This window comes from Opisthocomus hoazin, chromosome 3 (assembly GCF_030867145.1).
Source record: "Opisthocomus hoazin isolate bOpiHoa1 chromosome 3, bOpiHoa1.hap1, whole genome shotgun sequence".
Classification (NCBI taxonomy): Eukaryota; Metazoa; Chordata; class Aves; order Opisthocomiformes; family Opisthocomidae; genus Opisthocomus; species Opisthocomus hoazin.
This window is the reverse complement of record NC_134416.1, coordinates 9516198-9660376: the sequence shown is the minus strand read 5'-3', so window position 1 is coordinate 9660376 and position 144179 is coordinate 9516198. Positions and strand designations below refer to the sequence as shown.

The 144179-nt window shown below is 45.1% G+C and overlaps 1 protein-coding gene and 1 long non-coding RNA gene across 2 annotated transcripts; one reads left to right on the top strand and one right to left on the bottom strand.

The window, feature by feature from the left end:
- Window positions 1-26255: 26255 nt before the first annotated feature.
- On the bottom strand, window positions 26256-119618 carry ST3GAL1 (ST3 beta-galactoside alpha-2,3-sialyltransferase 1). Its single transcript, XM_075415517.1, has 7 exons — window positions 119480-119618; window positions 54275-55115; window positions 43131-43327; window positions 39783-39962; window positions 35063-35108; window positions 31671-31790; window positions 26256-29858 (listed from the first exon to the last, which is right to left on the bottom strand). The coding sequence occupies exons 2-7, from the start codon at window positions 54584-54586 to the stop codon at window positions 29685-29687; spliced, it is 1029 nt and encodes a 342-aa protein (XP_075271632.1). The 5' UTR covers window positions 54587-55115; window positions 119480-119618; the 3' UTR covers window positions 26256-29684.
- Window positions 119619-139805: 20187 nt separating this feature from the next.
- On the top strand, window positions 139806-142942 carry LOC142360814 (uncharacterized). The gene is made up of 3 exons (XR_012763374.1): window positions 139806-139945; window positions 142459-142503; window positions 142629-142942. It is a non-coding gene; the product is annotated as an uncharacterized LOC142360814 (long non-coding RNA).
- Window positions 142943-144179: the final 1237 nt, after the last annotated feature.

Below are 144179 nucleotides of genomic sequence, written 5' to 3'. Positions count from 1 at the left end.
AGGAGAAGAGTTTGCAGTCCAGAAGCACCTTCTGCCTTTTCCAGCTGTGTCAACTAACCTGATGAAGGCCACCTCCCCTTACACTCCTTGTCTCACAGTTTTGTTGTTCCAGCATCCTTTAAACACAGCTGCAAGGCTGATCTTCTCTGTTTACTGTTTACCCTTTCCCACCACCCCTCACCCCATCTTCACATTCCTGCCCAGACATGTCCTGCTCCACAGGGTAGAGCAGTTTGAGACAGAACCTTGCCGTGACACCACTGGTAGTCCTGTCTCTGCTTCTCCTCTAGCTCCCCACCAACTGCCTGTTCACTCATGCTTGTTCTCCACTAACAGGTTGCAAAATGCTTCTCTCCCTCTCCCTTTCTACTCGGCAGGCTGGAAAGTCTCTGTTAAAGTCTCAGGGCTGACACACTGGCCAAAATTCTGCAGGAAAAAAGGTCCCTAGATCTCCCAAGATCTTTGAGGGTTGCTTCCTGCCCAGGGCTTGCACAGAGCAATCTCAGCTCCACAAAGCAACTATGAATTACGAAAGAAAAGGCCGTTTGGAATTTGGAAGTCTGACTTTTTCATTGGAAAAGCAAACAAAACTTTTAATTTGAGGTGATTTTTTAGGGGGGGGGTGACACTGCTGTCTGAAATGACAAATTCTTTAATCCTCCTTTGTTAAGATACATTTTTAATTTATTTGCATCTGCATTTTCCCATGAAAGATGAAGAGTTCTCAGAAGATTACCAGCAGGCTATAATCATAGCCACATAGTACCTGAGGTCTGCTGCAGGTGCAGAGTATATGCAGACTTCCCAAAGCATGCATACACATACAGGCACACTCCCCTCTCCCCCCTCACCCCCCAAAAAAGAATATTTCTTTTGTAAATTACAAAGAAATATATTATTAATGTTAATGTATTATTAGTTAACAATAATTAATATGTAATGCTGTGACCTTGTGGGGATGGGACTAGCCTTAAAAAAAACCTTGGTACAGTTTATGGTAGGCTGGAGTAGGAGTCTATGCCAGCAGACACATCCCACCCCAGTGGGACTCATGGGGAGCAGTGACCGGAGGGAGGCATTACCCTCCATAATCTGGCACCAACAGCATCTTCCTGGCTGCTCTCAAAGAGTAGGAAATCGCAGATAAGGTATGGGAGGAGAGCATAGGCCAGTACCCTACAGCTACCATACCAGATAACACTGGAATCCTTTACATATTCAAGCAGGATGGACCCCAGGATAAGTTTGATCCACGCAAAAAGTATCTCAGCAATGCACTTGGGATCCTACAGGGAAGAGCCCAGCCCTCAACAGGTGTGGCCCAACCTGCTTTTAATGGGAAAAAAACTGAGACAGAGTGCCTGGGTGGGAGGTCAAGGAGCTGGAGCCTGAAGAAAACATTGTACTGAGTTGCAAAGGATTGCTCTCAGTGAAGAAATCCTGTAAGGTCTGATAGAAAATTGTGCACCTGAAAGGTGGTTTTGAATTCTTCTAGGAATTTACCTTCTTGCTACATATTTCGCAAAAAGCTGGATAAAGTACTGCATTCTTGCCTCACTGCAAAGAACAAAAAGCTCTTCAAGTCTCTTGGAGTTTTGTCATGGAGGACAAAAAGCCAGGATTTCTTATCACAGCATCTTTTTCAGTGCACTTTGCACTGTCCACAGAAGTAACCTCTTCCCTCACAACTGGGTTTGGTTGGATGCTCCGTGCTAGAAGGGGTGGTAGGACTTGCCTGGCTGTACCCAGCACCCACAGCACATGGTGCTGAGCTGGATGACGATGTGGGGGACTTCTAAAAGCCTGGATGGAAGGCAAACCTGCAGAGAATGCAGAGGGAGAAGGATTTCTTCTTCTCCTGACACAGATTTCAGTTTCTTTGGGTGGAGCTTTTAGGATTGATGAAACCAACATGTCTGCCAGAAAACTTGTCAGAAGGTCTGCTGTAGGCTAGATTTATTTGCTAGATAACATCTAGCACAGGTAACTTGCAGCCTTCCTTACACTGAAGGTTAAACATTTCTCTGTCTGTCACTGAAATTCAATTTACAAGAACACTAATTAATCCAAGTTGGGAGTTTCAGTACAAACTGAGATACTTGGGGCTATATTTTATATCTTATATTCTCCGAGAAAGTATTTGCATTGCAAAAAGGTCAAGCTTCTAACAACTGACACTGGGGAAGCTTTGCATTTCTGAAGGATTTGAATAGTTCTATTCTAGCCCATTTGCTGCAGGTATTGTTTCCACAAAAATGACATAATCATCATAAATAGCGTTTTTTTGTATGGTATTGTGCATGCCGTGGATTCATATGGTAATACCCTGAAGCATCTGTTCCTCCATATTCATAGGTCTGTTAAAGGATCGCAGTCTACATGTATAGATCTTTGCATCCTAATATTTCCTGAATTCTGCTGTAGATGAAGAGTATATTTCTCATATGGATGTCATATTTTGCATTCCAAAATATGGAATATATTAAAAACACCTCAGCTAGACAGCCTCTGAAAGATCTTCCTAACTCTCTCCTATTGAAAGGACTTTTTGGAGAATGGAGTAGAATGAGTATGTAAAGCACTTTGTTAGGAGGTAGGTGGTATTAAGTCTGCAGCTGTCTTGGGAAAATCTGGCATCCAGAGGCAATGTTGGCAATGTTGACTCAGAATGATGCTCTCCAGAACCGGTTAAGTGCTTTTCCTCTCCAACAAAACTTTTTCAGGCGTAACTTCAACTGGAACTACTTGCATATATAAAAGAAATCAGACTGCTGTGTAACAGTGAGTTTTCTGACACCAACTTCAGTGCAATTGCTGATTTACAGCCTTTGGTAGGGTTTGCCTGGTCAGGGAGCTGGTCTGAGCTGGGCCCAGCAGTGCTTTAGCGAAGAAACAAAAGGAAAGAAAACACTTGGCAACTGCCAAGCTCTTCAGATATCAGTTGTTAAAACAAAAGTTTTATGCCAATAGCTGCATTAATATAATTTGTTGTCCTGGGCTTTACTGAGTTTAGCTCTTCTTTGACTGAGTTGGTGCTACAGTTACATTTTTGGGCACTTGTATAGCAAAGGGGAAACTTGGGCTTCAGCCTGGGCTCTGCTGACTGCTATTCAGTTGTATATTGTCATTTCTGAATTATAGTAACATCCAGTCACTCAAATTAGTCTGGTCGCAAGGCCAAGACTTCCCATCCCAACTCACACAGGATCTCTACTTTTCAGTAAAAAAGATTTTTAGTGCAGGCCAGCAGCAAGAGTGGTAACAATATGAGTTTCATCCGGAGAACATCTGTTTTCCTTTCAGCATAAAAAGATACACAGCTGGGAAAGTGATGTGAGAACAGACATATGCTCTTGCTCCATGTCCAGAGTGTCAATAATTTTGTTATGCTGTTTGGGGATGGAGTACATGCAAGACTTAGAGAAGCCAAGAAGACATTTTCTTGGTACGGTGAATCACAGCTGATCCACCCCAAACTCTGAGCCCAACTCATTCTAAAATAAAATTACAATGTATTACTAATTCCTCAAGCTCTTCAGAAATCCCTTACTCTTCTTCTCCGCCACATTCAGTGTCCCTGCTGCTAAAGCTAGACTCTTCTCCCAGTTATGACCTATCAGGAAGCACTGTCTGGGTGAGGGATTCATGTCTTCACTCACCATTATCTTCTTTTTGCTGTTCTGTGAAGATGGTGCCAAACAGAACACATCAGCTTATTCAGTTTTCCTTGACTGTTTTTCTACCAAGTGATCAACTTCAACTCTTTGTTGTGAACCCACAGCAGGGATTTCCCATTCAAATCCTGGGCAGGTCCAGGCTTAGCTTCTAACAGCAAGAGTATTCAGACCACTAAAGACAAGCTTTTCCTTCTTTTTTTTTTGAATATTATAAATAGCAGCAAAAAAGTAGATGGTACTGCTACGTCTGTGTGTGAAGGGTGATAGTTTCTGTTCGCTACTGGCGCCTGTACAATCCCCATGTGGCTAAGAGGCCTATATCCTGGTCCACACTCATTTCCTTAAGAAGATCATCACCTCTGTTCCCCTTTGTTATGTGCCAAGACAGATTTTTTTCTCTCATGACCCCAGGCCTAGACACCCTTGATGACAAAAGAGTGTCTCACCTTGCATAGAGGAGCAAGGTGAGTCATGGAGTGTGATGACTTCATTCTACGTGCACACAGGAGGCAGTGTGAAGTCGTCACATGTCTTTTCCTTTCCTTGTGTGCTGGAAGGCAGTACTGAGAGTGAAATAGCTCCCACAACAGTTCAGGGGAGTTTTGAAACAGAAGAGAGAAAGCACTTACAGATATTCATAGAAATCACTTGGCAGGAGAGTGAAGAGACGGACATTGTTTTGTCAAGACAAAGAATTAATATTGGAGAAAGTGAAAGCCACCTGCGAATTCAGAGAACTGTCATGGAGGACATGACCTGAAACTCCAATTTTTTATTTCCTTTAGGCCTTAGTTTGTGATTTTCACCATACTGATACATGAGGAGAAACAATGAATTCAGAAACCTAGTGTGAAAGTCCTGTGTGTTGGTGTGTGCGTGTGTGTGTGCATGTGTGTGGCATATTCCCTTTGTGCACCTCCCAGAATCGCAATGGTGGTAAAAGCCATACTGAATATACAGGGCAATGTGAGGACTTCTCAACAGGCACAGGAGGTGGTGTATGTACAAATACTAAGATTATATTAGGCCTTTGCAGGTGTGCCTGGAGTCCAGGGCAAGGTTAATGCTGAATTTCTGCTGAGAATCCACTTTGGTTTAAATCAAACTGAGGCTTGTGGATGCCTTGGATCTGGCGAGTGTCTGATCTGGGAAAGAGGATGAAAACTGGACCTAGAAATGCCCTTCAGGTGGTTATCAGGGGCAGTTGTATCCAGACTCCTGCCCTCGGACTCCTAGTCCTTGTAGGTGTAAATGCACAGTTGGGAAGTTCTGTGTCTGGCATTGTCAGGAACTGGAAACTTGTTGCTTGATTGATCAGTTCTCCCCATGTCTGTTTTCAGCTTTCTAGAAATAAAGAAATGATTAGTAGTACAGGAAAGGAAACAAGGAGAAAAGTGCAGGCAAAGTTGAAGGTTAGCAGATTATAAACCTTGCTAGGCTTAGTGAGGTTCAGGCTGAGCTATGTAATGTTAGGAGAGTAAAATTTTAACCCAGACAAAACCCCCAGTGGTGAATCAGCAACTGGTTCTCTAAAGTCACGTCCCTGCAAGCACGTCCATCATGTCTCAGAGAAGCAGGTGATACTCTTTGCTGCCACACACACCTTTCATGTGATGTTTCTGAGTTCAGTGCTAAAATAAGAACAATGCTGCCTGGCATGTTTCGACCTGCAGGAGCTCTGAGCACATCATTGCTTCTGATGAACCCTTCTCTTTCATCCTCCCTATTTTCTTCCTGATTGTTTTTGAGAATTAATGTCCATGGCCATAAAAGGTGCCTCTGCCCAAGTCCATTGACTACAGGTCCGTGTGTGGTTTGTTTCCATGTGAACATAATGATATGTTCCTGGAAAAGAGTGACTTTTCTTGACATGCACACAAAAAGAGTACCTGTCTTCAGGCAAGGAAAGCTATGAAGCAAAACTTCCCAAACACAGCTTTCCGGATTTACAGGTAATGTGTGCTCATAACATCTGGTTCTGCCATGAACACTGTTTATCAGAGGATTTCAGAACAAGTTATAGTGTAAAGGCATCTACTTGGGAAAAATTAGTGGGAAATCAGTTGGAAACTAAGGCACAGGGAGTTCATTGTCTTGACCCTTGGCTGTTGCAGCTATCCAGCCATTCTCCTACCTCTGCTGGCAGTTTACAGTCCGTAACTGTGTATCATACCTGCAATCACTTGACTGAAGGTACCCACCAGAAATAATGTTATTATAGCAATTGAGGAGAAAACATACATTGTTTGCACAAGCATTAGCTGAATATAGATAGGAATGTACAAAGTTATTACTAGCTTGTTAACAATCACTGAACAGGGCAACGTGTTGGTGGTTTAACAACTGGCCTTACCAGCCATCAGGAAGGCTGATGCTATGTGCTTGGGGTCTGGAGCTGGAGGGTCCCCATAGTTACAGCTTGGAGTTTCTCTGTGTCCTTGGTCCAGGTTCTCCCATCACTGCTGTTCTTCTCATTTCCTCCTGCAGGTTTTACTATGGGAAATGAGAAAGAGTGATCGGTTCTATCCTTGCATGGAAGTGCAGCCTCCCCTTCTCCTTCCAAGCCCCCGAGGAGCAAGCAAGATGCATCACTGCCAGGGTGGCTTGTGTGCCATCACCCTCTCTTCAGATGCTCCTCAGATTTCCCTGCAGTGATCTCTAGCTTGGACAAGGAGGACAAACCTTGGAGCCTCCACAGTAAACACACCAGCAGGAGCAGCCACTTGGGATGTGGGCTGAAAGCAGTCTGCGTTGGGGTGTAGGCAGGCACCAGTGACTTCCCAAAAGCCTCAGCTTTTGCTACCAAACAGCTTATGTTGTTGCAGGAATGAGGTGACCAACCCAAACAGGTCAGTGCACTTCCTCCCACTCTACTCCCAGAAGATCCTGTTAGCCTTAGGTCCTGTCTTGCCTTTGCCATGCCTCATTTTCCAGGGACCAGTCCAAAGAGGCAGGCAGTCACTTGTACCACCATAGTAAGGCAGGAGATCTGCCTTTCAGTGTGGTTTGGGCATATGCAAATAAGAAGGTAATTGTGAGTTCAAGCTTGGATGCCTCAGTTCAGTGAGGTGCCACCTGGGTGCATAATTAGAAAACACATTTGAGCTATATATGAAACTTTGTGGTGCTGTCAATGGCATACAAAACCCTGCACTTCAGATAAAACTGCATGCACTCACTGTTGTCTCTTACCACAATAAATTCAAATCTGCAGGTAAACATGTGAAGATGGAGGTAGAGAAGTTTTGAAGATTTAACACTTCACAGAGCCCATACAGCATTTTACACCTGTACAATGCCTTGGCAGAGAATACAGTATTTTGTAGTTAACCACTTTGTACCCACAAAAGGCTGGTTCCCTTAATTGCCTGAAGCCTTATGGAAAATGCTGAAGAAAACTTGGCATGCGGGGATGGCTTTGGCTTTCATGTGAAGTTTGTTTTTTCTAAAAGACCAAAACTCTTCAGCCTGACCAATGACTTTGTATGGCATTTGGGTGCTCAACAGGAGACATGCTAAGGAAGACCTATCCTACATGCCTACAAATCCTACATGCCTACAAATCCTAAATGCCTACAAATATCTTAAGGGTGGGTGTCAGGAGGATGGGGCCAGACTCTTTTCAGTGGTGCCCTGTGACAGGACAAGGGGCAACGGGCACAATTTGAAGCATAGGAAGTTCCACCTGAACATGAGGAAGAACTTCTTCACTCTGAGGGTGACAGAGTGCTGGAACAGGCTGCCCAGAGAGGTTGTGGATTCTGCTTCTCTGGAGATATTCAAAACCCACCTGGACAAGGTCCTGTGCAACCTGCTGTAGGAGTCCCTGCTTTGGCAGAGGGGTTGGACTAGATGATCCCCAGAGGTCCCTTCCAACCCCTACCATTCTGTTATTCTGTGATTCTGTGATCCATACAACACCATTAGCCTCTCACTGCAGTCACAGGTTTTCTTGGCACATTCTATGGAGCCTTATTTCTGCTCATGCTGCAGAGCATGGAGCTTTGCTTATTCTTTATGATTTTGTTGTTCATGACCAAATTACTATTATGTCTCCAGCCAATGACAAATAGAAAATTACTGACCCCTTTTTTTCGTGGAATCTCTCCCTCTTGGTTATTATTTTCTTTTGCCTCCTTCACCTCACTGCATATAACTGACAGAGTTAATAAAAAAGTGAGAATATATAAAAACACTGATCCCTCATGTCTCACTAAGGAGCTGGGGCTTTCCATGTAGCTTAATAAATAGTATTATGAACCAAGGGCTGGTTTTGCAATAGGTGGCTTTAATTAGTGTTTAATTTAGGCTGGAAAGAGAGAGGGGAATTTCAGAATCAATGCTAGGAAGCTAGTGACATCATTACCAGGCCAAGAGAGTTTTGTCTCTCAAAAGGAACCATGAAATTTGCCCTGTGGCGCTCCAGATTTGTTGTTTCTGGCTGTCTGTGGTCAGACTTTTTCAGTTTACAGGAAGAATATGTCCGTGAATCCATCCTTCCTCTGCCAGTACCACTCCTTTAAACTCTGCCTGGGCTCTTGGCATCCAGCTGTGTGCTTTCAGGCTCAGCCAGCATCACCAGGAGTAAAGACTGCAGAAGCATTGCTGCCCTCATTTACTTCTATGCCCCTGGATTTTACTCTGAGTGTGCTCAGGCCCACGTTCACAGCCTACTTCTCTGCTGGAGGTGATGCAGATGAGTGCAGGCTTTGGGGCAAAGACAGCACTAAATAGGAAGGTGGAAGTGAATTAAAGAAAGCAGCTGTAGCACTTCTGCTGGGCAAAGAGGAGTTAAACCTCGTAAAAAATGTTGTTATCTGTAGTGAGAAGGAGTGGATTATGAATGTACACAGAGCTTTGACACTGTGAACTTGTTTTAACAGTTGCTTTAAGAACTGCATGTTGAAGATACACAGAGAAAAGCAACCAAACACATCGAAGGCTGGGGGAGAAATGAAACACAATGAGGAATCGAAGCGATAAGTTGGGAAGGGGCATGGAGAAGTCAGCACATCCCTTGTACAGGAAGAATTACGTAAAAAGATAGTAATGCTTTATATTGCCTTAATAACATTCTTTTATAGAAGTCCAAAAACTTCATACTCAGCTGAATTACCACTGCAGTGCTCAGAGACAGACCACATCACTTCAGGTTACATGTGAACAGGCAGAGTTCTTGACTTGCCCACATTCACACACATAGCAATGGAAAAACCAGGAGCAACAGCCCTGAGTCCTCCCCTGCAGAAAGTATCTAGTACAAAATTCACTGTAAAACAAGATTTGTTCACCTCCTTTCTCCTTTCCCAGTGAACAGAAGCACTGGCATAGAGAAGAGGGAAGATATATGGAGCAGATAACCTCCAGAGATCCCTCTGCTCCAAATTTTTCTGTGGTTCTATGTGAACATGTGGAAAGGACAGGGCCACAGGACATGCTGAGAGAGGATACAAGGGATAAAGTCATATCCCGGTGTACATGGAGACACATGCCTGCAGAACAGCACTGAAGCTGGGAACATGCCAGACTAGATGGTGGGAGAGACTGATCTGTACTGAATGAGTTGAATTATTTTTTTACTTTAGAAACACTTGAATTTTCCTTTCTTATGTGTCAATGAATGTGGGATACAGCTGCTTGCAGTCAAAATGGCCACCAACAAAAAGTCCAATATGTTGAGGGAACAGGTGTATTTAATCCCCTTCTCAGTAGTTACTCATTAAATGAAGGTAAAAAAAAAAAACAGGCAGGTATTGCAAGGGAGGAATAAATGGTTAAACATGCCGGTGATAAACATCTGAGTTACTGATTAACTCCTGGCTTTTGTAACCCCAGCAGTTCTTCAGTTGGTTTACTAGGAGACCAAAACACAGAGCTGTGCCAAAAAGGCCTCGATTTTCAATAACAAGCATTACACTTTATCTCTGCATGCGAGACGTGTCCCTGGGCTTGACAGTGGGGACAGCACTGCCCTCTGTTGATGGGAAGAATTGAGACCTGTTCCAATGCCTGCAGCGTTGGAGCACAGAGGAAAAAAAAGGAAGTGAGATCTGTGTGGGACAGGACGGATTCAAATACGTGGTGGGACAACTCGCATGACTGGCATGCTGTCATAGATGGCTACAGACTCTTTAGGAAAGACAGACCAACGAGGAGAGGTGGGGGAGTTGCTCTATATGTGAGGGAGCAACTGGAATGCATTGAGCTTGGCCTGGGGGCAAGTGAAGAAGGAGTTGAAAGCTTGTGGGTTAGAATTAAGGGACAGGCTCACACAGGTGACATTACGGTGGGTGTATACTACAGGCCACCTGACCAGGAGGAGGAGGTTGATGAGGCCTTCTACAGGCAGCTGCAAGCAGCCTCACAGTCACAGGCCCTGGTTCTCATGGGGGACTTCAACCACCCTGACATCAGCTGGGAAGACCATACAGCTAGGCAGGCGCAATCCAGGAGGTTCCTACAGAGCATCGATGATAACTTTCTGATGCAAGTGGTGGAGGAACCAACAAGGAAAGGCGCGCTGCTGGACCTCGTGTTAACAAACAAGGAGGGACTGGTGGAGGATGTGAAGGTTGGAGGTAGACTCGGCTGCAGTGACCATGAAATGGTCGAGTTCAGGATCCTGCGTAGAGGAAGCAGGGCGATAAGCAGGATCAAAACCCTGGACCTCAGGAGGGCTGACTTTGCCCTCTTCAAGGAGCTACTGGGACGAATCCCGTGGGCCAGGGCTCTCGAAGGCAGGGGGATCCAAGAGTGCTGGTCACGCTTTAAACAACACTTCTTCCATGCACAGGAGCAATGCATCCCGCTGAGAAAGAAATTTAGCAAAGGAGGCAGGAGACCTGCATGGTTAAACAAGGAGCTTCTAGCGGAGATCAGGCAGAAGAGAAAGGTCCATGGAATGTGGAAAGAGGGACAGGCCACTTGGGTCTTCCCCAAGTACGTACAGAAACGTAGTGAGAGCATGCAGGGATGCGACGAGGAAGGCCAAGGCTCACCTGGAATTGAAGCTGGCAAGGGATGTCAAAAACAACAAGAAGGGCTTCTTCAACTACATCAGCAGCAAAAGGAAGGCTAGGGACAACGTGGGGTCGCTGCTGAATGAGGCGGGTGTCCTGGTGACGGAGGATGCGGAGAAGGCAGAGCTAATGAATGCCTTCTTTGCTTCAGTCTTCAGTGCTAAGACTGGCCCTCAGGAATCCCAGGCCCCGGAGGTAAGAGAAGAAGCCTACAGAGAGGACGACTTTCCCTTGGTCGAGGAGGACTGTGTGAGGGATCGCTTAAGCAATCTGGATGTCCACAAATCCATGGGCCCCGATGGAATGCACCCACGAGTGCTGAGGGAGCTGGCGGATGTCATTGCTGAGCCACTCTCCATCATCTTTGAGAGGTCCTGGAGGACAGGAGAGGTGCCCGACGACTGGAGAAAGGCCAATGTCACTCCAATCTTCAAAAAGGGCAGGAAGGAGGACCCAGGGAACTACAGGCCGGTCAGCCTCACCTCCATCCCGGGTAAGGTGATGGAGCAGCTTATCCTGGAGGCCATCATGAAGCAAGTGGAAGAAAAGAAGGTTATCAGGAGTAGTCAGCATGGATTCAGCAAGGGGAAATCATGCCTGCCCAATCTGATAGCTTTCTACGATGACATGACTGGCTGGGTAGACGAAGGGAGAGCCGTGGATGTTATATACCTTGACTTCAGCAAGGCTTTCGACACAGTCTCCCATGATATCCTCCTAGGGAAGCTCAGGAAGTGTGGGCTGGATGAGTGGTCGGTGAAGTGGATAGAGAACTGGCTGAATGGCAGAACTCAGAGGGTTGTCATCAGCGGCGCTGAGTCTAGTTGGAGGCTGTTGACAAGTGGTGTCCCCCAGGGGTCACTACTGGGCCCAGTCTTGTTTAACTTCTTCATCAACGACCTGGATGAAGAGTTAGAATGTACCCTCAGCAAGTTTGCTGACGACACCAAACTGGGAGGTGTGGTAGATACACCAGAAGGCTGTGCTGCCATTCAGCGTGACCTGGATAGGCTGGAAAGCTGGGCAGAGAGGAACCTGATGAGGTTCAACAAGGGCAAGTGCAGGGTCCTGCACCTGGGGAGGAACAACCCCATGCACCAGTACAGGCTTGGGGTGGACCTGCTGGAGAGCAGCTCTGCGGAGAGGGACCTGGGTGTCCTGGTGGACGACAGGTTAACCATGAGCCAGCAGTGTGCCCTGGCTGCCAAGAAAGCCAATGGGATCCTGGGGTGCATCAAGAAGAGTGTGGCCAGCAGGTCGAGGGAGGTTCTCCTTCCCCTCTACACTGCCCTGGTGAGGCCTCATCTGGAGTACTGTGTCCAGTTCTGGGCTCCCCAGTTCAAGAAAGATGAAGAGCTACTGGAGAGAGTCCAGCGGAGTGCTACAAGGATGGTGAGGGGACTGGAACATCTCCCCTACGAGGAGAGGTTGAGGGAACTGGGCTTGTTCAGCCTGAAGAAGAGAAGGCTGCGAGGGGACCTTATAAATGCTTACAAATATCTGAAGGGTGGGTGTCAGGAGGATGGGGTCAAGCTCTTTTCAGTGGTGCCCAGTGACAGGACAAGGGGCAATGGGCACAAACTGAGGCACAGGAAGTTCCGTCTGAACATGAGGAAGAACTTCTTCCCTCTGAGGGTGACGGAGCACTGGAACAGGCTGCCCAGGGAGGCTGTGGAGTCTCCTACTCTGGAGATATTCAAGACCCGCCTGGACAAGGTCCTGTGCAGCCTACTGTAGGTGACCCTGCTTCGGCAGGAGGGTTGGACTAGATGACCCACAGAGGTCCCTTCCAACCCCTACTATTCTGTGATTCTGTGATTCTGTGAAATACAACTTCTTCCTCGGTGTGTCACCTGCCAATAGTTGAGACAAAAGAGAAGCAATAATTGACTTGCTCTGTGTGCACATCCTCAAGCATCTGCTCCAGGACGTTCATTACAGATGGGATGCTGGGGCAGCTGAGCCTTTGGTGTGACGCTCTTATGGTCTAGGGTAAAATCTGGCCTGGAAGGGAAAGGGGAGACTCAGATGTTTCAGGAGCAATCACAGTTAGTGAAAGCAATGCAGCATGCTTGGCAGGGTGGAAAACAGGCTGGTGCTCAGCTGTGAGTAAGAAAAGGGTGATTTCAGATGTTTTCTTCAGCTTCTTGACAAGGGATGTCAAAAACAACAAGAAGGGCTTCTTCAACTACATCAGCAGCAAAAGGAAGGCTAGGGACAATGTGGGGCCGCTGCTGAATGAGGCGGGTGTCCTGGTGACGGAGGACGCGGAGAAGGCAGAGCTACTGAATGCCTTCTTTGCTTCAGTCTTCAGTGCTAAGACTGGCCTTCAGGAATCCCAGGCCCCAGAGGTAAGAGAAGAAGCCTACAGAGAGGACGACTTTCCCTTGGTCGAGGAGGACTGTGTGTGGGATCGCTTAAGCAATCTGGATGTCCACAAATCCATGGGCCCTGATGGAATGCACCCATGAGTGCTGAGAGAGCTCCCTACGAGGAGAGGCTGAGTGAGCTGGGCTTTTTTAGCCTGAAGAAGAGAAGGCTGAGAGGGGACCTAATAAATGCTTATAAATATCTCAAGGGTGGGTGTCAGGAGGATGGGGCCAAGCTCTTTTCAGTGGTGCTCAGTGACAGGACAAGGGGCAATGGGCACAAACTGAGGCAGAGGAAGTTCCACCTGAACATGAGGAAGAACTTCTTCCCTCTGAGGGTGACGGAGCCCTGGAACAGGCTGCCCAGGGAGGCTGTGGAGTCTCCTTCTCTGGAGATATTCAAGACCCGCCTGGACGGGGTCCTGTGCGGGCTGCTGTAGGTGACCCTGCTTCGGCAGGAGGGTTGGACTAGATGACCCACAGAGGTCCCTTCCAACCCCTACCATTCTGTGATTCTGTGATTCTGTGATTCTTCAATCTGGAGCGGCTTGTTTGCCCTCCTGCCCCCAACCAGCTCCATCCAGTCTGGAGCATTGCCTCAAGAGATACCTCTCCCTGGTTGTCATTCTTGACACTGTCACTTATTACTGCAGCCTGTTATTTGTTGTAACTGAGAACATGCTGGTTGCCATCTGCAGGAAAGACTGAGAAGTAAGGTGGCAATAATCGCTGTAATTAGGGGTTCCGCTGAGCCTCCTCAGAAGCTGATTCTCCCATATGACATCTGAACGGAGCATCCTGAGCTCTTGCAGGGATGTGAGGAAACTCCTGAAGATGTATGTCTCTGAAGAGGGAAAGCTCTGCCCTGTGGTGCAGAGGAAGCCCTTCCAAAGCTGCTCTGGAAAGGAACTGATCCTGTAACACCCCAATCGTTGCTTCACTCAGAGGAGGTAAATTTGAAGAAACGAGTGGAAGCGCCCAGCGCCCTCAGTACAGATGGACACTGCTCACTGGATGAGCAGGATGTTCAGTGCTGGAGGAAGTCAGGCGCCCAGCAGACTGAGAGTGGATGATAGACCACAGTGAGCTGAGCCAAGGATGACCTAGCTGTGTCTCTGGGGATAAAGGCTACCCTGTCAATGGAGCCTGAAAGGATGCAAGCCTGGTTTGGGTTCTGTCTAACTTCTGCTCAGTCTCTAATAATTCCCTATCATTACTAAGCCAAAACCAACAGCAGTCATTAAAAAATACCAACTCTTGTTCATTGCCGTCAGCTGTCAGAGAAGGCAAAAAATGCCTATTTGCTGGGACCAGTTCATTCTGCTGCTTGACCTGCCTTTGCTATGCCCAGTTTTAATTTTTTTCTTTAACAATTTCACAGTAAGGCTCTTTCTTCCAGGTCCCAAACAAACAGCAGGGTGCACGCTGAACAATAGTGAAGAGTTTGGCAGCACACAGGTTCCTCCTCTGTGCCAGAAAAGCTTCTCTGATGGCCCTGAGTTCCCCTTTCCCCACTTCTGCCAGAGGCTGACATCAGGGAAAGAGAAAATACAATTGAAAGCAATCAAGAGTAATGTCCTGTTTATTTTCCTGCTAACAGAATTGTTTTCAGGACATCTCAGAAATCAGAAATGGGAGTGAGGGCTGTGGAGGGGCGGCAGGAAAATCGGAACAAGGACATGGTGGGATTTCATTAGCCGCTAACAGAGAAGTGACTAGAATCAGGATGAAAATGCAGGCCAGGAACAGGATAAATGGAGCTGTACATATGTCACGAGACCTTGTTTACCCTTCTGGGAGAAGATCATAAAGAGCTGGAGAGGTTTCTGTGCCGGAAGCAGGACGATGTAATCTGTTAATTATGTTTGTGACCATACTCCTGTTTAGTTATTGCTGGCCCCTGTAGCTGTGTGGGATGGCCACTCCAGAGCACCACCATGGTTTTACCAGAAGGGGAAAAAAGGACATCTGGGCTCCTCATGAGCAGTGGCCACTGCTGTTTGCCCTTGTGTCAAATGATGTGGCTGTGCACCTCCACAGCCTCTTTCTTACTACTAGGGTGAAGTTACACAAAACGGGAGAGTCAGTCTGGCATCTTTGGGCTGCTGAAAGGGGCAGGTCCCGCTCCCTCTCTTTTCACCTCTCCTCCTTCACTGCTTGTAGTTGCAGCAGTGCAGTCCTGCTTTCTTGCACCAGCTCTGGCTCCACTTGGATGAGAAGAGGAAAAAATAAGTATCAGTGTGGTCTGGGAGCTACTAGCTGTGTAAAAATTTCCTGGTTTTGTTCAGGAGAAGACTTCTGGGTTAAAACCTGCTTCTTTAGCTCTTAACAGTGAAGATCCTGAACTGTTCTTGCTCAGTAACACTGTTCTGACTTAAAATCTGGTTTTTACTGCTTAAAAGGGAGGATTTTAGGGTGCTGAGCTTTCTTGTCCAGCACAAAGCAGCAGGACACACAGAATACTCAGCTCAGGGTTAGTGAGGTGTGCAGCATGACATGATCTTCTCAGCAGGGTCTTCTTCTCCAAATGCTATATGGCTGTCAGAGATGCTCAGGCCTGCCTTCCAGGCTTTCAGTCTGTCCTCGGGAGTTCAAGGGTTCTGCACCGGCCAGAAGAAATGAGGTGGGACAACCATGTGACGAGGTGTGACATGAGGCGTGGTCTGTCCAGGCATGGTTTTCAAACTGGAAATTAGAGGCCAAGTATGCTGCTTCTGACCGTGTGGTCTCTAAACCACCTTTGCCCACTCCTGCATGGGAGATTTGCCTCTTCTGGTAATCACCAGCTCAGGGTAACAGGTTATGCTGTTCCCACTGCTCTAATTGCAACTCCCATCTCTGCAATTACAACTGCTGTAAGTGATGTGGATCAATAATAAAATGATGAGCAAGAGCCTTTCCTGAGGCTACTGTATAGAGCAGGAGATGAGGATCAGAGCAGGGGACTTTCCAACTTTCCAGCTTTTCCTCCTATTTAGCCAAGGTCAGTGAAGACCCCAAATCAGGCACAGCCAAGGGCTGACTCAGCAGGGACCTCCCGCTGGGGTTCCTGCCCACTTCCCTCTGAGCTGACCACACCAGAGATGATGGGGAAGAGAAGATATGGGGAGGGGATGATAGACCTGTCACGTCCTCCTGACATCAGGCTGATATCAGCCATGGACTTAGTTGGGGATGGGGTCATGGGTAGGATGGGGGACTTGAGCTCCCTCTCCCCTTTCCCCAGACCAGTTCAGGGATGTCTTACAGCAGCTAAATGTGCTATGAAATGAACTGACAATTTTCCAAGAGAAGTAGTCCTTTCCATAGGAAAGAGTGAATAAAGCCATGAAACGAAATTTCTGTCTTTTAAAAGAGCTCAACTAACCTTTTAACCCAAACAAGCTACTTTTTACTAATCTGCGTAGTGTGAACTCCCTTCCCCTGCCTATTCCCATTTTGGTACAGACTGCATTCGTGGTATCTTTTTCTTTCTACAACTGTTTTCCAGAATAAATCTCTTTCCATTGTTCCAGTCCAACCACTCAGTGGAAAAGCAAACATGCACGGGCTTTGAATTTCATCTCTCTTGCTAGTATAGGAGAAACGCAAAACCTGGTCTTTGAGCCAAAGATAACAGGAGACGGCCAACACGTGCTCTGCAGTAGGGAGGAATTGTGATGACGATGACAAAGAACATGGGGGAGGCTTTACCTTCACCTGTCAGAGTGGTCTTTCTCATTGCTTAGGTTTAAGTAGGTGGGATTTGGTTTTGAGCTGCCTCAAGTTGGGCTAAGAAATAAAACCAACCACAGAGTAAAGGCCTAGCCCACAGTCATCCCTTCTGCTTAGTTGCTTGCACATTTGGTGGCCCAGTTTTGGGAGCCATTCCCATGAGGCAGTGCCTGGTATGTGAGGCTAAACGCAGCCCCAAAACGCTGGGTGGATGTGAGCTGTGTTGTCTCATAGAACCAAAGCCGGGGAAAGGTCTGTAACTTCTGTTCGCTGGCATTGACATCACCTGCAGTGCTAATCTAAACTCAGGAAAGAAAATGGAAAGATCTCCCAGTGACTTCAGTAGTCTCTGTGTCATGTCCTAAACTGAATTCAGGCCAACACAGGATCAGACCAACTTCACGTAAGCAGCTTTAGACTGATGTCAGTGGAGCTGTTGATAAGAATTTTCAATAGCGAGGTTAGTGTTGCAAGGTGAGGGCTTCCTGAAAGCCATGTCTGCACATCTTATGTCAGGCCTATGAATTTATGACTGAGCATGACACAGTCCAGTCCAGGTAAGTTTTAGAAATGTGGCCTGGATAATGGTTAATGACTGACCTACAGAGGAAGAATAAATTACTGTAGCGTGAAATCTGTTAATCCCATGCTTAAAGCAGCCTTGCTGTACTCTCCTTCTATGGATGAGGATTCTTTCAAAAGAGAATGGGGCTTCAGAAAGCACTAGATTTTCCAAGGAAAATTTTCACTTTGGTGCAGTGCTTTTTGCTACTTTTTGTCCGACTTCCAAAATTCTTCCACAACTCCTAAAAATTTGGAAGGAGGAAAAAAAGATTGGGACAATGTGTAAAAAAAACCCTAAATTTGAGCCCAAAGGATAGGTGGACATTTTATGTGTAAATACATGTGTATGTCTATATACGTCATTCTAGATATATGTATATAGATACACATATACACTAGGTGTAAGACAGTTTTTAAAATTATCTTGTCATAAATGCCATGTCTTGATTATTCTTGGTAACACAGTGGAAATATTAAATACTTACCTAGCCTGTATCTCTTGGGAATAGGAATCATTTTTTGTTCATCTCTTGGTTCTGAGGACAGACACTATATTGTTGAAGCTCCTGGACAGTTCTGCTACAGCAATGAGGACTCAACAAGTCACCATCAATTTAGTGTTAACTTGTGACCCTACTCCATGTTAGTGGGTGATATGATTTTCAGGAACCTGTTGAGGTGCAGCAAAAAGTTTGACTGGCAGACAGGTTTTGCTGGGCAATATTTTCGTGGCTGCTGAGCAGGTCAAAACTCTGTGATCAAGGCCCAGATCCTCCTGTTCTAAGCGCTAGACAGAGTTGTGACAAAAGACAAGCTCAGAGAGTTGAAGGTAAAGGATGTCAGCGTATGGCATATCTATAAGTGCCATACAACATTTCCATAAATCGAAAACATCAGATCCAGAAAGTTAAATTCACAGAGAGAGTGTTCAGATTTTTTTTTTTCTTTTTGGATGTGATAGAAAATCCTGCTGACTGGTGTAAACTGATGTAGCTTTGACCTCTAGGAACAGGGGCTGATCTACATCCACTGAGAACATGACCAAGAAATAACGTGCTGCCTTGATCTCTGCACTAAGAAGGTTTGCAGAGCTGATGAGTTTTGTTTGTTGAGGGGGTTGGTTTGGGTGTGCTCTGTGATTGCACAGGAGAGGAGGGTCTGAAGGGCACTGTTACCAAAGGAAGCGAATACCTGAAGCACAAAGAGCTCAAGCTGTTCTGTACCAGCCGTGAGGCAAACTCTCACTGTTGTAAGCACAGTGACATTTATGTCCTGCTTGCAAAATACAGCCTCTCCCAAAACAGCTGCATGCCAGGGAATCTTTGCTGATGGGTTTAAAGAAATCTTTCTGTCTTCTTTTCAAAATTCTGCAATTCCAGCTGGTTTACCACAGCCCTTCCACTCCCAGAGAGGCATGCTGCCCAGACATAACCCCAGGCTTGCAAATCAACAGAAAAAATGCTCAGACCTGCAGTTCACCAAAGATTCCTAGAAGTTTTGGCTTAAAGGGCTCTCTGAAGTTTTCTAATCCAAGTGGGAAGCCCCCGTGCTGCATCAGATCAGCCATGGCTTTGTTTAGCCAAGTCTTGATGTCTTCCAAGGACAGAGGTCCCATTTCTTCTCTTGGCTGACCTATTACCTTCTTACCCTTCTACTGAGAAAGACATTTTTCCTAATGTCCAGTCTGAAAATCCTAAGCTTCTATGTGGCCATTGTTGCTTCTACTGCCATTTGGCACTACTGAAATGAGCTTGTCTCAGCCATCTTCACCTCTCCTTGACACAAGGGCAAGGACATCAAAGCCAGACAGTACATTTCAGCGTCTGTATACATTGCTTGCTCTTACCATTGAAAAGAAGGCACAGGGCATACACGCAGTCTAAGGACTAACTAGGACCAAGTCGTGTCCTGAGGTCATCCATGCTGTTGAGACCGTAGCCTGTTCCCTGGCACTGTTTTAGCCCATAGCTTCTCATTCCCTCCCAGGGAATGCCCAGGCTCAGCCTGGGGCACAGCATGAGCCAAAGACTGTTCCCAAAATACAGCAGAGATGAAGCCATCCAGTATTTTTAAGACATGGAGGTTTAGCTGTACAAGCATACTCCATGATACATTTGTGCCCTCGGTCACAAGAATGGGACTTCACCTATTTTATCATACCCTATTTTTATGTTTATGTGTCTATATATATAAACATCTTCCAAACCATGCCTATTGTTAAATGCCAACTTCCAGCTCACCCTTTGCACTCTCCATCACTCCCTTCATGCCACCTATGGGAACACAACAGAAACATTCAGCTTTGTGTCATAAAAATCCCACTCTGATGGTGCTGCTGTAGCACTCTCACACTATTTCACATATTTCACTTAAAATATGCATACGTTTTAGTAATAATTCTTTTTTAGGTTACAGTGACAGCACTTGGGGCAGCCAGGAGATGCAGGGTTAGATATTAAGCAGCACAACTATGGTCGGTCAGCTGGAGAGAGCTGGTTCTCAGCAATGTGAGGGAGACCACCTCCACGACACATTGTATGAGCAGTGCTGATGTAGCCACAGGAATAAATAGTGGGTTATTCATGGGAAGGTGTCTAGAACTGGCAAGTTGAGCCTTATTGTGCTTTCTGTTACCATAAAGGAAATGTTGAGCAAACAGCTCAGCCTTACTCTTGCAAATGTAGGTGAGCATGGTCACCATAATGCATCTTAGATGCCCCTGAATGCAGGTGACCCAGGGAAGGATTATTCTCAGTGAAGTACACACTCAAGAAGGAAAAGTCCCATTACAAACCTTAGTGTATCCTTTCCGTACCTGCTCTGGGATTTTGCTACCCATGGGCTGTGAGTAAGAACGAGCCATCACGCCACTGAAAGCAACTGAAAGCTGAGAAAAGAAACAGTGGCTAGAGCATCTGGAAATCAGGCTGGCCAATTTTGCTCTGGGCTGTAGTCCTGCATCATGTCTGGTCAGTTGTGAGGATCTAGGCAATGAAATGGGTGTTACTGGTCTTGGGGGAGGGCCTCACACCCATCTCAGAGATGGACAAAGAATAATAAATAAAAACTCTACAGCTTGAAATGATGAGTGGAAGCTTGAAATAACGAGTGGACTATGGAAGTGTTAAGCAGAAGAGGTGAAGTAGAGCAATTGTTCACTCTACTGATATCACAATATTGAAAACCTGGGCACCTAATGAGGTATTTGGATAGGAAATTTCAAACTGAAGGCAGTAACTATTCAAAAAGCATAATTTTAACCTGGAAGGTTTACTGCCACAGGCCTCGGGAAGGGCTCAGCATCGCCATGGGAGGTACAACTTTCCCATGCAGGCTGAGTGGGCTGCACTGGCTCAGTCTGTTCTGTTCTCAAGCTTGGCACAAGCATGTCCTCCCATGACGTGGGTGGGAGGCAGCTCTGCATCCATGTTGGGATGCCAGTGCACCCCAGCCAGCACCATCCCTGGGACTGCCTGGGACGGGTGCACTTTCCCCCGCAGTGGGCAGGCAATGGGACTTGGTGTGCTCACCCATCAGAGCCATCCTGGAGCCCAAGGCAGGAACCAGGAACTCTAGGTCACCACCCAGAGCTCTGCTAAGGGGTCCTCACTGCTCCCCACGGGGCATTCCCCTCTGCCTTGGCTGTGGGGCACAGTTGAAGCGTGAGCATACGCACTGCTGGCAGTCAGCAGCCACACAGAGCTTCTGCTTTCATTGAACCCAGCTAATTAATTTGCAGCATTGATTGCTTTTTACAATATATCTGCCCCTCATTTAACATCTGGGTGCTACAGCTGAGAACAAGCAAATCCAAAACTACACAAGTTGATTATATTGGTAGCATAACACACAAGTCCTGTTAGAAACGACTGAGTTGCCTTTATGGTCCACAAAGGACATTTTGATCTGCTATAACTAAAGCTTTTTACATCCCCGACTAAAATGATTTGAGCATTACAACATATTCAGGAGTCCCAAATATTTGCCCCCGGTCAGGGCATTCAGTTTCAAAGGAAGAATACTTTTCTAATTTTTTTTTTTCGCAATTATGACCTTTTCTAAAGGGTCAGCACAAAAGACAACACACATATATCTGGGAGTGTCATCCCTGTCCAAAGCAGAAATGGAAAACTGCACAGATAAGAGCACTGATGCAAACCCTCAGGGTGTGAAATTTTACAGGACTTCTACCTCATGCTCCCCCATCCCTTTCATGGCCAGTGGGCTCCTGCATTCAGCTCTCATCCAGGAGCCAAAATAGTTCTAGCAAACAAACCCCAAGCTTTATAGCTGTGAAGATAGTAGTGTCAGGAAGAAATGAGCTCTGAGCACTGGTATGAGACCTGTGTGCTCCAGAAGTCGCGGGCTAACTCATGGGAACAGGAAAATAGCACGCTCTAGTGGGCAAATTATTAACATCTGTTAGAAAACAAATCACTGCACAGAGTGCTCCATGCGAGAGCAGTTGCTGCTTCATATCTCTGTCCAGTGTTTCTTCTCCCTTCCCTGTGCATCTCTGGCCATTTGTTGCCCCTCATACCCATTAGCCCGGAGAGCGGGACGGTACCTCCATGGCTGTCCCAGTTACTGTCGTCCAGCTTGGGCTGATTTCTTTTTCAGGAACCAGAACCAGGTCCTCTCCCTCTGGCTTGCTGAGTATGCTTGGCACATTGCACACAGGCCGATGCCAAGATGGCAGGGACAGTTACAAGTGGGCAGGGAGGACAGTCAGGTCAGTGATGGCAAGGGGAGGTGCCCCATTAGCACAGTAATTACAGTGCTCCTTCCTTCTCCCTTGCTTTCAACGTCAACCAGTGGAAAACTCCGTTTCCATTAAGAAGGACAACTCATTACTGGGGAAACAGAGACACTAATCAGATATTAGTTGTAACCATTAATGAAAAAGCTAATGAGGTGCTGAGATCCTCAGTGCTGATTGAAATGAGTTAATCACACCTCACTGCTCAGAGACCCATTCATCTGCGTGAATGCTGATATTTCCCATTCCTTTGCTTATTATAGGAAATAAACACATTGTTCCAGTTTCATTAACTTGCATCTGCTGAACCTCCCTGCTAAGCTGTAAAGTAGCAGTGGGCCAGACTTGTAACTGGCGACAGGGAGCAAAGTTCGCTCCACCTCCAAGGAGCCACCATGGAGAGGACTGTCACTGGCAGGATGGCAGACATCTTCAGGGAAGGAAGCACTGTGCTGACCCAGGGAGGGAAGCAAACACCATGCACACCACCACACTAAACAGCAATTTCTCGTTGCCCCGTTTGTTGGAAATGATGGAGTCAAAATATTATTCCAGCTCCTACAGTAACAAGAATTAAACTGCCACCAGTGCCCTGGCTGCTCTCCTCCTGAAGAAGCTCCTAGTTTTTTCAGTTTGGATCATGTCATTCATGGTAGTGGTGACTAGTAATCTCACGTGATTCCAGTGGGTTATCTGTGGGATGGGTTAGTAATTGGGAACAAATAGTAATTGAGGCTGAGGAACTTTGGTGTAAATTTAACCTAGAGATTTGTCTCAGGTGTCATTGATGTTACCTACTCTCAGATTTCAAGAAAGGTCTTAGCACCCTTGAACCCATGGACTTCTTTAAGTCTCTAGTGCATTTTAGCCTGGCTGCAATGGACTGAACTTTCTTCATAGCAGCCTATATACTGCTGTGTTTTGGACTGGTGACTGAAACACTGTTGATAACACACCAAAGTTTTCACCATTGCTAAAGAGTGTTTGCACAGTGTCAAGGCCACCTGTTGCTCGCTCTGCCCCCCCCCCCCCAGCAACTTGGCTGGGATGAGCAAGAGTTTGGGAGGGGACACAGATGGGACAGCTGAGCTGAACTGGCCAGAGGGTTATTCCATCCCATGCAATGTCAACCTCAGCAATAAACTGGGGTGGAAGGAGAAGGGGATGGGGGTTGTCTGCCAAGGTGGCTATTCCTCAGACAGTGACTGGGCATTGGTCTGTTGGTGGGAGCTGTTGAGTATTTGATTGCCTTTACACAGCTTGGTGTTTCTTCTTCCTTTACTGATTAAACTGTATGGTGGCTTGCGAGTTTTCTTGCTTTTGCTCTTCCTATTCTCTGCCCCATCCCATGGGGAGGGGAGAGGGGACATGAATGAGGGGCTGTGTGGGTGCTTGGCTGCTGGCTGGGGTCAAATCACAACGACACGTGTTGCCCAAAAGTAGCACCAGCCTAATTCACTCCTGGCTGACCTACTTTGACAGACCAAGCAAATCATTAAAACACTACTTTGTCTCCAAAGTTTTTCAGAAGCTCTACTGACTGTTTTTATTTGGCCTGTCTTGATCTTTACTTCTGTTCATTTCCATTTCCTTATCTTCTTATGTGACCCTCAAATGATACAGCCTATCAGCTTGCAGAACTTCTCCCCACAGAGAACTCTCTGATGTGCCCAGCAATGAACCATCAGAGTCATCAGTCATTCCCATGACTTTGCCTGTGATTTCAGAGCTGCTGGCAGAAGCTCGGTGCCTCATCAGCGCCTTGGGGAACTTGCTCACACATACCCACCCTCTGGTATCTGAACGTGAGGATGTGTTACACAAAATGCTCCAATACTCAAAGGAGAAATAGGAGTGGAAATCACTCTTTGCATTATTTTCTACCATATGAAACCCACTCAGGCACATGCGCAGGCTGAACACATGATGTGTCTGCAAACTGGACACACCTCAAAGCACAGCTCAGATATAGCTAAGTGCTTTCAAACACCCAGCCGCACACCGCGGGTTTGGGCTGGGTCTGGGGGAGCAATGTGCAGCTCCCCTGCATGGCCACAGCCTTTTGGGGACAGCCCCCAAAGAGCACGGAGGGGAACACAACAGTCCGCATGGGGAGAAACTGCCATAAGGGTCTCCTTGATGTAGCACTCAATTTGGAAGCCTTGTTGGCACATCCTTGGAGGAATGTCACGGTGCTGCAGGATGCAGCATAAATAGCATAGGCCAGGATGCTTTTCTTGATGGTTTAGTGTCTGAGTGTACAGGGAAGCAGCTGGTGGTTGCTTGTAACTCTGGAGTCATTGATTATGGGGAAAAAGGAACTATTCAGGAAATGTCCTGTCCTAGTAGTGGTTTTAATGTCACAGGCCCAAACAAATTCCCATATGGATGTATTTAAATTGTGCAGCCAAATGTTACCTGAGAAACTAAGGAGTAAAGCAGCGTAGTGCATTTTCTATAGGAGAAAACTAAACTCAAATCACAGAGATTTGCCTCTGAATAAAAGTACCTAACCTTGGAGAACTTTTTACTGCGTGAACCACATTTTATTTCCCATTGCCTGAAGATAACAAAATGTAATGAGATCTGCTCCCTGAAAGTCTGGAGGAAAGACAAGTGAAACCAGAGATTTTTAAAGGTGGCAAGGGACTCCCTTGCTTTTTCATTTATTGGGTTTAATTGCTATCCTGAATGTGAGCCATCAAAGAAACCCATGCCATGAACTGAAGCCATATTGTTCCCCTGTGGGTACTTTCTTTCTTCATTTGATGGTATAAGCAAAGTCCTTTGTCCAACTCCTGAGGTTGGTCCATCTGTCTGGATGTTGCCATTGTCGCTGCTGCGTGTCTTACTGGTCTCAGGGGGCCTTCAGATTGTAATTTTATGCAGATTACTTTCCTGACAAAATCATTTCAGACCTGGAAGCTGCATTTCAGTGCGCTTCTTGTGAGTGGACGTGAGGAAAAATACAAATGATTTGCAAAAACAAGATGTTCCCCAGTGTTATTTTGCTTTGCTGAGGGTAACAAAGGAACAAATGCTTTTGCATCTCCTCTGCACAGTGGCAAGTATGAAGGTGCAGAGCCACAGTGAAGGACCATCGCAGGTTAGCACTCCTACTTTCTCTGTTTGGAACAACCCTGTGAATAGTCTGGTTATGGAAGTTCTGGACAGAAACCAGGCTTAGGGATGTGAAATTATTGGGATAGCTCCCCAGACTTCTGTGCCTCTCCTTCCCACTCGTTTTCAACAAGTGTGATGCTGGCTGGGCTGTATTCATTGACAGTGGTTAATACGTCACTGACGCAGCATGTCTAGAGCATGGGTTGAAAAGCAAAGTGTGAAGCAGCTCTTGAGAACTTGGTGCTCTGAAGGTCCCACGGGAAAGCATCTCTTACTGTGACAATCAATCAGAACACTGCCTGTATCTGAACAGGAGCTTCCTGAGCTGCCCTGTGATGACTTCTTGAGCTTCCACCACTAAGCAAACAGGTTGGTTGCGTTTCAATGGGCAACTTGCATCGCTGCTAGGCCATCTACCCTGCCCAGTCCCTTAAACCACGAACAGAAATAACACACAAGGAAACTGAGCAGCTTATGAGGTCCACAAGAAATAGTGGAGTCTGCCCGTGTAAAGCCATGGTCATGCAGATGAAGTGGTGTGGCATGCTGAAGTGATACATGATCAAAGATATCCATCTTCTAGATGGGGTTCTTCTAATGGGCAGCCTAGGCCATTTATGACTAAAGTGCTTGTGTGACCATAGCAGCTAAATTAGGCCCTTAAAATACGGACCTAGGGTAGATCCTCAGCATTTCTTCTATGAAGGGAGCCAAGTCTGTCTGTCCAGAGAACAGGTGAGTTGAATCTCTTCTCAAGTCACTGTTTTCTGAGTTTGCCTTAATTTCCCCTATATATCACCTGAATACAGCATAGAACCCTCAGGCGACCCCAGGCATATAAACTTTAAGTTTTTTCTCCCAAGAGGCCTAGAAGTTACATAAGCTGTACAGTGTGATGCCCATGACCACAAGCTTTCCAGTAGCATGTGTTCCTCTGCCAGTGTCACCAAAGGGATGGGTGGGAGGGAAGTGGATTAAAGCTTCATTACACTGTTATGTGACAGAGGAGGTTCTAGGAGCTAATGGAAATATTGTGGGAAGAAGAATTGTGCACAGAGAGAAACACTTTTGATTTGGTTACAATAAAAAATTTATTTTGATTCATATCATACTGAATAATTAAATAAATAAAATGTCAAAGAATGATTGAGTGAGACTCCCCACTATCAGAGAAAACAAACCCAATTATCATGATCAATTGTGTAATCAAAGAAAATAGGAAGAAAATCTGGTCACGGGAGAAAAAAAGTGCTCAATATACTTGGCTTTGGTAAAAAATATAACACACACTCAAGGAGTGCTTCAGAGACTTTGCAGTGGTGGCAAATACAGTCCAAGAGTTTGAAGGCTTGACACGTTGCTAAATGTTTTCCTTTGTTGTTCTTTTAAATAAAATAAACACAGAAAATTTCTAGCAGAAACACAGACAGCCTTCAACATTGGCAGTGGGAATTAATTCTTCCCTCAGCATCATCTGTTGGTATCTCCTTATTCTGAAGGCATTTAAAAAAGCAGAAATACTGTGGAGAAATTGTGACAAATATCTAGCACAACAACAGTCAGTTGCCTAAAGGAGATTAGAAAAATTTCCGCTGGAATAGAAATGTGACAGCACAGACTACCCCTCATCCTCCAGCTGAAGCCCACTCTGTTCTCCGTGCACTCTGAAAAATGGACATCAGTGGTACACAGTTACTGCTTGCTGTTGGCAAGAAAATTAAATGGGAATTGCAGCTTGTTCCATGATGAAGACACTAAGTCTATCCACAATATCACGAGCCACAATGTTTCATATGTGCTGTCAGAGGCAGAATATTCAGTGGAAAATTGGAAATTTAAGTTGGGCAGCAAAAGGAAACTTTCAGAATAACACAGGCTAGAAGATAGCTGATTTTTTTACCATTTTCTTTGAATCCAAAATTCAACCTGTGATAAAAAAAAAAAAATCAGTGGGATTTGGGTACCAAACCACTATAAGTTTTCTTCCAAGTTTTTCTAAAAATGACTGAAACAGCAATGAAATGTTTCTGAATTATTGATGTCTGTCCATGAGGAAAAAAAATTTAAAATATTTTAAGGTCTTGATGGAAAAAGTATCACCAAAATCCAGTGTCGGGGTGAAGACACCATTGGGGTCTTCCATGGAGTCTTTCTGCTCTTAAAGTTGCTTTTCTTATATTACTGTGACATCTCACCAGAAGGATATTGATTAACAACAATTTAAACAATGGGAATGCTTAAAACTAAAAAACAGACAAACATGATTCAGGTAGAAATGTTCCATTCCTTTACAAAGGACGTGTAGAAGGCAGTAAGCCCATTGAATTTGCTGCACCTGTGACATGCAGGTGAGTTCTGCTGGCCACCATGCTGGGAAAGGAATTCTTGACATGAGGATCATGAACAGGTCTTAGCATGAGGATTTGAAAATCTTGCCCTTTCAGTATTGCTAAACCAAAGGGTCATGTATGTACAGCGAAGGTAGCTCAGTTCCCCACACAGATGTTTGGCATCTTCATGTCTTTATACACTGTGAGTCCAGTAATACTCGTGTGGCTAGAGCAGTTCATGTTGGTGAGCAGTGCTGTGGCCCAAAATAGGTATATTCCAGCTGACCATGTCATTGTGCCTTGGATTGCTGCCTTGCAGAAGAGCTCGCTGTTAACAACTGGAACGGAAAGACAAGGGAATAAATCTTGGACTAAAGCACATCACTGATTGAAGGGTGAGGCTTTCACTGAACTTAAAGACTCATCCACTTGGACATGCTGCCATAACTGGTGTATGAAAGAGGAGTCATTTAGATGACGATTTCAAAATTGCCACAACCCCCAACCATCGTAATCCGTCAAAAATGAAATATGCCATTTTTTCCAAGCCTGATCTAAAGTCCCTTGAAGTCTGTGGCAAGAACTCCACTGGCTTCACCAGAGCTGAGAATGGGTCAATAGTACATGAATCCTGTTTTCATGATATCGGGAAGCAAAAGCCACTGTTGTCCATTCTTCACTACCTGAACCTTGTTCTTGGATCCATACTTTATCTGTCCTTGAGGATTAAATGAGTTGATTCCAGCAAAGATTTGTGGATATAAAATCTCCACTGTCACTTGCCTCTTCACACTGCCTAGAGGTATTGATGGTAATACACTCATTCCTCCAGAGGTGCACATAATTTTGAAGTCTGGCTTACACTGTAGGATCAGCTTGCGTAGATTGTGTCCTTGTAGATACTGCTACAGGGCAAAAGTTTCCTAGTGTATTACTAGCTCATATCCCAACCCGTGATATTTCTTCCAATTCAAACGCAGACCTTGTAAAGAGATACTACTTTCTAAATTCATAAAAAAATAAGAGGAAAAGTTTCATTGGAACTTCTGGATATTTTCCCATAAAAAAGGTAAAAGCTACCTTTAAAAATTAGTCTTGTTTGTGTTTGCTCAAATACAATATAGGAGCTGTTATTACTGTTTTTCACTACAAAAGTGTACCACACGGAGGCTAAACTTTTGTTACTTTTTCCCCCTTATATAAAAAAGTTTAATTTATGGTTTGTCATTTAAAAAAAAAAAATCATGTCTGTTGCACAACTATAAAAGGCACATATAAATGACGGAAAGAAAAAAGTCCACCCTCCAACCTTAAACTGATTCAATAAAAATGAGCATTCCAGAACATTTTCCACCAAAAAAAAGAAACAAAAATTATATATAACCAAACAAGACAAACAAAGAAGTGGCTAAAAAGGCCATTTTTTTTGCTGGAGTTTTCAGTATTGTTTTCTCTCTCATTATGGCTGTATAGGAAGCAATATTAAATAATATATAATCAAAGATGATTTGATCCTTTTTTTTTAGACATTATCAATGCAGAATGAGGCAATGGCTGAAATATTTACTACTCCAGGCAGCTTCATCATGTTTTTCCTTAAAACACCATGAAACCAGAAGTAATAGAGGAAACAGAAGAAACAGTTCAAAAAGAAGATCAACAGCAGAAGTGAATTCAATTCTTTGAGGTAATCCTTACTATGATGTTCACAGCTGCCCTAGTGGGTCTCCAGTCCCAGAAGTTGTCTTCACTCTTCTTCAAGGATCTCCTGCCTTGCTCAAGGAAAGAACAGTCACACAAACAGCAGTTTCTGTTACCAGGTTTCCCCTAATTGCAACAGGCAGATCTTTCATCAGTAATTCAAGAGTCAAGCTGCAAAGCCTAAGCAGAGATTCATTTATTCCCACAACTGATCGGTAGCTCCTAGCTATCTGTAGATAGGAAATCATGTGCAGCGTGGAAGCCGGTCCTTGGCCGAGCTTCCTGCGGAGAGCGTTGCAGCAGTGAGACGCTCTGAATCCACCGCAGATTCATGCAGTCAAGCCTGGCTGGTGTCCAGATCATCTTCACCAAGCTTTGTTCTGCTGCATGTTGGAAATTGCAGCCCCCACTTCTCGCCATGGCCAGGGTCATCTGCCCTTGAAAAAATTTATTTTTTCAATGGAGGCAAGAGTCAAAGTTACATTGAACTCAAAATCCCCATCATGGACACCCGTCTTCCGGAAAGCCCCAGCTGAAGCGTTGTTTTCCCAGTAGTGATGCCAGTGGCCTTTGCTGTTTGCTCCGAAACCGTACACGTTCACCTAGGAAGTAAGAGAGAACTAGTGTTATGGCCTGGACGGCAATTCATCTTCATCTGAAATGCTGAAAAAACTCTCTTTGTTCTCAGTTTATCTATAGCCAGCAGCACCTGAGGACCTCGATTGTGTGCCAAGCTATTCTGCTGCATGGGATGACACAACCACAGAATAACGGCCCAAGGTCTACCCAAGGGACATTATATCCTAAGCTATGCTGAGATCACCACCGTAGCTGAACTCAGACAGAAAAGGAAATTTCTATCCATTAATTCTTATTTAGCAATATGAAAACCACATTCATGCCCCCTAAGCTTGATGTTTGACCTCAGGACATCAGTGGCTTGGGATGGGAATCTCCTCTTTAGCTGATTAAGGCCACAAAAAGTGGAAAAATTTTGGTTTCGCTCTTAGTCTTCCAAATTATGATCTATGTTGACTCCTACTTATATGCTTAATTATATGACATTTGCAGTCACTTCAGAGGCAGATGGACATTATGATCTTTTTGTGTGTATATGCATCTGGTCTTTCCTCTCCCAAAGGCTCACTGATTGATGGGTATGCTTGTCTCCTCTGGTGGTAATAGTCCAAACATCACAGCTGACTTTTATTTAAACTGAGAGTGGCTATATGGCTGGGTTTGAATGGGTCATAGCCTGCAAAATAGGTGCCCTAACTCACCCACATCTGGACCCAACCAAATATGAGCTAGTTTTAAGTTATTTTTGGTCAGAGCCTTTCTTATTGCCTGCTGACCAGAAAACAGGCTCCACCCAAACCACCCATCCTATCTGCCTTGACTATGGTACAGTTTCTGCCAGCATCATTAGGAGTATTTCCATCATGTCTCCAAGCAATACAGGCCTAAGTGACAAAAGCGCTCTTTCATCAGCAGATCTGTCTCTAGGCCATGGATTTTGCCAGCATAGTGATTTTTATCCCCAATGCTGACAAGCCCATGCTTGCAGGATTTTGTAGAGCTGACGTGGACGTACAGTAACTAGCTAAGACTCCAGTCACGTAGGAGCACCTCACACCACTCCAGCCAGGGAACTTCCTCAAGTAACTGTTGGAGCAGAGGTTTTTACCATAATTTACTGTATAAACTCACAAGCTTGGATCTGAAAATAGACCATCTGCATTCCCCAAACTGGCTTATGGCTGGTTGTCAAAGTTCTTCAGGTGAGATTATGTTTAAGATTTAGATATCCAAATGGAGGTTCCCTAACATCCATTACAGTCAGTGGCGATGCAGGCAGCACAGTCACTGGAAACCAGGGAGCGATCCTGCTCCCCTAATGTCTTACCGGGAGGTTGCTGAATCAACCTCTTGGCTCCACTGATTAGACCAATAAGACCTCAGTACTCAATGCAGCAACTCAAGGTGAAGAGATTTGTACTTTTTTGGCCTGGCAGCTGGAGGCAGAGGGCACGCCCAGGGCAACACTAATGGCTCTTAGTGCCTTAACAGTGAGACAAAAACTGGGACTTCCACTAACAAGATGGGCACTGACATCATCCATACTTAGATGTCATTTGATACCAAGTGGAAACCCACTGTTTATGTTTAATTGTATTCCCCTTGAATGCATCTTAAACCATACCACTTGCCGACATCTTTTAAAAAAGCAGTCACTGTCAGTTGAGCAGGTCTGAACATTACTGAGGACTCTGCATCTGGTTGAAGAACCAAATGGCAGAGAAGATGGACGGGGAAAATACCGGGTCAGTGAGTGGCCAGGGCATTCACCTGGCACTTTAGCATGAAACGCTGTGATTTTTTAATCCATATTTCCAAACATAGACACACTTTACCTCATCGCATACATGGAGTGCAAATACCAAAGACAGAAGGCCTGTGGAGGGGTATCTCCCATGATGCTGGAGCCAGTTTTCATAGACGTATTTCATAAAAACTGGATTATAAACTAGGATCTAGGCAAAATTGGAGAGAAAGACTCATTAATAAAATACCCCGGGGAAAAAAAAATGGTAGCATGTCATCCCTAAAGGACACTGGGGCAGGGGAGTGGGGGAGAAATGGGTAAAAATTATTGCCAGAGGGCAGGTGAAAGGGAAAAATAAAGTCTCATAGTTAAATGCATTCAAGAATATTTCCCAGGTGCAATTACACATGAATATTCCTTACTTGGTCTTGATACCCTACCTGCTTACACTAATGTAAATTCTGGGTGATTCCTGCTGAAACCAATGGGTATGAAATGAGAAGAATATTAGGCATTCGACCCTCCCTGCAGTGTCCTACTGTAATGCAGGTCAGCTCTGGGGAGCTGGAGGCCTGAGCAAGGCAAGTGTAAGATGCTATGCCAGATTTCACAGGCTCATAGAATCATTTAGATTGGAAAAGACCCTTAAGATTATAGAGTCCAACCGTAATTTGTGTGGGAAAGTAGGAGCAGCTGCATCTTCTGCATAATATGCCAACCATGTCTTGGTGTCTCTACAGGTACAAATCTAAGGAAACCACAGGTCAGGTGTAAACTATCAGGAGCCCTATCAGGTTGCATCAGCTGCATTTCTCCTGTTTCCCAAACATGCTATTTTTCCATGACTTTTTTTTACAAGACATAAATTGCATGTGGTTAACTCCTGGGGAAATTTTGAGGCCATCTAATGGAGACAGAGCACTTAAGATCAGACCGGAGTGTACAGTGAATCCAAGGACTGGTGGGAGACCTTGATTTCAATCCCTTTCCCTGAGTCAGGCAATGAGAGAGGCTTTTCCCTCCATGCTGCGTTGTAATTAGAGTATCAGCATTTCAGTGCTATCTGGTTAGCTGCAGGGCTTTTCCTTTTACAAAGTCAGGGGTTAATTGCTGATATTGTATCTGTGTGTGACCGCTTCTCACAGGGTGTTTTGCACGGCATGGTGTGGGAAGAAATACAAGCTTCTCATCTACCCGCTTGGGACACTGCTGCATATTGCTAGCCATACCCTGGGCTGGTGCTACTCAACTGTGACGTGAGTTGAACAACCCGCTGTAGTGCATCTCACAAGGGGTTTTGCAGAGGCTATTGTGTTCCTCACAACAGGTAGGGATGAGCTAAGTGATTATTTGATACCCTCTAGAGGTCCATGGCTTGAAGCACAAAGATATAAATTGATAATGGTTAAAGGGGAGGAACAACCTCATGCATCAGTACAGGCTTGGGGCGGACCTGCTGGAGAGCAGCTCTGTGGAGAGGGACCTGGGTGTCCTGGTGGATGACAGGTTAACCATGAGCCAGCAGTGTGCCCTGGCTCCCAAGAAGGCCAATGACATTCTGGAGTGCATTCAGAGGAGTGTGGCCAGCAGGTCAAGGGAGGTTCTCCTGCCCCTCTGCACTGCCCTAGTGAGGCCTCATCTGGAGTACTCTGTCCAGTTCTGGCCTCCCCAGTTCAAGAAAGATGAAGAGCTACTGGAGAGAGTCCAGCGGAGGGCTAGAAAGATGATGAGGGGACTGGAACATCTCCCCTACGAGGAGAGGCTGAGAGAGCTGGGCTTGTTCAGCCTGAAGAAGAGAAGGCTGCGAGGGGACCTAATATATACTTACAAATATCTGAAGGGTGGGTGTCAGGAGGATGGGGCCAAGCTCTTTTCAGTAGTGCCCAGCGACAGGACAAGCGGCAATGGGCACAAACTGAAGCACAGGAAGTTCCGTCTGAACATGAGGAAGAACTTCTTCCCTCTGAGGGTGACGGAGCACTGGAACAGGCTGCCCAGGGAGGCTGTGGAGTCTCCTTCTCTGGAGATATTCAAGACCTGCCTGGACAAGGTCCTGTGAAGCCTGCTGTAGGTGACCCTGCTTCGGCAGGAGGGTTGGACTAGATGACCCACAGAGGTCCCTTCCAACCTGTATCATTCTGTGATTCTGTGAAAGGTCTCATCTGAAGCCTTTGGCAAAACATGGCCTCCTGAATGAAGGACGTGTTTTAATCTGTAATTTTAATGCTCTCGTGTTAACGTCATGCGTTACCAGCCCTTGAGCCATTAGGAGCCTGAGATGCTTTGAAAAGCAGCCTCTCCAAAGGCTGAGAGAATGAGACTTTATTTTGCTGGAAGGTCTATAGAAGAGCAAGTGCTTTTCCTCTCCCTACATAGCCTGCCTTGGTTATGTCCTCATGCCATGCAGCTGCAACAACGAAAGTCTTTGCATGGTGGCTAAAGGTCCATCATGGGAACGACCATCCTTCCCCATGGGAAATCCTGCCTTCAGCAGTAGGGCATGTCTATTAAGCCACAGCCTACTCGGGCAGTGAGTTAGTATGCAAGGGATGGACTCTCTTCTGACTGCTGTAGGTTGAGCACCAGCTTTGTCCATCTTTCTTTGACCTTCTCAGAGAAGTGAGGTCCCCTGACTGACTGCCTTCTACACATCCACGCTATGAAATAAAATGGGTCAGAGATGTTTTGTTAGTCTTGAGGGAAGCGGCTTGACACAGATCATGTCCACATTGCTTACTTCTGTCCCTGTGGAACACAGGGAATATTCCCTGGACTGTGCTATCCTCCAAACCTTGCTTGAACATTGCCTAGGAGAGTATAAATACACCTGGGAAAAAAAAAGCGTGGACTTGGCCTGAGCCCAGTCTCCAAGCTTGTTTAGTTGAATACAGGTAGTTATTACAGCTGTGGGCTAAAAGCCTTCCCCAAGAGCCATTGATGCCATCATGAATTCTCCGCTGAATTGAAAATTCCCAGCTTTATCTATTCAGAGTTCACTTAGCTCCTTATTACAAGGAACTGTCCCAGGAGTGAGAAACACGCTTGGCGTTCAAATAGTCAAATTATTTAAAAAAAAATCCAAAGTCTCTCCACAGCTCAAAGTGTCATTACATCCAAATGACTGCGACGGGTGGGAACAGAGCAACTACTTCACAGAGTGAGCACCAATGGCCAACAGTGCACCTTAAATCTCTCGGAGCAGTACCACAGGACGGAATGCAACCCTCAGAACAGCAGTAATGCAATGACATAGTCACAAGCGCAGTTTCTTTCCAACATCAGTTATTTCGTGGCTGATCTATGGCCTTAATGGCACACAGGAGCTAAGCCTTTAACTTAGCTGAGACTTGTAAAGAGTATGTATTTCGGTTGCAGTTTTTATGAATGTCAAGGGCTTCCCTGGATTCTAGCAGTCTGCTGGAGAGACAGAAGACCTACAAATAGATTAGCAGAATAAATTAAAAAAACAGCATTTCTCACCTTTTCTTTTTTGACTTTGATTTTCCGTGGGACTGGAACATATGTGCTGTTAAAAGAAAAAAAAAATACCACCAAGATTAGCAAAAGCCCAATATAGTAATGTTTTCCTGTATTTCCAAAGAAAGAAATAATATTCTTCATGTACAGGAATAAATTTGGATTATTTGAAAGCAATAAATTCAAGAAATTGTTGGAAAATGAGGCTGCAATTAAGCAATACAGTGTGAAAAGAACTGAGCTGTCACTGAAGCCAGTTTATAGGAAGCCATTACATTTTTAAATTTTCAAGTTAATTATTGACAGTAGGACATCAAAGATCTAGTTGACAATATACTGTAGAGTCAACATTATGTGGAGCCCATGACTTCTAATTCTTGGCCCATCACTGTTGCAGTCTTTGCACTTTGATGACGGGAAGGGCTCTGCATTTAATTTCATGGCAGAAAAAGCTTTTCCCACCAGGGGGAGACTTTTCCCCTCCGAATACTTGTAGTACTCCATGATTTTCAGAGTAGATGTTAGTGAGTTCATAATTTCTGCGGTTATGTGCAACTCTGGCATACCCAGTACACGGCCCCTCACCAGCAAGTTATTCCCCTCCTCCCCATGGGGATGCTGAAGGCTGCCTGCAGTTCCCGGCATAAAACTTCCAAGTCATACCTTATGACTGGGTCAAAATCACGAGTCATGTCTCAAAAACAAAAAACCCCTTTTCTTCCCTGTATCTCATGCACAGCGCATGCTGGCATTGCACAGCTCATGACGAGTGCTATTAAAAAAAAATCTCCGTGAGTTTGTTTTAAGTGAAAAAATTGTGGTGAACTGGCCTTGTAATTCGAGTATATCCTAAAATACACCCTGCGTACTTTTTAGATGAGTTGGGGTAAATCACCGAAGTCTTCTGTTAGTTCAATCTAAATGTTTTCACTTGTTTTTTGGTAACAATAAGGTTCCTGTCATTAAGGTTGTATTTATCTTTGAACCACGAATGATCAGCACTTTGAAACATTAGTCTAAGCCTTCCCAAATCAGTAGTGACCTGGCAATGTCCTCATCTGGGTGTCCCTGATCTGCAATACTTGTTCTGGGCTGGATGCAGTGGGAGAGGTGATGGGTGGGTTCCAGCCCTCCCAAGATGTGACACAAGTTGCTAATGGGGTAAAGGACACCCGTACAGACTTCTTAATCTGCTCTCAGAAAATCTTCTCTTGCATCTGCTTCCCACGTCTGACCTCCATTAGCAAATTCAGTAGAAGTAGACTTGGTGATCCCATGTCCTTTTTGTGGTTATGAAGACTTATAAGGCTTCTTTGCTGGTAAAATCTCCTCATTATTATATAAATAAACAGCCAGTCTTTTCTGAAAAGGTGATGTGGAGGAAACAAGAGGGCCATATTTCATGGACATCTAGCCAGGTATAGTAGAAGACCAAAGTATGCAATGTTCAAGACAGTATTTGTAGACAGCTCTAATACAACCAGTAGACTACTGGAGCTCTTCTCGGATGATAAGTTAGTCATTTTAATCATGGGAAATTTCATTTTTTCAGAAACAATAAATATTGAAGTCCTGCTGTCACTTGGCTGCAGAATTTCATACAGCTGCAGAGAAAGTACTGGCACGCTGATTAAGACCAAATGGAGACCTACGCCATTATGATCATGTAAAACCTGGGCTGTATAGCAGCCAGGCAGTTAATGACCCAGTAAGTACCATGCAGGAGTGGGACAATGAGTGAAGCCTGTGATGAAGGTTGCTACAAGTGCAATACATATAATTTGGAAACCATCTTCTAAGAGCCACTTTGCAGGGCTCTAGTGAAGTCTGCCATCATTAGTGGCCACCTTGTACAGGACATTTACTGTACTCTTGGCCCACCTGGAAGCTGTGGAACATTTTAAGGAATACAAAAATTGCTCTTTGCCAAACCACGAGGAGTTAAATGGAGATTTTTTTCTCTATGGAAATTCCTAAAAGACTTGCAGAAGGCAAGTTAAGGCAACTAGGCTAAATACATGACTGATGAGGGCCTGAAGGTTTTCTGTCTCAGAAGTTTTTTCTTGGCCTTTTCTGGGATAATGCTCAGTCCTAATGCTTTCATCTTGAAACGGAACATCCATCAGTCAAATGGGACATATCTGAAGGAATCATTCAGCTATCAATTAAATCTAATATCAAGGCTATCTGCAGTTTGGCTTTTGTTTTGAACCATAAAAATTGCTTTAATTGCAATACTGGGAGGGCAAAATGATTAATTCACAGGTTTTGAGTCTTACAAAATTATTACTTCATTTGAATGCGATACAGAAAATCAAACTTTGTGTGGAAGTCTAACCAATAGAGGATGCTTTTCTTTTTTAGCTATGAGTGCACTTAGGTTCTTGTTAACCTGACCTCAGCTGATACTATGCAGCGTGTGCACAAGGCATGATGGCCATGCAGGTCAGGGTAAGGAGGTGAGTCTTTCTTCTCTTCCAAAATATCGAATTTCAGGTGGGTTTTATTTTTATTTCATGCCCTCTCCCCTTTACAAACGTACAGTCAACAATTTTCTTATACACTGTATCTGATATTGTGTGTTTAATGCATGCTTGTAGGTTTAGTCTGCTAGCCTAAATTATGTTACATATATTGTTATGATTTGTGTGGTTATGATTTTCTGGTGTTATTATTCTAGCATCTACCAGCTTATTAATTATGCAATTTCCCTGCTTTGAGTATGGCAAAAAATCTTAAAATACTGATATTTCTTCCCTGTGGTTAAACATTCACACACTAATTTATACCAGATGCTTTCTAAGCCTGTATATACAATCTAATTACAAATACATAATATATCCTGTAATTTATTAAGCAAACATGTTTTTCATTTCATGTGCTGTGAGTGTCTTGTAGTCAACCAGTTATATCTTCTTGATAGGCTAAGGGCTCACTCAGCTTTACCACTGCAACTCACTTGCTGCCTCTTCTGAAGGTAAATACTCAGCAAAAAGTAGTGAACAGCTTTGCAATCTGGGCAGAGGGCAGTGACAGTGATGGAAACACGGATGGGTGACAATGGCAGCAACTGGCCCTCTTCCTAGTGCAGGCACAGATTTGACAAAGATGCAGCAAAGGACTTCATTCAAAGGCCGCTGAAGGCAGTTGGAAGCTTTCCATTGCTTCTGAGAGGATTTGCACACAGGCTTAAGGGCAAAGATTCTCAACCTTTTTTATCAATGCCAAAAAAAACCCCAACCCTAAGTCTTGTGTGAAATGACTGACATTTTTTAGCCGACTTCCTAAGAGTTACGAGTGTGTCCTGAAGATCGATTTTTCAAGACAACTTATGATTGTATATACTAATTGTTGGTGAAAAAAAAAGGCAAAAGAAAATAAACCAGATTTGTTGCAAGTTACAAGAATCTTATTAAGAAGTGAAAAGAATCTAAAATGCATTTGCACAGAGAAAAGAAAAAGAAAAGAAGATAAAAAACTCCATTTGTTGTCCCATCAAAAATTTTTCATTAGAAATGTGAAGCGGGTCTTATCCCCAGTCAACAGGGACATACTTTTCCAAGTTTTTAATCTTCTGAGATGCTGAAATTGGGAAAAAAGTTGAAATGTCTTGAAATACTTCTCTCTGGAATAAAGTAATCATCTGATCTGCTGTTGTTATCTGTGTGTAGCAGGGCACCACCAAGCAATCCCACCAGGCTGTTGCTTTACATTCAGCAGATAACCTCACACACAGTACAAATGTCATGTATTTCATTCCTCTGGAATAGGAAAAAACAGCTTAACGGAAGGGAGAGAATCTGCTAGCAGGTGTCCAGAAGAAACATGTGTTTTGTTCACGTTTCTAATTCTAGTGCTGCCATTAATTTATGAAGAAGGACATGTACTTCTGAAAGTACTCATAAAGAAGAAATGGAGAACAAATACCAGTGTGACACATTATTGCCAGGTAGAACATCTTAATTTAAAGCTAAGGCACACAGGTGATACACAAAATGACAGTGTCATCTCTGCACGGGTCTCAATCACCTTCCCCCAGGAAAGATGTCCCAGTTCCTGACTGACCTGTCCAGGGGAGGATGCTGTGGGTGAGGGATTAAGTGCCCTGGTCTGCTTCTGCTCTCACTGCCTTGTGTGAGCAGCCTGCACATCTCTCTCTGTCTCCCTGTCATCTTCTGCAAGTGCAATAACGTATGTTGGAGGACCACTTGGCCACCCAAGTGTCACAGGTGGGATAATCCAGGTGTCTAGGTCCACCACTGAATGAGTAACACACCAAACCCCTGATTCTGCAGGTGGCTTTCTGACGAGTGCATCTGGGTACAGGCATGCTTGCTGCACCCGCTGTACTCCTAAGGGACTGGAAAGGAGAAAGGATGAGCAGAAGCTCAAAATAAGGCACTGAACCCCAAAGCTCAAGAAGCAGCTGCTTGAATTGTCCACCTCCAGCAGCAAAAAAATCCCCCTTTCATTTCTCTGAGACCACTGTGTGGAGCTGTGAAGAGCTGGATCTGTACCTTCGCCTTAAAGACTGCACCATAACATTAAGTTTCTCCTAGAAAGCAAGTGTTCAGGACTGAACTCTGACTTGAGAGGGTCTGTAAAGCTCCCCTAGGCCTTATTAGAAGCAAGGATTTTCCCAGCGTGGGCTTTTCTGTCCTACACCAACATGTGGGGGGCTCCCACACCTTCAGCCTGCCCACTGAGGGCTGCCCTTACTCACAAGTTGATGGTGCCTGTGGTGAGAGCGGTGACAATCCAGTGCAGGTCCAGGGTTTTGAAGGGGATCAGGATCATGCTCACATTCTCTGCCAGCTCTTTGTAGCTCTCAGGGTAAACGAAGTGGTGAGTGGTCTTGCTCCCAACATCTGATTCATAGCCAGTGGTGGGTGCACGGTTCATTCTGCAGCCCAAAAGTAAGAAGTGAGAGAGTGAGGAAGTGGGAGAGGAATTAGGTAGGTACAAATATGTGTGATTCTTCCTCAGATCATTTGCTCAAGGTGTCAAGAAAACGCTCCCATGGCTGAGTGCTGTATTCAGGCTCTTTAGAAAACCTTGACAGGTTGCAGACATCCTCAGGCAAGCTGAAATGACCATCATCCATGTGGATAAATTAAAAATAAATGAAAGCTCAGCTTTAGTGTGGGATTCCTTGGACTGAATAGGAGTGTCTACTAAGCAGGTGTATCTCTGAGCACATCCCTGTGTTTTCTTTGCAGTCAGTGGAGAGCTGGTCAAAAGAGTGACGAGTCCATGAGGACACATCTCATTTCATCCTAAAGCTGCAGCATCCAGCAGGTGCAAAAAACATTGCCCTGAAGTCTATCAGCTTGACTGCTTGCAGTTTCATTCCCCGCCACCTGTACAGGTGTATTTGGATGTCTAGGGTCAAGGTAACAAACCATGTTATGTGTGATGAGAAGCAGCAAATATTTCTTACGGGCCTCTCATGATAAGACATCAAAGCCACAGTGACAAATCCAGGACCTGGTGCTGACACTTCATTTACTCAAACCTTACTTTGTATTATGTCTTTTAACTTTGATACATCCACTCAGGGTCACCCAGCACACACGTGGTGTGCTTTCAGTAACCCCAGGATCAGTGCATGGAGATCTGCCCAGGGCGCACCACTGCTCAGTTGAAATGTTTTGGCCAAACAGGGATACTTCATGTTGGGTGTATCGGGGAATGGGGAACAGAGAAGGGGTTCTGAACTCATGACTGCAGAAACACCTCTTTGCATGTGTTCCCTCCTAAAAGCAAATCTGGGGACACATCAGCAATTCCCACCCTGATGCATTAGCTCACTGCTAGTAGAGATTTGCATGTTTCTGTGGTGCAGCGTAATACACATTAGAGATCCTCCAAGTGGCTCTGACTGACCTTGCATGAATCTATGGTGTTGTGCAACACCATTAAGAAACCCCCAAGATGGGTCTGAACAGAACAGGGTTTCTCTGCAGCCCAGTGGAGTCTTCTGCAGAGACATTAGCTCAGCTCCAGGCAGAAGTGCAGGGAAGACAAGGAAGGATGTAGCTGACGAGATGATGAGGAGCATTGTACATTGAGAAACAACATGCTGCCCTGGCCACTGATAATGGGAGAGGTTTATCGAGTCTATGCCAGGCTGTGCTATTGCAGTGCTCCCCTGGCTGAAGTAAAGTTTAATTCCCTCAGAGGGAGTTGTTAGCATAGGTAGACTATCCTGCCAGCCTGTGAGGACGTGTTATTGAGTTAGCATCTTCCCTGCCAGCAACCCACATTGTACTGTGCAGAAATACTCAGTAAAGCATGAGACTCGCTATGTTTTATCCGGAGATTAGTCAGTCTGAGGTATAAAACATGGAGTTTTCTTTCCATCAGGACAAAGCCAAGGGTGGTATCTTAGTTATCTTACTCACACCCTGCTTTTGGGTCTGTCTGCCTTCCCCGCCATCTGTGGTGGGGCTGCCTGTGTGACATGGCAGAAGGCAGCGTTTACACTCAGACTGAGCAGAATGGACCAAGCAGGAATTTCCTTCTGTTATGAAAGTAGATAGTTAAACAAATAAAAGTGGGCTGGAACACAGCATTTGGGAGGAAAGGTGTCTCTTCAGACTCCCAGGCTCTTCCCTGCACTTGGCTGTATTGCCAGAGCATGTGCGAGTGAAAATCAGGTCATCAGAGACTTTGTTTGTTGGATTAACACACACAGCAGTCGCCTTCTCTGCATAAATTTCTACGGTGAATCCTAAAATCTTGTGCCATTCCTTCAGACATGGCTTGAGATGGCTAAAATATAAATCCGAGACTAGAAGGTTCAATTCCAAGTCACAGAGAGTTTCTCCATTACCAGGGATGCACGGCTATGGGAAGGGTAAGGGCTCAGGGCTGAAACACACCTCTGAATGTGCTACTCATTAGTTACTACTAAAATAGCCTTTGAGTCTAGCAAAGCATTTTCTGCATGAATCTGAAAATGCAGGCTAGGCAAGATAAGAAAGTCCACACTGGAACGGGGCTGTCTCCATAGTGAGGGACACGGAGTTAAGCACAAATGCACCCCAGCTGCCTCACATTTGCAACCTTCAGGACTAATGCCAAGGGCTCTTCTCTTCCCTTTGTGTATCTGAAGACCAGATTGGCCACCTCTGCCTTTGGGGAGTTACTTTTGGCAGAGGGCAAGGCACACAACTCACGAAGTAACTCCTAAAATGATTTATCATGAACATTAAGACGTCATCTAAAGACTTCACAGCACGTCCAAGCCACACTGCAGGCTAAGTGGCCTAAGGTGGCTTAACAATTCAAATAGTGCTGTTATTCCGCTGATTCACTCTTGACTTCAGTGCACAGCTTCCTGCTAAAGGTTATGTCGCTTCTAAGAGTTTAATCCCACGTGTGGTATTTTCAATAGCAAACCCTCCTTTCCAGGCTCTTTGATCCGCCCTGCATTGCTCCCCAGATTGTGCTGTACTGGCAGCTGTGGTGTGGAAGCTGGACAACGCATTGGAGATTAACTTAGTTAGCACGGGTATCTTAGCTTCCCTGTGGGTGATTACCTCCACTTACTTAGTTCCTGCTTGCTTTTCAGTGGGACAAAATAGCCAGCCTTCATTGCTTCAAAAGGAAGAGGTGATGCAACCTTTTACAAAGTAGCTGCAGCCAACCAGTTGTCTCCTGTCCATTGCAAAGTGGCTTTGGCTTTCCCATTTGCTTACAAATGAACAAGTGCAAGAAAGTAAAATTTGCTACATTCAATTCAGTGTGTAAAAGATCATTTGTGCACACTGCAGAAGCAGAAGAAATAACTTTTGCTTGAAACTGCAGGTTTTTTCAGGTGCATTTTTTAATGCAGGCAGTTCTGAATACTGCAGAATAAGCTACAGTATTAACACATATTCATGGTCTTTTTCCAAGCTAAAACATGACGTCATATCTCCAACACATGTAGTTTAGAACTTAGATTGGACCTAAGTATCAGATTTCACTAGAGAGCCCCTGATATCTTGTTTGCTCACTTGTCCTCCAAAATACCAGTGAATCTTAAAAAACACAGACAACTGGAGCTGAGGTGGTGCCTACTCACCTGAGCACGAAGTCATGGGAGTCAATATCTTGGCCATACTGAGACTGCCGAAGGTTCCCAGAGTTGCCCACAACAGCGCATCGTCTGCACATGTAAGTGCCTCGCTCCTGAAGCGGATCCCCATCCCCAGGAATGATCCCAAACAATTCCTTGAGAGTAGCGTTAATATTCTTCGGAGTTTTCTCTCCTTGCAATTTCTGTTAGAGAGAAAAATCACTCCAAGTTACCAAGGTAGCTAACTTTTCTGGGAGCAAGATGTAGCTTCAAATGTCTTCTCAGTGAGCATTCTTGCATCTACCTGCAGTCACTGTCTCCTGCAGTATGTGTTACAAGGCTTCGGGATGGGAGCACAAGTGTGGAAAAAAAAAAAAGTGGAAAATCCCTTCCCATTAACTTTTTTAACTTGGTTCCCCTTTTCCCGTCCTTTTCCTTGGATTCCCTCACCTCCACAGTCTACGTAGTCATGGTGGAAGAGAGCACATGTTCTTCCCAGGGCTGAATAAATATTCCTGTAGTGTCTGTAAGCCTAATCCCATTTTGGGCCTAATCCCATTTTCTGTTACGACATGTATACAATCTCTTTTAACCCTCCTAGGAAGGACAGAACCTGATGGAGCACAGAAGTGGCTGACATCCCTTCCACAAGCTTAGGCTTATGCCAGAAGTGGAAGTGGGAGATCTCACCGCTGCTGCTCTGGACTGTGGAGGAACCAGCTGCTAGTAGAGTTGGAAAATACTGTAAAGTGGTGTTAGTCCTGAGGGCGGAAGATGTAAAACCATCTGAAAAATTCTCCAGGATGAAGAAAATCACCCGGACCTAGGTTATTGTGTCGGTTGCCATGGAGGGAAACTCTTTTGTAGCAGCTCTGTGGTGCATGGTATAAACAATGGCTGGATCAGGAAGGCACAGGCAAGGTGCTGGGCAGGTGATGGTCAGACACTCCCTTTCTGCAGCCCTGCTGCCTGAGGGCTGCTAAAGAGGCTGGGAGTGCTGGCAGGCTCACAAAAAGCATTGCCCACCCTCCCAGTGCCGCTTGCTTGCAAGTTCACAAAGGGAGTAGAGATCCTAACACAACACCTGCCAAAACGCTTCTGCCCTTGCTCTGCCAGCCCAGGGCAGGGAGAGACGGGGAGGGAGAGAGGAGAAACACCTTTTCCCATGACTCCTAGCAATGGCCTGGGGTAATTTGGCTTTAGTTTCTGATGCATTTCCCTTGACTGCACCAGAACTGTTAATTTGTCCTACTATCTCTCTCTCTCTCTCTCTCTCTCACACACACACACACACACAGATGTATCACTGAAATTTTTGTTTGAATTTCATGCTATCTCTTTGCACGCCTGTGTAAAGCAAAGTTATTTGCACTGAATTGAACAACAGGTCTGTGGAGCTCCGAGCTAGAGGAGAACATTGGAGCCAGCAACTTGAAATAAAGAAGACAAAGAACGATTGCATACATAGACTTAATCTTCCTGCTAATCCTTGCTAGCCTATATCCTTATATATGGACTGCACAAGGTGATTAGGATGCAAGGTAGTTAGGATGCCCAGACAAGCATTTTCAGTATTACCACGCATGTCACTACTCAGTGGATGGCTCAATTATTTAAGTGAAAAACGTTACCACTTCATAAATTCATGTGTGATGCTACAAACACATGTTCACATATCTAGACTCTTGTGTATTCTTTATGAATCCAATCTAGCCTGGTTTTACTCTGAATATATCGAAAATACTTAATGTTAGAAAGCCTGCAGCCTTCCAAATAAGTGGGGACTTCACAGATGTCTTACAGTGTAGTGTCAGGTGTATAATGTAGAAAAATCCAAACTTTTTTAAAAAAGATCTTATTTCGAGTTATTTGAACACTTATGTGCATAGACCCATGTATACTCTCTCTCTCTGTAAAGGTGAACTGGCTAACTATGTTCAAGAAATGAAAGGGAAAACCACCATACATGCACCAAAACGTTTTTAAGAACCTTGTTGTTCTGGTAAAATAACTCAAAAAACTATTCTTGAAGTGACTTTGTCTGAGAAAATTCAGATGAGGAAGGTAATTTTCAGGAAGTTCTAAGTACCTGAGCCCTCTTTTTAAGTGAAATTGCCTTTGCAGCCAGAATTATAGCATCAGTAGAGGAAAGGAACTGGAGTACTGACTACTGTTTGGTGCATTAAAATGGTAAGAAACAGTATCATGGACAGACACCTCCATTTACACAGAACAGGGATCTGTCTTTTCTTTGTATTCTGCTGCCATCAGTCTAGAGCAACTCTATTTCAACCAAGTTAAAACATGGGCACCAGCACCAGCCAGAAATCAGGAGATCATCCTGCGACCCCTCAGTTGTACACAACTTCCACAGCAGAGATTATTACTTACATTAGAGGTTCCCCGAATGACCTCAAATAAGATCAGGACCTTATTGCACTGTGTGCTGAACATCCATAAAGTCATTCACCCTTAACTCATTAAAAGTGCTCAGTTTTAATTTGCCCAGTGATTATCTTATTGGACTATACTCTTCAGGCCTAATCTTGACTCAGGACTGGATATGGTCTTTGACATTTCAGCAAAAAAGAGCAGAGCAGGCAATGAAGTTGGTTAACTCCAAGGCAGATAGTTTTTAAGAGTTCAGACTTCATGTGCAGCCAGCTCCTTATTGCACAATGTTTACCTGACTTCTTGAAAAGGACCATTTTAATAGCATTGCAATTACAAGCCAATTATAGTTCACTTTCCCACATCAAATTTTTGTCTTTTTTTTTGAGTAATGTTGTCTTTTTTTTTAACAAGCTCCCACCAGTCTGGCCTTTCCCATAAATCAACAAAAGCACTGGGTGAAAGTCTGTCCATGCTGTGCAAGGCAGAGCCATGTCAGTGCCACGTGGCTCTGCTGGGACAGCATCCTACCTCCAAGTGCTGTAGACGTGTGCCAGAGATAAGGGTATGGATTCAGCTCCTAGAAGTGGACTTACATACACTGAAATACCTAATCCCTGTGTCCTCAGTGAATTGGCTTCTCTTCACCTTAGGTGGTTAAAAACTATAATTGGAAGTCCAGGCTGAGAAATTTTCTAATCATTTTCACAGGGAAGAGAAACTGCACTGTCCCCCAAGCCTTACAAACTCCCCATTTCACATACAGAAGTTTACTACCTGGTTTTGCATCTTCTCATTTGAAAAGAGTAAGGAAAAAAAAAAGGCAAGAAAAAACAACCCTCAAGGTTTATGCATTTCTTTTCTTTACCCATAAATGGCTTTCCAAGGAAGAGCCTGTTGCGCCTTCTCACACCATGATGTGCACACCACCATTACGGATGACCAGGGGCTTTGCTGCTTTTATAAACTTCTTGGAATGCTTCCCTTGGCTCTGTTGTACCATCACATCACCAGTGATCACCAAGAAGCAATACCCAAAAGTCAGCTAAGGGAATGCAAAGGGAGGGTCTGAATTCAGTGAAGGCTGCTCAGAGCTAATAGCTTGGAGAAGTAAGGACACAGCTACAGTGAGGAGAACCTCAAAGGAAAGCTCTCCTGGTGAATGTGCATCTCGTGCCCATGAACAAGTTTGGCGCAGTATTAAGTACATTTTCAAAATCCCAACTTGTCAGCATGTAGAAAATATCCTGATATGAGTGGCATGGTCAACATGTCTGAGGGATGGGATGCCATCCAGAGAGACCTGGACAAGCTCGAGAAATGGGCCAATGAACTCATGAGGTTCAACAAGGCCAAGTGTAGGGTCCTGCACGCAGGTTGGGGCAACCCCAGTATTAATACAGGCTGGGGGGTGAAGGTATTGAGAGCAGCCTTGCCAAGAAGGACTTGGGGGTACTGGAGGATGAAAAGCTGGACATGAGCCACCAATGTGCACTTACAGCCCAGAAGGTCAACCATATCCTGGGCTGCATCAAAAGTAGTGTGGCCAGCAGGTTGAGGGAGGTGATTCTCCCCCCTACGCCACTCTGGTGAGACCCCACCTGGAGTTCTGAGTCCAGCTCTGGAGCCTTCAGCACAGGAAAGACATGAACCTGTTGGTGCAGGTCCAGAGGAGGGCCAGAAAAATGACCTGAGGGCTGGAGCACCTCTCCTATGAGAAAAGGCTAAGAGAGCTGGGGTTATTCAGCCTAGAGAAGATAACACTGCAGGGAGACCTTATTGCAGCTGTCCAGTACTTGAAGGGGGCTTTTAAGAAAGATGGGGGCAAACTTTTTAGCAAGGCCTGTTGCAATAGTACAAGGAGTAATGGCTTTAAACTAAAACAGCGTAGAATTAGAATAGATCTAAGGAAGACATTTTTTACAGTGAGAATGGTAAGGCACTGGACCAGGTTACCCATAGAGGTGGTAGATGCCCCATCCCTGGAAACATTCAAGGTCAGGTTGGACGGGGCTCTGAGCAACCTGGTCTAGTTGAAGACGGCCCTGCTCATTGCAGCGGTGTTGAACTAGATGACTTTAAGAGGTCCCTTCCAACCCAAACTGTTCTATGATTCTATGAACCTGTAATCACTGGATGTGGGTGCAGACGGAGCATGGTTCAAGACACAACCCTTGCGGTGGACAGGGAGGCATAGGTGTGGATCTGGCAGCAGCCAGTACTGCCAGGGCAGAAATCCTGCAAGGACATGGCCAGCTACCCTGGGGAAACTGGTGTAGCAATACTGTTTTTCATGGCTTTTAAAATTATTTTAACCTGTTTTTAAACAATAAAGAAGGAATAAAGCCCTATGAGAATGTCTTTTGCACAGTCACTTATTGCCTCACTGCAACAGACCATAGGCATTAGTACTCACACAGCGCTTCCAGGCTACAAGACACTGTACAAATATTAATCTTAGCAACAGCCTGGTGGGGCAAATCCAGGTAATCTTCATTTTGCAGACTGAAGGAGAGGTTAAAAGGAAATTATCAATTTGAAAAATGCCTCCTTGGTCTGGAAAATAAGACATTATTATTGTTATATTTAATGTCTTATAATTGCCATGCATCAAAGAGATTATGGGGAAGAATATAGCGGCTTTCAAGAGTTCGGGCTTTGTTTAATAATATGTGTGTATGTCAAAAACTATGCATTCTCAAATATGAATGTAATGTGTGTATTATGTAAACACACAATAATATGCATATGCCAAATTGCATGATTTCTGACCTCCATGGCTGGTGCAGGTCTCTTCCACGCTACTCCAAGGAGCAAAGACCCTGCCTACACCAGCTCTGTGTGCCCTCATTTCTGGCTACAGGATACTTGCAGCTCAGCAGAGCGCATCGCAGTGCTTGGAGGGGCCCATGAGCTTGGACCATGTTCAGATCCATCTGTCCTTGCTGTAGGAGACCCTACAACTAGCCTAGCCAGATGCATGTGGGGGCTGCCAGCGGGGATAAGGGCTAGCCTAGGGTCAGGTTCTCTGTCACAGTATGTCCAAGGCTGATCTAAATGTCACACTTGCACCCAAGCTGTACACCACCAGCTGGGACTGGGCATGTAGCAGGCTGGATTTGGTACCACCTTCTGCTGTAAACACACTGCTTTCAGAGCTCTGAGCCCTTTGTATTGCTTTCAAAGTATCACAGACAATGCCCCAGTTTTAAAGAAGACTTCTGGTGATCAAAGTATTTGGGCAAATTTTCTACAAAGACCGTTCAAAATCATGACTTGGATACCAAATAGCTCTGCTGCTGTCTTAAAAATAAGTGCAGCTTCCACGACTTCCCCAGAGCGTGTGTTTGGGATGCTCTTTTGTTCGCCTTCTGGTTAGCAAATCTTTAAGCCATATATTATATTTTTTCCTACAAACATCAGGACTAAAAGCTAACATTTTCTTTTAGATACACTACTCATGTGGCCCCAAGAGCTGAGCTTTCTTCCAAAAAAAAGAAAAACAAGCAAAACCCTCGAATATCATAAGACTCGAGATAAAAATTGTTATAACGTGGTAGTTTATGAACGACGTGGTACAGATCAGATTTCCAGGGAACTCCGAGCCTGATTTTACCTATCACAGCTTTAATCCATCAACCTCAACAGGGTTATTTTGGATTTATAACAGCAGGTTCTGATCTCATATTTTTTATATTTTCTGACCACCAAACACAATGCCAAAACCCCCTGAGAATAAAACAAGAAAACTATAAATAAATGCTGTGCTTCCTTATATACAGGTTACTAAATTTAGTGGAAAAGTCCACAGCCTTTGTGTCATGGAACAACAATGCAAAGCTTGCAGGTGATTCAGCTCAGGGAGGAGGGGAAGAAAATACAAACAGAAAGGAATGCATCACATAATACAAAGTGCCAACTTCTAAACCAGTGAGACTCTCACAGTCCCTGAGCGTAACGTGAGGGAACGTGGACAGACAGACAGAGACACACAGGTAGACTAGAAAAGAAAGAGGGAGAGAAGGAGAGAAATCGGTATAGGAGAAGAGAGAGGAAGGAAGGAAGGAAGGAAGGAAGGAAGGAAGGAAGGAAGGAAGGAAGGAAGGAAGGAAGGAAGGAAGGAAGGAAGGAAGGAAGGAAGGAAGGAAGGAAGGAAGGAAGGAAGGAAGGAAGGAAGGAAGGAAGGAAGGAATTTCTAACAAGCTGGTTACAGTCTGGAGTATTATTAATGCTCAGATCATCTCGAAGAGATGAGGCTTCCAAATCAACTTTAAGTCACAAAGAGCACAGAGCAGCTGCAGGGGTGTACAGAGGAGGAGAATTTGGGCCATTGTTTATTACCTGACTAAAGTAACCAAGGGACGGTTTATCAGCTGGGTAGACTTAAGCAAATGAGAAGCAAGTAACAGACCTGACAACAGCCTCCTTGTTTCTGTGTACACAGAAACAGCCAGGTACAAGGTACATTTTCAGTTGTCTTCTCCAGAAGCAGCCATGCCCTGTGCAGCAGGACGAGCTGCTGCAGGGACGGTGGCACTGCCCTTCTCTTCCCTGATCCTTCCCAACCGCACAGGTAGTATCGCTAACTTCAGTATGGACAACGCAATTTTATTCACAGCAGCCAGGAATACTTCCTTCCTAAAGGCTGCATCCTATCATGCTGAAAGAGCTTAAACAATATATTCTCCAAAAGAAACCATGACGTAGGCTGGAAGCCATGTGAAGAGCTGTAAGCAAGTGAAACCACTCCGTCCTTTGGCCCCAGATGTCACTTCATCTCAAATACTGGTCATTAGGCTCTGAAGTCAGTCCTTGCTTTCCTAAAAGTGGAGGGATGGTAATGCTACAGGATTACTTGGGTGAATAAATCTTACTCACATGTACAGCAACAGAGTTAATGGGAAGGAAAGGCAGACTGAGCTTGGTAGACAGACACCTCTCTGGCAGGGACTCTGCCTGCGTTTAGTCCAAGCACATCACATGGGTCTCCCCATGACAGAAAAGTCACAGCCTTATAATAAATAGTTCCAGTGCAGTCACCATCATCTCAGTTACAGCATAACGAAACCACCATGCTGTCTGAAGTCAGTTCCTGAGAGCAAACGCACTGCCATTTCTCCCCCGAGGTGACGATTAAGCAATCTCAGATCTCCTCATGCCTCATCTTTTAAATACAAATACAGTAAAAGTTACAAATTACTGAGTTGGCAAAGCAAGTGAGAGTAGAACATGGCCATGAGCAAAGTTTTCTTTAGGACTGGCTGAAATCTCAGAATCACTTTGAAGACAAGCCTAAAAATGAACAGCGAAAAGGGAGGACAGCCAGGAAACACCTGGGAATTTTTACTGTAGAAATGACACTGACAGTCTCGGAAAGTCCCACCCAAAGCATCGTGCATATAGGAAATAGGTTGCAATGAGGAGCTGAGGCCAAATAACGCCTGGCTTTACTCAGAAACATCTTTCAGAGGAGTCAGGGCACCTTCTCCCACTACTATAGATTAGGGTAAGTATTTGCAGGAAGGAACTGATTTCCAATAAACAATGCAGTTTTGGGGGACGCCAAGATATTTCACATGTTCTAGCTGAAGATAAATTCCGTCTGAAAAAAGAAATGGTGGAAAAAGTGTAGAAATCTTAAAAGATTTATTTTTACCATCTAAGAAAAGACTGCTTTGATTTTGTTTTCTAAAGAGGTATATTCCCTTTGAACTTGACCTGAATTCAAAAAATGAATGAAAACACTAAAAATACATTTAGACAGCCCTGAAAGTTAAGGGACAGCTTTTATTTGGGCTGGGGTGATGGGGGAGAAGAAAAAAAGACTTCTGGCTGTCCTGAAAGTCACTTTTTTTTCATTTAACTGAAAAAGAAACAACCATCCCCCCAAAAAAAAAATCTGTTTCAGGTTGAGCTGAAGTGAGATATTTGTGTCTCTCTTTTTTTTTTAGTTTCATTACAAGAAGGAGAACCAGTAATTCAGACTTCTGTATTGAAAGTCCCAAGCTTTTTCTTCCTTTTAAATTTTTTTAAAGAGAATGCATTGAAACCTCACGTTGAAATCGGCATGGGCTCTGAGTGCAGAACGCAGCGCAGCTTGGCTTGGGGGCGATGCAGAAGCCCACGGGGGCAGAGCCCCCTTAGTAGAGGCACCCTGCCCACCCAGCCGTGTCTCGCAGGACTCCTCCGCAGCCTGGGTGCTGCAGGAGCGCAGCCCCTACACCGGTGCCAGGATTTAGGATTGATCATCCCACCCTCTTCTCGGCACCTCCTCGAGGTGCTGAGCGCTCCTGGTTTCTGTATTCAGAGGCAATCAGGAGGCACTTCACAACCGGCCTCAACTCATGGTGTCCATGAACAACCTCATTCTCTCATCTACTGAGATAGATGTGGGGTATCCCTCCTCTTCTGCAAACTGCCAGCTGTTAGGTCAGCTCATCTCCCTCAAGTCACCTCAGGCCAAAGGGAACTAGGACCTGAGCTTGCCATCTTCCCTTCTCAGGGCTCCAGCAAAGCCCAGCTAGGAAATGTTGGCATCAGAAGGAAAAATGTCTGGGGGGCTGTAGGAGACAATATGAGGTTAAATGTCTCAAACCTTCGTCTGAGATGCTAATGTGAAGGACAAGGCCTGTGAACATTGGATACAGAATCACAAAAGCAGAGGCTGAGCGTTGTGCTTGTCTTGTGCCGATCAGCGCTGGACCTGAGCAAAGGCCTTGCTCATACTGGCACCTGGCACTGGATCAGCCGAGGGACACCTGGGAGCCCTCGCAGCCTGACGCCGCTCTGGGAAAGCTGAGCAAACCGCTTTTAATGGCCTCCATACCCAACTCCCTTTTTACACGCAACAAGCCAAGAGTCCTGCACCTGGGAGAGGTCAAACAGAGGTAACTGTGGCAGGGGGAGATCGTGACCACCAACTCAATTCAAGACTAAAAGAGACTTGCCCCCCCTCACCCGTAAGGAGCATGCGTGCTAATTTACACGGAAAACGAGGCTGACTTGGCCTGTAACAGAAAACATGGACACCACCAACTAATTAATTAGCATGAGAAGAAACTCGGCTAAAGGGAGGAGGCTAGCTGCCTACAAAAAATGAAAAAAATCACCATAAAGGCGGCACCCCCAGGACCTGGACACCCCCTCCCCCTGCTGGCTGGATCAATGCTGGACCCAGGACTGGTCATATATTTGTATTTCTCCCTCTTCCTCTTTTCCTCTCTGTCTTTTCTGTCTCCCCTTTGCTCTTTTCCTTCTCCTTTGAAACCATAAAAGCAAGGCTTATCATAATTGTACCACTGTTATTTGCCTCTCATAATCGTGCCTCAGTAGTTTGTTTGTCATAACTGTGCCACAATAAGTTGATATCATAATCGTGAATTAACACTGTAAATTGTTACAGGATCTCTGGTGTTGTTTCACGTTAATACAACCGAGGGGCTTGGAGAATCTGCGTCACTCTCGTTAACAGAGTGGGACATTTAATCACTCTCATTACTGGGGTGTGACAGGGCTGCAAGCAATAAAACAAGGGATGAGAAATCTGAGTCATGGCCAAGGGACAGGTGAAAGGATGTAACACCTGGCGTATGTGAGACTCCTATCAAAAAGGAGGGTTTCATCATAAAAGGAGGATATCATTTATGCAACAGGTAAAGCCACCAAAGTTCAGTGGCATCTCTTTTTCACCAGTAAATGCAACAGCCAGTGGCCAGCGGAGTGAGAAGTGATAAATCAGTTACAGCTTCATTCCCACAGAGCTTGACACCTCCTCCAAAACCTGAAAGCCCCCACTACAAAAGTGGGTGCGCGCCAGCAGGGCCTCCCCAGGGTGCCAGGGAGGGGCTGAAAGCACCAAATTCAACGTCAAGTGTTGTGCTTGCCGCAGGACACCAAGTTGCAGGTGGTTGTGGGCTCAAAGAAAGGCACAGGGAAACTATTTTTTCTTTTCTGAAGAAGGGGAAAGCAACTCATAACGAAACTGCGGTTTGACTGGAGTCGCTGCAGCCAGAACCTGCGTTTTGGCAGTTCAGCAGCACAGGCCATGAGAAATTCATTTAATCAATGTCTTGTCTCAAGAGAATATAAAAGGGACTTCAAGTAGGCAATATGTAAGTATACACCTTCTTCTCTTCTGTGCTTTTCAAACAAGGTATCGTTAGCTGCCGTGATGCTTGGATTGGGCTTTTTGGACCAGCCTACTCAGAGGATACGCAAGGGCTGCTCCTTCCCAGTGACCCGTGGCCGACCATGTGCTTTACAGACCTGTTTTACATCACTGGCCACAGCAGAGATGGTTTTCATACACATGGAATTAATAATTTTCTGCTTAATACTGCTAATTATTTACATGTTTTATGCTAGGCAGAGCCCCAGGTGAATTACACAAGTTTGCTTTGCTAACTCGATGGACAGCAAAAGCCCCTTTTACTATCTGAAGTGAAACAAGCCAGCTTACAAAGTCTAGTTTTTCAAAGAGACGGGAGAAAAAAGGCAATATTGACATCTGCAAACTCTGGATTCACTGCCTATCTCTGCCAGGGACTCTTCTAGCTTGGAGCAAGTGAATGTGTGCTCCGAGTGCCTGCGAGCTAAACAGTAGCATGAACACCCACTTTCTTCCACCCCTGCCTGCCTTGTCAGCTGAGACAACAAATGCTTTTGGCAGGAATCATCGCTTGTTACATGCTCAGCATCACTCAAATCCTGACACTGCAACCATCGCACGAATGCCTAGCCATACCCACAGCTCCACTTACCAGCCACCACCTGTAGCTGTCTTCTGGGATCAAGGCATTTTGTGAGGTCAGGAAGGGTTGCATAGTTGAATTAAATCTCTGATCGAACCAGAGGGAATGTCCCAGCTCAGAAATGCACGTGCGACAGCTGCACGGTCTCCTGGGGTACTTGAAGACTTTTTGGACTTGCTCGGAAAACTGCATGATGAGATGTCTCAGGTCCCAGGTGGTCGCGGTCACCTGGTGCGTGTAGTTCAGCAGAAATGACGTTACCGTGATAAGCAAAAAGGCAAAGGTAAACACTTTCACGTTCCTTCTCCTTACAGCGACCATCTTTCCTGCTCGGGTTCTGCCGTCGCCACTGATCAAGTACAATGCAGGGTCCAACGTAAGGCAAAAAGTAAAAGGTGCTGCAGGGGCCTGCCAGTTACCACCCCAGGTTTAGGCTGAAGATACCAGCTCCCCTACTGCCATGCATAAGGGAAGAAGCTTTGTTTCTTCCAGATGGGCTTGAAAAAGGCAAAGCTAGATATTTCCTTTCACCTTCTCACAGGGCTTCCAAGTCTCTTCCACCTCTCCACGATCTGCTGCTAGCCTCTCCCGATAAGGGTTCAATGACGACAGACCTTTGCCTTTCCACTTACTAGAAGATTTAGAGGGGAGCAACATCAGCATTAAAATTTTGTTTTTTCTGTGTGCGAGCAAGCCATAAGTTAAAGAACCCAAGTTGTAGAAAGAAGAGGGTGGTGTTTTTTTTTTTCTTGGAAGTTATTTCATGAAAGATAAGATTATCCAGGGATGTACATTCCAGCAGAGAGACGTGCTTTGATGTCCATTTAAGCCATGGAGAGCAGTTTGCAGCCTGGAGACACACATTAAAAAAAAAAAAAAATAAAAGAAAGAAAAATTATTGTCAGAAAGCTTTTCGCATTCCTCCCAACCTGATTTCTCTGCTGTTCTCTGCCCGTCCCAAAACTTCTGATCAGCTCAGAGCCCTCGATGCAGCAACACCAGCTGCAAATTCAGCAGTGGTATTTGCATATTGAGAAGTTTCAGGGCGAAATTTCCGAAACGGCAGAGTATCAACTTTTGGATTGAATCAGCCCCGGCACTCCGGTCTTATTTGAATTACAGTTTGTAGCCATTTGAATGGCAATGACTCATGTCCTTCCCTTAGGCTGACCTTGATAGCCACAAGATACGCAGCAAAGTATTCAGAACTCAAAGCAGCTGAAGAAAAAGCACCCGGCAAAGGAGGGAGGAGCAGGTCAGGGAGGAAGAGGAATTGGTTCCTTTCTCTTCCTCCCCCGGAGTGGCTTAATTTCTTAAGGATCAGGGCTGTACTCGTGATTCAGAGAAAGACAAGCAAGAACAGCTCATACACGCTGGGTCAGACAGGGGAAATCAAAGCATAAACGACCTTTGTTTCGCATGGATTATTGCTGTTTTTCCTGCGAAGGAAGGGTAGGTGAGGGCAGCCTGGGATCTCAGAGAGTTCCTAGGAGATCCCGAGCCAGGCGAAGGCAGGGAGCTGCTTCAACTCAATGAGCTGGGGGATGCAGAGGGACCTGGAGCCACTTTCCGCTCCCCTCCTTGTGTCCCCTGTCTGGCAGCAGTGATTTAAATAAGTTTTTATAAGTCACAAAACGGATCTCTCCCTCGCACAATGTCATTGTTTCATGGGAAGAAAAAAGTGCTGTGGTTTTTAAAACTTCGGATGTTTGCAAAAAGCCCCAAAAGTGCCATTGCTTAAATAACACTCTTTTGATTAAAAAAAAAAAAAAAAATAAAGGAAGAAAAAAATTGGAGAAGCAACTGTGTCAGAATATTTGCAGTTTATGAACAAGAAAAGCTCAGCAAGAGAAGTCTCATTCACTGCTCAGCTGCAGGCTTGAGACCAGCAAACAAAGAGTAAAACTGCAACTATTTCCCGATACAAAACATCGTTTTAACTCATTCTGTGTGCCACATTGATGCAAGATCCCCCTTATTTCATCACCCAAATCTGATGCTTATCCAGACATGGGAGAAGTGCGTCTGGTAACCACAGGTCTGGGCTGGGCGCAGCATCCCCAGCTTTGCTTCTGGCTTTTCTCCTGGGGATCTGTAAGGAGCTGCCCAAGGCCAAACTGCTTTTCCAAGGGGTTTGGCATGGTGTCTTGGAGACAGCACAGGCCTGGTTTTTAGAGATGGTGTGTAAATACTTAATGAGTAAAGCCAAACCCGAAGGCAGGAACCTCAAACTGTGGTCTTAAGCCTTTGCTCTGCTTCAGGTTTCTCATCTGCAGCATGTGATGGGTGGTGTGTGCTGTTCAGTTAGCTGCTGCTTGCCAAATGCCTCGAGATTTATTTTAAGTCTGGCCTCTATAAATGTATTAACAGGAGCTCAAGGGCTGACAAGTGGGTCAGGCTGGATAACGAAGGGCTTTATTAACCCTGGCTGCTTGGGCTCACCTCCACCCACACCAAGGAACTATCCTACGTTTGCTTAAACTTTTTAGAGAGAAGTTCTGGGGCTAACTAGAAGTCTTCCAATCTATTCCAGGGTATGAGTCGGGAATTGCAAGCCAAAAGGCAGCAGGGATGCTGTCGCTGAGCAGAAAGGGAGCTTAAGAGCACGGCCCCCACGCGTAGCCCCACCCATGCCAGCTGGCTTCTGTGCCGGAGAGCAGCCCCAAACACATGGGCTTTACTAGCCTGGGTGTAGTTGTTAGTCCAAACAAAAACACTGCCTGTAACCCGCGCCCTCCCCCCCCAAAAATATGCCAGATTCCAGAAGCAGACTGATTCTCTGTTTATGGACTGGATAATTCAAGTGCTGCAATGCTGGTGGGTTGAACCCCTACTGCTGTTAATGCTCAGCCAATTCAATATTTGTAAACACAGTTCCTGCTCTTCTATTTTTTTTTTTAAGTCAAGGAGGAAGGGAGATTATCCAGCCTTTCTTGGAAAAGCCTATAAAATGAAGCATTGTTCATAAAAGAAACAGTTCTGGCCTCCAAAACAAACTCCCATTTCAGCGGATGTTTTGGTTTTTTTTTTTTTGTAACTAAGCTAAGGGTTAAACTTATATGTAGAATTTGGAAAATAAAACCAAACAAAACAGTGGTTATGCAGTGGACTGCAGTGTCTCCAAACTCCAAATCATCCTGTCTTTCATAGCACGTGATGGGAAGGTGAGAAACCAGAATAACTCCCACGGCCCTTTTCCAGTGTGGAAATAAACACCGGATACTCTATTTTAATTCTCACTACTTACAGTTTCCTATGAGTGCTCTTGTTTCTTACAGATACTCATGATAGAAAAAAAAAATATAACCTGACAGAAAGGCTCTGGTGCTATAAATGTGATTTAGGACCTGAGAAAAAGGAAGGCTGAATTGAATGGAAAATGCTTTCATCAAGTTCACTGTGACTTGGACTGGGACCTTGTTTTGCCTTTCTTAAAACACAAGTTAGATCCAATCCAGACACCAGTACTTTCACTCTTCCCAGCACCTTGCATCCCGTCTCAGACCATCCCTGCATCTCCCTGTGCTCACATATATTTGTAAATATTCACAAAAGGGTTTCCAGAGGATTTGCCAAGGTACCGGGAAGCAGGAATGGCAGGGACGATGCTTGAAGCAGCAGCTGGTGTGGGAAACCACGTGGGGCTGCCAGCCCTGGCTGCTTGGAATGTTTTAACTCCTGACACTGTTTGCAACAGTTAATTTAAACCCTTACAAGTAAGTAGTGTGATATCAGCCACAGTCCTTATCAACATACCTTGGCGTGACTTTGGCGTTAGTACATCCATGAACAGGCTATTTTGGCCTCAGACCCAGAAACAATTTCTGGGGACTTCAGGTGTGGAGATTCAAACTACTTGCCCAGCCTTCACCTCAGCTACTGTCCTCTGAGAGCTAAACAGAGTTTAAGTACAGTGTGCGTGTGGCTGTGCCCGCGGCAGCTCTCCCAGCTCAGATCACGCAAGCAGCAGGTTAAGCTACCTTAAGCAATTGGGTACTTAAGGTCTTATCTGTGGTCTGGATTTCTCCTGTTACCTTCTCACCTCCTCCCCCTTCCTACATCTACCCTTGTCCCCGTGTAAGACACCCCTGTACATGCCAGGATAACTTATATTTATGCTGCCAACTCCAACACCCAACACGCAGTACAAGCAAAATATGAAATGACATGACCCAGGAAAGAGCAGTGAGGGGCAGGTTCAGAAGCAATGGCAGGTTCCTCCAAGCTCTGTCCTGAGCGTAGGAGTGGGTCCAGTGTGATTAAACGGTCATAAAGGAGAGCAGAGCTTAATCTCTTGTCTACAGTTTGTGTTATAAAATACACCAGCATCAATCCATTGCGATTGTTTGTCTTCATCGTCTTCTTGCATTTTAGAAGGAAGGAACAGAAGGAGCTTTTTTGTTCCTTCTTTCTTATTTTTCCCCAGGGTATAACTTTTTTGTATGGTAAACTCACAATCTGAAGAATGTCCCTGGTCCTTTGCCAATTTGGCAATTAACAGACAAGGATAAAACCACATCAGTTCAAAGGACTAATACAAAGCAACTCTTAACACTTTCAGGAAATATTTTTTTGACAAATCCACCTACAAATGCAATTTATTCTCACTGCACTTGTTAGGTTATGTGCTAAAAGCTCATCTGCACGCTGACAAAGGAGCACAGAGACACAACAGTGGGATGGGGAGCCTGCGGGAGGGGGAGCCCAAATAATACCCTGCCCCGAAGTCTCCCATGTCCATCTCAGGAGACATCAGCCCAGCAAAGACTTATTTCCTCGAGCCCAGAGGAGCACAGGGGCACAAAGGAAGGTGGGAATCTGAAATAAGGACTCAGCAGAAGGGACACCCTGTCTGGGTCCCTCCCAGGGCTGGCCCAGCACAGCCTCAGCCCCTGTGTCCAGGCATAAAACCCACCCAGAGGAGTCAACACCAGAGCACCTTTGGGACGGAGGTGGGCTGCTGCCTGGGGGCATGGGACATATTCCGGCATGTAAGGCAAGAACATTTGGGGATTGCACAAGTTCTGTGTGGTCAGACGCAGGATATTAGAATCATAGAATCACAGAATGATAAGGGTTGGAAGAGACCTTAATGATCATCTGGTTCCAACCGCCCTGCCATGAGCAGGGACATCTTCCACTAGACCAGGTTTCTCAGAGCTCCATCCAACCTGGTCTTGAACACTTCCAGGGAGGGGGCATTCACAACTTCTCTGGGGAACCTGTTCCAGTGTTTTACCACCCTCATGGTGAAGAATTTCTTCCTAAAGAAGAATTCTTCGTTAGCAGAATTATTGATTTATTAATTTTTTTGGAAGGTGGGTCTTAAAAAAAAAGTGTGTAGAAATTAATAATGATAAAACATTGAGGAAAAAAACCACTGCACTTTTCATCCCCTCAAGTTCTAAATGTCCCACTATGGTAGAGTTTGACCCCTTTTTGATGCCTACTTTGCTGGCAAAGAAGTACTTAGTACCAGCACCACTTTGAAGAGATCTTTGTTAGCTTGCATTACATGCTGATGCTTCAGGATCCAGCTTTTGCCTTCTGGTCCGTAACTCACATTAAAACCCCAGTGTGAAACACGCTTCTCTAGTTTGATGTTACCAGCATTTTCCAGACACAGTGTGTCAGGCAGAGCAGCATAAAGGCAGGGAACAGCATCCCCGTGCAGAGATATTTCCAGCTTCCCATTCACTGCTTGAATAGTTCAAAGGTCCTGAAGTCCTTTAGGCTCAAAAACCACATACCCACCCGCCCCGGCGGAAGCTGGGGAATGACAATGTGACCTGCTACAGCTCTCTCGACTGATGGTGGCCATCATATAACCCTTCTATAACCAACAGCATTTTACAGCTGGAAAACGGATACTTCAAGGAGTAGAGATTTGCTGTAATTTGAGTTCAAGTGACTGTGCTGTGCTAGAAAGGTCTCAGCAGCAGAACTGCAAAAGTCCTTTTTCAAAAGCACAGCTCAGATCTGCCCCCCCTGCAAAACCTCCAAAGATTAATTAGTTTCCCAGTTAACCTACTGACAGCTATATTGTTACAAAGCCTTTTGGCAACACAGTTTGTCCTCAAGCATCCTTCCTGATGTTTGGAACTTCCTTCCCATCCAGGCTCCTTGTGAGTAACCACTTGAGCAACCTTTGTTCTTAAAGCCCTTGCCTGGGAGAGGATGGAAGGTTAAATCTTGCTTTACTGTACCCACGAAGGCCCAGAGCAGTCTTGGAAGATGTCATCCTGGGGCAGCAAAAAGCCTGTTTCTGGAAAAATACACATAAATTTCCACCCCAGGTCTGTGCTTAGGTCTGAAGAGGAACAATGGAGGGGACTGTTTCACTCCAAACCACAGGCTTGTCTGCCCTGCCCCAGCTCATCTTTGGCTGACTACCACTGCCCGGAGCTGGCTGACCTTTAGAAAGAAACACTTCATTGGTCTGACACATTGCCAGAGACCTCTGAGCATGAGGCTTTTGCTACATGAGATAGATTGTGCAATTACAAGACAGACCGGCAACTGTCAGCGTTAAATGCAGGGCAGAAACCTGAATCTCCCTTAACCAGACGATGCCGGGAGTCCCTGCAAGATCTCTGGTCCATCTCCTTCAGCTCCAGGAGATCAGTTTCACCAGGCATTGAAGGCCACACAGGGGCTGGAGACAGGAGCATCTGCTTGAGCCCCAGCACAGCCTTTGCAACTTCAGCCAGTTTGTGGTGTGACTTCCCACATGCTGCTGGCCCCGTGGTGCTGGCAGGCAAAGGGAAGCCCCATCCTTCTGACACCAAAAGCCACCACAGGCTGCAATTTTGGAAAAGCACCAGCTGACACATGATTTTTCTCTTTTCCATCTATAACTTAATTAAAATCAGACTGCATTTTGTTTCTCAGAGCTAAGTGGTTCCTCTCTCCTGTCCATCTTTATATTGTCACAGGGATAACATAGGTCTGCTGTCTTGTGCGCCCACAGCCATGGAAAAACATCCTCAAGTCCCACCCGTTTTTTAATCAGGGAGAAAAACATAGAATCATAGAATCATTTAGATTGGAAAAGACCTTTAACTAACACTGTTGGACTCGATGATCTATATGGTGACCTGTAACTCTTCTGCCCCATCCCTGACCATGCTGTGAAACACAAATCTGTTTGACTGTCACTGTCAAGTGGGATCACAGCAGCCAAACTGGGCGAGCTGCTGGTATATTGCTCTTGGATTTATTCAAATGCTCACCCCAAGGGACTCCAACTAATCATATCAACACTGCCGAGAAAACAAAACCATTCAGGAATGTTTAAGCCATGAGAAAAAGCAGCTTTATACAAAGCTGAAGACAGCAACTGCTCCATGCTTCCTGAATTTGGAGCCAGCTATTGGCTCCATCACATTGGATGGCTCCATTGGATTCATCCATCACAGTGAACAGAAGAAAACCTGGAGGTGGTTTATGGAGCGTAACTGCATGGTATTTTAGGTGCCAGCGATCTGTAAAAAAAAACATTACGTACTTGTGTCTTATCAGTGAGCAGGTTCGCTGGCAGGCTTAGTCTGGCCATGTAGACAGCAGATCTCCCTGGTACTCTAGCACAGCCTGCGTTGCCTACGTGCATAAGCGGTCTGTGCAGTTAGGATAAGTGAACAGCTTTTTGTGCAAGATGTGTATACGATTAACAGAAACATGGGTGGAGAAGCTGCATTCCGTTGCCTCAAAACAAATCTTTACCTTGGCAGCCTTTGTCAGGCATGTCGCTAAGTGGTCTGGAAGTGACAACTCTGTCGCAATGCTTGAGGAAAAGGCTGGACGCTCTGGCTTGGAAAGCGGCATGAGAGTGCCCGTACCCTTGGGCGCTGAAAGCTGCCATCCCTGCCTCCTCCTACCAGGATGAAGACATGTCCTCCACCACTGCAGAGGGGTTTGCAGCACCAAAAGTTTCCTCCTCCCTTGCATACCAAGAGTCAATTCCTGCAAGGGTTGTTTGGTCTAGAGAAATTGTAGTGTTAATATCCAGGATTAATTGTGCTGTTCTCCATGGGCTACAGTTCCTACTCATGTCTTCAGGCCAAGTAGGAATTTCTGCTTTGAATGAGGCTGAAAGTGCCATGAAAGATGATCTGGCTGCAAAATCTCTGCCCCCGCCTGTCCATCCTGTCTGTGGCAGAAGTCGTGTTAGGAGCTAAGCATGAAGCAGGGTGGATGCTCCATCCTCCTCTCCTGTGGGGCTACAGGACAACTTGACTCTGTTCCTGGAGAGCTGGTGCAGCCAGAAACGGGTGTGAAAGAACTTTTGCTCTGACCAATGGAGCTTGCATCACACTCTAAATGAAGAACTGCTCAGGAATAAGTGACAGCCTGGACTGAAGTCTTTGTTCTCCCAATTGATCCCAAAACTCTCCCTAATTAATTGTCCAGATAGAGATCAGTGACAAGTGGTGTCCCTCAGGGGTTTGTATTGGGACCAATACTGTCCAGTATCTTAATCAATGATATAGACAGTAGGATCAAGTGCACCCTCAGCAAGTTTGCAGATGACACAAAGCTGAGTGGTGTGGTTAACACGGCTGACAGGATGCCATCCAGAGGGACCTGGACAAGCTTGAGAAGTGGGCCCATGTGAACCTCATGAGGTTCAACAAGGAGAAGTGCAGGGTCCTGAAAATGGGTTGGGGCAACCCCTGGTATCAAGAGTGGCTGGGGCATGAAGGGATTGAGAGCAGCCCTGCCAAGAAGAATTTTGGGGGTACTGGTGGATGAAAAGCTGGACATGAGCCACCAATGTGTGCTTGCAGCCCAGAAAGCCAACCATATCCTGGGCTGCTCTCCTGCTTTTGGTTAAAACAGAACCAATCTTCTTTTAGTGAATCTTCCTTACAGCTAAGTTCTTCTAAGTAACTGCATTTTTCTGAAGCTGGCTGCATATTTTCCAGACACTGTCCACTCCAAAGCTGATAACACCTAATGTTTATAGTTTTACTGAGCTAATGGTAGGAAAGGAATGCAGAAAAGGCCCCTGTTTATAATTATTACTATAGCAGCCAAGGTTACTGACAGATCTCTTAGGTCCTGCAAGTGAGGAGTCATAAAGGGTTGTACTTGCAGGGAGGGGCGGACAGGAGAGGTGACTTGATATTGAATGAACGAGGTATTCCACGCCACACACGTCATACTCAGTTGAAAGCTGGGGGATCACGGGAGTCTTGCTCTCTTCAGCCATGGCCAGCTTCTGAAGAGGACCCTGTTTGTAGTTCTACCTATGATCCTGATGCAGATTCCTGTCTGTGCATCCCTGAGTCCAGCTCCTGTCTGCTGCCGAGGCCGGTCTGGGACTTCCTGGTGCTGCCTGGCAGCTGCTGGCAGGATGCTAGCACCCCGGCACCCAGCTCCGGGAAACTCAGTATAGGTTTTGTATATTTTGTTTTATTACTCTTACTATTAGTATTATTAGTATTATTAGTGTTATTAGTAAAACGTTTTATATTCAATTTGTAAGTCTCTCTCCCTTTTCCTCCTTTTCCCTTCCGCTGGTGGGAGGGTGGGGGGTTAATAGAGAGCATCTGCCACTCAGTTTATTGACACCCTGCTTTAAACCATGACAGCTGCACCAAAAGAAGTGTGGCCAGCAGGTCCAGGGATTTGATTCTGCCCCTCTACTCTGCTCTGGTGAGACCCCACCTGGAGTCCTGCGTCCAGCTCTGAAGCCTTCAGCACAGGAAAGACATGAACCTGTTGGTGCAAGTCCAGAAGACAAAAGTGATCTGAGGGCTGGAACACCTCTCCTATGAGAAAAGCCTAAGAGAGCTGGGGTTGTTCAGCCTGGAGAAGAAGATAAGGCTGAGGGAGCTCTTATTATGCCCTTTCAGTACTTGAAGGGGGCTTATAAGAAAGATGGGGACAGACTTTTTAGCAGGGCCTGTTGTGATAGGACAAGGGATAATGGTTTTAAACTAAAAGAGTGCAGATTTAGACTAGATCTAAGGAAGACATTTTTTACAGTCAGAATGGTGAGGCACTGGACCAGGTTACCCATAGAGGTGGTAAATGCCCGATCCCTGGAAACATTCAAGGTCAGGTTGGATGGGGCTTTGAACAACACGATCGAGTGGAAGATGTCCCTGCCCATGGCAGGGGGTTTGGACTAGATGACATTTAGTGGTCCCTCCCAACCCAAACTATTCTATGATTCAATGATTCAATGATTCTATGATTCTATGATTCTATGATTCTTTGAATACAAATTATTGATGCTGCAAATTCATTCCAGGATCCCAATCAAACTGCCACCTTGTTGATAAGCACTGCATCCCCTACTGCCATCTCTTCATACAGCATGTGATGTCCAGCTTGAGAGAGGAGCAAAACTGGGTTTGAGGTGAAGGGCAAGGCTGTGGGCAGCCCATCTCCCTCCCCTGGTGGCATCAGATATGCAAAGACGACATTCACCTGGATATCACTTTTCACTGGGGAACACATGGATGTTTGCAGCTGTGGAGATAAACTCATGATCAATTTGTTTCCAGTGGGAGCTATAATGCAAGTAAATTACTGCTTATATAATAGTCCTTTTTTACTGCAGCCAGGCTTGGTATCAGGACTGGCTCGATATCAGGCCAGGCTCGGTGAAAAAAACCAGACAATGTACCAAAACTTGCCAAAGTAAGCCTAGTCTTAACTTTTCCAGGTTATTACAGTGCCAAGGGAGTGCTCAGCAACATCTGCAGACCATGAAGCAACCACCTCTTGCAAAACTGGCCCCTCAGTGTCTTCATGGGATAAATTGGAATAGGCCAATGAAAAAGGCAATTATTACAAACTTAACGGGCTGTTCCATTGCTGACCTGTTTATGGTCCATTCCTTTGACTCAACACTCAGCTCAAGTATTTTCAGGACAAAATAGGAGCACCAGCAAAAGAGCACTGTCCAGCCAAGCCATGAACAGTAGTGGTTACGGCCGAGAGGCTGGAGGCTGCCAGGTCTCACCAGGGATGTGCTGAAAACAAACAGTGGAAAAATAAACTACTGGTAGCAACACTTCCACAGGCCCTGTCTTTCTAGAAAGTGATTTTGCAGGAGCCCTACCTCTTTGCACACACTCTATTAATCAAGAAATGACACCTCTGGTGGTACTTAATTTTCTTTTATATATTCCAAATTCCCTTCCCCACAGACACGACATTTTAAATAGCAAATATATGACTACAAGCTCTTAAAAAATATTCTATTTTCTTCCTAATCCTGCAGTTTGCAATGTTAGACAGACACATGGGATTAATATGCTGGAGTATAAGAGTTTTTTGCAGTGGGTTGAATCCACCGATGGGTTAGGATAGGACTTTTTGTGTTCTGTTTATACAGGCTGACATGCCGGCTGCCCAAAGCTGGGACAATGAAAACTGTAACTCAACGGTGAAAATCCCGAACCAAAATTCACTCACTCATTAAAATCCATTCACTGTATCTCTGTGAATTGCTCCACTTTGAAGAGTTCTTTAAAAACATCTAAGCAGACAACTGGATACACAAAAATTGCTGTTTCATTCCTGTCGACAACCTTTGATGGCAGAGAGTCCATGGTGGACAGAGTGCCCCTGCACTCGCAAACTCTTCCCGTGCCATTAGGTGATTTGTAGGCTGGGATTAAAGCTCTGCTACCCTTTGCTTGGGAAAAGGGACCTGTCAAAGGGACTTCCAGGGCATCAAGACCTGCCTGGACAAAGTCCTGTGCAGCCTGCCTTAGGTGACCCTGCTTCGGCAGGGGGGTTGGACTAGATGACCCACAGAGGTCCCTTCCAACCCCGAACATTCTGTGATTCTGTGATTCTGTTTGCACCTAGCATAATTCTTTAATGATTCATAGGACAACTGTAGAGCTGGAAAGGAGTTTTTCAAGCACAGTATATTTTTATTTGGTTGCGGGTTTTTTTGATCAGTTTGTCAAAAGTGAATCTTGAGGTGGAGAAAATTATTTTCCATCTTGATTTTCTGTTTTAAGAAACCTTCAAAAAAGAAGGATCTTCGATATTTTAAATTAAAAAATCTAGTTTTCATTTTGCAAAAAATCTTTCTCTAGAGAATGTAATTCATGGCAATTAAAGGAAAGCAAAACATTTAGAAGTTCAAAATAAAAAAAAAAGCTTTATTTTCACTCCTGCTAGGAGAAGGGTGAAAAAAAATTATCACCTCTTCTTTTTGGTTTTACTTCATATTGGGCTGATTAGGTAGTTTTTTTTAAGTTTTGCTAATTCCCCCGAGAGAGTAAGAGCGCTACTTTCAGGTAATCCAAAATACAGAAAGACACATTAACAGTGGCAACAGCAGCAGTAGAAATAGAGGCAAGCTAAAATCATTGTAGAAGTGAATTCCCGTACATGCATTAGTTTCAGTTTTATAGGATTACAGGCAAGGATATAGGATTATTTCAGATTATAGGACACACTAAACTAAAGGTGGAACTCAATCTCCTTGACAGCAGGTGTATTGCTAGCCTGTCTATGAGTAGCCAGCTCAAAAATATTCACCAATCTACTTTTTGGTTAAAACTGTAGGGAAACGCATGTGACTATAAATACAGTTATTCACACGGAACAGGCTTCAGAGCATACATTGTGAGGAACCCTGATTTCTGATATTAAGAGAGTGACTAACACACTGCAGGGACCCTCATGCCATTCTAATTCTAAATGCAGAGAAAAATTAGATGATAATGGTAATATTGACAGTATTGTCAGTAATCCCCAAGATCTAGGAAACATATTTCTGTGCCCATGTGAGCATCTCTGATTCTCTTCGCGGGGATTCCTACCTTGAATCAATGTCAAGCAGTTGTTGGCACTGTGAGGTTTTTAACTTGTGTTCACGCTGATGGGCTTCTCTTTAAACCAACAGCATTTCTCTTACAATCGATGACACCAACTGATACAATTCTGCATTAAACATTTATTCATGAGACAGGCTGAATTTACTCTGGAGCAGGTTTAATGACACCACAGGGATTTTCTCCTTCATTAACCTGGGATTTATGTTTAGTCTTTCTTGTGCTAGAAAGGCATAGGTGTCAAGCTGCCCACAATTAAATTCAGAGATGTTTTCATATTTGTGCCTATTCTGCACGTGGCAGTCACTGCAAGCTATGGTACAAAATAATACTGTGAGTTTTCCGTTTACTATGTACACTTCCAAGAGTTTGGCAGCCTCAGTAAGTTTATAAGGAGTCAATAAATAATACATTAAAAATATATCACAGATATAAGTAGCACATTTGATAGTTAATATACTGTGTTACAAGTCAGGATTACAAAGCCACTAGGCAGCTACTTTAATTGATTGATCATTTATACGTCCCTAATAGGAATGGTTGACCTATTTGGATCCAAATGCACTGTGTACTCTTGCTCCCAGGCATCATCCAGCCTCTGTGCATATGGTGACGTTCCCATTCCAGCTTTTGCCCTACATCTACAACAGTGCTGACAGTCAAGAAAGGAATGAATGATTCAGACTGCCTTTTATCCAGAGAACTGACAGACCTTAGGTTGTCTCTAATACCTGATGGACAGAAGTAGCTGCCCAGAGCAGGCACACTGAATATAGCCCTTCGGTGCTCCATTGATGGAAGTTTTGCTTTGGACTGTGTGGTAGCCTGGGTACAGAAAAAAAACAGGATTTCAGTAAAGAAGAAATTTTGTCTTCTTGTCTGCACTTTTAAAGTGTTTTCAGAGAAACAAAGATTAGCATACATCAGAGTGGCACAGAAAAGGCTTCCCATAATCCTGAATATGAAAATATGTCAAGAGCTGCATGCAAAATGGATTTGCATACATCAGAGCTGCACATACAGCTGCTCGACCAAGCATTCTGAAGTGCATTAAAAATGTTAATACTGAATTGTGGGGATGCTGATAATTAAGTGCTGGAGAAACATGCAGAGACACAGACAACACTATGGCATCTTTTCCACTTATCTTACTTAGATGGTTGAAACATGAAGAAGGGAGGGTGCTAAGGTATCCAGCAATCCTTGAATATTTAAGGGCTTTCTGCTTCAAACAGAAATTCAAAGTATCATTTATCCATACAGAAATAATTATCTTAGGAAGATTTAATTTATATAGCATTAAAATTTTCAGTTTTAAAATGGCATCATACTATCAATTCAATGATTTTGTAAAAGTGGAAATTTTAACACAAGAAGGTGGTGACCAATTCAATACTGCTTTGGTCTTGCCCTCTGCTGCCAACCCCATCCTACCTAGAAATCCAGCTGTAGCAGGCTAGATGCTGGAAAAATCAGCCTGGATTTACTCTTTTACCTGTGACAAAGAGTGGAAGAGGGAAGATCTCTGTACCTGGGCTCTGATTATTGAACCAGGACAGGGAAGCCTCTGCTGCTGAATTTTCACCAACAATAATTTCCAACATGTGCCCAGTTGGTGGTGCATTAGAAAGCCAAGATATATTTCTCCTGCATCAAATCAAGATAAACATCAGTCCTACATGGACTGGTTTTGGTGCTGGTCAGAACCCCCAGCTTCAGCCTTAGGGTCACTACCCTTAAGTAACCATAACCATATCAGCACTATGTCAGAACAAATCCCTCAGAGGACCAATATCTAAAGCTAAATCCTGTCTTTGGGCTCAAGATCACACCTCCCATTCAAACACTGAGAACGGGATCCCACATTCATTGCATTATCCCTTCCCCGTCTAAAACATCGCTCCGTTCTCGGTGGGACAGGGAAGCCTTTTCCTTCTACTGCAAGCTTTTGTGCATATTACTGTTGCAATGAATCACAGAATCACAGAATGGTAGGGGCTGGAAGGGACCTCTGGGGAGCATCTAGTCCAATCCCCATGGTGAAGCAGGGTCACCTACAGTAGGCTATAGAGGACCTAGTCCAGGCAGGTCTTGAATATCTCCATAGAAGGAGATTCCACAACCTCCCTGGGCAGCCTATTCCAGTGCTCCGTCACCCTCAGAGGGAAGAAGTTCTTCCTCACATTCAGACGGAACTTCCTCTGCTTCAGTTTGTGCCCGTTGTCCCTTGTCCTGTCACTGCGCACCACTGAAAAGAGCTTGGCCCCATCCTCCTGACACCCACCCTTCAGATATTTGTAAGTATATATTAGGTCCCCTCTCAGCCTTCTCCTCTTTAGGCTGAACAAGCCCAGCTACCTCAGCCTCTCCTCGCAGGAGATATGCTCCAGTCCCCTCACCATCTTTGTAGCCTTCCGCTGGACTCTCTCCAGTAGCTCTTCATCTTTCTTGAACTGTGGAGCCCAGAACTGGACAGAGTACTCCAGATGGGGCCTCACCAGGGCAGTGTAGAGGGGAAGGAGAACCTCCCTCGACCTGCTGGCCACACTCCTCTGAATGCACCCTAGGATCCCATTGGCTTTCTTGGCAGCCAGGGCACACTGCTGGCTCATGGTTAACCTGTCATCCACCAGGACACCCAGGTCCCTCTCCACAGAGCTGCTCTCCAGCAGGTCCACCCCAAGCCTGTACTGATGCATGGGGTTGTTCCTCCCCAGGTGCATGACCCTCCATTTGCCCTTGTTGAACCTCATCAGGTTCCTCTCTGCCCAGCTTTCCAGCCTGTCCAGGTCACGCTGAATGGCAGCACAGCCTTCCGGTGTATCCACCACTCCTCCCAGTTTTGTGTCATCAGCAAACTTGCTGAGGGTACATTGTAACTCTTCATCCAGGTCGTTGATGAAGGAGTTAAACAAGACTGGGCCCAGTACTGACCCCTGAGGGACACCACTAGTTACCGGCCTCCAACTAGACTCAGCGCCGCTGATGACAACCCTCTGAGTTCTGCCATTCAGCCAGTTCTCAATGCACCTCACTGACCACTCATCCAGCCCATACTCCCTGAGCTTCCCTAGGAGGATATTATGGGAGACAGTGTCAAAAGCCTTGCTGAAGTCGAGGTAGACAACATCCACGGCTCTCCCTTCATCTACCCAGCCAGTCATGTCATCGTAGAAAGCTATCAGATTGGTCAGGCATGATTTTGCCTTGGTGAATCCATGCTGACTACTCCTAATAACCTTCTTTTCCTCCACTTGCTTGTTGATGACCTCCAGGATAAGCTGCTCCATCACCTTTCCCGGGATGGAGGTGAGGCTGACCAGCCTGTAGTTCCCTGGGTCCTCCTTCTTGCCCTTTTTGAAGACTGGAGTGACATTGGTCTTTCTCCAATGTGGCATCCTGTTCTCACTCTGATGAAAAGTTTCATGATAACTTTTGAAATGGAGCTTACAAAAATGTCACTGCTTGCTCTAGCAGTAAAGCTCCTGGCAAGTTTTAATGGGCACAGTGTTAAAAACTAAGTCCCCAATGACCGCAGGCAGCAGAGCCCTGGGGCTTTGGATATTCTTTTAAATGATCCACCAATTTGTGTCAAAAAGTTTGCTTTGCGAGTGGCAGCTACAGAATTATTATTTGTATGGCCTCAATTAAGCAAAGGAAAAAGAACAGTAATTTCACCTGTAATTAAAACCTCTTAAGGGTTTGCCGGGAATTGTATACCAAGAACCTCTTGAAAATACGCTGTTCTGCTTGGCTTGGTTTTAAACAGGGTAAGATGAGTTTTTAATCTCTTCTATTACATCTCTCTTGCTTAAAAAAGAAGTGAATGCTGAACAATTATGACTGCATCCAAAAGGAAGTTAATTACAAATAGAGCTTAAACTTTCCCAGAGGAGAACTGACCTATGACTTCTTATGGAGGAAACATAGCGTTGGCTGAAGAGCATCGTTGTCTTTAGGTTGCTCTAAAAGGCAACAAAAGTTTCTACCCCAGAAGCATTGGCACTATCATCTATGAGGGTTTCATCCAGTATGTGGTACTTGTTGTCACTGGAGTGTCCCCATCCTTAGGAAAAGACAGCGGATACCAGGGGATCCTGTGCCTCAAGAGGCTGCTGGATCGCTCTTAGATCTATGTTTAACAGATGGAGTTTCCAACGACCAGCATTGCTGCTGCAGAGAAGTTACCAAACTTGCAGCCGATGTAAATTGTTCTCATTTTACAGCCTCCTGTATCTCTTACTTCTGAATTTCATTGACCCTGCCCTGATTTACTTGCACAGCAGATTTGGTGCATCGCTGATTTGTGTGAGAAACAGTGAGAAAAGTGTGGGAGACAGACAGCGATGGGGCTTGCAGTGACAGCACACGGCATACAAAGGCAAAATGATCTTGCCTGAGTTTTACAAATACATGCAGTCATTTCTGTTCACAGACGTATCAGCCAGAAAGGCAGCCAAGGAGAGGACTGCTTACCCCTCGCAGCTACTCAGCGAGGTGCAGCTCCTGGCTGACACCCAAAACTGAGATGGTTTGGCTTTAATTCTGGACATTCGTTCATAGACTTGTACGAGGCTTAGCTGGATGAGGTGCTGAGAGTTTTCCACCGCTGCAAAGGTGGCACCAACCAGTTACACATAACAATTTCAATAGAAGTTTGTCTAACTCCCACTGAAAACAGCCAGTAGAGGAAATTCTCCTGCCTCTCCGCACGTTTTGTTATCAGTACAAGACCATCCCTGGCTCAGACAACAGCAAAAAGAGCCCTTCTCCAAACTCCCATTTGATTAACAGTCTTAAAGAAAGAAATTGAAACAAGTCCAGCCTTTGGATGAAACACTACGCTGTGAATCTTTCAGCCTGGAATTGAAACCAAGCTCTTTGGGAAGGCTGCAGAGCATCACCCTGTAGCACCTGTGAGCATCCACCTGCTGCTGAAGCTGTACCCCAGCCTGCACAGCAGTGCAGGGGGATCAAGAGTCATAGAATCATTTACATTGGAAAAGACCTTTACAATCACCTAGTCCAACTGCAAACCCAACACTGCCAAGTCCACCAATAAACTAGGTCCTTAAGTGCCACGTCTACGCATCTTTTAAATACCTCCAGGGATGGCGACTCAACCACTTCCCTGGGCAGCATGTTCCACTGCTTGATAAACCTTTCACAGAATCACAGAATCACAGAATGGTAGGGGTTGGAAGGGATCTCTGTGTGTCATCTAGTCCAACCCTCCTGTCGAAGCAGGGTCACCTACAGCAGGCTGCACAGGACCTTGTCCAGGCGGGTCTTCAATATTCATCTCCAGAGAAGGAGAATCCACAACCTCCCTGGACAGCCTGTTCCAGTACTCCGTCACCCTCAGAGTGAAGAAGTTCTTCCTCATGTTCAGATGGAACTTCCTGTGCCTCAGTTTCTGCCCATTGCCCCTTGTCCTGTAGCTGGGCACCACTGAAAAGAGCTTGGCCCCATCCTCCTGACACCCACCCTTCAGATATTTGTAAGCATTTATTAGGTCCCCTCTCAGCCTTCTCCAGGCTGAACAAGCCCAGGTCCCTCAGCCTCTCCTCGTAGGGGACACGTTCCAGTCCCCTCACCATCTTTGTAGCCCTCCGCTGGACTCTCTCCAGTAGCTCTTCATCTTTCTTGAATCGGGGAGCCCAGAACTGGACAGAGTACACCAGATGAGGCCTCACCAGGGCAGTGTAGAGGGGAAGGAGAACCTCCCTTGTCCTGCTGGCCACACTCTTCTTGATGCACCCCAGGATCCCATTGGCTTTCTTGGCAGCGAGGCCACACTGCTGGCTCATGGTTAACCTGTCGTCCACCAGGACACCCAGGTCCCTCTCCACAGAGCTGCACTCCAGCAGGTCCACCCCAAGCCTGTACTGATGCATGGGGTTGTTCCTCCCCAGGTGCAGGACCCTGCATTTGCCTTTGTTGAACCTCATCAGGTTCCTCTCTGCCCAGCTTTCCAGCCTGTCCAGGTCACGCTGAATGGCAGCACAGCCTTCCGGTGTATCCACCACTCCTCCCAGTTTTGTGTCATCAGCAAACTTGCTGAGGGTACACTCTTATCTCTTCATCCAGGTCGTTGATGAAGCAATTGAACAAGACTAGGCCCAGTACTGACCCCTGAGGGACACCACTAGTTACTGGCCTCCAACTAGACTCAGCGCCGCTGATGACAACCCTCTGAGTTCTGCCATTCAGCCAGTTGTCTATCCACTTCACCGACCACTCATCCAGCCCATACTCCCTGAGCTTCCCTAGGAGGATATTATGGGAGACTGTGTCGAAAGCCTTGCTGAAGTCTAGGTAGACAACATCCACGGCTCTCCCTTCATCTACCCAGCCAGTCGTGTCATCGTAGAAAGCTATCAGATTGGTCAGGCATGATTTTGCCTTAGTGAATGCATGCTGACTACTCCTGATAACCTTCTTTTCTTCCACTTGCTTGATGATGGCCTCCAGGATAAGCTGTTCCATCACCTTTCCTGGGATGGAGGTGAGGCTGACCGGCCTGTAGTTCCCTGGGTCCTCCTTCTTGCCCTTTTTGAAGATTGGAGTGACATTAGCCTTTCTCCAGTCCTCGGGCACCTCTCCTGTCCTCCAGGACCTCTCAAAGATGATGGAGAGTGGCTCAGCAATGACATCTGCCAGCTCCCTCAGCACTCGTGGGTGCATTCCATCGGGGCCCATGGATTTGTGGACGTCCAGATTGCTTAAGCGATCCCACACACAGTCCTCCTCGACCAAGGGAAAGTTGTCCTTTCTGTAGGCTTCTTCTCTTACCTCTGGGGCCTGGGATTCCTGAGGGCCAGTCTTAACATTGAAGACTGAAGCAAAGAAGGCATTCAGTAGCTCTGCCTTCTCCGCATCCTCCGTAACCACCACACCCGCCTCATTCAGCAGCGGCCCCACATTGTCCCTAGCGTTTCTTTTGCTGCTGATGTAGTTCACAGAATCACAGAATCACAGAATAGTAGGGGTTGAAAGGGACCTCTGTGGGTCATCTAGTCCAACCCTCCTGCCAAAGCAGGGTCACCTACAGCAGGCTGCACAGGACCTTGTCCAGGCGGGTCTTGAATATCTCTAGAGAAGGAGAATCCAAAACCTCCCTGGGCAGCCTCTTCCAGTGCTCCGTCACCCTCAGAGGGAAGAAGCTCTTCCTCATGTTCAGACGGAACTTCCTGTGCCTCAGTTCGTGCCCATTGCCCCTTGTCCTGTCGCTGGGCACCACTGAAAAGAGTCTGGCCCCATCCTCCTGACACCCACCCTTCAGATATTTAGAAGCATTTATTAGGTCCCCTCGCAGCCTTCTCTTCTTCAGGCTGAACAAGCCCAGCTCCCTCAGCCTCTCCTCATAGGGGAGATGTTCCAGTCCCCTCACCATCCTCGTAGCCCTCCGCTGGACTCTCTCCAGTAGCTCTTCATCTTTCTTGAACTGGGGAGCCCAGAACTGGACAGAGTACTCCAGATGAGGCCTCACCAGGGCAGTGTAGAGGGGAAGGAGAACCTCCCTCGACCTGCTGGCCACACTCTTCTTCATGCATCCCAGGATTCCATTGGCTTTCTTGGCAACCAGGGCACACTGCTGGCTCATGGTTAACCTCTCGTCCACCAGGACACCCAGGTCCCTCTCCGCAGAGCTGCACTCCAGCAGGTCCGTCGCAAGCCTGTACTGGTGCATGAGGTTGTTCCTCCCCAGGTGCAGGACCCTGCATTTGCCTTTGCTGAACCTCATCAGGTTCCTTTCTGCCCAGATTTCCAGCCTATCCAGGTCACGCTGAATGGCAGTACAGCCTTCTGGTGTGTCTGCCACACCTTCCAAGAAGCCCTTTGTTTTGTTTTTGACATCCCTTGTCAGTTTCAATTCCAGGTGAGCCTTGGCCTTCCTCGTCGCATCCCTGTACGCTCTGACCACGTTCCTGTACTCTTCCCAAGTGGCCTGCCCCTCTTTCCACATTCCATGGACCTTTCTCTTCCACCTGATCTCCGCTAGAAGCTCCTTGTTTAACCATGCAGGTCTCCTGCCTCCTTTGCTCGATTTCTTTCTCAGGGGGATGCATTCCTCCTGTGCATGGAAGAAGTGTCGTTTAAAGAGCGACCAGCACTCTTGGATCGCCCTGCCTTCGAGAGCCCTGGCCCACGGGATTCCTCCCAGTAGCTCCTTGAAGAGGCTAAAGTTAAACCTCCTGAGGTCCAAGGTTTTGATCCTGCTTATCGCCCTGCTTCCTCCACGCAGGATCCTGAACTCGACCATTTCATGGTCACTGCAGCCAAGTCTACCTCTGACCTTCACATCCTCCACCAGTCCCTCCTTGTTTGTTAGCACGAGGTCCAGCAGCGCGCCTTTCCTTGTTGGTTCCTCCACCACTTGCATCAGAAAGTTATCATCGATGCTCTGTAGGAACCTCCTGGATTGCGCCTGCCTAGCTGTATGGTCTTCCCAGCTGATGTCAGGGTGGTTGAAGTCCCCCATGAGAACCAGGGCCTGTGACTGTGAGGCTGCTTGTAGCTGCCTGCAGAAGGCCTCATCAACCTCCTCCTCCTGGTCAGGTGGCCTGTAGTACACACCCACAGTAATGTCACCCTTGTGAGCCTGTCCCTTAATTCTAACCCACAAGCTCTCAACTTGTTCCTCATCTGCCCCCAGGCCAAGCTCAATGCATTCCAGTTGCTCCCTCACATATAGAGCAACTCCCCCACCTCTCCTTGTTGGCCTGTCTTTCCTAAAGAGTCTGTAAAGAAATTTTTCCTAATATCCAATCTAAACTCCCCTGGTGCAACTTCAGGCTGTTTCCTCTTGTCCTATCACTTGTTACTTGGGAGAAGACACCGACACCCACCTCCTTTCAGGTAGCTGTAGAGAGCAAGAAGGTCTCCCGAGCCCCCTTTTCTCCAGACTACACAACCCCAGGAGGAATGTGCCCCCGCTTCCAGATATAGGCATCCTGGGAAACAGCTTCAGCCTGTGATCCCACCCCTCATCTACAGGACATGACACTATGCTGGGAACAATAGGAAAAGCCCTGAGATGTCGCAGACCAGGTGGCCAGGTAAGGAGGAACAAGTAGGCTGAGCTGGCTGCACAGCCATGTTCACGTAGCCCATAGGCACAGCATGGGCTACGCTGTGCCTGGGGGAGATTGATTTTGCTTCCATGCACATAACAAAATGGTTGAAGTGTGCTTCCATAACTTCCCTTTGTCTCCACCTTTTTACCCCAAGGTAGTGGAAGAAAGAGGAGAAGGTGGAAGGAAAGCGGATTTGCCTGGATTAGCTGGGAGCAGGAAAGGTCTGGGAGCAGGTTTACTGGCTGACAGCTGGAATTAACCCTTGTATGGGTCACATTGCTGCATGCAAGGAGGGTGGGGGTATGCAAGGATCTAGCCGCCATCCAAATTTCTGCGGGTTTGAACCAAACCAACCTCACGCCATGATAAAAACTCTCTTTTACAGCAAGGGCTGAAATAAATGAGAGGGACATTGCCCCTCTTTCTCTCTATGGATCGTATTATGGGTGACCTCTCTAACTCATCCTCTGCAAAGCCGGACTGGGGCTGCAAAGTGTCCATGGGGTGAAACAGGATTCACATCTCAACTTGGTCAACACAGGCAGGATAAAAAAGGGATTTGCTGTCAAAAACAGCTTTACAAAAACAGTGGAGGTGAGCTGCACATTTGGCGGCTGGACTCCACAGCCTTGTCACAGCAGACGGAGAGAATGAAGAAGTCTTTGCAGCCCTACCTGTTCGACCGTGGAGGAATAAAGACCCTTTGTTGCCCAGTCGCCCATCAGCAATGTTCCGCTGCAGGCAGGTGAGGTTCCTGAGGGCAAGAACTGCCCCAAGCACAGACTATGCAGCTTTGTGAGAGCAAACCTGGCGTGATCTCCCGTTTCCAGGCTATCTGGCCCTGATGCGGAAAGCCCTTGTCTTGACAGGTGTTGCATGTTACTTCAAGTTAGCCAGACATCTTTAAATGACTGTAGAAATACTGAGCTAATTAAGAAATGAAAATAGACCTCTCTTCCTGATGAGCAAGTGAAAAAAGAAAAACCCTAATAGTCCTAGACAAAAAAAAAAATCCCTGGAAAGGCCAGACTTGAAGTGACAAAATCTGAGTGGCATTTGTGGCTGCATGACAACAAAAAAGTAAAGGCCAAAGCACTCACTGCTTACATTTGCGGTACTTCCACTTGAGACTTTTGGGGACTGAGTTTCCCAAGCTGATGAGCATCCACGCCTCACTGGTTTCCACAGCTTTAGCCACTCAAACACCGTGAAGAAGCCAGAGCAGAATCCCTCAGGATCGCTGTTCCCTAAACTGAGAAACCCTCAATTTATCCCTGTTTTCAGCAACATCCAGGTTTGTTCTGACAGCATCTCTCCCCACGCTCATACGCAGACATTGCATGCACCCCAGCTGAGAGAGTGCTTCGCTACCCGTTTCGAAACACATTGGAAAGGTGTCACAGAAAAGGACTTCTCATCTGAGTTTTCATTTCCCAACGCACTGAGGCTGGTTATCCAACCCCCATAACAACTCTTCACCACAAGCCTTATTTTCCGTGATCCCTCCAAATACCGCTGTGCACAAGACATGCTGCTGCCAGCTCTGCTTTACAGATGGGGAAGCGGTGAGCAAGCCTGCAGGCATCCATCTTATACTCACTCTTACCGAGCTCCGGGCAGAAATGCAACATCCATCCCCGGCTCCTGACTCCTCTCCTTCCCTTTCCCACTGCTGCTCAGCATTTCAAAGCTAAATTATAAGGAACTCAAAAAAGCTGGAGCAGTAATAGAAATGTTACTTGGCCCTCTGTAGCCCCCTTCACCTCTCCAACCCGCGTTTTCAGGGCTGTGTTTCAGCCTGGGTCCTCTGAGCACTTGTTAGGCAGCCATCCCCAGCAGGGGTAAAAATTAGTTTAAGATGGAGTTGGCTGCTGTTCCCATTGCTCTTTGCCAAATCTGATGCTGCCCTCAGCAAGCTTTCTGGCATAATACGTCACAGTCGGGCTGAAAAAGAAGCACAAGCCATGCAAGGGCTACTGATAAGGGTAATTTAGTTTGCAAATGCATGGCTAGCTATCTTCACACCAAGAAAGTAATAGGAGACTCAAAGTATAAAAATGTATTTTAAGGCTTCTTTGGTCCAACTCACAACCTTGTGCATATGTTTGTGGTGACTCAAGCTATGTTTAATCTACCTTCATCATACACCTGCACTTACAGCAGGCACCCCTCGGTCATTAACAGCGGGAACGTGGGGATCCACCAGAGATCCTGTGCCCCCGCTGTCCCTCATTGTGTCAGGACATCAAACTCTATTGCCTCTTCCAAAGGTGCTCATTTTGCAGTGGCTACAGTGGCTCCTGCTGCAAGGCTTCCCCATTCCCACCCACCTTTGCTGATACCAGCAGAGCTGCTAATTTGTGTTACTGTCCCCGCAAGATAATTCCCATCTATACGAACCGTAGAGTTAAGGGGTCACATGCTGCTTTTTATAACTTTACCACCAACTCCTTTCTTAAGAGCCTTTTTTTCCATTGTTCTGGACAAGATTAGCCACTGTAACTTGATTGTGTTGCTATGGCAGTAATTAGAAAAAAAAAGTAATTTATTTTTCTATTAAAAAAAATAAAAATCAATAATTGGTGATACTGTGTAAGGTCCTGACATCAATTATAAATAAATGTTAGACCTACTAAAATAAGAGAGTGAATTTATGGCAGCAGGCTGCATGTTGCTGCTGAAGCCTCGGCAGCTGCCACGATAGAGATAGGAAATGTAAAAACTATTGAGGACTGCAGTTTGCCTTTTATTACCCCGGAAAATGAATGTGTAAATAGCAATAAAATGCACAATTATTTAGCACAAAGCCAAAATGCTCTGCAGCATTTATAGGCTGATGGATGTCTTGCCTGCCTGCTCTAATTTACCATAAAACAAGGAAGACAAGGACGGAGGAAAATAAACAAAGGCTCCTGTCAATATGATTAGCTGTGAGACACCAGGTGAGAGCAGCTGGTCTCCGAAGAGGGTAACGCTGCGTCACTTCAGCCGGCTTTCGCTTCTGTAATTTAGCCCAGACTGCCGTGCTGCTTGGCAAAGGCAGCATCGTGAGAGCTGAGTGGGGAGGCAGGGATCGCTGCTCCTGAGGTCTTTATGTTCCCCATCCCTGGTGCCTCCGGCAGAAGGATGGAGCAGCCACTTGGGGGGCGAGGGCTTCATGCCTGTGGCAGGAGGGGTTTGTTAGGTAGCATTGTAACAGACTGGTTTTTGGACAAGAAAAAAGCTTGCTGGTGCAGTAGTCAATGGTCAACTGTCAGGGGCATCACCTGTGACATGACAAGAGGCAGGGAGAGCCTAAAAAAACTGGGGAAGAAAAGGCAAGAGTCCTTCAATGCCATCTGTTAAAAAGCAAGGAGAGAGAGAGAAAGAAATAAAGCATTCGAAACCCTTTAGGGGATAAAGTAAACTGCAGACAGAGCGAGTGGTACCAGCTGGCTCGCTGGCTGCGATTCAGTGACCCGCCGTGATGCCTGCAAAGGAGCCGCAGGGTCCCAGGCTGGGTCCTGGCAGCAGGAGCCTGTTTGCCTGGCACCGGCCACCACAGTTATCTGCTGCCTCCACCTCCATCTCAGAGACACCTTGCTATTGTCACCCATCCTGTTCAAGAGCATTTCTGAGTGTGACGTGGGTGTATTAACAGTGTTTACATGTTTGTTTTCTAACTATGTATCTCCATGTAGGCATACCAGCCCAAATTTTACCTGCTGCCTTTCTCTGGGGCAGGGGATACACGTGCATCTACTCCCATTTACACAATCCCCTTCTAGGTCACTGAGGTTGCAGAGACGTGCATCTGGTGCTTAGCGTGATATTACCCTCCGGTTCCTTGTGCAGACAGTGGTGCTCCTGCAGACAGAGGGTAATATAAGCCAGTGGAGGTGGATGAGCTCCTGGGTCACACCCCATGAGCAGCTGGGATGAGAGCCAGGACGTGCAGCTCCAACCAGGTGCTGGGACTCACGCCTCGATCTCACACTTTCAGCTCACACTTGTAATTTTGAAGTTAAATTCCTGCACTGAGCGACCGAGGCACAGGGGCTCGCTCCCTCTGTTGGCAACATGGGAAGCCTCGCCTCCTCTTTTACTGGGCTCCTAATTTAGACATCAGAATGAAATCCCTTAAAAGAGGCAGTGTGAATAACCCAGAGTGCAGGGGAAGGATACATCAGCTGACAACAAACAGATTTTTTCACTGCTGGACTGGTTAGTGTATTTTGAGCCCGGTCCAAGTTCACATAAAGTCAGTTAAATCTTCCAAATTATTTCCACCAGCCGTTTTATACAAAGTCCCTTTTTTAAAAATTCAGAATGAATCTTCAGATTGCTCCTCTTTACAACAGTGGACAGTATGTGCAGGACACCTCTTATATTCAGCCAAATCAGGAGAAAAAAATACAAAGTAGCAGAATGAAGATGGGCACTTTCTATTCAGATCTACTCCATTCACTTCAGTGAGAACTCCAGAAGCAGGTCCTGCAAGAGGGATCTTACTGTAGCTAGAGGAAGGGTCCTGTGCAGGACTCCTGACATGGCTTCTCAGACTGGGTTCAAAGCCCAACACCAACAGAAAAGCTTCAAGCAGCACGTGCCAGCATCTTTCATCAGTTATCAAATTGCAATGTAGAATCAAAAGTAGAATGCTAAATACCAAGTTCTACCCTTCTCCACACATACCCCTTTATAAGATGAAAAAAAATAAATCAGTAATCATCAGTATGACTGCCTACTTGGATTTGAAAGCAGATAATAAATAGTACATCCGTCCTTTAGTTATTAACATACTAAGCTTATTGCATAACATCTGCTTATTTTTGGAAAGCAGCCCTTTCTACCTGTCCCAACAGCACATTACTGAGTTGACGAGATGCAGGAGCTTTTGAGTGAATAAGAGAATTTGTTCAGATCAAACTCAATTGTCAAAAATTTTCTCTCGAAACTCTGGATCACCAATTACACTATTTTTTGAAAGAAAAAATCCTCTTGACTTAAAATTCTCCATGTTAAAGTCCCCTTGACCAGCTTTGCTGTACCTTCCATTTCATTTGGCTGTGTCTGATGCTTCCTGTATATTTATCTCACAAATGATTACATAAAAATTTTGCAGAGAGGACTCCTCTGCCAGATCACTTGCTCAGAGTGCTGAGATTGCACACCTCCCACCTTTCTTTGCTCAGGACAAAACCTGTTGCTCCAAATTCCAGGTCAGACTCTCAGAAAATGGTCCACCATGGCTATCATCCTGCACCCTCTGCCAGTGCTCCTTCCTGGAGCTGGAAGCTTCATCCTGGACTATGCAGAGGATGAACCCCCAAGAGTACCCTGATTGGCTTTGGGCCCCATGACATCTCATCCCTGTACCACCAACAGATCAGCAACAGTTCAGGACTGCCCGCATCATTTTGATGGTTTATTCTCTGTTGTTTGGTGCTGGCTCTCAATAACTGGATAGACCGGTGCTGTAGCCTGAATAGCCAGTCCCATTGTGTCTGTCATCCAGTGTTTATACTCCTTAGTTCAAGACTCATAAAAAGCCCGATTGCTAGTCTTGGGAAGATAAATCAGCATTTCAGAATCTACCGTTGCTTCCATGCAGTGCTATCAATCCCATCCAATATACATTTTATAGTACTTCCCTTTGACTTAACTTTATCATTGTAGAAAGCAGTGTTGGGGGCCGAGAACACCACCAGCACGTTTCTGAATACAAACAATTACAAGATTTTAGAGTTTAGGGTGTTGTGTTTGGTCTGTATCTCTGAGTGGAGTTCTCAAGTTTTTATGAAGATGACAAAGCCCCTGCTCCATGCCTTGGGATGCCTTAACCCTCTGTCCCATATCAGCAAAGCTGATAGAAAGAAAAAGACCAAACACATTAACTGTTCTGATTCTGCTTAGTCTCCTTTTGTCCTAGCAAGGGAGAGTCAACACTGCAGGAATACATTAGTACAACAAATAAGGCACTAGCTGGCACTTTAAGTGGCTCCTAATGTCCCTCCACAACAGTGCAATGTGCTGTCATCATGACAAGCCAGGCACCAGATGCCTTTATTTTTAATTGCGCTGAAGAGATACGGCTCTCATCGCAGGCTCTGCCCAAAGGCAAGACTGGTCACAGACCCTCCCCAGGCAAGTGCTGCTCCTTTTGCTGCACACTGAAAAATGTTTCTGGTTCATGAATTCATGGCGTGGGTTCAGATGACTCCCAGAAGCTCTTTCAGCCACAGCCACAAATATGGTTTCGCTCTTCAAATGCTGCATTGGCAGCAAAATCAAAGCTTCACCACCGCTCGGCCATTCCAGTTTGGAAACAATTTTTTTGGCTAAGATTTCTCCAGTCAACCTAATTCCCACTACCCATCAAACGCAACGGCCTGCCCAGAAGAAGGCTATAGTCTGAATGCTAGGTCTACAGAGGAGTAACCCTTGGATTTTGGTGCTCTTGTGTGCTTTTCCTCAAAGGTTAATTTTGCTACGTGAATCTTTTAGACAGAACAGTTCTCTCTCCTGGCTTGCTATTGAACTGTCTAGGAGACAGCACATTTAAATGCAAGGCGGCAAAACAATAGTATTGACTGTCCTTTGTCCAGGTTTATTTAATTCTGTAAAGCAAACAGTTTGCGTGCAATGCACTCCTGGTAATAAAATCGTATTGCACGTTTGCTTATAGAGGGTCACCAGGGAGAGCGAATGCGCCTGTGCTCAGCAATAAATGTTTGATTCTGTGTTGCACAGCAATTATTCAAAATGAGAGAGACTATTGGATCCAAGACTGCTGCCCTTTAGGAGGGAGCCTGTCAAGTTGTATTGCTCTGTACTTTTTATCCAAGTGGATTTCATCTCCACACTCTTACTGCTGGGTGATATTCAAGTCTTTAAGTCCAAGTTGCACCAAGCGTGAAAAACAGCATTTGACTACCAGACTACCCTTTCTTTGTTAAAAGGAGCATTGCTTTTAAAATATATTATTATTTATCAATCTGCCATAGCATATTTAAGAGTAAAATTTAAAATGCATGGATAGTTTATTCTGAGAGGACAGGGAAAGACAGAGATTTCAATTTAATCACCCCTAAAATTGCTTCTTCCTCAGCTTTAAAAATGCAGTAGCTTTAGTCATCAAGTGGAAGCTATGTTGCTATAATACATTTTCTCCGTTTTTTTTTTGTACATACTTTGGAAATTTATCAGGAATCTGGTATTTTTCTGCCTTCTGAAATTAAACAAGGAATCATTAATGTATTTTACACATACCTCCCTCTATAGATACTTTCTTTACACTTATTACCTCTCTAGCCTTGCACTTGATAGACTTTTACATACTGCTCACTGAAGAGAAATATATAGAACTTCCAGAGAGCTTAAGCACATGTAGAGAGGTGTGCCATTTCCCCTTAAAATAAGATTTAATCAACGCAGTGCCACCTCAACCCTGACCAGATGATCAGTCAATGCAGCTCTGAGTAATATCTTGGAAAGTCTGAGCCTACAGAAAATTACAGACCACTTAATCATGAAATTTAATCAAGATAATAATTAGGCACTGCATCCTGTTTAATGCACAAGGATGTGAGCCTTCCAGCTCCTGCTGCCAGATCGGAACTGAACACAGGAATGGGGGAAAGAATCAGCAAAGTCAACAGACTATATCCTTGATGATAGATGAAAAACTAAACTCAGATCGCTTGACAAAAACTGAAGAAAAATTCCAGTGCTTTGTGCCAGTCAAAAACCCAACCCTATAAGATCCTTTCAAAGATCTATTTAATCAGAAGACCAACTTATTATTTTTTATTTTGCCAGGCTTGAGAGATAAAGCTCATGGTCCTGACACAGTAGGTGCTCTACTGATGCTTCGAAAGCACAGTTTGCTCAGATAAACCTTGCCCTGCAGAATAGACAAGGGTGGAAAAGCCCTGTTAAGTGACTTATTCAAGGTCAAGATGACGAATATAAATATCAGAATCATAGAATGGTAGGGGTTGGAAGGGACCTCTGGGGACCATTTCATCCAACCCCTCTGCCAAAGCAGGGTCACCTAGAACAGCCTGAACAGGACCTTGTCTAGGTGGGTTTTGAATATCTCCAGAGAAGGAGACTCCACAACATCTCTGGGCAACCTGTTCCAGGGCTCCGTCACCCTCAGAGGGAAGAAGTTCTTCCTCATGTTCAGATGGAACTTCCTAAGCTTCAGTTTGTGCCCATTGCCCCTTGTCCTGTCGCTGGGCACCACTGAAAAGAGTATCAGCCCATCCTCTTCACACCCACCTGTAATATTTATAGGCATTTCTAAGATCCCCTCTCAGCCTTCTCTTCTTCAGGCTAAACAAGCCCAGCTCCCTCAGCCTTTCCTCGTAGGACAGATGCTCCAGTCCCCTCATCATCCTCATAGCCCTCCGCTGGACTCTCTCCAGTATCTCCTCATCTTTCTTGAACTGGGGAGCCCAGAACTGGACAGAGTACTCCAGATGGGGCCTCGCTAGGGCAGGAGAACCTCCCTCGACCTGCTGGCCACACTCTTCTTAATGCATCCCAGGATCCCATTGGCCTTCTTGGCAACCAGGGCACACTGCTGGCTCACGAGCAACTTGCTGTCCACCAGCACTCCCAGGTCCCTCTCAGCAGAGCTGCTGTCCAGCAGGTCCACCCCAAGCCTGTACTGATGCATGGCGTTGTTCCTCCTCAGGTGCAAGACCCTGCACTTGCCTTTGTTGAACTTCATCAGGTTCCTCTGCACCTATCTCTCCAGCCTGTCCAGGTCTCGCTGAATGGCAACACAGCTTTCTAGTGTATCCACCACTCCTCCCAGTTTTGTGTCATCAGCAAACTTGCTGAGGGTACACTCTTATCTCTTCATCCAGGTCATTGATGAAGTAATTGAACAAGACTGGGCCCAGTAGTGACCCCTGAGGGACACCACTAGTTACAGGCCTCCAACTAGACTCAGCGCCGCTGATGACAACCCTCTGAGCTCTGCCATTCAGCCAGTTCTGAATGCACCTCACTGTCCACTCATCCAGCCCCCACTTCCTGAGCTTCCCTAGGAGGATGTTATGGGACACAGTGTCAAAAACCTTGCTGAAATCAAGTTAGACAACAGCCACTGCTCTCCCCTCATCTACGAAGCCAGTTATGCCATCGTAGAAAGCTATCAATCAGACTGGTCAAGCACAATTTCCTCTTGGTGAATCCATGTTGACTACTCCTGATAAACCTCTTTTCCTCCACTTGCTTAATGATGACCTCCAGAATGAATCTGTCACTCAGCCACTGTACTACACTGCCTAAGTTGGGTCAGCTGTTGTAGGTCTAAGCAAAGAGTTACAAGACTCTGTAGTTAATTTTTTGAAGTACCTCATATTTACTGTAAGATAAGCAAAGTCACTTTCTGACATAGATGGTATTAAGAGGATTTTTTCATATTTTCCTCTGACTTCTAAGTGTCATGTGAGGCTCCTTGTTAGACCCGAGTGACATCCACACATCACTAAGCTGGAAAAACAGCGGCAATAGCAATACATTTGTAAACGTTAAAAAGCCCAGAAACACAAAGGATTGGAATAAAGAGCAGAGGGGCATAGCCAATGGACTAGACAACCCAGTAGGTCACTTCCATATCCGAATACTACAAACCTTCTGGGTTAAAAATAGGATGAAAAGTAGATTTTTATTTTTTTTTTTCTTCTTTAAACCAGTGTTGTGTTATAGGTTGAGAGGGTCACAAGTAGTTAGAGGGTCACACATCTCCAACTGTGGTGCTGGGACCTGTTTGCACCAGCTGGGAATACTGGCTAATATTTTAAATTCAAAGAGTGAGAAGCTTCTCACAGGGGCCAGCAGAAAACAAACTCTACAGGTGGATGGGGAAGTGAAATCCTTTCTTTACACATATGAAACAAAAAAAAAAGAAAAGAAAAAGTAGAGCTGAAGGATGGTAACATTTCAGTCTTCAGAGCTGCTGTTAGCTGTGATGAATCCCTTTTGTAAACTCAGTGTCTTCAGCAACAAATACTTATCAAGAATGTTATTATCAACCATTGTGAGCCTGTGAACAAGAATTCCCACTGTATTTTAATGGCTACTGGCCATATCCATCAAAAAGGGGACTCTGACACACATACAGTTATCATTGTTCAAATTTTAATGAATATATGGCATTCCCATTCATTATTTAAGTGACATTCAGATGCAGTTTCAGTCAAAGCTGCCTCTTCATAAATGCTATTAGCTACAAATGTGCCTTTAATAAAATATTACACTGTACAAAAATAAAGTGTTGTACTGATAATCAAAGGAAAATGAATGGAAGGAACTAAAATCCACAGCAATACAGTCTGAACTCTTTATTTGCTCAAAAACCACTTTGATTTTAATGGGTGATTTCTCAGAGCCCAGCACAGGAACGCAGGGTCAAGCCCACTGGGCACACACAAAGACACAAGAAACACCTTCTCCAAACTCTTGTGGCTCACACGCAGACTGCTGCCCAATTATTTGAGTCAAAACAGATCTATCTGTGGTCACTTTGACCACAACTCAATGATACTGTCTGCAAATCCAATATACATGGCCCTCTGGATAGCTTGACATTCATTATCCAACTGTTTCAACCACACACTTTGGAAAACACTCTGTAAATCAGTGTTTGGACCGTTGAGCGAGGTTCAAAGTGGTTAAAGTTCTGCATTTCTCAAGGGTGCTTGTATTTTTTGATAAACTTGTGTGCCGGGGTATCTCAAGTTAGGCACTCAGAACTGAAACATCCTAAATCTAATCAGGTTGCAAAGGCTGGCCCCAGACTGCTTGCTGTCTAAGCCAGGAAGCAGCTATTTATTTTCTCTAAATTAATCCCAGCTCAGCAAGACACTTACGCGCACATCTAACTTTATAAAGACAGAGTAGATTTCCCACTCAAATAATGCAGATGCAAATGCTCTGCTGAATCAGGTTTATAAAAATCCAATAGCAGGCTGTAATAAATACTGTGACATAGATGAGCAACCTCTTCTCCGCAGCCAGGAGGTTGGAGCGCACTGCTGGGATCTGTAATGCAGTGTCCTCACTAGTGCCACGGGATTGCCTCTGCTTTCCTGCATCCTGCTCTTTTCCCCAGGATGAGAGCCCCACACAGTGTGGCTCCTCTCTCTGTCTGGGGATAAGATGTGTCTCTATATAGAAGGCATCCATTATGCAACATTCATCTTCGGCCCCACTCATGGCAACCATGCATTTGAGATGAAAATGCTGTCAGCGCCTAGGCTGGGTGTCTGAAGCAGAAGGGGCAGAAGCAGAGGTGGGCACTTGCCAGAGCAGAAGGCTTTTCTGCTGCAGCAACTTTGTATTAAATCAGTTTTATTTTTACCAGGATAACAGAGCAAACCAACACTTCACTGGAGTCGGGAACCTGCCCCCACTAACAGTACACATGGAGGACACCAAAGATGAAGGCAAAACCAGTCCCTGCTAAGCCTGGTCAGCTCAGATAGACTCTGCTTCAGGAAAGGGTCAGAGAGACAATAAGAGACTGAAAAGGATACCTGAATGCAAACTTGTACATCTAACCCCTTCTGGTTAGCAGTCCTTTCCCACACTGACACCTAAACCCTGCAGGGACCTAGTCTTACAGGAAAAAATATTATAACAATAATAATAATCATGTTCCTAGGGGTGCCTGGGGTGAAGTTCTTGCACCTTGCATCTTGGCAGGAGTGAGGATTTGCCATCTGTCTCATGGCTGTGCACAACAGGCACCCAAAAATCAGGCGTTGCTCTGCCTGTTCTTCCTTGGGGTCTCCACATTGTATGAGTTGTGCCCAATGCATGTGGACAAGATGGGCTTTTGCAGAAAAGTCAGCAACAGCCACCAGTTTAGTCATGAAGGAGACTGAGGGACATCCTCCCTTCCCACCATTGAGTGCTCTGCTCAGGATCTCACCTCCAGGGTTAATAATCTGTGCCCTGAAAGAAGATAAGCTTGTTGGGTTTTTTATTTGGGAGGGAGGAAGACCGTGAGGGGTACTTTCGGGTGAAGGTTCAAGGTGAAGGATCTGGAGCACAAGAGCAGTAACCTCGAATAAGGCCTTCAGAAAGGTATGACTTCAGGCACATACAGGTCCTGGGGACGATCTGGTCTTGACTGATGTAAGACATATAAACAATACTGGCGGAAGGCAAAAAAACAAAACAACCCCCTAGCATCAGCCAATTTAATAGCTTTAGGAGATGGACCATCAGCATCAAGACAGACAGGGACATGGAGACTGCAGTTTTATCACAGTAAATCTGGATTAATTCAACCATATCAAAATAAATCTGGATTAATTCAGCCACTTTTGGTGCATATTCATCCCAGAGAAACATGCCAGCTTCTCTCTGCATGGATAATGATTTTTTTCCTACACTTCGGGTAAGCCCATCACAGATACCCACCATTTGATCCTGAAGGTTCAACTTTGTAAAGAAGTTGCAGTGGGAGGTGGTTATCATCCAACCTGGGTAGAATCTGTCACTGCTGTCATTTTAAAAGGCAGTCGTGAGAAGGCATCTCACCCAGGCTGCAAGAAACAGCATTTTAATCTTGAAACTCTTCCTGTTCTGCAGGATTATTTCCATGAAGTCAGAGGTAAGAAGCACCCTCTCCACTGCTGCTCCTCACGTAGAGTTAAAATGCTCTCCAAATCATACATTTATAAGCGAGGGAAATTCTCAGTGCCTTTGCTAGATTTAAAAATGAAAATTAAAGCATTATTAGGGGCTAAGGGTCAGGCATCTACCCAGCCAACTGGCTGGCAATGACTCCACCTGGAACAAAGAGATCCCAGAATAAACTTTTTTAATGAGAAGAATGGCAAAAAGCCAAGCAAAAGTTGCAGAAGATACCTCATTAAAGAAATTGATAAGCCTAAATCAGGTCAATCTGTTTAAGTAACTCAATGGCTTCAGTCAGATAGGAATAGATCTGTTTAATTTGCCTTCAGAAAAGCAGCAGCACAGTGGGAGCGGAGGAGGAGACCTCATAGGGAGCCATAAGCTTTTCATAAAAGTTGGTAATCATGCGGGAAGTCGCATCTGTGGTTTACTCACTTGGAAGAGAGACATCTCACACAAAGTGAGCTGAAGCAGTTGCAGGTAGCGAGAGCCTGCACACGAGGAGCAGATCTGTGCTAATACTGTGGGATCTTCCCTGCCCAGCCACTGCCTGTACTGAGGAACACTGGGCTGACCGAAAGAGTTGATCTGGCAAATGCAAAAACTTAAATTTAAAGTGTGAGCCAGAGTCTGATTTCTTATTACACCTTTGCAGCACTAGGAGAGCTTCAGCGGGAACAAATAAGCTGATTTTCCTGCTGGAACAAAAAGCTCAGAGTATGGTTCTTGTTTCGAAAGTCAAGACCAGGGGCCCCAAATGGGAGAATAAATCTTGCAGTTCGAAAAGATTGTGCTGTGAGCTAACCAGCCCTGCCCGGCCTCGGCCAGGATATCCACTCTGCTTACGCTCGCCCCTGCTGATGGCAGGGTTATCACTTACTTCAGGACTTCCGTAACGCTGAGAACAGCACAGCCACCACCGTGCTGCGTATCCAGGCTGCAAGCTGCCAGCAGCCAAACAGCATCTTACTAATGATTGCTGCTTACAGGGCAGCGTATCAGCAGTAATTAGCAAACCGCTGCTAAGCTCAGAGACCTCATTTGCAGGTATCCAGGTGACCCCACTGATAAGACTTCGGGGCTTATTTCATCATTGAGCAGAAAAAAAAAGTCTTTAAGTAATTGCACGGCTTGGTAATGGGTAAATAAGAACTTTGCTTCAAAAAAAAACCAACATAAATTTGATGTTGGTTTTACTGGGTAAGTCTCATCAGCAACCCAATAGGAGGTTTTGTCATGCTTGGACTTAATCTACCTTTTAGAGACAACGTATAATAAATTATCATAATGATTAAGAGCCAAACACAGCATAAATGGAGTCCCTGTCACCCAGGCTTCAAGAAAACATTAAGCTTTATAATGTACGAGTGCACAAAGTAATGAATAAGTATGTCTCTCTCAGGCTTTTGTTCCTCGCAGGCATACTCTGAGGGGTTTGGAGCGTGCCAGCAGCCCCAACCACTAAATACTGTTCTGTCAGGCCTCAGAAATCATAAAGTTCTGAATTATTTGAATAGATCTTCTTGTCTCAGCATGGGAAATCACACCTCAAAGATTCTCCTGCTAACAGGAAAGTTAGGAAATAACTTAAAATATGAAGGGAGAGATTCCCACATTCCTACCCAACCTGAAAAGGGAGCTTTTGGTGAAACATCATTAAGATAACCATGACAACATCATTAATCTTATCAACACAGCAATAACCCACAAGACTAAACCTGCAGCTCCAATGTCAAAGTGAAACCCATTTCTCTGGACCAAGTGGATTTTTTTTTTTACCCTGGCAAAAGGTACTACATCCTGACTGAAGGCTCTCCTGATTTTCCTAAAGGAGCCATGTTAGGCAGGTACTGCACCACAGGTGTGGGGATCCAAGGGGTCCCGGCCACTTCTTGCTGCACCAACATCTTCCGCCCTACTCATGGCATAGAATCATGAAATCACAGAACGGTTTGGGTTGGAAGGGACTTTAAAGATCATCTGGCTCCAACCCCCATGCCACGGACAGGGACATGTTCCCCTAGAGCAGGTTGCTCCAAGCCCCATCCAACCTGGCCTTGGACACAATATAGCATAACAAGGACCCTCCAGTACCCCATCACATATACAAAAGCTGTCCCTTTTGGGATGAAAGGAGGCAAACCCAGGAGCTACACAGGTTGGAGGGATAAGGATATGTTAGCCAGAACTTTGGCTAGATGATTACTATAGACCATTAAGCTGTTGTCCTCTGGCTGGGTTTATTATTGACTCAACAAAAGAAAGCACAGAGAGCCGAGTACCTGCCAAGCCTATGCAGAGCAGTTGAGCCAAATAGGAAAAAAAAAAAAAAAAAAGACAGTGTAAAATCAGAAAGAAGCCACAGACACTTGTTTTCTCTTACACCTGCAAACCCAAAGCTATTTTCCCTTTCCTCTCAACAGAAAACCTGCAAATGCAGAGCCTTGGGAGAAAACCACCCCCCGCACTGCATACTTGTATATTTAAAAATCCCATCCCAAACTTCACTTTCTGAAGATGAGTATCTTTTGATTCACATTCTCCTAGCAAGTTGCAGTTCCTTGTCTAGGGATTATGAATGATAAAGAAATGAGAAGGAAGAAAAGCAAACCTGACAAACGCCCATGTGCCCAAGAAAGCCAGCTCCGAACAGGTGGACACAGCAGGAATCATTTGTGTCTCAAGAGCAGCGAGAGGTGAGGGATCTGAATCTGCAGAGATCTGACTTTTTCAGGGCTTTGTGCCAGAATGAAGCGGAACAAAACAAAAATAATCTGCTAAAAGAATGCCCTATACAGCAGGGGAACAGCCAGATGCTTCCTGCGCAGGAGATTTCAGGGTAGCATGAGATACGTGTCAGGACGCAGGTGCAGCACAGTCAGCAGCAGCAGGTCAGAGGGGAAAAAAAGGTAAAAAAATTTTGGAATCTGACAATGCAAAAGCAGAACTACAGGGTAGGTGGTTTGTGTTGGGAAGTTGTCACTCGTTAAGGTCTGGCACTGAGAAACTGCAGCAGCCAGAGCACCGGAGAGCCATCCCAGGGAAAAGCTGCATACAGGCGGACAGTAATTCAGAGAACTCTAAGAAACCAGATATTCATGAAGGGTTCAGCACAAACCTTGGAAATAAGGAAAGCATCATTTTGAGGCAGACTTAGGATTCCCAGCAACCTGAAACTTTTGTTTTAAAAGCTTCTAAAATTAAGAAAAAAAAAATCACCCTGCTAAAATGGTATGCAGTAGAGGTTGGTTGGTTTGTTTTTCTGGAAGCGTCTGTGTTTTGAAAGCCTAAGGATCATCTCTCACAGTCTTTTCATATCTCAAAAGAACTGCCCGCAACTTGGTTGTCTGTTTGTTTTTTAACATAGTTCTTTAAATGTCCAGAATTAGCTAATTAAGCAAACAGTGCCTCTAGCAGATAGTTGGACTTTCTATGGTCAGACTTTCCAGTTACATCATGTGCTCTTTAGCAATATCTTTCCTTGCCTCCAAGTATTTCAGTGTCTCAGAGGGTTTTAGATCACATCATAACTATGGCTATAGCTGTCCAGCTAGTCACAAATACTCAAAATATTATGAGCTGAACACAGAGAGCCACAGAGAAGAGCGCCAGGCAGCAGAGGTGTGATGTAGAATTGCAATCCAAAATCTTCTGAAAGAGAATCGTGTTTTCACATCCCACAGCTGCATTTGCAAAGCAATGGTCCTTTTGCTTCTCTACAGAATGACCAATATTTTTAGCTTTATTCTTTTGCATATTTAGTTATTAGCAAAGAGCAGGAATTGTACTTCTCTACTAAAGAAATCTCACTTCTTCATCCCCCATCCCTTCCTGAGAAAAGCCAATAAAAGCACTTGTTTGCAATGACAGTGAAGATGTGTAAGAGCAATGGGGCTATCAAATTAAAGGCAAACCGTTAAAGTACCAAGGCTGACTTGCATACACAGCAGAGCTATCCTACTGAAAAAAGAGCTCACGAATCCTCTGCTACAAAACATCTGACAAACACATCTGAACAGTGTGAACAAAGGAAAATTGCCACAGAAATTACAACTGATCAGATGTTTGCGCAGAAGAAATAACTTCCCCAGCTTATCAGCAGCAATTAGTGCTTCAGAAGCATAGCACCAGAAAGTTGTGAAAGGCTCTTTAAGATAGCAAAAGCCATCTCCTCCTCAGCCTCTTGGAGACAATGCAATCCAAAGCATGAGATTTAATGTCCGGCATATCAAAAACCCTACTTTCCTGGCTTACTCAAAACTGCAGCTCAGTGGCAAGTTTCGAGGTCAACTACACTTTGAAAAAGCAGCAATGCCTCACTGAAACTTCAGTGTTGCTCTTTCATTTCAGAACAAAACCGCTCACGTTCACCCTGTGGCAGAGGGCTCACAGAATCCTTTCAAGCAGGAGTCAAGGTCAAGTATTAAATACTTGCGGAAGTTGTTTTCTCATGTGGAAAACAAACCCTTTGCAAAAAGCTTCACTCACTGCATGCACGGGCGCCTGGGATCGGGTCAGTCTGGACCTCTCATCTTTGAGAGGGTACAGGGGGTGTGCGCAGTGGGAAGACACCGGCTGGGTTAGTTTTCAGCTAAGCCGTGCATCTTAGCATGATTGATTCTTTTGGTTTAAATTCTTTGTTTATATGTAGTAAGCTTTTATGAGAAAGAGTCTGAGTCTTGGGGTCTGCAGGGCAGCTCTGAGTCAATCAGGCCAGTAATATTTTTTTCCTCCCTACAGAAGGGAAGCAGATGCTGTGAATTGGGACTATAAAGAAACTTTTCCATCTCTTTCACTCATCTGCATGGGACAACACCTATGTGCTGGATGTTTTTTCAACAGATAACATCAAAATATGTCAGGACATATATAGAATACCACGACAAGGAGTAATGGTTTCAAACTAGGGAGGGTAGATTTGGACTAGATATAGGGAAGAAATTCTTTACAGTAAGGGTGCTGAAACACTGGAACAGATTGTCCAGAGAGGAAGTGGAGGCCCCATCCCTGGAAACATTCAAGGCCAGGTTGGACAGGGCTCTGAGCAACCTGATCTAGTTGAAGATGTTCCTGCCCACTGCAGGGGGGTTGGGCTAGATGACCTCTAAAGGTCCCTTCCAACCCAAAGCATGCTATAATTCTACGATTCTATATACATTTTTTTTTTTTTAATTACGTAAAAGAAGTAGGCAGGCACAACTCTCACTGACTTTCAGTAAGGCACAGACAGCTCAATGCTGTTTGGGCTCTGAAAGCCTCCCATCAGCTTACCCGAAGGACACAGCCTTATGGCTTTAATTCTCCACAGAAGAAGAAAATCACAAAACCAACTCTACTCCCTTGGTTTAGATGTCCCAGCCTCTACCCTACGGCACTTGCATCCCTAGCAAAGAGGTTAATGGGATCCCATTCCTGGCCACGTTGGGGCAGGACCCATCTGATCTAATGTTACAGCTCACTTTGACCCGAGCAAGTCATCAAGGCTTCTTTAACTGCCAACAGCGATGAAGTCTCACCTCCAGAGCCTATTTTTAAGATGTTTCCTCTAGAATGAGACAAATCACAAGCTAAAGTACCTATTTCTGTTTGCAACCAGTAAAAGGAGGACAGATAACCGGCTCTGACAACAGCACATGCATTGCAGATGCTTGCACTTGGTCGGATACATCCCACACATCTCCAACACTCTAAGCAAAGTCTTAGCATGGGAAAACACTCTGTGCTCCAGAAGGAGTACGAACTGCTTCCCCTCTCCCCATGCCTGTTCTGTGCAATCCCTTTCATTTCATAAGGCAAGCAGTTTTCTCCCAATTAAGAGAAACTGGAGTATTCTTAAAAGAAAATGAAGCTCCATTTCCCTTTGCAACCCCGGAGAATGTACACCCTTCTGCAAGGTCATTTTTAAATTACAGGGTCGCAGCAGCGTATTATTCCCAGCATCGATTCTGCCAATAGCTCTGCCAGCTGGCAGCACGGAGAGGGGGCAGATGCAGTCAGAGTCTTGCCCACTTGTGTGAGACCTGGAGAGAGACCTGAAACCAAGCTCTAGTCCCAGAGCTGAAGGGCAGAGCTTGTTGCCAAACATAAGCAAGGATTTTCCTTCACATCCTAGTCATTCACGTGTGTTCGCTCCCCACTGTATTTCCTAAGGAAATGAATCCCAGAAGCCAAGACTTCTTCCTAGCTGTTTGTTTTCTCCTCTGAGCACTGACTGCATTTGATGGCTTTCGCTCATTCCGTTTTGTTCTCACCACCAGCCCGGGATACCCAGAAGGACAGCGCTCTCAGTACTTTCTCACCTGAAAAGCCCCAGAAATTAAGAATAAAGGCATACCTGGGAACAAAATGTACGGGAGCTGCCATGGACATGAAGACTTGCAAGCCCGAAACCACCTTCTCTGGCACAGTTACAACCATCACATCTCCGTCCCCACTCCCAGTGCTGTGACCAAGAGGAGACAGAAGTAACACTATCCTGTTTGCATCCTGCCACAAAAGAAAAGACTAGTGTTGTGGTGGTGGTTCTCTCCGCTCTCCATCACTGCATGTCAATTGAAATACCAGAGCAACATCTCTGAGCAGGTACCAAAGTAATTGCAGTCCATACGGCACCCCAGATTACGGAGTTGCCTTGGCAGCAGTAATTTCTCCACCTACCACGGTTTTCTGCTTGAAAGGTTTGACACCTTTGCAGCTACTTTGGGCCTGGCAGCTCTCCAAACTATGATCCCACGAGGCAGTACCATACACCTGGACTGATCCATTCCCACACCCATGCACTCTTCGCTGCTCAAAGGTCATCATGGCTGGATTTCACCTCTACCTTCGTGGGCAGGTAGCCAGCAGCATCTCACTTGGATACCTTCTCCACGAATGTTCCACCTCTTTGCCAAGCAGGGTCAACAAATCCTGCTGAGGGTCACAGAATCACAGAATAGTAGGGGTTGGAAGGGACCTCTGTGGGTCATCTAGTCCAACCCCCCCGCCGAAGCAGGGTCACCTACAGCAGGCTGCACAGGACCTTGTCCAGGCGGGTCTTGAATATCTCCAGAGAAGGAGACTCCACAACCTCCCTGGGCAGCCTGTTCCAGTGCTCCGTCACCCTCAGAGAGAAGAAGTTCCTCCTCATGTTCAGACGGAACTTCCTGTGCCTCAGTTTGTGCCCATTACCCCTTGTCCTGAAAGGGGTCACCCACTCTCACTCTGCCAACCACACACTGTCATTTGCAACCATGTCTACTACCGATAAAGAGCTATTAATGAGCCACATTCATTCTTCTCACCTTGTATATTAAGGGTTATAAGGTTGTAGCTTATAAAACCAACACCATTTAGTTAATAGTTTCATATATTGAGAGCCCAGGTACCACAAAAACCTGTCCAGCAAAAGGAAGCATACTTTTATTTTACAAATAGGTGTATTTAGGATCAAGTAACTATTAAACACTCCCTCCCTCACCCACAGCAGTGAAGTCTTTACGAATATTACTCTGGCATATTTTAACATCTCATCAGCAATGTTTGCACAATATGGAATGTGGAGAACCCTTAAAGGGAGGAAAAGAAAGAGCCCATAGTGTTATTTATGCTACCAGTCTTCTTATACTACAGATTCAAAGGTTCCCCATATGTCTTCATAGCTTTAAACCTTTGACATCTGTGACTACCCCACAGAATAAGCCACCTCCGTTTCAACTCTTCAATGGTAGATGCCTAGGGATTGTCAATACTTCAGTATACTGTGCAGACCCAGCCAGCTCTGTTCCAGAAATTTTTAGCGTGATAGCACATTTAAAAAAGGAGAGAAAAGAAATATTATTTAAAACCAGACCATCTCTAAGAGAGGTGCAAAGTAGCAGCTACAGTCTGTAGCTGGCAAAACCACACCAAAGTGGAGCCCCCAGCTCTTATAGAGCAGAGATAGAAATGAAACCCCATGCTTAACCCAGTGTCCTATAAGAAGTCTATCCCATTTTGCTCACTTAAAATGAGCAGAGCCTCTGTTTACCTAATCTCTACGAACAGGACCCCTTCACAGGCTGGAATCAGAGATCATACCACAGACTTTTGTTGGAACACAGATAAGGTAAATGTTATCTTTTTTCCCCTGAAACTGTATGTCACCAGCGCTCAGCCTGTGATTACACAGTAGTTAAGAAGCTCAGATCAACACTGTCACTGAAACCCGTCTTTTCAAAGCAGTGGCCATAGCAGTGCTGCAGGTAGAGGGGCCAAGTGTTACCAGATGTTGGAAAGTGCAGTTGGGAGACTAGTGATTCAGGCTTGTAGGAGGAGAATGTGTTACAGGCATAGTCTGAATATTTCATAAATAACAGAATTCAGTCAGCCAGAAGTGGTTTCCTTTGATCAAGGATGGGTAGTCATATAAATATATCTCCTCACCTGCTCCAAGGTGTGCCTTACATAGGGAAAAGCTGTGCTCAGTTTGCCCGTATTCTCCAGATAAGCCTGCCTCTCTGTTCGTTTCCTGTACATTAGAAGGCAAGACAGGTGCTCTGATTTTTATTTTTGGGACCTCACAATGTAGACCTTGCTAGCTTTTATTATTCCCACATGTGGCATAGTTGTCCTTCCCATTGTTATTCACTGCCACATTGTCACTGCAGGGGAAAAAGGAAGGAGAAGCAGGTAATGGCACCAAACACAAGGTTTTAACCTGAAGTTTAATCCTCTTTGGTTGTCCGAGGCTGCTTGAAGCACGAATCCAGTTCTGCTGTTTAAAAAAGGAATTACCCAAGTGACTCTCCTCTTGCTGAGAGAGAGACCGCTGGCTTGTTCATCATGAGCCGGAGTTCAGAGCATGCCACTTGTCCATGCTCACAGCAAGAGCATGACTCCTGAAATTTATTCCTGGGTCTGCTGCAGATTGCATGGCTTTGGGAAAATCACAATAAAAACTGGAAAACTCGACAATTTTGAACTGATGCTTCCCTTCCCAACAGACTCTTCATGTACAGACTTGTTTAAGTTCAAATACTTCAGTGAGGTTTTAAACTTGTGCTTGTATTTTAACTCTTGTCCACACACTCATTAGCAGCATTAAATTGGGGGAGAATCTGCTATGAAATTTAGTCATCTGGTACCATGAAAAAGTGCTGGCATGGTTGTTTGATGTTGTGAGAGGGGCTGGTACTCCAAACCAGGAGATACCAAAGCTTTTCAAGTCCTGCTCATTATTTGTTTTGCAATGACACAGGAAAGAGTAAGGGCTTTAATCTGTAAATAATCTTACCTTCAGGGATCTAGGAAAAATCTACAGGACACAGCATCTGCATTTTTTTTTTCCTCCATTAAATGCTTCATTAGAGTACGGCTCACTTAATAACAAGTTTGGGGAAAAAAAAAGAAAAATAAGTTATGCATTTTTATGCAAAGCCAAAACTCCTGCATCTCTTTGCTCTTGTTGTGCTACAATCAGCTTGTTTGAGTTTCAGGAGATTTGGCTTTGCATAAGAATGTTTCACAGAACAAGAGGGAAAAACCATTCTTAAGCACAAGGGAAAAATTAAGGGGGAAAATGCAAGATAAGACCCAGATGAGCAGTTAAAGGCTCCAACACCTTGATCTCGGCACATCAAATAGAATACATCTGCTTACATGCAGAGTGTGCCCTTCTCCTCAAAGCACACTCCCTCCTTGGAGCACAGACACCCAACTGCAGATCAAAGCCTTCTCAAGGATTTTTCTTCTTTCAGCTACTTCTGGTCACTCCCTCCAGTCACCCCCATTCCTTCCCACGCCCTTTGATACATCGGGTACTGGGCAGCACTTCGGATTCGAGTTTTAGCGGTATACCTCACCGCGATCAATCGGATTCCAGCAAAAAGACTGTGCAATGATAATTTCAGAAAGAGGCAAGATTCACTTTGTTGTGATACTGCAAATCCATCTTCATTTTAGAACACTTAATTTCAATGGCTACAAGACTGGCAACACAGACACTGCTGCTGCAGGTACCCAGTAGCAGTACTGCCCAGGTACCCTGCAAGCTACGGGCTTTGTAACTAAGACAGCTCTATGACAGGACTCTTCTGCCCAGTAACCACTACTAGCAAGACAGCATTACTGCAACAGGTTGCCCAGAAAGGTTGTAGATGTCTCATCCGTGGAAATGTTCAAGGTCAGGATGAACAGGGCTCTGAGCACTCTGCTCTAGTGGTAGATGTCCCCGCTTATTGCAGAGGGGTTGGAGCAGATGACCTTTAACGGTCCCTTCCAACCCAAACCATTCTATGATTCTTCTATTCTGCCAGCCTATCCCCAAGATCAGAGACAGAGGACTATGCTTGCAGTTTATAAGAGCAGCAAATACAGGAAGCACCTAAGGGAGCTACACTGCTTGACCAGGCAAAATGGGGTGGAATCCTGGTCACAGCAAATTTGGTAAAAGCTGCAGACAGAGGAAGGAACTCAACAGCCTGATCTGCAGTGGCTGGTTACATTAAGGATAGGGGAAGATAAGTTGATGATCCTGGGTTGATACTTCCGAGCATGAAACTAAAACTTTGGGCCAAATTATGTTCCCATTTTAGTTTATTTAGATCTGTGAAAATGAATTGAATTACTCAAGATCTTCATCTACGTAATAAAGCTGGTCATTTTGGCATCACAGTCTGTGGGTACTCATTACAGAAGCTAAAGCACAGGCTTGCTCCAGATGGCTTATATCTACAACACAGCCTACCTCCAGGCACTTCACAAACTAATCACCTACTGATCATATCCCTTCAATTACAAATTACTCATTTCTGAGCGCTGGCATCCATTTTAGAAATACCAGAAAACTATGAAGTGCTTGGCCAATAATATGCAGCTTTTACTACATTACACAATTACCAGCTAAACAACATTAACCAGTTCGGTAAGGCAGGATGGTTTATATCTGGCACATGGCGTATTTGGAAGTTTCTCCACCTCTACATCTGCTGTGGCAACACCATTGGTGGGATGAACTGAGAACAGAGACAAAAAGGGAAAGAATGTCTCTTACCCTACAGTGGGGATACAGATGGAGAGAATTATTACAGCAATTTAATTCAATTAAATGGCAGAAGCTCCAAAGCAAGCTCCAGCACCACATCTTCTTGATGAAGTGGACCCAGGTTGACATATACATTGCTGCAGAGGAGAGACGCAGGAGGGGCACTTTTGCTGAGTGACACAGGGGTAACCATGAGGTTTCATTCCTCCACTAAATCATACATTTGCTTATATGGCTGTACCACTTCAGAGTCACAAAATGGTAGGGTTAGAAGGGACCTCTGGGGATCATTTCGTCCAACAGAATCACAGAATGGTAGGGACTGGAAGAGACCTCTGTGGGTCATCTAGTCCAACCCCTCTACCAAAGCAGCGTCACCTAGAGCAGGCTGCACAGGACCGCGTCCAGGCGGGTCTTGAATATCTCCAGAGAAGGAGAATCCACAACATCTCTGGGCAGCCTGTGCCAGGGCTCCGTCACCCTCAGAGGGAAGAAGTTCTTCCTCATGTTCAGGTGGAACTTCCTTTGCTTCAGTTTGTGCCCATTGCCCCTTGTCCTGTTGCTGGGCACCACTGAAAAGAGTCTGGCCCCATCCTCCTGACACCCACCCTTAAGATATTTATAGGCATTTATAAGGTCCCCTTGCAGCCTTCTCTTCTTCAGGCTGAACAAGCCCAACTCCCTCAGCCTTTCCTCAAATGAGAGATGCTCCAGTCCCCTCATCATTCTCGTAGCCCTCCGCTGGACTCTCTTGAGTAGTTTCTCATGTTTCTTGAGCTGGGGAGCCCAGAACTGGGGATGCTGTACTCCAGACAGGGCCTCACTAGAGCAGAGTAGAGGGGGAGGAGATCCTCCCTCAACCTGCTGGGCACACTCTTCTTCATGCACCCCAGGATTCCATTGGCTTTCTTGGCAGCCAGGGCACACTGCTGGCTCATAGTTAACCTGTCGTCCACCAGGACACCCAGGTCCCTCTCCACAGAGCTGCTCTCCAGCAGGTCAGCCCAAGCCTGCATTGGTGCACTTCTACAATTACATTCATTATTCTGCACTTATTATATGCACTTGTATGGTGCACTTATTCTGGTTGGTATCAAGTGAATCGCAGAACGACAGAACCATTTATGTTGGAAAAGACTGCTAGGATCATTGAGTCCAACCATAAACCGAACACTACCAAGATTACCACTAAACCGTATCCCTAAGCACCATGTCCACAGGTCTTTTAAATACCTCGAGGAATGGTGACTCAACCACTTCCTTGGGAAGCCTATTCCAATGCTTTAAAATCCTTTTGGAGAAAGAATTTTTCCTAATATTCAATCTAAACCTCCCCTGATGCCACCTGAGGCCATTTCCTCTTGTCCCATCACTTATCTACATGGGAGAAGAAACCAACACCCACCTCACTACAACCTCCTTTCAGGTAGTTGGAGAAATTAATAAAGTCTCTCCTCAGCCTCCTCTTCTCCAAGCCAAAACAGCCCCTGCTCCCTCAGCCGCTACTTGTAAGACTTGCTCTCTAGACCCTTCACCAAGCATCAATGCCCATCTCTGGACTTGCTGCAGCACCTCAATGTCCTTCTTGTAGTGAGGGGCCCAAAACTGAACACAGTACTCCAGGTGTGGCCTCACCAGTGCTCAGCAAAGGGGGACAATCACCTCCCTACTCCTGCTGGCCACACTATTCCTGATACAAGCCATGATTCCATTGCCCTTCGTGGCCACCTGGGCACACTGTTGGCTCATGTTCAGCTGGCTGTCGACCAACAACCATCGGTCCTTTTCCATCAGGCAGCTTTCCAGCCACTCTTTCCCAAGCCTGTAGCATTGCACAGGGTTGTTGTGACCCAAGTGCAGGACCCAGCACTTGGCCTTGTTGAACCTCATGCAGCTGGCCTCGGCACATCAATCCAGCCTGTCCAGATCCCTCTGCAGAGCCTTCCTACCCTCGAGCAGATCGACACTCCTGTCCAACTTGGTGTCATCTGCAAACTTACTAAGGGAGCTGTCAACCCCTCGTCCAGATCATTGATAAATACAGAAGAGTAGAAAAGCATGGACCTGTGAAGACGATGATGATGGGACTTTTGTGGACAAAAATACTGAGAGTTCACCACGTGGTTTTCTGGGTTCCTTATACAAAGGCAAACAGGTTTTTGTTCTTAATTTGAACTTCTCAGAGCATCACTCACCAGCTATTTCATTTTGAATCAATGAAGTCTCTTCTCCAGGAGTACAGTCATTAGGTTCTCCAATCTTTGCTGATAGATAGGCAAGGCTTGCACTAGTCATGGCTAACAACTTGGAGTAACTAGCAATAAAGCTAAATTATGCCTTTGATGAAGTAGCAGATTTCCTTACTCATTGTAAAGGAAAATTAAGGGTATTCTCCAGTCAAACAGCTGTGCATGTAACATTTGGTTCAATATGTTTAACATTATAGCCATGATTTCAGTCAGGAAAAGGTGGCTCAGCTCCACAGCAGGAGCAGATGTTTGTATGGGATAACTCCATGAGTGTGAGGAAAACCTTCCCATACCACACCTTTTTGACAATTGTCCCAGAATTCAGTGTTTTTTCTCTATGCTGGGTGAATTATAGGGAGTAGTTATCTTACAGTCCATAAACACAGGACTCTCCACAGTCATCTAAACAGCCTTGTACATATGCTTTGTCATCCTTTTAATTTCCCTTTGCAAATACACCCTGCTAGTCTACCAAGACAGCCATTTACCATCTCTTCCTAAACACAGTAATTAAGACACATAGAATCATGGAATCATTAAGACTGGAAAAGACATCTAAAGTCAGTAAGTCCCACCATCAACCCAACACCACCATGCCTACTAAACCATATCCCGAAGTGCCACATCTACACATTTCTGGAACACCTCCAGGGATGGGGACTCAACCACCTCCCTAGGCAATCTATTCCAATGTCTGACCACTCTTTCAGTAATGAAATTTTTCCTGATATCCAATCTAAACCTCCCCTGATGCAACTTGAGGCCATTTCCTCTTGTCTGGTCACTAATTACTTGGGAGAAGAAACCAATGCCCCCCTCACTACAACCTCCTTTCAGGTGGCTTTAGAGAGCAATAAAGTCTCCCCTCAGCCTTCTTTTCTCCAGACTAAACAGTCCCAGCTCCCTCAGCTGCTCCTCGTAAGACTTGTTCTCTGGAATCTTCACCAGCATCATTGCTCTTCTCTGGACACACTCCAGCACTGTACTTGTAGTGAGGGGCCCAAAACTGAACACAGTACTCCAGGTGTGACCTCACCAGTGCTGAGCAGAGGGGGACGATCACCTCCTTACTCCTGCTGGCCACACTATTCCTGATACAAGCCAGGATGCCATTGGCCTTTGTGGCCACCTGGGCACACTGCTGGCTCATGTTCAGCTGGCTGTTGACCAGCACCCCCAGGTCCTTTTCCTCCAGTCAGCTTTCCAGCCACTCTTCCCCAAGCCTGTAGTGTTGCATGGGGTTGTTGTGACCCATGTGCAGGACCTGGCACTAGGCCTTGCTGAACCTCATACAATTGACCTCAGCCCATTGATCCAGCCTGTCCAGATCAGATTCAGTTACTCATGTCCCCCATGCTTTAGTGTTTATAAATATTAACGGCTTTCATTTCTGTATAGCACTACTGTAGTTGAAAGCTTTGTTGCATCTGAAATAGTCACAACAAAGAGACAGTTATGGGGAAATTAAAGCTGACAACAGGATTCAAGAATAAAATTTTTGAAGAGAATAAGGCCAGCCATCATACAAGGCAACCCGTCTTGCTCCCTGACATTGTATGGATGCATTTAGGTAGTTCAAATGTGGTTCAAGTGCGGTGCTGCAGCAAAATTGTGCTTTGCGGCAATGACAAACATGACTTGTTCATTTGAGAATATGTAACTTACTAGTTCCCATTAGAGCAGCCCTACGAAAAGGTGTATTGCACTTTCCTTTTATCACAGGTATGATATAAACACAGCCTTAAAAATGAGCATGTAGACAATCCAAACTTAAACAAAAGCTATATCAATTTGGGGCTGTAAAGGAGTTGACCATGACAGTCTAAAGGCCACCTGAGCTTTCCCACCCCAGAACAGTATGCTTGCCTTTGGTACTCATCTCAGTGAACACCAGATGAACTTGTGCTCATAAAAATCAATTTTCTTCACAGCAGATAGGCATGCCACAGCCTTTATTCCAGAAACCCCAGTATTTTCAGCTAACAGTTTCACCTCATTCTAGGTTACAGACCTTTTCTTAGAGATGCCACTGATGACCAGAGACCTAGTATACTAGCTTATTTTTACTTCACTGCTAGCAACTCAAGTCACTGCAGGTCATTAGCGAGACTTGTCTGGCTGAACAGCTTCCAGAATTGCAATGAAGTAGCTATTTAATATCCTCAGACGACAGGTACTATGCAAATAAAGAGCACTGTGTTGTACCAAAGCGGGTCCTCTGATTACTATCTCCTATTAGTCCAATAGAGGTAAATGGATTCTAGCCTGAGTTTTCGCAATACAGTTTCCTGGATAAAGAGTCTTTAGTTTAAAATTAACCCTGCTAAACAAGCTATAGTGCACTTAGCTTGACAAAATTAAACAATTAACCTGCAGGAAGCCAAGCTTTTTCATATTTGCAGGTCAGCTGCCTTGAGACAATGTCTAAAGTACAAATAGGCTTTCAGGGCCAGATTCTGGTTTGCTTCAGCATGGTGTAAATCAGGAATAATCCCTTTAGAGATTAGTGGGAGTGAGATCAGATTCATGCTCTTGGAATTAAGCACAAACCATGTGCTTGCTGAGCTTATTCTAATTCTCCTAAGTACAAAGCAGTTCTCCTTCAGCATGTCCCTCTCCCATTCTCAAGCACTCTGAGCTGAGGAGCACGGGAAGTGCTGCTAACACCCAACAGAAGGCATTTGTCATTGCAAAACACTTTTGCCTACAAAGTTATTTAATCAGCCTTGCAATTAAAAACAAACAAACAAAGAAACCCCTTCAAGTTACACAGGCAGAGCAAAGTTGTGTTTAAACTCCCTCCTGACCCCCGAACCATGAAATGAACTACACTCACCACCTTTTACAAGCAACACACACATTCAATTACTTCAATTTACAGCATCTGTCTCTGGTTATGGATATAGATCAAAGGAAAACATAAGCAGAGCTTTTGCCAGATACATGTAACATCCTTAGGAACCATCTTAACAGGAATTCCAGCATTGTTACGAATTAATGCGACGTCGTCTGAAAGTCACTTGTGTCCTTCCCCTGCCACCGTCTCCTTTGAAGGGTCAGGCAATGAAAAGACAAACATGCCAGTCAGTGCCTTGCTTATTTTTAGGTAAAATCAAAACGCACATCATCACCTTGATGAAACTGTGCATCACTGTGCAACTATACCAAAAGGATATAACTGTTGCCATTCATCATGTTTATGATAAGTCCCTGAGAACATCCCAGCTGGAGAGTGCATCTAGAGAATCCTGGTGAAAGAGGCCAAGATAAGTCTCCATCCTATTTAGATCAAGATACAAATCTCACAAGTGATGGGGAACTATGAAGTTACCCACTGAAAGGATAGCATGAGCTTGCATAAATGCTATTCTCATTTGATGTGGAATAGTTTAGACTCTCTGACATGATGCCTACACTGTTCATGTCTCCCAAAATAGCCTACTGAGCAGACTGAAGACACCTTTAATTCTAGATGCCAGCTGTGTTGCTTTGTTGTTTGTTTGCACTTACCCTGTGGCCTTTGAGGAAGAAAAAATGTCTTGTAACAAGCTCACTTCCCAGCAACTCTGGACAGGAAGATGAAATTCAATAGGAGCTACAAGTGGACTGTCAAGGGCTGTCACACCCATGAAAGAATTTCCTTTGAGAAGGGGAGGGTAACTTTGTAAGAAAAAAAAAATTATCTTTATTTACCTTCAGTTGGAATTTTGCACAGTAACGACAGACTTACAACTCTAAGAAAAGTACTCTGCTACAGAGATTGAAGAGTCCTATTGGCTTTGGGTAAGAAAACCACCATCAACAAGCCTGCCTATACAAGTGCCATGTGTTTTAAAGACTATGAGAAGTCACAAACTTTATAAGTCTCATTAAGCAGATGACAGCTTCAGCAATCAATTCAAACACATGTGCTGAGCAACATCCCTGTGCTGACTCAGAGGGAAGCACGCTACCCACACTGTCTCCAAGAGATATTTTGGTCCTGCCTTCAACAATCTCCAGGTAATGAGCAGATCAAGCCCTACTAAGCTCATTAGATATGACAAGTCTATACTCAAGGTTACTGTGCACGGCCCTACTCTCTCTTGGGGAAAGGTGAAACCATCATGCAGCATTTGTCACTGGCGGAAGAGAGGATTAAAAACAAAACACAGCATTTGGTCTGAGATGCAGAAACACCTTATTCTGCTTGGAAGTCAATATTGCTGATGCCAGCCAAAGCGATGCTGCCACATACCTGCTCAGGAGCAGCAATCAGCTCAGAAGACAGCATGGCAGCTGGAAGGGGGGATCTGAAAGATGGATTCTGACAGCTATAAAAGCAAAAGGGTTTTTAATATTCAGAAAAGCGTCAGTGCCCTAATAACAGAATTTCCGCCTCTCAGAGCTACACTTGTCAAAAGAAACCTGATTAGATACAAAAGCAAAAAGGGCATACGAGTTTTGACAAATCAGGAATGGTTCCTTTGTAGAGGTGAGGGCTGGTTGAGAACACGCTTTTCAAAACGAGCAATTCTTATCTTGTTTTACCCTCAGCTTGACCCTTGGGCACTGACAGCAGAATGTCACATTTCACAATGCTGGATGCCAGCAGTGCAAGAACAGGTGACACCAGTTTCAACCGCACCAAGTTTCACCCTGCAGAAGAGCTGTCTTGGCAAAGCCGGCTGGTTTCCTCTGGGAGTGGGAAGGGTTACACACCACCCTGGTAATCCCACCCTCGGTGTGTGCACCTCTGCCAAGCAAGCCTGAAACTCCCACATGAAGAGCAGCAGGCTGCCTCAGGGTCTCTTGTTCCATCTCCAGTCTGTTCCATGAGAAGCTCCTCACTGAGGACACACACTAATACCTTCTACGTATCACAGCCACTAAGTGTCCAAGACAGACAGTAAGGGCATAAAATTTTTACCAGCAGACAAGAGCCAGACTCATAAAATTATTTTCCAAATTCAGAGACATGCCAAAAGCGTGGTTAGTGGCTCTGAGAACATCTCAGGGGAGAGTTACACCTTGATGAAATGCCATTCTCCAAAATGAAGCTGTGCTAGGGTTTTTCCATAAAATACAGAGAACCTCTAGGCTTGCATATGGTAAGATCAATCAGGGAAACGACATTTTGAGCAAAGCTTCTTTAAGGAATTCACAAACAGACAAAAGAAGAAAACAGATGTGTGGGTCCCTGACAGCTCGCCTGAGGAGGAGCTAAGGACTGCCTCCTGCTACACTAACATCTAGCTCTTGGTCAGGCTTGTTGCCACAGAAGAACTGTCCTTTTTCCAAAATAGTAACTTTAAATGGGGCAGACTTCTTAGGATTGTTTGTCAATTAGTATGACGACAGTCCCAACAGACAGAACTTGGGTATTTTAAGCCACAGGAACAAAGGAACATGGACTGGGGTGGGGGAAGCTCTTCTCTGAGAAACAATAAAGGCAGTAACCACACTGAGCAATTCCGGCTTAATCTGGTAGAATTTTAGCTTTACGTAGCATTCTTCATCCAGAGCTTTTACAGGTAAAGGAAAAATGTGTGCCCTTTTAAGCAGGAAGAAACAAAGCACAAATGAGCTCCTCTCCTACACCAGCAGCAGGTCAGATGGCAGCAGAGGAAGGAACGAGCAGCCTTTTCTCCTAATGCTGTGTGAAACAGACATTCCCCTCTGAACGAGCTGGGATGGCAATTCTAACATATCGATTCTTTTTCCATCCAAACCTCCAGTTTTTCCCCCTCTTAAAAAAATCCCCAAATGAATGGCAGTTAAATAGCAACATCCTCTGCCAATATTTACACTCAATTTGTTATCAACAGGAGACCCTCACATTGCAGAGAGGCAACTTACTCTCAACTCCTTTGTTTCACTGCTACTAGCAAATGCTTTAGCCACTTCTGCAATCACTGTATTGCCCTGTCTTTTTCAACAACCCTGTACTTTTTTTTTATTATTATTTTTTTCCTCAAAAGCCAGCATTCATCTCCTGCTCCTTCGCCCTTTGGCCTCACAAGCACATATGTAGCTGCTCGAGGCTTTTTCTGTTTGAAGCATTGGCCATTTTACACACCAGAGTTACAGTGCTTTTGGAGAAGCCCAGGTAGGGCACAAATCAGTGTCTTAACTGGGCATTTACACTCAGCTCTTGTTGGTGTAATTTAGCTGTCCGAATTGTGAGCATTATGTCAAATCACAGCTACACTTGGAGAACCAATATATATATATTGATCCATAGATTTTATTTTCCTGAAAACATCCATAGTTTTAAAGGACCGTTACGAAGAAATAGATATAGGTGTCTCAATTTCTATCACAATAATTTCCTGTAACCTGAGTGAAACTCCCACTTCTAAGAGACCTAAATCACCCCATTTTTCCTCAGTCCGGAATAGGTACCACAGTTCTCCAGCATCCTCAAGTATTTTGTAGAGCACGTATCCTACAGGTGAATGAAACAATTATGGTTTCTCAAAGCGGCCAAAAAGCACCTGCATACTGCACACAAATGTGTATATAGTTAAACAAATCCTATCAAACCTAATCTGGTGGCCTGGGGCAAAGTCTGTCTGTAATCAGAATGCTTTTTAATGCATTTGCTTTATTTGGTTATCTCCTTGCCTTAGCAAGCTAATGAAGTGGCCATTTGAGATGGCAGGATGGCTATGCTCCAGCATCCCCAAGTTTTATCACAGTTGTGTAGCTGCTGCTATTTCACACATCCTGCTACCAAGATACGGGCTTTTCCTCTATCATTTCTGGTCTGAAGCAGTTTTTAATTTTGCATATCTATTTTTGCATATTCTTGCAATATTCACAGGAAATCTGCTACAACGGTCACAGTGAATCAGTGACACTTTATGTTCCTCTGTAAGATCTCAGGAACCAGGCAAGCAAAAGTAGTGCACCAACAGCAACATGGAAAAAGCACCAAACTGCGCAATCCTTGCAGAACTACAGTGATAGAATCATAGAATGGTTTGGGTTGGAAGGGACCTTAAAGATCATCTGGTTCCAACCCCCCTGCAGTGACCAGGGACGTCTTCCACTAGACCATCTTGCTCAGAGCTCCATCCAACCTGGCCTTGAACACTGCCAGGGAGGGGGCAGCCACAGCTTCTCTGGGCAACCTGGGCCAGTGTTTCACCACCCTCATGGTGAAGAATTTCTTCCAAATATCCAGTCTAAATCTGCTCTCTTTTAGTTTAGAGCTGTTCCCCCTTGTCCTATCACTACACATCCTTGTGAAAAGTCCCTCTCCATCCTTCCTGCAGGCCCCTTCAGGTACTGGAAGGCTGCTAGAAGGTCACCCTGGAGCCTTCTCTTCTCCAGGCTGAAGAGCCCCAATTCTCTCAGCCTGTCCTCGCAGCAGAGGTACTCCAGCCCTTGGGTCATCTTCGTGGCCCTTCTCTGGACCTGCTCCAACACATCCATGTCCTTCTTAAGTTGGGGACTCCAGAGCTGGACACAGTACTCCAGATGGGGTCTCATGAGAGCAGAGTAAAGGGGCAGAATCACCTCCCTCAAACTGCTGGCCACGCTTCTCGATGGGCCCAGGATATGGTTGGCTTTCTGGGCTGCAAGCACACATTGCCAACTCATGCTAAGCTTCTCATCCACTAGTACCCCAAAGTCCTTCTCCTCAGGGCTGCTCTCAAGCCACTCTCTGCCCAGCCTGTACTTGTGTTTGGGATTACCCCGACCCACGTGCAGGACCTTGCACTTGGCCTTGTTGAACTGTGTGACAACCTCACTGTAGTAGGCAAAGCAGAAATACAGGTCATTTTTGTTGCATTAGCAGTGCTTTTGCACATCTCTGACTACACTATACACAGGAGTGGCAGACAGTGAATGTCTAAAGCTACTGTCCCATCACTACAGCTTTTCTGTCCATGCAGTTGAAGATTTCCTTTTACTTTCCAGATTCAACATCAAGCTGATTGTCAAAAGGGCAAAGTTTATATCTTTATTGCATAGGAAGATCCAGCTGAAAATGAGGAAGAACTTCTTTCTTTGAGGGTGACAGAGGACTGGAACAGGCTGTCCAGAGAGGTTGTGGAGTCTCCTCCTCTGGAGATATTCAAACCTCACCTGAATATGGTCCTGTGCAGCCTGCTCTAGGTGACCCTGCTTTGGCAGGAGGAGTTGGACTGGATGATCCCCAAAGGTCCCTTCCAACCCCTACCATTTTGTGATTCTGTGCTACTAGAGTGTCCATGCATTTCAAAGGCCAAACTCAACCTCTAGGAAACTGAAAGACTGTCATTTACAGCTGGCAAGACTGGAGCAGAGATCTGAGGTGGGACAGGGCTCGGCTCTCCAAGCCGACTCCAGGTTCTCAGCCATAAGTCTGTCTTCCCACCACCACACACTTGTCCCCAGATGCAAAGTTTAAGTGTCCCTGGGTCCCAAACTCTTGGTTCACTCTGACCTTGGCACACAGAGAATCATACAACAGTTTGAGTTGGAACAGATCTCTAAATGTCATTTAGTCCAACCCCCCTGCAGTGAGCAGAGACATCTTCAACTAGATCAGGTTGCTCAAGAGCCCCATCCAACCTGTCCTTGAATGTTTCCAGGGATGGAGCATCTACCACCTCTCTGGGCAACATGGTCTAGTGTTTTACCACCCTTATCATAAAAAAATTTCTTCCTTATATCTAGTCTAAATCTACCCTCCCTTCGTTTAAAACCATTATCCATTGTCCTATCACAACAGGCCTTGCTAAAAAATGTTTGTCCCCATCTTCCTTGTAATCCTCCTTGAAGTACTGAAAGCCCACAATAAGGTCTCCCCGCAGCCTTGTCTTCTTCACACTGAACCACCCCAACTCTCTCTGCCTGTTCTCATAGCAAAGGCGTCCCATCCCTCTGACTATTTTCATGGCCCTCCTCTGTACCCACTCCAACAGCTCCATGTCTCTCCTGTGCTGAGGGCTTCAGAGCTGGACACAGGACTGCAGGTGGAGTAGAGCAGCACAATCACCCTCCTCGATCTACTGGCTGCACTTCTCTTGGCGCAGCCCAGTATACGGTTGGCATTCTGGGCTGTGAGCACGCATTGGTGGCTCATGTTCAGCTTTTCATCCACAGTATCCCCAGGTCCTTCTTGGCAGGGCTGCTCTCAATCCCTTCATCCCCCAGCCTGTAGTGACAGCAGGGTTGCCCTGACCCAGGTGCAGGACTCTGCACTTGGCCTTGTTGAACCTCACGAGCTTGACACCAGCCCACCTCTCCAGCTTGTCCAGGTCCTTCTGGATGGCATCCTATCCCTCAAGCATGTTAACCACACCACTCAGCTTGGTGCCATCTGCATATTTGCTGAGGGTGCACTCAGTCCTGCTGTCCATGACACTGAAGATACTAAACAGTACTGGTGCCAGTACAGACCTCTGAGGGACACCACTTTCCACTGATCTCCGCCTGGTCATTGAGTCATTGACCACTACACTCTGGCTATGACCATCCAACCAATTCCTCATCCACTGAGCAGTCCTCCCATCAAATTGATATCTGTCCAATTTGGAGAGAAGGATGTTGTGGGGGACTGTGTCAGAGGCCTTACAGAATTCCAGAGAGACAACATCCATAGTTCTTCCCTTGTCCACTGATGCAGTCACTCCATCATGGAAAGACACTAGGTTGGTCAGGCAGGACTTGCCCTTGCTAAAGCCATGCTGGCTGTCTCAAATCATGGCCCTGTCCTCCATGTGCCTTAGCATAACTTCTAGGAGGACCTGTTCCATGACCTTCCCAAGCATAGAGATGAGGCTGACAGGTTGGTAGCTCCCAGGGTCCTTTGTACCCTTTTTAAAAATGGGTGCAATTTTTCCCCTTTTTCCAGTCACTTCGCCTGACTGCTGTGTCTTTCCAAATATCATGGAGAGTACCACGCAGATACCATGGAATGTACCAAGAAATACCATGCAGAACAAAGCCTGGCAGAGACAGGGAAAAGGTGAGAGCTGTGGAAATAGTCTGTTCTCCTCTAGCAAGGAGCAGTTGTGGAAGTAGAATTGATGAGAGGAAGAACACATGCAAACATGCAAAAGAGGGACAAAAACCACACAAGTCTATGAGAACAGCAGGCCTGAAGGACATTTCAACGTCTCCTCAGGAAGGAGAGAAATGGAGATCAAACTAGGAAAACTCCCTCTGAAGCCCTGAAGCAGCTCTGAGTATCTTACACATCATATTTTATGGACACTTCAAGTCACCAAGTTGCAGACATCAGAATAACATCAATGAAGGCAAGTTTTTTTGCCTGGAGACAAGATCCTGAAGCAAAGCTGTATCCTTTGGCCCCACAGCTGTGCCTCCTGCCCAGGCTTTCCCTGTGAATCCGTTACAGGGTCCCCAGTTACATGGGTAAGCCACATCATCAGCATTTCTGGCAGTCCAAAAGAGAGGAGCTGTCTTTTGCCAAATTTCTGAAGCAACCCCACACTACTCCTCCAAATAATTTTCCTCCTCTTCGCACCATGGAAGAGGACTTCCATTTCCATATATCTTGTAAAAGCCACTTTACATTTAACTATTCCTTTCCTAAGCAAGAGAAGTTTTTGCAAGGGTTGAACTACTAACCTTTCAGAAAGGTTAGTAATGCAGTTTTTCCTTGTTTTTCCTGCATTGCCATTACAGCGTAATCTCCAGAGCTTGAGAGATAACTTCATCATAACTTGCTTAACTTCATTGCAAAGGTTATGGCATTCTCAGCTGCTGAACTGTATGTGCCTCCATGTTCCACGTGCAAACGTAGCATCAGCCTGCTTTGTGTTTCCACCCGTGCTACTGCTTGATCACCTAGTGATACTAGGTAGCCCTCAGCATTAACATTTGCAGTCTGATACTGAACTTCCGTTAAAGGGATACAGGGCAGGCAAAAGTTCATTTGTGCTTTTCAGGGTGAATTTTCAGGCTAGAATTAAGCCTAAAACTGTTTGGGAAAAACAGCAGGTCTGTTTGTAAGATGCAAAGGTAAAGCCACAGAAGACCTGATCATAGTCTTCGCTTCCCAGCAAGAGCAAATTTTATCTGAAGGGAAAAAGCAGAGAATCTGGTAGGGAGAAAGAGGAGAGATCAAGAAGGAAGGCTTCTAGTTCTACTAAGCATTAGACCAAGAAGCAGGAGAGATCCTTTCTTTACTTAAAATGCAGAGAGCCGCCCCTGAAAAGAAAAGCTGGGTGAACCTTCAGAAGAATAACAACGTTTTCAAAAATAGTTTCAGAGACAAGAAATAAAAACCCAAATTCAGGTATAATATCAGTATTGCCATTGCCTGACATGAACAGTGTTGATGCAGGTCATATGAAATTCAGAGCAATCATTCCAACATTTCCAAAAGCAAACTTTCTTCTTGGCTCTTAAAATGAGTAATTTTGACTACCTGAGAGTTTGAAATGGACCTGAAATTCAGATTAAGTAAATCAAAAAGCAAGAATGCCTCAATCCATCAAAACTATAATTATCTTGACCTGCCTTTATTTAATTAAGATTTGCTTCAATTCAGTATAAACCAGTATTTTTCTCAGTTTCATCACCAAAAAAAAAAAATCTAAGTCAGATCATCTGTACAAACTGATTTAAATCAAGGTCTAATAAGAGAAAACCTTAGGTGTGTGGAGCAATAGTGTTAGCAGCTAAAGTCTCGCACTAACGCGGGCTGCAGCCTGTGTACCTGCCCAAGGGCAGGTAATGTAAAAGGCGTCACCACATCCCATCAGACTAAAGGAATTTAAGATACAGGCATGGATGCCCTTATCACACCCCAACAGCTTTGGATGTATTGTAGGGTATCATAAAAGAGACAAATAATGTAAGGTCAGCACCAATTCAAGTTGCAGGTAGCCCTATGCCATGTTCTTCACACACAACTTCATTGTAACTGTGTTACAATGAAGTAACACAGGTCTCTGCTTCAAGACTAATTTCAAAGGACTGTCTGTAGGACCCAGACCGGTATGTTTCAACCCAAATATTCTGACAACTTCTTCCAACTTGATCTATGGTTTTGCGTGCCAGGATGTAAAGAGGTACCTTAAAAGTCCAAATCTGGCCATGTGTAGCATACACTGAATTTATGCTGAAGAGAGGGAACTTGACGCCTACCTAAAAAAACTGCAGGTAATGCCTTCTGCTTCCCTGGCAGGGTCATATTAACTGAGCTGGCAGATTTGATAGAATTAGATTTCTTTGTCGAGCTGGTACAGCACCGTGATGTGTCAGCACACACAGCGTTTCAGATATGTAAGATTAAGTCATTGATTAAAGATCCAGCCTCCAAAAATAATGTAGTGTCCTTTAAAAGGAACAACCTTTGTTTTGTGTTGGTGTACCACTGGTAAGAAAAATTTAAAAATCTACTGATCCTAGGAAAATGTCAGTAGCAATTATCTAGTCCAGAGACATTTTAAAACTGCATCCAATTTAATACTTCAGCTTCACTGTGCTGATTTTTGCTCTGCAGAACGATCCTCCAAAGCAATGGATAAGGATAGATCTGGCTCAAGGGAGTTTTAGGGATACCCAGAGTATGCGTGGTCACCTCCATGCCAGCAGCTGTCCTGTGTCAGGCACCAGCAAGGTGGGGAAGGTCACATTTGGACCCTGTGGGCCCTGACCACAGCCACTCACTCCTTCACTCAAAATCTTTGGGGCAGAATGCTAAGTAGGACAGAGCCTGCAATGAAAACTGTTGCTGGGAGGGAGGACTTTCAAAGAAGTGGAAAAGCCACTACGAAAAACAAAGGCTCAGTCGAGATGATGTCCTCAGAGCAGGAACGCTACACTCCAAACATTTGTCACCAGATGCAGGGTACAACCATTTACGTTGTGCCTTTTGTGCACTCTGCCATACCTCGCGATCGGCCAACAGAAACAGTGGAGATTTTAGGAGGTTTACAGATTTCCTGAAATAATACAGCCCCTCTCTGCCCAAAGGCTTTGTCATCTTATACGCAGGGCACAAGTCTTCTCCCAGAAGGACGCGCATGTCAGTCCAGATGAAGCAACTTAATCAAGAGCACTTCAAAGCGCAGCGGAGCCATGAACGAATTGCTTTCCGCCTTCCTTTCCCCCTAGAATTGCATTTTAACAATTACTACAGTCTTTACAATTGATGACATCCTTAATTTTAACTCACACTTCAGAGCCAACTTCTACCAACATTACTGGGATTTTCTCTCAAAGAGAGCTCCCTGTCCGCCAAAGCCCCCCATTTTCCACTCTCCACGGCTATTTCACAGCTGTGGGTGCTGTGCAGCCCTGATTTACAGAAGATTTTCAAAGCCTTACAGGACATTTTCCACAAAGTGACTTGAGTTTGCTACTTATAAAACAGAGCATGGGACACTCAGCACCCGTGGAAAGAGGAGGTCAGGGCAAGGGTGGGAAAGGTGACCAGAAGGATGATGACAGTTCCTCTGTGGCTCCTTCTAATGAGTGGCAGGGGGGCCCAGAGCCCTTACCAGAACAAGGGGAGTCACATGCAGTAGGAGACAACTTGTCTCTAACAAACTTCGGTTTTAAATAGAGGCCATTTAGGCTGATAACATAATCTATATCATAAATTGAAGGTTAGTGCCCACAAAGCGTATCTAGCTCCCACAGGGTCAATTCAGTTGACAAACACAGGTTTCAGATGCCACTGGAGATCCGCTAGACATCAAAGCCACCTTCCCAATGTCTCAGACATGACAGAGGTAGTCAGAGACTCACTTCTTTCTGGACCAGCTCCAGAAGGCTGGGACAGAAAGGTCAGGGCAGTTCTCACAGCACTAAGGGACTATGGTTAAGAAGCAAAGATCCCTGAAGCCTGGTATGAGATTCACAGATCCGTGGAGCAGATACCTGTTGGGTGATAGGGCACAGATACCATCTGGGTGATGAGTTGAATCAATCTTCAGACAACAGGCTAGCCCAGAAAGGGATGCAGAACTGGTCTGAATAGGCTGCAAAGGCATTTATCCATCTCACCAGTGTGACCAGGCGTGCTGTGCCTGCCAGGACTCGAGAGGCAGATGGGAGTTACCACCTTCCTAGGCCAGCAGAAGCCTGCACTTGTTGCCTGCTGACACAGGCACTGTGTCTCAGCAGTAAGTAAGTAAATGCAAACATTTACAACAGCAATTCTGTCTGAGTCTCTTGCATTAGTCATAGTGCTCAGGAAACATCTGTGTAGGACAAGGAAGTTTATCAGTGTTTTAAGTAATACCACTCTAGGACTATCTGTCAGCTCACACCTCTAAGTTATTTTTAACTTGCATACCTCTGACTTACTTGGATTTTCATCTAGCAGCTAACAGGCATAACAAACGTGACAGACAGGCTTTGACGCAGTTGGGCAGAACTATATCCGTCAGAGGGGCAAAGGTATCTCTGCCACACTTTGCCTTAGTCAGTGGAATTTACACCCATGTTTCAACCTATATCAGTAATCTCAGATCAGTCAAAAATGTGGCTGCTTCTCTTCTCCTTGCAACCTGGATTGTATGCAGGCTGTTTACCAAATACTGTCTAGCAATATTGATATAAAAGTTGTTAGTATAAAGCTAACTGAGGTTGCACTCAAAGGTTGCACCAGAATACCTTGGAAGAGGGGCTACCTATACAAATAATTCTTCCACTTCAGAAGTGCTCCAAGGTGAAAACAAATCGCTTCCGGATGCCCAGGTTAGTCATGCTCTACGCCAGCATTGTATTGCCTTTGAAAGAAAGAAAGAGCTGTGCTGCAAGGGAAAGACAAGGACAGGAAGAAAGAAATTTATCTCCTGCTTCACCGATTCATCTGTCTACAGCGGTGTACTGATAGTCCTGTGCTGCCTTCTGCAAAGTATGGAAGATCTAGAAAATTAATTGTCTGCTATGAGAAAGAAAAAAGTTACAGAAACTCTACATATAGCATCTGATAGTGTTGAAACACAAAAAAAATGCATCCTAATTCAGAGTTCCCTCAGCCAGTGCCACGAAAAGCTCCACCAGGTGGTGGGAATAACAGCACTTGAAAAATGCTCCGGAGCTGGTTTTACTCTTGCTTCTTTGCTTTCAAAAGCACATTTCTGCATGCTTTTGAAAATACTTCTAAAAGAAGCTCCTAATAAAAACATGTTACTACTATCATTTAGCAGCAGCATTTGCAATGCACTTGGCATAAAAGATCCTGTTATAACCTAGAAGATGGAACTGCCACCTGCAAGACCCTAATTTCGCCTTAAATTACTCCTGGGTTTACATAAACAGAAAAAAATTGATAAGCAGATACAAAGTCTTATATAAAACAATGTTTAATTTTAAAAGCTACCTTCTGCAGCTGAGATGCCATCACTGTTATTAATATCACCAAGTTTGGAAGAAAAACTGCAAACAAGGCTGCAAGTTCCTTTCTGGTTGGGATGTGTGAAAAAATCCTACAAACAGGACAACCTGCTGTCTCCACTGCACAATCCGCCTGTACACCAAGTGAGCAAGCCAAAAGAGTAAGGAATTGGAATTGCATTTTTCTCTTCTTTCTTTTTTTTTAGAGACTATGCTCTTAAATGCTACTAACAGAAGGGTAAAATAAATGCGTATTAGACAGAACTGTACTTTAAAAATCTAGTGCTAGCTTTAAAGCTGTTTTGGCAGGACCATAGACTGATATTTTGTTGATGCACAGGATTTAAACCTGCTGCCACTGAAGTGTTACCCTACTGTAGCACCAAAACAGAGTAAACCAAGTGAGAAATTGGCAGAGGAACAGAGCACTAAGTTCACCATAGGACTACACTGGGGTTTTGTTGTTATCAGGATAATTTAGAAAACAAGTGCCTTTAACTAGTAAACAAATCCACCTTTTTCATTTGCATCCAACCATTACCTCCTCCACCCCCAGCCGCTGCCTGAACACTCCTTCAAACATATTAAAAACTGCCAGGTTCCCAAATGAGCCCAGAAAGGGCCTCAAGCACAGCTGTGCCCTGCAGATAACCATCCAAGAGCGGGAAAGGACCCAGGGCCAACCCCAACTCCTTCTAATGCAAGATAAGCTCTGTCGAGGCACTACAAGCAGCGGGCAGAGCAGCGCTGGCTTGGGATCGAGCCATAAGAATTGAGGAGGGGTGCGGAAGGGACTGGCTGGCATGGATGGCACAGGACGCTGTGGATGTAGAGATCCAAGTATTTCCAAGCAGATGCTTGACACGGAGCCACTCTGCCAGGTAAAGCCATGTAAATAATACACAGGAGGAGCATGCTGCTAATTGAGCATCTTTCGAACTGCCAAGAGGCAGGAAGACTCCAGTTAAAGGCGACTCTTCATTTTAACTTGTGGCACTGAAGAGCACCAACATAAATGAACTCCTGAGGCCAGGATCAAAGTAGAACAGGGACTTTCTTTTTTATATCCTTGAATTTCCTGTCTCTCCTCCACACTGAAATTTAATTTCCTTTTCAAAGGGAGCTTTCGGAGCTTATGAAAATTGACCCAAAAGATTACAAGGGCTTTGTCACCCTTCCAATCTCTCTGAAAGATCCATAATTAGGGAGGTTTTTTCCTTTAACATGCATGCCCAGCAGGCAAATATATAATTCAGACTTACAATTGTACGAATTAGTTATTTCAATGTATTGGCTACATGCAAGCCCAACCGTTACAAACAGCTAAAAAATATTCTCAAAAGTAAACATGCATCAAGGCATTTTTTTTACTGGTTTGTTTTCATTTCTGCCAAGACTAAAAGCAATCACAGTAACGATCTGGGATCTATCTTTGCTGTAAAGATAAATATATCAGGTGTGATAAAAACATACCTAATACCCAAACTGCTGACCTCGAAGATTAGTTATTTATACTCGCCTGGAAATTAATTCTGCAAGCAGAGATATGTGAGCGAGTACCTAACATAGCCAGTCTGCTTTTTCCCCTCTAATACCGGCTTCCCTCTCGCCGCACAGCCTAGCCGAGGGGTTGGGGAATCCAAATACAATAAAAGCAATCAGGGTGCGGGACTCCGCCAGGTCCCTCCCGCCGCTCCCCCGCCTGCCAGCGCCCACCCAGCAGCAGAGCGGCAGGACCGGTCCCCACGGAGCGGGGGATGCCGTGGGGCAGCCCCCTCTCCCCCTCACCCCCCACCATCGTCCGGAGGTGCGCGCCTTGCTCCGGAGCCCAGCCCGGCACCCGCAGCCTCTCCCTCCACTCCCCCCCCCCCCCCCCACCGGGGAAATCCCGGCTGGAGGGGGCGAAGCCTCCCCGCTCCGGAGCGCCCGCCGGAGGATGCCGCAAGCTCCGGCAGCGCCCCTGCTTCTCAATAATCACAATAATAATTATTTAAAAAAAAAAGCCCAACAACTTCGCAGCCGAATGAAGAGCTGGAGGGGAGCGGAGGCTCCCGCCTCGCCCTGCGCGGCACCGGGAGGACTCGCAGGTACGCGGGGAGGAGGGGGGTGGCGGGGGGTCCCGCGGTACTCACGGCGGGGCGGGGGGGGCCGGCGGGCCGCCAAGCCCCATGGCCAGGGAAGGGCGGGCGGTCGCTGGTGCCGGTGCTGCCGCCTCGCCGTCTGCCTGCGCTGCCCGCGGAGCCTCTCCGGCGGCCCCGTCCCTCCCCTTCCCTCCCCGGCCGGGCTTCCTGCCCGCTCATATAGCTCGCCCCCAGCCACGTGGACGGCGCCGGGGGCCCCGCCGGCTCCTCCTCGCAGCCGGGCAGGGCGGTGCCGGGGCGGGGGCGAGCCCCCCCACCCCCCGGGGCCGCTGAGCGGGGCTGCCGTGTCCCGGGGATGGCGGAGTGGGGGGTTCGCGGCTGCCAGCCCAAGGCTCCCCCCGAGCGGTGACGCCCCTGCTCCCGACGGGAGGTCCCTAGAGGGTCGCCACCCTGGAATACCTGGATTGTCACCACCACCCCCCCGCCCCGAAACTCCTGCGGCTGATACCGGGCTGCGCGGATCCCGCAGGTGATGGCAGCGGGGAAAGCGGAAAGAAATGCGGTGCTTCTCGGGGGAGCAGTCCTGCACTGCTTCGTTAATGATAAGAGAAGACAGCACTTAGTAAATAATATCTTCTTGCACTCCAGCATCAGACGTTTTAAGGTGACTACAAAAAGCTGTAGAATTAAAAAGGGTACAGCATCATTAAAGAATACCCCAGACAGATACATGCAACTGATAAAGTGTCTGCTAAAACTATTTAACAACATAATGCTGGCTTTTTTAGCGTCGTTTTATGAAGATGGGAGCCAAGATGAGAGCGGGGAGGTTATAGCACCTCCAAAGAAGCAAACGATCTCCCTGGTCTGCTCTCCAGCCCCCCGTAGGCAGGGTAACGTGCAGGGTGAACACCCACAGCACATGCAGGGGGGAGAACGTATTCCTGAGCTCTGAAAAACCTGTTCCTTAATGCTGGACAGCCGGTGCTTTAACTCCCTTCGTGAAGCGGATGAGTTTGTAGGTTATTAATCTACTTACTGAAACTGCCCACGTTGTTGGTTGATTACATCCAGCACAACGTACTTCCACTGGAAACACTACCGCGCTATGTGGGAGCTGTAAGCCATCAATCATCGCCGAGCTTGTTTCCATAGAGTTATATTAGTAAAAGCCTAAGTGTGAATGTAGACCGGTATCACGTCGTGTACCGTGCTGCGCAGATACTCGCGGTCGGGTGTGAGTACCTGTGGCAGGCTGAGCTTTCTGCTGAGGAGCAGGAGCCCGTCCAAAACCTTCAAGGGCCTTGCCCCACCACTAAATCCTGCCCCTGGATACTGCAGAGCAACGTAGTATTATATCCTTCATAAACAGGGCTTGGAAGGGATTTAATCCGAAGTAACAAGGGTAAAAAAAGCCCTAGGCTGATTTTACAAGGAATGTATCAACATCAGGAATTACTGTGTGGGGGAAACAGTGTATTAAATAGCCCTTCACCGCTTTTTCCCAGGAGCTGCTCGCCACTTTGCTGAGGTGGGATTGGGCCCCTGAGGAGCTCCAATTTGATCACCTGTGACAGTTTCTGCAACCCTCTCGACCTGATACTCTCATACCTTCAGGCAAATGAGTTGAATTTGCTGCTTCATTTCCTTCCTGATGATTGTGAGTGAGTGGGTGTGTTTATGAAAAAGTCCCTCGGGGAACAGCTCACCAGCAAAAGGGCAGTGCATCAGGTTTGGAGATCTCTCCCAAGTGTTTTTGATGTGAAGGAGGGAATGAGAGGGTGATGAGGACTCCGAAGGATATTTTATAAAAGCAACAGTGCCTTGGGAAGGAAAAGTCCGAACACTCTGCATTTCACTACCTATTGTACTCTACTTGGTCCGTCCACGAGTTTAACAGAGAAAAAGGATGATTCTAGTAAAACAGGTGATTTCTCATCATACAGTGTACAAAGTTTTCCTAGTGTGCCTACAGGTACAAGGAAAGCATCCTGCAGTCAAGCGTGTCCTAATTAATGATTCAAGATGACACTGGACCAGGTTGCCCAGAGAAGCTGTGGATGTCCCCTCCCTGGAAGTGTTCAAGGCCAGGCTTTTAGGGGCTTTGAGCAACCTGGTCTGGTGGGAGGTGTCCCTGCCCATGGCAGGGGGTTGGAACTAGATGATCTTTAAGGTCCCTTCCAACCCAAACCATTCCACAATTCTGTGATTCCATGATTCTGTGACTGAAGAAAGGGAGCAGGGGATAACATGAAGTTTTCTCAGCATTCTCAGTCCTATCTCTGCAGCTTTTTTCTGGACTACACAAGGGATAAGACGTGGTACACCACTCCGAGCAGCCGCACCAGCTTTGGTTACAAACTGCAAGGAGGAGATATGGAAGCGAGCTCTGCAGTGGTCGTTTTTTCCAAAAAGCTCCTTGGCATAGAGCAAGGCAGAATAGGAAGGTGTTGTTCCTGGGGGTGCCTCCAGGAGACATGACACAGAAATATGGGTGGAGCACAGAGAAGTTCCTCAGTTCTCTGGCAGTGCTTGGCTGAGCCAGGAACAGAGAACAAGACCAAATCCTCCTGAAACAGCAAGTGTGGAACCTATTTCTCCTTGTTATACCAGTGTTACACTCAAGTTAACTCCTTTGGATGCTCTCAGCTTCACCGGTGCACTCCAACGAGAGTGCAGGTAGCGAGTGCTCTCCAGTAATGCCGTAGTAAAAACAGCAGAGTCCCACCTGAAGGCTTGGATCTGCTCCACTTTATGCTGTAGCATTTCACTAGCAAGTGTCATTTGGATGTTTTTGGGACAGAATCCAGGATTTGTTTCACAGACACTATTTCCTCAACAGCTCAGTGAATATGAAATAGTTTGAACTAACCATGCAAATCTCACTTGTCTTCTTATGTAGCGAAGCGATATCTACTCTAAACTCTGGGCCACGGCTTTCAGCTGCTGATGGGGGATAGCTGTGCAGACATCAAAGGAGCTGTATCAGCTCTCACCAAGTGGGGATCCAACTGTTTATTCATATTTTAACATTCTGAAACAGTGTCTGCGTAAAGCATTATTCTCTATATTTTAAGTAGCCAGTATTTTATTTTATAGCTGTTCCCTCAGTGGTAGGATTGTTTCGCAGTAGTCAGTGTTTAAAGGCCCTTTAAGGCTGAAAGAATTAAAAATGAATAATTTAAAGCCAGTCTATGATGCAGAATTTTTAACATATGTTTTACAGGCCATGTAGAACAATTTTTTTTCGTCTTGTCAGTAGATATTTTACGAACATGCTGTGCTGGAACCAAAACTCTTTTTTATTTAAGACTCAGATTTGAGTCCTCCTAGGCATCGACACAGCAGCATGCTGGAGTCTACAAGCCATAACAAGGAAATCATTATCACCAGCACTGATCAGAAAAAAGGAGGAATGAAGCAATTTCACTGCTTCTTCCTCTTACACACAACAGTAAAACAGATGTGGGCAGAACTGTGGCTCTCCCATCTCAGAAAGCCTCATCCCAAGGTAGAGACGGAGGAGCTGGAATTTGTTTAACCCAAAGCTAGCAAAGGGCTGGACCCAGGTGGGATTGGAGAAGGAGGCGTGATACTGTGATGCTCACAACAGGTTGGCTTTTGGCTCATTTTATGAAGGTTGGCTTGGCATTTTTTTGCCAGTCTCCTGTTAACTTCATAAACAATGTAGTGCTAGGAGTGCCAGCTTAGTCACTCTTGGCAGTTTTAATAGACAATGCTAGCTGCTGGTAAATAACCAGTGGTTCACCTTCTGTGGATTTCAGTTCTTGTCCCTTCCTAACTCTTTGAAACAGCAAAGGGAGGAGGCATCTACTGTGCAAATGCTGAAAATCAGCCTGGGTTCAGCCTTAAGGACTGGTTTCCACACTCTTCCTTATTTTCCTGGATTGTCCAGCTTTTCATTTCTATTTCATGGTTACTCCAGATTTGCAATTAAAACAAAATAATTTTGATTATAGTAAATGCTCTTTGGGCCCCAAACCAATGTCAGTTATTTCAGCAAGACTTGAGGTTAAGCACTGCACTGAGCGAGTGCAGATTCGGGCTTGTGTTTGCTCTCCTCCCCTCATTTACTCTCCCTTCAGTAGGTAATCTGTCGTCTTTCAAACAAGCCAATTGCCATTGTGTCTAGGCCAAGAAGAAGAAGTTAAAATAGAAAATCAGCATTTGGTGTGTATGCAGTTGCCAAGAAGTTATTTCTCCTTGCCTGTGTAAATAAATTGTCATTCAGAAATAGTTGGCTTGGAATGGCTGGCACACTGAGAACAAACTTTATAATGCTGTCTGATGGCAATTGACTTTGCCATAACTGATAGACAGCCTTACCTTGTCCAGTTTGGTCCTTTTTTTTTTTATTTGCAAATAACACTCTGCACTTCTGACAGAAGTCGCAGAACTGGGATAGTCTCCCCTGATGCAAAGCCTACTAAAGGCAACTGGTAAGAGCTCAGGGGTTTACAGCGGGCTTTTAGATCACATCTTCAGCCTCCATGCTTCACCAAATCAGGCTCTGGCTCTGAGGTGCATTAAAAGCAAAGAGAAAAGAAACAAAAAAGCATACGACATCCTTCCCTGCTTGCTCTTGGAGTTCAAATGGAGAGGAGCTGCAAGATCTCGGTTGTACTGACATAGGGCCAGTGCTCTCAGCGTCTGCTTCGCAGCACCTAGATGCAGACCACATCCGAGACAGCTTTGACATCAGAGCAGGATTTCTTCTGAGGCCGAACTATTACACAGAGACATGATTTTACCTTCCAGGACTCATTAGTGCTGTATAACAAAGCGTCTGCTGTGGGTGAAGGTTGTGATATGACACAACCTGCTCTCAACAAATATCTGAGAAAGTCAGAAAAACCTTTCAGTGTTGCAGCACATAAAAACACACACTAAACACCAAAAGCTCGATTTGCAGAAGCATTCAGCAAATCTGGAGCTCAGGCAAACTCACATAAAAGCCGGTCAGAGCTATGAAATACTTCGCTTTTGTGCTCTTTAAAGATAAATGCAATTTTTTAAGATAAATGTAATTTTTGCTATAGGGACAATATAAAGCCTGAGAGGAATAATGAACACTAAATAAGAATGAAACACTGTGAGGATATTAAAATAGATAAAACCGTAGTACCTCTGTCAGAATACAGGCAGTTAAATTCATGTAGGAGCATGCATCGGCCATCAATAATTTACTGCAGAACAAACAAATAGCATGAGCACATAAAATGAGGATAAAGGTAAGTAACTATATAGCAAATAAAGACAAGTATGGTATACTTCTTAGGTGTTTCATGCTCATGTAGCAAGTTCAGTAGCCTCAACATCAATGACCCTTCATGGCAGTTCACGCATCACCTACAGAAAGTCACAAGAGTAAAGTTCACCTGATTTACCTTTGTGCATCTTGATCCCATAGTGCCTTGCTTACCATCTATTCCCAGCTGCTTCAGCTGAAAATCCTCCAAATCCAAGCAAAGACTTGTAAATGTGTGCGTTAACTGATTATGAAGTTATTAGCATCAATTCATTTTATTTCATTTCATCTATCCCCCAGGATGGTTAGGAATTAACTAGAAGGTGAAATTAGACTTAGACTCTGAAAATAAATATTGTTGATTGGGTTGAAGTGTCTATTAGGCTTGTGTTTGAGTTTCCAGCCCACCAGAACAATGCAAGCAAAGCCTGTTAAAGAAACATTTTGACAAGAATGGATTTTTCTGTGGCTCTAACAAAATAAATATAGTAACGCAGAAGAACCTTTTCAAAGTCAGGCTTATGTGCTTGTCTGATCAGCACCAGCTAACCGTTTCATCTCTCTTGAATGTCACAGAAGCACGCAATCTGTGCCACTGTGCAGTTTTCGAGATGAATGTTTTTCCTCAAAGGACATCGCACACATACCAAGGGCTGCACATGCTGCACTAAGTTAAACACACTAACAAAGCAAAACACTAATTGCATGTGGAAGTCATCTCCTGGGAAAATTATGAGTAAAACAGTGAACCACACCTGGCAGATGTTAGTCACATTGCTCAATTTAGTTTGGAAAGGCTGAACATTTAGGTTGAATGGTAGAAAAGCAATACAATAAGCTAGATAGAGTAGAAAAGTTTTTTCTTGCCAGATATAAAGGTTAAAATAATTTTGTGCAGTCTCTTCCAGTTGGTGGAACAGGCTGGGCAGGGATAAATGGTGTGGGCAGCATCCCTCCAGGGAGGGACAGTGAGCAATTGTGCTGGAGTAGTGCTGAAGACCTGCTGTTAACCCACAACTTGGAGCTTAGTGTAGGAGCGAGTATCTGAGATGTTACTAGAGAAAAAAAACAGGTCTAGAAATAAATTTCCTAGACGCAGACTGGAAAATACTTAGGTTGCATTATTTCTGTGTGCAAAAGCTAGAAGAATTACTCACTAAAGCAGCACTAAGCCAGCTGCAATGCTGATTTAGATCTGGTATTAACAAATCAGTGGTTAGAGAAGAGCTTGTCATCAAAGATGGCTTTGGAATCGTGACTTTTTTCCACTGAAGTTGCATAGTAAGATAAACAAAAGCAAGACTAAAATTACAGTTCCCTGACTGCAGAAGAGCAAAGTTGGGTGAATTAAAGAATTGCTTTAATGATTAGAGATGAGGGCTGGACAAAAGATTTCGAAGACTTGAAATTGGTCTTTCTGTAAACCAGACAGGTGCTACACTCAGAACATAACCTATATGTAAGAAATCAGAGAAGAAGTGATTTAGAGAACCAGAGGACATTTAATCTAAGCTTAATACAGCGTGCTTTCTTAGAGTAAATTCAGAAGGAAAAACTAATTTAATATCTGGAGATAAATACGAAATGGGATAAAAGACTGCCCTGTGTTTACCAGAGAGAGTAAACAAGATTAATTTGTAAGTTTATTTGAGACATGAAGTGATTCTCAGCGAAAGATTAATGTAGTACATTGTATTTGCCTGGTCTTTGGTGAAGCCAATGGAATGGTGCTACTCAGACAACTGGCTGTTTTCTTGGAAGCTAAGGATGGAGCAAGACTGGTGGTCCGAAGCCCATGTGTGCTGAGCATGAACTATTCAACATTACAGACAGACCCTTTGGCGCTTTATGTAAAAATCGATTCAAAATAGCTTCTTAAGAAGACATGGGGACTTTTGCACTTCTCCTAGTCTCCCACCATCTCACTGGGTGTACCGGTTTTGCCTGGTGTTGAGGTGCTCACCTTCACCACTGCAGCAGCTCCACTGATCTACAAGGCTCTGCGTGCAGCCGGGGTCCAGAAATGGGTCTCTCCCTCAGCCGTGGAGCAGGGTGCATGTCCAGTGTAGTTTAAAATGCTGCATAACACATGTCCATGCTGTCACAGAGGCAGCAGGGTGTCTTGCCATCCTAGTCAAGCTACAAGATAAGCCCACCACTCAGGAAGAGGAGTTAGGCAGCTAAAGCACAGCTCTTGAGAGTGTAGGAAGAGTTACTTGGGCTGGACGTTATCTGCTTCAAGATGGGACAGCAGTCAGCAAAGTTGAGAGAGTTTTCAAGGTGCACTTTAGACCAAGGTAAGAGACGTGAACCTCACCCTTAGGAATGAATAAAAATATTTGCCTTGAGATAAGAGCTCTTTACTTGCTTCCGCTGAAGGAGGGGAAAGATTGTGATGTACAAGATGAGTCTAAGCTACCAGCAGGATGAAGCCGTGAAATGGGTAAGTGAGATTTGCTCAGCCTTGCAAAATAAAAGCTAAGGGGGAATCTGATTCCTGTCGATTCATTGGGAAGCAAACGTCAGGGAAGCAGGGAATGTACAGCAGCTAAAGGGGGAATGAGTATCAGCTGCAGGTGAATGCATTCAGGCTGTAAATGAAAATAATGTTACTATCATACAAAAAGACAAAAAGATGCAAGAAATCCTTCAGTGGAGAAGGGAGAACAAATTCTCCGAAGTTTACGTACAGGGCATGATGTATTCCTGGGGAATAGTTGATATTTTTCCCTGTACGAGAAGACAACTTGCCTTAGTGAATTAGACCTACACCTTATATAAGGAAATGTAGCTTGGTGTTGCGTATGCTCAAAGATATACATAACTAGCAAGTGGCACCAGTTATATTGTGCTAAAAGGAGTGAAAAACAAAGACATTAAACAGCCTGGCAGAGATTCTGCTGGCCCTAGTAAAGGCCACCCTCCAGAACCCATTCCTAACCTCTCTAATTGGCAAAGGGATGCCTGGTTTGCTCCTGCGAGAAAGCTGAGGATACGACCAGCCCAGAGAAGGCTGAAAACAGGGAGTTACTTGTGACGGCAAGTGCTGTTGAGATTTGGTATTTTTAATACCTTCGCACAATCAGTCACATACTATGCAACGTTAAAATTTCCCACAGATAAATTGTTCCAAAATGTAGTTTCTAAAGGTTGCTTTTGGGCAGAGGAAGGATTTTTCATTAAAAAAAAAGAAGCCAGCCTGTACAGCGCAGTAGTGTTTCCACAGCACAACATGAGCTACTGTTCGGTTTCCTCTGTTACTGCTAGTTTGTGTCATCAAATTTACCTTTTAAATTTTTCCGTACTTACATTGTACTTTGAGCTGTTTGAGAAGTCAAAATATCTTTTGATCGAGCTACAGGGGGGAAAACACCTGCTGTGACACAGACACAGGCTGACATTCCGGTTTCATCACAGTTAATTAAAAAAGGATGCATTTCAAAGTAAGCTTCATGAATTCATACAAGGCCGCAATGCCTTTACAATTGTCCCGGTCTTCTACTGTTTCTCCATGAGGACATTTTCTCTGACTAAGAACTCTCCTACACTTTATGCCTGAGCATTGAAACTTGATCTATCAATAACTTCAAACAGAAGGACTCCATCCACAGCTAATATAAATCAGCTTTTTGGCGCCTTCCGTAGATCTATGATGATTTGTATCGTCCAGGGATCAACCTTCACCTTCTATTTTGTAGGACACTCTTGTCTTTCCTTTGGTCTACCATTCACCTCATTACAAGTTCCATCCAAGTATTAACCCTGTGTAAAGTACACATCATAAGAACACAGACTGTAGACTACAAGAATACTACTAGAAAATATACTGTTGTCTAAGAAATAAAACATTGGCCTGTTACATTCCCTTTTTTCCCCTGGTGTCTTCACAGATCTTCTCACTGATATAACCCGCCTCTCTTTACTTCAGAAATACATCCATCCTAATGCATATAAAACGCTGTTTCTCTGTTATTTCACCTCCCTTTTCTATACTGTATTAAAGCCTATATATCATCATCATTGGAAAGTGTCTGTATCATTTACTCTGTCATCGTTACTAGCAGTCCTCATCAAGGTTCAAGGACCTATTTAGAACCAATACACATTTCCTACTGCAACTGACTTATACTCCAGTCACTTCTCCTTGAAGAGCAGTTGCATTAGGACATGAGATACCATCCCTATGGGATGCTCTTACGTCTAAGAGCATTGAGAAGAGAGATGCAGCTTCACGCAAAACTATTTCTTGTTCTACACCAAGGAAAGTGAGCAAAGCAGGAAACAATATGTATAAAGACACCAGGGCAGTGCACAGCACATACATTACCTCCCAGCTGCGCTCACAATTCATTAACTCTACTTCACAAAGGAGTCAGAAGAACTGGTTGGCAGCAGTTCACATGAGACTGTAGGACATGTTCTCCTGAATTCTCTGAGATCTAAGTTGAGCCTGAAATGCAGAGCTCAGGGCAAATATTTCTCTTGATCTCAGAATCTAGCAGGTTATGGACATTGGTACAACCTGAAAGAGGCTGAACAGGCTCAGTCCCTCTAATCTCCGTTTGTCACTTGAAGGTGGTATAAGACTGAAGAACCATTGCTTCCATGAGCAGCAGCTCAGAAGACTTGTCCTATATTGCTTGCAAAATTGTTCCTATCTGTGCAGACCAAATCCTTGTGATCATTCCCATGATTATGTATAGTTATGTTCACAAAGGGTTAGCTCTCTTTTTTAGCAAATAAAAAAAAATGCTGTATTGTTTATTTATTTATTTATTTCCCCTGCAGAACAGAGGAGAAAGTGGACTTCTAGGTATAGAAAAGTAGGCAAGCTTTAAAATAAATTTAAGACAGCAATCAACCAGAAGGTCTGGACACGTCATCTGATCTGATTTCTGGAGCAACACAGTCCACAGGACTTTTATTCAGTTAACCCTTTTAAGTGAGACAAGGAGCATTGGTCTGAACAGGTATTTCAGAAAGACATCAGAGGCTCTGAGAGACCAAGAAGCCACCTCTTCTCTTGCTACTATTTGACAATGCTTTCTCTCACTCATTGTACGAAAAACCTCACTTTTCTTTGCATGTATCTGGCTTCAGCCTATGGTTGTTAATTCTTATTTCTCTCTGCCAGAAAACAGTGCCTGATGGAAACGGGACTGTCTTTTTTTGAAGGTCGTCCATGCTATAAATAAGTTAGCACAGTGATCTGCTTCTGATGAATTAAGCAGACTGAGATTTTTCCATCTCTCACATCGGATATATCTGACCATATCTGAACTTCTACCCATCAGATGGCTATGCAGCACTGGTCACTATCACCTACCTTTGAGTTAGCATGGAGAAAAGGGCCCTTCCAGAGTGAAGTTCATCTCAACTTCAAGTGGGTGTTTAAACGAGACCAGTTAAATGTCCCTTGCAGCATCTTGTTTCTCTCTAGCAAGGCAGCCTGTGCTGACCATCTCTAGTGTCACTGCCTGCATTAGGAAAGATGAATCTGGCTCTCTGGCTAAGTCATTTTCCCAGCTTTGAATCAATTCCTTGGCTTTCTCCTCTGCACATCATACTGATGAGACTTTGCAGCATCTCCAGCAGATGCATGACTTCAATGCCTGTGTATGAGGAGACATCACTTGTAAGTGCTGGGAGTGCACACTGGGACAGCTCACTGAAAATCCGGTTAGGGACATATAGCTGGATTTCAAGATACATGATGTCCATAGTCTGTACTTTCTATTGATTGTACCTTTTTAATGAGATACATGTGTCACCGATGAGAAAATGCCTTATTAGTTATGGTTCTCCTGGAAAAAAGACCACATTATGAAACTATTGATCTTGATATTTTTGTCCCTTACCTGTTTTCCACTTTTCTGATCCCAACATCCGCTGCAGTGTCACAGATTTCAGCTCCTTCGATCCAGCTTGGTTTTCTACCATTAGCCATTCAGCTGTATCTAATCATACCGGGCTCAGCCACTAGCCCAGCCAGACACCTGCCAGATGTTTTATTTTTAAATAAATACTTACATCTGTCAAGTTATAAAGCAGAGAGCAATGAATCCATTCTTGATCGCTTTTTTTTTTTTCCCCCACTTCAAGAAGACAAGCTAAGAATTGCACAAGCTCTGCAACAAAAGACAAAGGATTCGTGTATCTGGGCAGGTTCCCTTTAATTTACACAAAGCATGCTAACCGTCACTCTATAGTGGTTTATTAGTTCTGAAAGAAAAATGCTGAATGAAAATCCTTTCTCTTGCCCAACACTTTATCAGTATGTTAAGCATGGCTGGTTGTAATGCTGTCATGTTCTAAATAAGATTGCTTTAATATAATTATATATTGCTCACTCTCCTGGGCAGCAGGCACGGCAGAGTAGGAACTTGCATGTGATTCTGGATGGGAGAAATGAGAAAGGGTTTTCCCATCAGAGTCCTGCTGTTCCCTTTGGGGGTCTTCTACCTCAAACTGTAGGAACAGCTCAGGCATGCCCTATCCCTGTCTGTCCCTCTCTCCCCTCTGTCGTGCCCAGTCTCTCTCCATCCCTGACTTCTTCGCTCCATCACTTTTACTAGCTCTGATCTCAGACACTTTCAGGAAAATGGACGGAACTTTTGGACAAGTGTTGCCAGTTTTTCTTTCCTGTGGCTGTGTCCGTGAAGATGTACAGCCCATGTCAGAGGACCAAGTTTCAGCCTACACTTGCTGTAATATTTCACATCAACCTTGCTTTTACCTATAAACTGGTCCAATACAGATAATGAAAGCAGATTGTAGTGGCTGTTTACAATGTTACCTTCTCACATGGCTTTCTTTTTGGCCAAGCAAGAATGAACCATGGTAGAGAAGAGATTCCTCCAAAGAACTGCTTATTTGTGTTAAATTTTGCAGCACACTATTGCTGTCAGTGAGCCGAGACACTCCAAGTGAGAACACAAAACCCCCCTGCACCTCCCTTGAAGTTGCTCTAAAAGTGATTTGTATCCATTTAGCTTTAGTTGGTAGGGTTCAACTGAAGTTAAAGCAATATACTGTGGGATTCCAGTGACTTGAGAAGGTTCACTCACTGGGTTGTGGTGGTTTAAATAATCATTTTCAAAATGTTTGGCACCTTTAGTTAAAAAACTGGCACATATGCCAGTTTGAGTGCTACAGATGAAATAAGTTTTTTTAGTGGTGGTAGTAAAGGCTAAATAAAAGTGAAGATCTGTGGGATAAATGTGAAAGTGTTAGAAGCACGAAATAATTCAGGAAGAATTCAAACCATGGCTAGTGTTTTGAAACTGATCTTTACTTAGCTAATATAATCCTGCATTTAGAAAAAAAATAAAATACTGGGTGTTCTTTTATTCCCTTGTTTTTTTCTGCTATTTATATCAGAAGATTTTTATAATCGTCTGTTAACAACAACACATGAGTAACCCTGTGACAATCGGAATAATGTTTCCTAGAGGATTAAGGGAATTTGTAGAGAGAATCATTGGTTCATGTGGGAACAATCAAATGCTCATTGCAGACATCTTTGTTCCTTAATTTCTTTGTGCCAGTACCTTGATTTGTTTCTCAAATTTAACAAAGAAGGGTATGAAGCCACTAAAAATCTAAAATTACAATGTAACCATATGGAAATAGTGAGTTTAGGAAGTCTAAGCACTTAAACCAACTGTTCAGGGTATTTTACCCTTAATGTGCTTACATAAATCACATTAGTTTTTATGGGAGTTATTTTTCAAATTTATAGACTTTTGCAGATGGATCTTCATCTCCCAAGGTAGTGTATGTGGAGACTGAGTGTGATTCTGCAAATTAAAGACTATGGAGTTCAAATTTTAACTCTGACCCTGGGTTTGTGGATGTCATTGCATCCACCAATTATGACCAGACTTTTGGAAATAGTTTTCACTTTCTAATGCTCAGCTTTAGAAAGCTGAATTGTTATTGCTAAATACCAAGCATTGAAATTACTGATGTAATGTGCAATATTTTTGTGTTTTACAACTATTTGCAGTTATTTGCAAATATTTGCAATATCTGCAGTTTTAGAACTGGCCTGTGCTATGCCTTCATCTATAACGAAACCTGAAGGGGAAGAATATCACTACCAGTATTTGAGCAAAGAGAGTGCATAGAACTGCTGTCTATCTTGGGTTTTTCATCAGTGTTTCACTGAAATCCTCCATTTCTGGAAACAGCTGATTTGGAGGTGTTGTGGCTTAACCCCAGTAGGCAGCTCAGCCCCTCACAGCCACTCGCTCACCTCCCCCCTGTCCGCTGGTGGGATGGGGGAGAGAATTGGAAGGGTAAAAGTGAGAAAATTTGTGGGTTGAGATAAAAACAATCTAATAGGTAAATGAAAAGCTGCATGCCCAAGCAAAACAAAACAAGGAATTCAGTCACTACTTGCCATCAGCAGGCAGGTGTTCGGCCATCTCCATGAAAGCCGGGCTCCATCATGCTTTACTTGGGAAGACAAACACCATCACTCTGAATTTCCCCTCCTTCTCCCCTCTTCCTCCAGCTGTTATTGCTGAGTACAATGTCATATGACGTGGAATATCCCTTTGGTCAGTTGGGGTCAGCCATCCCAGTAATGTCCCTTCCCAGCTTTTTGTGCACCCCCCAGCCTCCTCCCTGGTGGGGCGGTGTGAGAAGCGGAAAAGGCCTTGAGGTTGTGTAAGTACTGCTTAGCAATAACGAAAACATCCCTGTGTTATCAACACTGTTTTGGTCACAAATCCAAAACAGATCACCATATGAGCTGCTATGAAAAAATTAGCACTACCCCAGCAAAAAACAGCACAGGGGAAAATCTCACAATGTAGAAAAAGCAGATTTCTAGCTTTGATGGTTTACACTAATATTTTGTTATTTAAGTTTTAATATTTATATAATAATACTTATATATCACGTGAATATATATTATAATTTCATTTATATATACTATTTCTAGTTTTGATACTAACTTGTACCTAATGTGCCCTGAAGGTTCAGAAAGCAGAAGGCAAATAAAGACCTTCCAGAATTTATTATAATACTGAATCAAAAGTTATTTTATTATTGATGTGGAGATTTAGGGAAGACCAAGTTCACTTGTTTTGAATTTGGCGTTATTGTGAAAATCAGTGAGAATCTCTTGAGTGCATTTGGCTACACTAAAACCAAGAGAAAATCTATCACAGAGCAAAGCCTCCTCCCCATCGCACAGCAAGACTGCCCGGGCACAGGTTGATTCCCAGCCCTTGCTATGCTTTGCAGCCAGGTGGGCTGACCAGTAGCCCCACACAGTGCTGCAAAGAGCTCGTGTGGAGCGGGCAGTTCTCTGTGCCTGCAGATCACAGCATGCTGAAGGTCTAAGCAGAGACTTCAGCTGTTCAGCTTGCAGAAACCGTGTCACAACGAAGCGCAGGGCGCTGAGCACCTCACACAACCTGTCAGCGAAACCAGATTTTGCCTTGGATCTTTTGAATTGACATTAACCCACCCTTTTTGACCACTCCTTATGCAGGTATGGGTGTAGATTTTGGAGGCACAGCTTGCCTTGTACTTCATATGTATAAACCCTACTTCACTGTACCAAGTGAGGGCTGATGTCTGGAAAGTGAATCTAAATATATTTACAACATAGATAAAGTGAAAGATTGTCACAACAAGGCTAATGAGTAAGTAAGACAAAGCAGGGAGGTCTGCTACTAGCTAGACCTACCTTTGGTACAGAGGCTGGATACTGACTCATATACCACTCAGTGCTTAAACATCTTTGGACATATTTATAGCACTCCATTTTGCCCTGGTGAGGCTTGGAAATTCTTCAGAAAAAGGAGAACAAAGGCTCACCAAAAGGTCAAAGTAGCCACCAAGAGGATTTGTTCCACCTTTGGTACAAACAGTGATGCATACGAACACTCAGCAACTAGCAGGCACAACAGTGTGCCATTAACTGCTGCCCCTTAGCAAGGCTGATGGATGAAGACCACTCTCCCTTTACTCCTGTGCACTGGAACATCCTCCTCAATGCAGACTCCCTAGGGCTGGGGTGCATTACACAGAATCATAGAATGGTTTGGGTTGGAAGGGATTTTACAGATCATCTAGTTCCAACCCCCCTGCCATGGGCAGTGACACCTTCCAACTACAGCAGGTTGCTCAAAGCCCCATCCAACCAGGCCTTGAACACTTCAAGGGACAGGGCATCCATAGCTTCTCTGGCCAACCTGTTCCAATGTCTCATAACCCTCATAATAAATAACTTATTTCTTATATCTAACCTAAATCTACTCTCTTTCAGTTTAAAGCCATGACCCCTTGTCCTATCATTACAGGCCCTTGTAAAAAGTATCTCTCCAGTTATCTCTTAGGCCCCCTTCAGTTACTGGAAGGTTGCAATGAGGTTTCTTCGCAGCCTTGTCTTCTCCAGGCTGGACAGCCCCACTTTCTCAGCCTTTCCTCACAGCAGAGGTGTTTCATCCCTCGAATCATCTTTGTGGCCTTCTCTTGACCTGCTCCAACAGGTACATGCTTCTCCTGTGCTGAGGGTTACAGAGCTGGATGCAGGACTCCAGGTGGGGTCTCATCAGAGCAGAGTAGAGGGGCACAATCACCTCCCTCAACTTGCTGGCCATGCTTCTTTTGATGCAGCCCAGGATACAGCTGGCTACTTCACGCTAGTGAGGCCCCATCTGGAGTACTGTGTTCTGTTCTGGGCTCCCCAGTTCAAGAAAGACAAGGAATTACTACTGGAGCGAGTCCAGAGGAGGGCTGCAAGGATGATTAGGGGACTGGAGTACCTCTCCTGCAAGAAAAGGCTGAGGGAGCTGGGCTTGTTTAGGCTGAAGAAGAGAAGGCTGAGAGTGGACCTTATAAATGTTTATAAATATCTCAAGGGTGTGTGTCAAGAGGATGGGGTGAGATTCTTTTCAGTGGTGCCCAGCGACAGGACAAGGGGCAATGGGCACAAACTGAAGCACAGGAAGTTCCGTCTGAACATGAGGAAGAACTTCTTTACTCTGAGGGTGAAGGAGCACTGGAACAGGCTGCCCAGAGGGGTTGTGGAGTCTCCTTCTCCGGAGATATTCAAGACCTGGCTGTATAAGGTCCTGTGCAGCCTGCTCTAGGTGATCCTGATTCAGCAGGGGGGTTGGACTGACCCACAGAGGTCCCTTCCAACTGCTACCATTCTGTGATTCTGTGATTCATCTTCTAACCTCACCCTTTTGAGGGCAGTGGGCTGTTATTCGTCACTCGACATCTTTACCCAAGGCTTAGAGTTTAGTTTGGCTCTGTGCCATCCTAAAGAGGCTCATGCTCAGCCGTGAGCTATGGGCTTGATGTGAGAAGAATTGGTGAACTGGTGTACATTATACCAGAGTTCAGCAGAGATGACCACCACGACTCTGTCTAGCCTTACTGCCACTATTAGTCTTCTTTTGGTCCTACACAATGTTTGCCACCAGCTAAGCTTTCACTGACTCAGGGCTCCTCAAACCTTCTTGGTTTCTCAAAGATTGCATTCCCATCAGCCTTGAGAAAGCTTTAGGACTGCTTGGATCTGGGTTTTAAATACCGTGTCTTCTAGTTGCAGTCTAGTTCCAGTACTTCAAAAATGAGCATTTCCACTTAAGCTCAGGCTTTCATGGCTGTGAAGTGTTTTGAATAACCAAACCCTCACTTTGGTTTCTCTCTCATGTTGGTGGGTTGGACTGGCGAGTGAGGAGTCATAGCTACTTAATTTGCTGTATTAGTGACGTGAACTGGGGATTGTACAACTCACAATGAGACAATGTGGACACACAGAGATAAAGGGAGAGTCATTGCGTGGTTATATAGGATGTTTTTTTGCCTGGAGCTCCAGTCTTCTGCTTCTGTTTATTTTGGGGAGTATGTTTTTCTCTTTGTCTAGGCAGTTAAATACAGCAGTAACTCCTGATCTGCGGTGTTGGGAGAACAGGAAATACATGGACCTATTGGAGCGGGTCCAGAGGAGCGCCACAAAAGTGATCTGAGGGATGGAACAGCTCTTCTATGAAGAAAGTCTGAGAGAGTTGAGGTTGTTCAGCCTGGAGAAAAGAATGGTCCAGGGACACCTTCTTGCAGACTTTCAGTACTTCAAGGAGGCTTATAAGGAAGATGGGGACAAACTTTTTAGCAGACCCTGTTGCGATAGGACAATGGGTAATGGTTTTACACTGAAAGAGCATAGATTTAGACTGGATATAAGGAAGAAATTTCTACAATGAAGGTGGTGAAACACTGGACCAGGTTACCTGTAAAGGTGGTAGATGCTTCATCCCTGGAAACATTGAAGGTCAGGTTAGACAAGCCTCTGAGCAACCTGATCTAGTTGCAGATGTCCTCGCTCATTGGAGACTATTCTATGATTCTGTGAAATACACCCTGAACTGGGCAGTTACCTGTATTACATTTCAGTCAGATAAAAATCACTGCTGTGTGCTAGAGAAAAGAGCAAATTCCTTTCCTGTTCTAATGGCAGGTGCCACCTGTACTGCGAAATGGACTGACCAATGAGCTTTTCAAAATAATCTCCTCTTAGTTTGGCTCAGACCTTGCTCCCATCTCCTTCTCAGTTTCTTTTGCTGCCGCAGGTGGGGGAGGGCTGTGCTGCGGTGGGAGGGCAGCAGATTTACAGTGCACGGTAACAGCTGCCAGATTCCTTCAGCTTAAATGGCATTAAAATAAATTCTTTCACTGAAGGAAAAACAAAACAAAGAAGGATAAGAGGAAAGCCTGTGTGAGGGAATACAGCATGTTAACCCACTGGGTCTGTTCCATCCTGTGCAAGGGAAGGTTTCACAGGAGACAGTTCACTTCAAAATGCAGAGGTATGGCAGAGCTGAAAGCGCAGAGACATCAGTGCGTCCCCCAGCAGTCTTGCTGCATGATCGCTGCGCTTCTTTCAACTGGCTAAAACAATCTGCTAATCTATCCTAAAGTTGTTGGATTGATGTTGCTAAAGAACTTGATGTGTTGAAGCCTCCTCTCTCCTCAGGATTTCCACTTTCTCACCCCTGTCCCACCCCTAGCAAACTGCTTTGAAACAGCTTGAGCTACTTATTACTCTTCCTCGCCGTAACCATGGATGAACATTTTGTCACCCTCACAGGTCTCCACAGAAAACTGTCGCTGCAGCTCACAGCCCCCTCCACTCTCTGCCCTGGCTGTCGGAGAGTACCTGTAGAGCTTCAGACTCATTGGGAATTGGAAGAACAGCCAAAGATATAACCCTCCACAGATAAAGACTTCAAATACATCCAGAAGTGTCAGCTGCGGTTTTCAAAGTTTCTTAATACCTACAAAAGCAGAAAGGAAGTAGGATTTTTAAGATTCTCAACTGCTAGGTATACAACTTCCATTTTTCCCCTACACCTCTTTTTTTTTTTCCTAATTTTGGCAAAATTTCTGCATCTACAGACACTTTTCAAAAGCTACCCTTAAACACATTTCCACATTGGTAGTCTGTAGTGGTCTAACACTGATTAGTGCTCCAAGCAACAGGTAAGTCAGAAGCAGATCTGCTAGGGAGACTGAACATCTCTCCACCACTGCTGCCATTACACAGAGCTACGATTTTGCTTATTTGCAACACAACTGTGCAATGGGTGCCAGCTTGCTTTCCTCCTATGGGCAGCACGCAGCTGCAGACAGGGCAGTTTGGTAATGATAGGGTGTGTCTGCAAACAGCCCGCTGCTGTGAAGCGACACTTCCTATCAGCGGAAAGCTCTGCAGATGTTCTCGAATCTCTGAAGAGAGTAAACATTTCTATGCCACCCTAGCAGGGAGATTTTCCTTGTTATAGTATATCAGAATAACTCTGTTCTTTTTCATAATACGCTACAGCATAACTTTCTGTGCCATGGTGAGCTGCACCAGGCAAGAAAATCTGCTGATTGAGCCATAAGTGGACACAGAGATTTATTTCTGGGGAAAAGACTGAGTGAGATAAAATCGCCATGGCAATGTTTAGGTATCTGAGGCTCTGGAGATTATGAACAAGCAGCAGGGTAAAGCCAGACACCATCAACGCTGAGTGGGTAGTGCACGGCAAATCATGCTTTTGATGAAGTTCACCTTTTTGCCAGCCACAGACAAATTGTTAAAGATCTTGGAAGTCCTCTGCTTGCTTACGATAATTGCAAATTGAGCCCTCTGTGCAGGAGACCAATGAAAGTATTTTGTTAAATCCCCTGAAGCCCTGGAGATAGAAGGTGTTCCAGCATCCAAGGTCTTTCAGAGATTTTGAGGATCTTGTCACTGGGTAAATTCCACCTACTCTGAAGTCTTGCTGTTTGTAGTCAAGCGAATAACACAGAAGTACCCTTATCTCCTGTGTTTAAGGTAGGAGCCTGGCAAAATGAAATGAGCATGCACTGATGGACAGGCAATGAGGCTGGGAGACATGGGTTGTGTCACTGCTTTCCTCATAAAGATCGCAGGTCATTTGTGCTTGTCACCTACAGGTACATGGAGCATATAGGTCCATAGAGACACTCAAACAAATCTGTAGCTACCGAAGAGCAAATTTCTCTGTTTAAGTTATATTAGCTTTCCCTGATCATCCAGTCGTTCTCACATGTTGGCATGCAGTCTCATCGTAGTCAGGAGTCGGCAAAACTTCAGGCACAGCAAGAATAAGCTCACACATGAGTACAGATGTACCCTAAGATAGTTAGGTAGCCACATTACCATAGTAACTGCATGCTGTTGCATTAATTTCAGCAAAACAAATGAAGCTTGTAAGTCAAAGCTTATCTACGCAGAGCAGTGCAATAACACGTAAAGAAACTGCAACAGTTCTGAATGAGACAGACAGGCTTTGCTGTCTGGGTTACGCTGCTTTTCAGGAGGGCTGATTGCCTGGTTGGAAGACTTCAAGCTAGCCTGCTTTCAATATCTGAGCTGATATGTTCTGGTACAGCTTAGGTATATCTGCACAGCACTGCACTGAGCCATATAGGACCAATCAGAAGTATGAAAAAACCTCTACAGTACTGGACAGATTTTCAAAATGTGGTTGTTACAGAAGCATGTAGCAGGTTTTAGTATTCCACTTCTCACTGGTGAGGTTTGCTTAGCATCTTTTACATATTAGTAAAGGCAGGATGAATTGTTTTTTGCAGGGAAAAAGAGAAATTGGCTAAGATGGGCTGAACTCCTCATTTTGCTGCTGTTGCCAGAAGTCCGCCCTGTTTTCTTTGAAAAATGAAAAAAACATACTCACCAGGGGCAAACACAGGTACAAAATTCTAGTTTGTTTGAGCTGACTTAAAGTAGCCTTGCCAGGAGAGGAGCAGGCAAGCACATGGCTTGTTGGCCAGTCTAATTGCCAAAACACAGGCTATGTGTTGACTTCCCCTTTAGTCAGAAGTTTGTGGAAGTGTTATAAAAAGGAGAGTCTTACTAATCCAGGATCTTTGGTGTCAGAAGGAAGAAAAGAAAACCATTAAAAAGCAGGAAGACAATGATGCAAGGAAGAATTGGCAACAGAAGCCATCCCATTCCTTAGGGTTGTCTCAGGTGAAGCTGAAGCTGGAGAAAATTGCCTCATTTTGGAGACAGTCCTGTCTGGGCTGGAACTGGACAGAGGTGGGATTCACCTCAACAACATTAGTTATATCTAGTGAGGTCACAGAAACACAGAATCACAGAGTGTTCGGGGTCTGAAGGGATCTCTGCGGATCATCTAGTCCAACCCCCCTGCCAAAGCAGGGTCACCTAGAGCAGGCTGCACAGGGCCTCTTCCAGGCGGGTTTTGAATAACTCCAGAGAAGGAGATTTCACAGCCTCTCTGGGCAGCCTGTGCCAGTGCTCTATCACCCTCAAAGTAAAGAAGTTGAACAGGACTGGGCCAAATACTGACCCCTGAGGGACACCACTAGCTACAGGCCTCCAACTAGACTCTGCGCCGCTGATGACAACCCTCTGAGTTCTGCCATTCAGCCAGTTCTCAGTTCACCTCACTGCCCACTCATCCAGCCCACACTTCCTGAGCTTCCCTAGGAGAATGTTATGGGAGACAGTATCAAAAGCCTTTCTGAAGTCGAGGTAGACCACATCCACTGCTCTCCCCTCATCTACCCAGCCAGTCATGCCATCCTAGACAGCTATCAGATTGGTCAAGCATGATTTTTCCTTGGTGAATCCATGCTGACTACTCCTGATAACCTTCCTTTCCTCCACTTGCTTAATGGTGACCTCTAGAATGAGCTGCTAGATTCCTTGCTCAGGGGCATGCACTGATCCTGAGCATGGAGGAAGTGATGCTTAAATAGCGACCAGCTCTCTTGGATCCCCCTACCTTCTAGAGCCCTGACCCACAAGATTCCTCCAAGTAGGTCCTTGAAGAGACCAAAAGATCATTTGCATTGAACCAAAGTCCCTTTGTAGGTGATGGAGGCATCTGCATAGGGCCATTGAGACACAAGACTTGCTCAGGCACAAACATCAGGAGGTGAGAAATAGCTCCTCATATGTTTCCTTTTCTCTCTTGTTTACACTAAATGGTGTGTAGGTCCTTATCTCAGATACATAGCCCTGAACTGTGGACCTTTAGAGTGTAAATCAGCTCTAGATGAAGATACCTAACCTAGGTATATACCTGTGTGCTAGGTAATTAACTCCCGTTGTCGTTGATGGAGATCCAGTGGAGCCTAAGGAGCATTTAGTTCTCCCCAAAGTAGACTGGTCAACTAATAAACCGCCTTCTCTGCACTGACTGTTTTAACTGTATCTCCAGAAACTAGAACAGGATTAGAAACCTGTGGGTTCAACTGTAGAAATCCATAGGCAGACACCTAAATTCAGCTGTCTTGGCCGGGATTTGAAACTCTCCCTCAAAATCACACGAGATTATTCCCTTTCTGGTTTACAGGTTTTCATGGAAAAATCCAAGTTCATGGAAACTATTGTCTGGATTAAATGATGCCTTTGACTGGACATGTTTGTGAGTGAGGAATCTGTGGTTAGTGCCAGAGAGACTCAGCCCTGCACAGCTAATTTTCAAGCTTGTTCAAGCCCAGGATTGAAAACTCTTATGTTCCACACCCCACAAATGCACTTCATCTGCAGGCTGCTGGGGAAAGAGTTCAGGGCTGGTCCTGCATGTATAAATAACTGCCTAGTTATGATAAGAGGGAGCAAGATCTCAAACCAATTTTGCATATTCTAGCTACTCAGTAGCCAGGCTATTCAATCGCATACTGTTGTGTGTGAATGCACAGTGAATGTCTGTCATCTGAAGCGCTACTCTTATCTCTTCATGACCTTTTGGTATAACTGTTTTAGATTCCTCTGCAATCCCAAAGATTTACTAGGCTTATTTTTAGGCTGGTCTTCACAAAGGGGAAAAATAAAATACAGGTTCTTCATAGAAACATCTTAAAGTAACTGTGGGGCAATTTTTACACGATCCATAAATATGACAGAAATTGTTAGCCATGTTAAATGTCTTTTATAGTATAATTCTTGGTTGGTGTTGCCATGGGAGTAAAATCTCACTTCACATATGGTTTACTGTGATTTTTAGCAATTATCATCTTAAATTGTCTCCTTATAAGAAAGATATAAGGAGTGGTCAGGAATACATATGTCAGTACACAGGCACAAAGGACTCTACCTAATTAATAAGCAAGCAGCTGTGTTCCTCTTCCGTGTCTTGTTGATTTATTTTACTTTCTCCAGATTTTGTGTCTTCTTCATTTAACAGTATTTGGTGTGTCACTAAAATGTCATCACCATTCCTCTTCACAGCACAGCTGAGTAATCTGGAAAACAGCCTTTGTCCTGTAGCAGCAGGTAAGTATGGATGTTTCATGTGGTGTACTGAGGGGTTTGTTCTGTGTCTCCAGAATGCTCCAGCAGCTGCCTCTCACAAGTCCTTTCACTTTCCTCTCCTTAATTATTCTCCCTTTCTTGTTTAGTATGAGGTTAATCAAACAAGGTGGTGAAGGATTTAAGAACAAGTTGACAACGGATGATCTGTAGTGATTTACCAGGTAATAACCCTATCGTGGAGTTCAAAATGCAGCATGACGTGTGTGAGGAACTTCTTTGTGTCTCTTTCTTCTCATACAACTGAGAAGGAAGGTAATGTATTAACGTTGCTTTTGGGGGTTAAACAGGAGGGACTGTTGAAATATTACTTAGCCTCTGAGATACATTCACAGGGCCATGATCTCATTGCAATTACAGAGACATGGTGGGACAGCTCACATGACTGGAATGCTGTCATACATGGATACAGACTCTTTAGGAAAGACAGGCCAACAAGGCAAGGTGGTGGAGTGGCTTTGTATGTGAGGGAGCAACTGGAATGTATTGAGCTCTGTCTGGGGGTGGATGAAGAATGAGTTGAGAGCTTATGGGTTAGAATTAAGGGACAGGCTCATAAAGGTGACATTACTGTGAGTGTGTACTACAGGTCACCTGACCAGGAAAAGGAAATTGGTGAGGCCTTCTACAGGCAGCTGAAAGTAGCCTCACAGTCACAGGCCCTGATTCTCATGGGGGACTTCAACCACCCTGACATCAGCTGGGAAGACCACACAACCAGGCACATGCAGTCCAAGAGGTTCCTGCAGAGCATCAACAAAAACTTTCTGATATAAATGGTGGAGGAGCCAACGAGAAGAGGTATGCTGCTGGAACTTGTACTGACGAAAAAAGAGGGACTGGTTGAGAATGTGAAGTTTGGAGGTAGCCTCGGCTGCAGTGACCATGAAATGGTGGAGAGCAGGATCCTGCATGGAGGAAGAAGGGCAATAAGTAGGATCAAAACCTTGGACCTCAGGAGGGCTAACTTTGCCCTCTTCAAGGACATACTTGGAGGAATCCTGTGGGTCAGAGCTCTAGAAGGTAGGGGGGGTGCAAGAGAGCTGGTTGCTGTTTAAGCATCACTTCCTCCATGCTCAGGATCAGCGCATCCCCCTGAGCAAGAAATATAGTAAAGGAGGCAGGAGAGCCGCATGGATGAGCAAGGAGATTCTAGTGGAGCTCAGGTGGAAGAGAAAGGTCTATGGAATGTGGAAAGAGGGACAGGCCACTTGGGAGGAATACAGATATGTTGTCAGAGGATGTTGGGATGCAATGAGGAAGGCCAAAGCCCACCTGGAATTGAAGCTGGCAAGGGAAGTCAAAAACAACAAGAAGGGCTTCTTTAAGTACATCAGCAGCAAATGGAAGACTAGCGATAATGTGGGGCCGCTGCTGAATGAGGTGTGTGCCCTGGCGATGGAGGATACAAAGAGGGCAGAGCTACTGAATGCCTTCTTTGATTCAGTCTTAACTACTAAGGCTGGCCCTCAGGCATCCCAGTCCCTGGAGGTAAGAGAGGAAGCCTGCAGAAAGGAAGACTTCCCTTGGTCGAGGAGGATTGTGTGAGAGATCATTTAAGCAATCTGGACACCCACAAATCCATGGGCCCCGATGGAATGCACCTATGAGTGCTGAGAGAGCTGGCAGATGCCATTGCT

Bases quoted from the DNA above. Each gene is read 5' to 3' on its own strand.
- ST3GAL1 (XM_075415517.1), bottom strand. From the start codon at position 54,586: ATGGTCGCTGTAAGGAGAAGGAACGTGAAAGTGTTTACCTTTGCCTTT. The intron at 43,328-54,274 runs GTAAGTGGAGCT...TCTCTCTAACAG, and splicing joins ACAGCTACAGGTGGTGGCTG to AAATTGCAAGGAGAGAAAAC. The intron at 29,859-31,670 runs GTAAAGTGTGTC...CTTACTTCCTAG, and splicing joins CACTCCATGTATGCGATGAG to GTGAACGTGTACGGTTTCGG.